At 39.9% G+C, this 143,418-nt stretch overlaps 5 protein-coding genes across 16 annotated transcripts in view; all 5 read left to right on the top strand.

The window, feature by feature from the left end:
* Positions 1-26,876, top strand: part of PLA2G4F (phospholipase A2 group IVF) — a 39,616-nt gene extending 12,740 nt beyond the window's left edge. For 2 of the 11 annotated variants that reach the window (XM_074824197.1, XM_074824188.1), the window contains 14 exons: positions 718-784; positions 1,069-1,238; positions 3,300-3,413; positions 4,922-4,959; positions 5,896-6,031; positions 6,717-6,853; positions 7,985-8,216; positions 8,804-8,918; positions 10,024-10,161; positions 10,646-10,753; positions 11,660-11,854; positions 12,192-12,358; positions 13,007-13,193; positions 14,492-15,957. In XM_074824197.1, coding sequence (XP_074680298.1) covers positions 718-784; positions 1,069-1,238; positions 3,300-3,413; positions 4,922-4,959; positions 5,896-6,031; positions 6,717-6,853; positions 7,985-8,216; positions 8,804-8,918; positions 10,024-10,161; positions 10,646-10,753; positions 11,660-11,854; positions 12,192-12,358; positions 13,007-13,193; positions 14,492-14,712 — 2,025 coding nt within the window. In that variant the 3' untranslated portion in view covers positions 14,713-15,957. Of the gene's footprint in view, positions 1-717; positions 785-1,068; positions 1,239-3,299; positions 3,414-4,921; positions 4,960-5,895; positions 6,032-6,716; positions 6,854-7,984; positions 8,217-8,803; positions 8,919-10,023; positions 10,162-10,645; positions 10,754-11,659; positions 11,855-12,181; positions 12,359-13,006; positions 13,194-13,685; positions 13,790-14,491; positions 15,958-16,940; positions 17,045-20,441; positions 20,575-21,089; positions 21,890-26,534 lie in introns of those variants that run through there. The other 9 variants (XM_074824191.1, XM_074824190.1, XM_074824196.1 and 6 more) reach the window with 9 other exon arrangements.
* Positions 26,877-27,172: 296 nt separating this feature from the next.
* On the top strand, positions 27,173-56,161 carry LOC141923298 (cytosolic phospholipase A2 epsilon-like). Of its 2 annotated transcripts, XM_074824181.1 has the most exons (22): positions 27,173-27,529; positions 27,689-27,779; positions 33,234-33,317; positions 35,973-36,045; positions 36,840-36,976; positions 38,229-38,360; positions 41,371-41,411; positions 41,861-41,903; positions 42,641-42,704; positions 43,280-43,446; positions 43,588-43,680; positions 44,047-44,084; positions 45,222-45,357; positions 46,792-46,928; positions 48,541-48,763; positions 49,433-49,547; positions 50,563-50,700; positions 51,189-51,296; positions 51,765-51,956; positions 52,490-52,656; positions 53,456-53,636; positions 54,795-56,161. In XM_074824181.1, the coding sequence occupies exons 4-22, from the start codon at positions 36,018-36,020 to the stop codon at positions 55,022-55,024; spliced, it is 2,370 nt and encodes a 789-aa protein (XP_074680282.1). In that variant the 5' UTR covers positions 27,173-27,529; positions 27,689-27,779; positions 33,234-33,317; positions 35,973-36,017; the 3' UTR covers positions 55,025-56,161. The 2 variants fall into 2 exon arrangements, with proteins under 2 accessions (XP_074680282.1, XP_074680284.1); XM_074824183.1 differs by lacking the exons at positions 27,173-27,529; positions 27,689-27,779 and having other exon boundaries at positions 32,262-33,317.
* A 6,098-nt stretch (positions 56,162-62,259) lies between these two features.
* Positions 62,260-97,350, top strand: LOC141923297 (cytosolic phospholipase A2 epsilon-like). Its single transcript, XM_074824180.1, has 21 exons — positions 62,260-62,286; positions 62,735-62,770; positions 69,287-69,359; positions 73,664-73,800; positions 74,510-74,641; positions 75,256-75,296; positions 81,845-81,887; positions 82,482-82,545; positions 83,896-84,038; positions 84,195-84,284; positions 84,999-85,036; positions 86,697-86,832; positions 88,959-89,095; positions 90,282-90,504; positions 91,419-91,533; positions 92,314-92,451; positions 92,728-92,835; positions 93,656-93,847; positions 94,320-94,489; positions 95,492-95,678; positions 96,551-97,350. The coding sequence occupies exons 1-21, from the start codon at positions 62,260-62,262 to the stop codon at positions 96,757-96,759; spliced, it is 2,439 nt and encodes an 812-aa protein (XP_074680281.1). The 3' UTR covers positions 96,760-97,350.
* Positions 97,351-99,965: 2,615 nt separating this feature from the next.
* Positions 99,966-125,027, top strand: LOC141922161 (cytosolic phospholipase A2 epsilon-like). Its single transcript, XM_074821296.1, has 20 exons — positions 99,966-99,992; positions 101,639-101,711; positions 109,314-109,450; positions 109,776-109,907; positions 111,113-111,153; positions 112,084-112,126; positions 112,726-112,789; positions 114,188-114,348; positions 114,549-114,641; positions 115,302-115,339; positions 116,013-116,169; positions 116,658-116,794; positions 117,298-117,520; positions 118,696-118,810; positions 119,447-119,584; positions 120,302-120,409; positions 121,432-121,623; positions 122,095-122,261; positions 123,735-123,918; positions 124,789-125,027. The coding sequence occupies exons 1-20, from the start codon at positions 99,966-99,968 to the stop codon at positions 125,025-125,027; spliced, it is 2,469 nt and encodes an 822-aa protein (XP_074677397.1).
* Positions 125,028-142,640: 17,613 nt separating this feature from the next.
* LOC141922160 (cytosolic phospholipase A2 epsilon-like) overlaps positions 142,641-143,418 on the top strand; it is a 20,802-nt gene continuing 20,024 nt past the window's right edge. Inside the window, exon 1 of the mRNA XM_074821294.1 lies at positions 142,641-142,692. Coding sequence (XP_074677395.1) covers positions 142,641-142,692 — 52 coding nt within the window. The remainder of the gene's footprint in view (positions 142,693-143,418) is intronic.

The raw sequence follows: 143,418 nt of genomic DNA, 5'->3' as shown, positions 1-143,418 counted from the left end.
ACCACCTCTTCTTTTCTTCCCATGAAGGAAGGGGACTGGAGTGATGTTTTTTAATAAGGAGAAGAAGATGGGAAAGAGTTCATTGTTGAAATGTACAGTTTTAACATTTTTTTCAAGAAAAATTGGTGACATTTAACAGCACAGTTCTGCAAACTATTTCACAGGAGAGGGTCTTTGGGTTCCTGTTTCCCTTCGTAAATCAGTCTTACGTTCAAGCAATGGAGGAGTTTCTTATCTTTTAGAGCAATTATGGACAATTAAATATCTGCTGTCCTAGAGGGAAGCTGAATTTCATGAGGACATTTCATGACTAAATTTCATGAGGACATGGACAGTTCAGGACAGAAAGTTGTGGCAGAATTTATGAATTACTTGCTTGGATCTGAACAGGTTCTGAATAGGTATTCACCCATGCATTAAAAAAGGTAAAGCAAAAAAAGCCCCCCAGGTGCTGAAGACTTGTAACTGTGAGGTACTGGTTGCAGAAACAACCCAGTAACTGGAATAGGAAGGGTGGTTTTGATTTTGAAACAAGAGCAAATAATCCTGTCCTGCTGAAACAAAACTTGTTTTTTATTTGAAAGATCACAATGATCCTTAATGGTTTTTTGACAGCTTGGAGCTGTAAACCTGCATCTAGTATAGTAGGTGGATTAAGCTTCAAGAAAGAAGTGAACTACAGTCTCATAACCAGACCTGTTTTTTTTCTTTTCATAGGTTCATCCTTGCTTGTCACTGCAAGGCACTCTCAACAAAGAGGAGAAAACAAGAGAGAAACAACAAGGTAAGGCTGCTTGCAGAGTTTGAAGTCAGATCTGCTATTCAGCATGTTTATTCCTTGGGAGAGAGGGGAGACTTGATTCTCTCTGTGTACAGTGCACTTTTATTTATTGACTACAAAATTAACCTTTACAGTTATTTTTAATACTAAATAATATTCAGTAGCTTCCTCTGGACACCGCACAAGAGTTTTTGCTTGTGTTTTTATAGTCTCAGCTACACTTAACAAGTATCTGATTTTCAACATTTATTTAAATGGCTTCTGTGGTTTAAACTTCTAATGCACAGGGAGCTGTGAGGTCAAGGTGTCTGTTCCAGGGGCATATCAGAAGCAGTTGTGTATTCCTTGGAGATCAGACAATGAGAAGGATTACGGAACCTCGTTTGTCTTTCATGTGGATAAAGAAATGTGTCCAGAACTGCAAGTGGAGCTGGAACAAACCCTATCTGTCCTACAGGTAAGTTTACAGCCCACTTCTAAATAAATCCACTCTGAAACCGGTCCCTTTTGGTCCATGAAAGATTCCTTAAACATAAAACGAATAGCCTTAATTTGATCATAAGAAGGCCAGGGACTTCTTCAGATGTTCAGGGATGTCAGTTTTGGGTATATTATTCAGGTACCTGTGGATGTCCAAAGCTTGATTGGAAGCAAGTTTCTTGTATAGTACTATATGTGGTGCTAGGGACCATCTATTATGAAGGTTACTAATCACTTCCAGATACACCTTTGTCATCAAACTTAACTCTGTAATGTTGTAACTGTATATCAAAATTTTCTAGGCTAGAAGCCTGTTTTTAATGGATGTATTATTTTTCTGGTTATGTATTAGGAATTTATGGACAGAGAGATAAGGTTTTCTCTACAATTGCTTTTTACACACTACTGTTTTTTTTATTTTAAAAATTGAATAAAAATGTCAGACTTTGCATTGGATCTTTGACACTGGGTAAGGAGGTGAGCTTGTCTTAAAAGTGTACCCTTCCCAACACTTTAAATTATGTTCAAACTTGGGGATTAAAAAAATACCTGAATCTGCATATGCTTGCTACATGAAGACGTCTTTACTTTCAGCTGTTGACAATACTCTATAGCAAGTCTTTTCTATGAGAAACTTTCAGAGCACTTGCAAAGGTTTATTTAGCTTAGTCACTTCGCAGTTTCTACAGGTACCTGTGCAGTGTGTGTGCATCCCACAGGAGTGACTGAATATTCATTGTGATGACTGCTCCTAGCATGGCCTGACACCAAAAATGAGAGCAAGGAAACTATTTATTCTGTGACATTATTCATCCGCACAAGCAGTTGGGCAGCATGAATTCAGATGGTGGTCTTGACTGCTCTAAAGGCAGCTGTGGAAGAGAACACAAAAAAGAATATGAAAGTATAGCTTTGCAATGGGGTTGGTTGGGCAGCAAACATGAGCTGAAGAGAGAGACCTGGACTTAACTAGTCAGAAACTCAGAGCCAGGCAAGCAAAGACATGGTAGAAGTCCACCATGGAGACTGGCCCCAGTGGTAACCCTCAACCAAACCACCCCCAGTAGCTAGCAGAACATAATCCTTCAAGAGCTGGCATAGAGCAGCACAAAGCTATCCAGTTTGACCTTTCCTCTCTTACCAGAGGTAGGAGAGTGCCAGGAACATAGTAATGTTGCTTGCCCTGCACTTAAATGCATGTTATTTGCCCCTGTTAGGAGGAGGAGGATGGTGGACTTAGAGGGACATTTGACTCAGGACAGCTGGTTTTGGTCAGAAGGTGTCTGTGAGATCTATGGGTAGTTCATTGTCTGCCTTCAGTTCTTGAGAAGGGTGACAACCTGTTGTTTCCTTAAGGTGCTGTCTCCTCCCCAGGGCTGAGACCTGTGGTGGGTGTAAAGGCTCCAGCTCACCTGGTAGGCTGGGTAGGTTTGAGTGTGGCCCTGTGATATGAGGGTTTTTTTAATATGCCTCTCTTATAAGAATCTGTACACAGTTCTGTATTGAGAGCTTGCTGATACAACATGGGTGAAAACCCGAAGATTTCCTGTCAAACTTTAATTTGCTCTGCTTGTAAAGATGATGTTTGAATTACATGCTCCCATTTGTCTGTAAGGTTATTATCTTATTTCCTATTTTGTGTTATCTTTTCCGTATGTCCAATGCTGTTGCCTTGTTGGTGTCTTTTCCAAATCCTTCCAAATCTTTGAAGACAGAATACAAGTTCACTTGTGAACCTCGACACGTGTCAGAACACAGCTGTTTTGGGGGGAAATTTTATATTTGGAGGTGAAGATTTTTTGCTTATGGCAGACAGCTATATTTAAAAAGACAAACAAAAGCAAGCAGCTATTTGAGTAACAGAAATAATCCCAGCAAAGATCGGTCAAGCAGAGAGCAGGATGATCTTGAAAAGCCTTAAACTTCTGGGAAAGATTTAGTTATAATGATCTTAAGGATTGTTTGCTGTCTTGGCATATGAAAGTCATATCTTTAACTTTTTTTTGGAGAGCTCAAATAACATTTTGTTTTTTATTAGGATGGTATGAACCCTGATATTGAAAAGCATACTACAGTTCTGGGATTGGGGACTGTACCAGTTAATTCTCTTCCTGTTGGACAAAAAGTTGATAGAATTGTTTCTCTGGGAGAGGTAATGTCAACATTTTGCAATTGTTTTAACATGCTTGGGATAACTTTTTCCCCCCATTGCCTATAGACATTTGGAAAATTAAGCTGCGCATGATTGGGTGCTGTTTTCTTGGATACCTAGAATGACATACTGAGATTATTCACAGAATCACAGAATTGTCTAGGTTGGAAAAGACCTTGAAGGTCATCCAGTCCAACCATCAACCCAACATTAACAGTTCCCAACTACACCATATCCCTCAGCGCTAAGTCAACCCTACTCTTAAACCCCTCCAGGGATGGGGACTCCACCACCTCCCTGGGCAGCCCATTCCAACGCCTAACAACCCGTTCTGTAAAGAAATGTTTCCTAACATCTAGTCTAAACCTTCCCTGGCACAACTTGAGGCTGTTATCTCTTGTCCTATCACTTGTTACTTGGTTAAAGAAACTCATCCTCAGTTCTCTGCAACCTCCTTTCAGGTAGCTGTAGAGGGTGATGAGGTCTCCCCTCAGCCTCCTCTTCTCCAAACTAAACAACCCCAGTTCCCTCAGCCGCTCCTCGTATGACATGTGCTCCAGACCCTTCAACAGCTTTGTTGCCCTTCTTTGGACACGCTCGAGTCATTCAATGTCCTTTTTGTAGTGAGGGGCCCAAAACTGAACACAGTAATCGAGGTGCGGCCTCACCAGTGCCGAGTACAGGGGTAAGATCCCTTCCCTGTCCCTGCTGGCCACGCGATTTCTGATACAAGCCAGGATACCATTGGCCTTCTTGGCCACCTGGGCACACTGCTGGCTCATGTTCAGCTGGCTGTCAATCAACCCCCCCAGGTCCCTCTCTGACTGGCAGCTCTCCAGCCACTCCTCCCCAAGCCTGTAGCGCTGCTGGGGGTTGTTGTGGCCCAAGTGCAGCACTCTGCATTTGGCCTTCTTGAAGCTCATACAGTTGGCCTTAGCCCATCGCTCCAGCCTGTGCAGATCCCTCTGCAGAGCCTCCCTATCCTCAAGCCGATCAACACTCCCACCCAACTTGGTGTCATCTGCAAACTTACTGAGGGTGCACTCTATCCCCTCGTCTAGATCATCAATAAAGATGTTAAATAGGAGTGGCCCCAAAACTGAGCCCTGGTTCAGTGCAGTTCTTCTAAAATATTTTCTTCTAAAAGTTCTTCTAAAAATGCTTTCATGATTGGGTCTTGCAAAATAAGTATAAAGTTCATCACTTTCCAAAGCACAAAGTCTGTTGGGGTGTGAAAAGAAAATATCAGGGGAGGAGAAAAGCAAGAAACTTGCAGAAGAAATAATTTCTTTCACCCTGCTCTCTGAGTACATGCCTTTACTTTCTGTGGAGACTATTGGAAATGTCTGAAATAGGTGCAAGGGAAAGGTGTTCCAGAGATGCGATTTTGTGGGTGAGAGTGCTGTTCTGGTTAGTATCCAGTGACCTTGTTGATGTCATAACTTCTAGTTAGTTGTTCCACCTATGTAGTTGTTATCAATTGCAAGATGTGTTCTCTCTCTTCACAGGGACAAAGTTTGGATATGAGTTTGAAAACTGAAGAGAGGTGAGTGGGAACCTCAGAGACCTCTAAAAATCAGAAAAGGACTTTATTCTCATAATGAAGGAGCTGAGTGTCTCTCCCCATGGTTCTGGGGAGGTTTGTCTTCATTGATCTCTTGGGATAGATTGAAGAAAAATATCTTCAGTTATTTTTCTTCTGAAGGCTGTGACTCTTCACTTTGCAGATACTTCAGATTGGCATCAATCCTGCTGAAACCTGAACAAATTTTGTGTTCCTAATACTTAAACATAAAATAGCCGATGGTGTAAATATTAAGTAGCTTTGTTAAGTACAGATAGTTCCCAGAAAATGTGCTGTGCTGACAAATAGGAAAGGACATCTTGGTGTGTGAAGAGCTTGAACTATAAAATACAGGAAGCATGGAAGAAAGGAGTGATAAGGGAAGAATAACACACAAAACCAAGCAGTTGGCTAGTAAGTTGATAGGGTCATTGGGTATATAGTCATTAACTGAAGATCCTGCCCCCCTTTTACAAACTCATAGCAAGTTTAGTGGTATTTAGTTGTCCCCTTCTGCCTCTTCAGAAGTTCAGAAACTTCTGTTTTGACATCACTCTTCCCCTCATTTCTCCATTCATGTCAACGCAGTGATCTCACTTGCTCCTCGTACAATCTTCTTCATCTACTGAGAATCTTTTCTTCCTTTGTGAAATTCCTGAAGCTTAATCTGAATACAGTTTGACACAAGCTTTGTATTTAGATATTAAGGGAGAAATACAATAGGGAGAAGTTTCAGTTTTAATTCCAAAAGCTGTTGTTACAAAATAGCTGGTGTATAGATGTGCATTAAAACTTCATTTAAGAGTTTGATCCAGTGATTCAGATCAGCACCTAGATTGTGTGTTCACAGAAATTGCTTTTCCCCGGTAATTACAAATCCTCCAAATTTTTTTTTTTTGGTCTTAATTTCAATTTCAGCACTTGGGATCTTGATATACGTCTGGGTTTTGACCTCTGTAAAGAGGAGAGAGAATTTTTGGACAAGAGGAAGAAAAGAGTTTCTGAGGCATTGAGGAAGACTCTTCACTTAAAAGAATCCCCTCCAAAAGATGAGGTATTGAGCACAGTGTTGTAGTGAGATTCGTAAAATCCTTTGTGCTTGATTGATAATGAGGTATTGTAGGATTCTTTGGCTGTAACCAACAGAAAACATGGTTTGTATTCACTTGGGTGTGAGATAGATCCCTGTGACATTTCAGTTCTGAAGTCTCAAATGTTGTTATATTTCTAAAATTTTGAGGGAGGGAACACAAAAAAATTGAAATTTCAGATTGTATCTGATTTCTTTAGGTGTTCTCCTGTATCTTGGGCTTTGAGCTCTGAATTGTGATGGGAAGGTGTTTCAGACCACAGGAACAGGTCCTAATTGCTGATTTGAGGATAGATATCTAGATGTCTAATACCTTGCTCTGTGATCTTTGGGTACTGTTATAAGAACGGTTGCCTTTTTTGTTCTTATGTGTCTTTTGTATGGCATGCAAGTTAAATGTGTGATAACATACGTAATTTCAGTAAGTGACTATCCCTAAGATGACACTGCTATGATTTTATAGTTATCAATATATTTCAATTACAAAGGAGTTCTGGTTGAAATTAAACCTGCAATTACTTGAAATGTAAATAGAAATAGAGATTTCATCTCTTATTTTTATAAGAATGAGACTTAGATGGGATTAGTTATCTAATTTATTGGCAGTTCAAAAGTCTGTGGTGGTGACTCCTGAGTTTACTGTCTGCAGGTTCCAGTTGTAGCAGTACTGGGGTCTGGAGGTGGGATGAGAGCACTGACATCGTTCTACGGCAGTCTTGCTGGGCTTCAGGAGCTGGGCCTTTTGGATACTGCGATATACCTCTGTGGCATTTCTGGCTCTACTTGGTAAGTTACCTGTGGCTTTGATTCTAGAAAATTATAGGTGAATATGGTAGTGTTGATGCAAAAGAAGGCTAAAACTGCATTTATGCCATCTGTAGACAGACAACAAAGTCAAATATTTTACCAGTTCTCACCTGTGAGTTCTGGTGGGAATCCTAAAGAGTCTAAGAGATTCATTATCACTTCTAATCTATAGAGCTACTGGCTAAATTTATGAATCTGCTGCTTTTGCAAGCCTGTCAGTCGAATATTAGAACTTACTACATGAATAAAATTGCTGTGCATTCCCTCAGAGCCCTTCAAAAACTTTCCTCATTTCCTTGCTCTTGCCAAGAACATAAGTGAGGTAGTGCGAGTCACTGGAAACATGTCCACATGGACCACTATGTCACCACCTTCCAAAGTGGTGTATGGGGCTGAATAGGGGAATAGCACTGGCTCACCCTTTGGTGGACTGGAGCAATGTGCTGAAATGTTAGACGTGGCTGGGATGTTTCAGTAGCTCGGTTCTTGGAGTCTGTGGTGAAATCATCCCTCATAAGTACACACTGTTTTTGTGAAATGATTTCACTGAGGAGTTGTGCAACATGACAGTGTAATCCTCCCTTCCAGAGCTTTGTGTGTTAAATTAACTCCTATGTACCTAGTATTCTTCCCCCTAACCTTGTGATCTGGCCTGCCCCTTTTGATTCAGAGACACTTTCAAACAAGTGTAGGCATCTGTTCATGTGGAAACTAGTCCATACTAGTTTCTCATTTAATCAGACCTGTGTTCTGATGAAGGCTATGGCCTCTGTTGCTGTATGCAGAAGCACCCTTGCTGTCAGCCAGTCTCTCAGGGTTGTTATGGCGTGGAGTTAACTCATATTTATGAACTGGCTCATGTGTGCTAGCATATGATGCTTGGAACATCCTTGAAAGGTAGGTGAGCAATCAGAATAAAGTCCTGTAGGTGTCAGGGTTTTCAGCATTTCAGAGTTCATAGATCCATTATTATGGTCTCTTTTCTCTTCATGATGTTTTATCTTTTAGCTGGACTTCCCAAGCTTTTAGTTCAGTGCTGCAACACTAATTATTACTAGCTAAAATTATTGTTTACACAAGGGTAACTATTACTGATGACATTAATATAAGCATTTTCAGGTGTTTATCGACATTGTATCAAGACCCTGACTGGTCGCAGAAAGACCTTCAAGAGGCGATCAGAAGAGCTCAGGTTACTGTGTCCAGCAGCAAAGCAGGGGCATTTTCCCCAGAACGACTGAAATACTATTTCCAGGAGCTGAGTGCAATGGAGATTAGTGGACGGAGAGTTTCCTTTACAGATTTGTGGGGCCTTATTGTGGAATATTTCCTACAACAGAAGGTAAATGAGTTCATGTTTGGATGTGTACTGCTGTTTGTCTTCCAGGTGGGAGCTCTGCCCACCCACATGTTGTGTGTCAAGGAACCAATTACTCTCTACTTTTGTGAGCTGTTCTGGAATAGATGGTGTTGTGGAACAAACATAGGGAGTTCTCATCTCTTCCTGCCCTGGGTTTCCCAGCACCCTTCTTTAATAAAGATTTTTGAAGTTATATAGATCAGTGCTATGGAAAAATGTAGTGTTTATTTGGAACGACTGTTATTAAGTAGCTTCTGTATTGGGCAGGTTAAACCTGAGGGAATGATGTTGGGTTTGTAAAATGGTGTTACTGTGCAGTATTTGCTATGCTAATTGAAACTGAGTTTCTAGGGGTAACTAGTTTATTAATACTACCAGACATTCTAAATATGCAACTGCAGAAATATTCTGGCAAAATCTAACCATATGCATGGATGGAGGGAGGAAAAGGAATTTTGAATTAGTAGTATGGTTAGTCAGAAATGCTAAGCAACAGCTTCAAATTATCCAAGTATGGGTACAGAACTTGCCTGACCAAAGTGTGCTTCCCCTTCCTTGCTTGTGATCAGGAAGATCCATCAAAGCTGTCTGATCAGCAAGAAGCAGTGAAATGGGCCCAGAACCCCTACCCTATCTATGCAGCTGTCAATGTGAGACCAAATATTAGCAGTGGGGACTTTGCAGGTATGAACATGGCAAATTTATTTTTGTTTGCTAAAATCCATAAATTCCTTCCAGCTATTCAGTTCCTTGGGCAGTGAGTAGCTGACAACAGGAAACATGGCTCAGGCAGCAGTTGATAGTGCAAGAGGCAATAGGATACTGATTGGCTGTTATCCTCATCACAAATGTCTTCATCATGGCTATAACAGAAAAATGAGATTCAACTCTGCTGGCCACTCCACATGTTTTGCTAGGAAGTGCTTGAAATTTTCAGGAGCTGAGAGGGAACATTGTTATAATAAACAAGGCTGTGTCTGAATTGGAGAATGGAAGTCCTTGATAATTAGGTGACCTATAGTCTATAGTCTCAGATAATCAATTTGTGTGGGATTCATGTAAAATGATGGATTGGTGACTTTGTATCATGCGTCATCAAAATTGTGGTATTTAGCAGCCTGAGTTCTTGCTGGCTATACAATTACAGTAAAAAATGAAGGCCGGTCCTATTCCAGGTCACTTTAAACTTTAAATATGATGCAGCTAGTGAGGATAGATGCAGTGACACAGGAACACAAATGCTTGTGTCCATCTGTGTACCACAATGGGACTTGTTTGTTTGTTTTGTTCTGGAGGGGTGTGTGTCTGGCAATTAATTTTTTACGTATTTGTGGAAGGCTTTCAGGCATGAGGGGACACATTGATAAGCAGACAATGAAGTCTGACACAGTGGGTCAGTTGAGTTTTCAAGTCAGTACTGTAATACTGAGAAGAGTGAAGTAGCTTCCATCTGTGATGGAAAAGGGAGCCATCAGAATGGTTTAAAGTGGAAGTAAAATAGGCAGGTTATTTCTGCAGTAACAAAGTCAAGATGGAGCAAGATGGGACTTTTTTTCCCGAAAGACAGGAAAAAGAGATTGTATTTAGTCAATGAAAGCCTGTACAGGAGTTTTTGTTAATCATGTGTAATACAGAGGCTCACTGAGAAGAACAGCAGGGAAATCCGTAGTGATGGTGAATAGTGGGGGGAAACTCCCTTCTGTCTCTCTTGTGTGAACAGAAATTAAAATGAGTATTTTCACCTATGTTTACTCTGAGATGAGTAAATATCCTGTTGGCTTGTTCTTAGAATGGTGCGAGTTCACTCCCTATGAAGTTGGATTTCGCAAATATGGAGCTTTTGTCCGAACAGAGGACTTTGACAGTGAGTTCTTCATGGGACGGCTTGTCCAGAAACATCCAGAGCCTAGGATTTGTTTTCTACAAGGTATGATCTTACAGTAATGAATAAAATGGGGAGATAGAAAGGAACTATGCTGGTTTTGGGACTCATCAACTTAAATCCATGCCTTTTATGTCCCTTCCTAAAGAATTTTAAGTAGGGAGAAATGTCAAATCTTTCTTCAAAGCTTTAGCTGTAGGTTCATAGTATTACAGTCTGACGGTTCTGAGTCTGCAAGGCAACTCTATTATGAGCTGCCTTGTCAAAAACTTCTGTTTTAGCTCTTCCTGTTCTCTTGCCATCTTTCTCTTGCTGATAAAATAGCTTTTCTCTTGAGAAGTTTTTGCATAATATTGTTGCATCAAAATTTGTCACATAATTAAAGGTTTAAACTCAAACATCACCATTAGAATAGTAGGGGTCAAGTGACAGCCCTCTCCCATAACAAATGACACCTGAATTATAGGCCTTTTGGCTACACTCCTGAAAAGCCTTTTGAGTGTTAAATTCTTCCACGTTTCTTCTGCAGGAATGTGGGGCAGTGCCTTTGCTGCAAGCTTGGATGATATCTGCCTAAAGGTGGTTGGTATAGGACTGAGCTTTCTAGATTCTTTCAAAGATGTTATCAAAGTTGTAGGTAAGAACAGACATTAAAATAATAGGATTTTTTGAGAGATTACTGGTTTTGGAATGATCATACAAATAATATGACTCAAATGTGCTGTGTGTAGTTTTCAAGATTAGCAAAGAGGATGGATTTGGGTAGATCTCTCTTGTACTGTGTATTACTTCACACGTATAGTGAAGAGAGTAATTGCAGTTTTTCAGTATACTTTCTCATCCTCCTTTTTTAAAAATTTTGTATCTGACTGACTATAAATTTGGGTGAGTTCTGGGAGCTGTCTTAAACACATATTGCAGTGCAGGGGTCTTAATCATGAGAAGAGGAAAAGTAGGAGCTGGACTGCTAAGCAGGATGTGGGAAATAGGTTTTCAGTTCCCTCCTTGGCCTGATTTTTGTAATCTTGGATAAGCTGGTTGTATGTTGATGTGTTGTCCTCCATTTGTACAATGCTGCCCTAGCAGTCGGAAGGCAGTGTATTGAAGGCTGAGAGTTGCTCAGGTGCATAGTTACAGCCTTATAGTAAGTAGTGGTGGGAGAGATTTTTTCTTCTGTGCTTTTGCAGCCCTAGTTTTTTCCCTGCACACTTCTGTTGTAACTATGAATGCTACTATGTGTGGATGACTGTTGTCTTATGAGACAGAATTGGTTGTCACTTGGTAACAAGGGTTTTTTTGTATGGGTTTTAAATGAATATGAACAACGATTTATGAGCAATGCTATTGCCTTTAAACAGGGCAGGTAAATTATCCAACTATAGAATATGTAGCTCATATAAATTTCATTACAACACTTTTTTTATTAGAGGACAAATTCAGCCTTAGGACAATTGATAAAATATTGTGGAAAAAAGTCTGATTGAAATTTTGGAGCTGGACAAGCATTTTCTATGTCTTCTGCATCCTTCTGTGGCTTCTGCAGACGACTGCCGAAGATTCCATTTCCGAGATCCAACACGACTGAAGACGCGCTTGGTTATACCTGGGGGCCCCTTGTTACAAATTTTTCAGGATTTCTTCAAGTCCCGGGTCACATGTGGAGAGACCTTCAACTTCATGCAGGGATTGTATCTTCATAAAGATTATGTTAACATCAAGAAATTTGTGGCTTGGAGAGGTAAATGAGTCTGTATGTGTCTGGCATATAAAATAGCGTGTTAATATTCTGTAACAGTCAGTGTTAGAGAACATAAGTGAGCTTGCCTTTGTTCCACTGAAGTCAGGGAATTTATCCCTTCTTGTGCTGTAGCAAAAAATTGGATCCACTATGTATGTTCTGTCATATAAGGCAACCTGATCATCAGACTTCATAGGCCAGTCTCAGATGAACATGCATATTGGAATGTCTGTCTGTTTTCTTCTTACAGCCCCAGCATAAGCTTTGTTTGTTACTTGTACTGAGAGGTGTGTAATGAATCATTGTAGTTACTTGTGTTACTTGGAGTGTCTTCCAGGCACTCATCTGGATGCATTTCCCAACCAGCTGACCCCCATGGAAGAAAGCTTGTATTTAGTGGATGGTGGCTTTTCTATCAACTCTCCCTTTCCTTTGGTACTTCAGCCAGAGAGGGATGTGGATGTTATCTTGTCATTCAATTTTTCCTGGGAAGCTCCATTTGAGGTGAGAGATGTAGCCGATCATTATTATATGAAGATAAAAGCATAGGATCGTATTCACAATGGCAGCAGATCAGCTGGTATGGAATACAAACACTAATGAAAGAATGCATTAAAATAAATCCTTACCTCTTTCATAGAATCATAGAATTTTCAAATATTATTGTACCATGCTTTTTACTGTGAATGTCACAAGGAGATGGAAGGTGACAACTGCAATAAGACTTAAAACTTTTCAGAAGTCTAATTAGATTGTTACCTAAAATAAGAGTATTTGCTTAGCTCGTATGATCCTTGTTACTTAGCTGTATGCTTCTAATGGAAAACTGGCTATTGGTGATTTTCTTCATGCAAATAAATTATTTTCTGTGCATACAAGTATTTATTTTTCAGTGCAGAAAAGTCAAGGTGAATGTATTTAGAGTAACAAAACATAAAAAGTTAAAGCTGCAAACTGTTGATGTTTGGTAGCAGTTCTCAGTTTTGCTCTGCATTCTTCTGTATCATCAGTCAGAGAAATTATTTCTGCTAATTTAAAGATAAATTTCTGGTTTTTTTTATGAAAGTGTCTCTCCCTTTGAGAATTATAGTTAGATTATCTTAGAGGTATTGCTGGTATTCTATCGAAATTATTTATGTTCTTTGACAACAGGTTTTAGAGCTGACTCAGAAATACTGTGAGGAGCGGGAAATTCCTTTTCCAAAAATCAAATTGAGCGAGGAAGATGAAAAGAAGCCAAAGGAATGTTACATGTTTGTTGATGATGATAATCCAAAGGCTCCAATTGTGCTCCATTTCCCATTGGTGAATGACACCTTCCAGAAATACAAAGCTCCAGGTAAGGGAGCTGTACCTTAAAGAGTTATTTTTACAATCCTTTGGGTGTGTTGACAGGGAAAATTCACTGGGCTCAGTGTACCTCCTTTCATTCTTCTTAGTTTTACCCTGTAATTTTTAATTGCTACTTTCATTTAAGGCAGAATCAGCTTCTACTAGTTTTTTGTAAGGGAGAGTGGGAGAAGAGGCTGGTGATTAAAAAAAAATAATGTAAAGGCTAGAAGAATCTAAATTAGGCAATATTTTTGCCTCTTTCTGCCCTGATACCTGTTTTTGTTACTTCTAATTCCTATGAATATATAGGAAAGCACTATAAATCAGATTAAATAATCAGTTCATTTGTTTACTGAATATGAATAAACCACTCAGCAGCAAAGCGTTGGGGACCAATCTGTGTGTTAGATCATGTAACTCAGTGCCAAATGGCCTGTGCCCTTGTAGTGTAAGGTCAAGTGATAAACAATCCTGGCTTCATTTAATGTGATTAATATAGGCTCTAAGACCCACCTCAGTCTATCAAGCAAGAGCACTGGGATGAAACAGACCTTTAAGAAGAGAGAGACAAAATTCAGTTTCCTATTTCTCCCATGCTGGGAGGTAAGAGCATCCTGAAGAAAAGGTTTGGAATACATAGAAAAGAATGTGCAGGACTGATGCAGGCAAGGGAGATGTAAGGAACTCTGTTAATGCTGTCTGTATTAATACTATAATGACTGCCAGGCCCTGGCTGTGTTTCCTCATCAACGATGAAGAGTTTCGAAGTGTTGGGCTTGAATATGGCTCAAGAGCGCTATTTCTGTAATAGCAGCAAGCAAAAGTGTTTTTAGCAAGTTATTTTAATGTTCACCTTTCAAGATTTGTCTTTAAATTTAAATGGCAGGGTGCTAAAAACATGAGTTGCTATATTTTGAAGAGTATATACTAACCTCCTAAGGTCAGTTGAACTCAGGGTGTTAGTGTCTTATTTTAGTGTAGAACAGCACTTCCAGGAAGAATTGAGCTTTGTATTTCTGACTTTGAACATGATAATCATGGATGTGCTAAACATTTTATTGCACTGAAAATGTGTTTTAGTCCTGTATTTTGGAGTCTGGTGGAAATAAAAAGGGTAATAATACTTTACCTTCAGCTTTCAAGTATTTTGGACCCTGAAGGAGCTGAAAAGTCCTCAGAGGAGCTTAGGGAAAAAAATTAAGGTTCAACAGAGTTATCTGTGATACTCTCCTAACAGAATCCAGCTAAAATGAGTCTACCATAGCTGTTTTTTTTGTGCGTGTTTTTTCTTTGTTCTTGCTGCAGGAGTTAAACGTGAGTCAGAAGAGGAGAAATCCTTTGGTGACTTTGTCATTGAGTCGAAAGATTCTCCTTACCGTACGCTAAATTTCACCTTGGAGCCATATGATTTCAGCAGGTTAGTGGAAGTGAATCGCTACAATGTTCTGAACAGCAAGGACACTCTCTTCAATACCCTAAACTTGGCTCTGCAAAGGAGAAAGTTGAAGAAAGTCATCAATACATGAGCAGCTTCTATAGCTGAGTATACAGACAAGCTGCAGTGTACGAAAGCTGTGTGGTTCAAGATAGAAATACTGAAAATTAATAGCTGGAAACTCCCTTCTCGAGAAGGGAATAGCACATGTGACACTGAAAATTCATTCCAGATAACAGATGCTCTTACGAAAACTCAAGGAATGTAAAGTACAACATGGATTGTTGCTTTGTCATGTGGGGAAGAGTAATTATCTAGCCCAGTTTTTAATCTTAGAGTAGCTGATACCAGATGACTAGTTCCAGCATCTGAAGAAAAAATCTTCCAAGCTTCACTGAGTGAAGCACCTCTTTTTGACAAACGTGCGGCGGTGATGTTCAAGGAAACACTGATTTCTTCTATACCTTTATCTCCCTTCCTTTTGAACTTCCCTCCATGAACTTTTACAGTTTACATCATCTGGCAAGGAACTCCACAGATCGTAACTATGCACTGAGAGGAAATGTGTCCTTTTGCTTTCAACTTGCTACTGACTGATGCCCATGCACTTTCAAGGTTGAACAGTCATTACCTACTTACCATTTTTGCCATTCATGGTTTCAAAGATCTCCGTGATGTTTCCTTCCTACTGTTCTCAAGGATTATAATGGCTTTTAGCCTCCCAGAAGTTCAATATAGAGTACCCTACTTTGGTAACCATTTTTTTTCTGATGAAGTAACAGTCCCTTTTTTCACATTTAACAATTTGACACATCATGGGATTGTATTGCTTCTTCCTACAGTTTGATGATCATGAGCTGATGAAATTTTAAAAATGCTATAAGTCTCATCTTTTTGTGTAAGAGGAAGGATGGCTCCTTTGAAGAGTCTGAATTAGATACTTTTTCCTTACACTTGGGCTTGCAGTTCATCCAGACCTTTGTTCAAGGAATTTCTGGGTGTGTCTATATATTTTAGAAACATCAAGGTAGGCACACCTTATGAATGTGAATGAGTAAAACGTCAGATGCTGCTATGCTGTGGGATGGAATTCACCTCACTTTGCAGAAAGCTCAGGAAACTGAATTATGCAGTTGGAAAATAATACAAAAGGGCAGTAAACAAACACTGTTTACTTTTGTGGCTTTTACATTGAGCTGAATGTACTGATTCTGTATTTGAAAACTGGAGACAGGAAATTTGTCTTTTCTGAAATGATGTAAAGGCTTATAAATGGGTGTGATTCTTGATATATTTTTTAATGTGTTTCTCTTTTAATAAATACTAGTTTTGATAATGTGCTTTTCACAGTTTTTCTTGTCTTGGTATGTTTTTCATTATTCCAAAAAAAAAGTAAGCAAAAAAGTCAATGTAATACTATATTGCATAGGTTATTACATCAGGATACCTGACAGTGGGAAAGTGACTTACCAAATCCATCTTGGACTGGTGCTGCACAGCAGTAGAAAGTAATCTCTTTACTGTGAGACTTCTCTTTGAGGAAGCATGGCTCAAAACTGAATTTTTTCAGATGTGTTTCAACCAATGACTTCATCTGGGTGATTAAACTTCCTTGATATCTGTAAGAACATATCCTTTGTGTCCTTAGCACGCACTTACTTTAAGCTGAAATAAGAGAGACAGCAACCCAATGTTTATGATTGGTGCCACACAGCTACCTGCTTTGAAGGATTTGGACATCTCTCATATTTGCTTGAGTGACTTTTGTATTTTTTTCCGTGTAAGATTTTTAAGTATTCTTGTCTCACCTGCCTTTCAGCCTGTCATCATGCCATGCCTTTGAATGTTTGTTTGTAGTAGGATGGGAGTTTCCTTTGTTCCTCCTGAGTTGGTGGTGGTTGGTTTTTTTTTTTTAATGTGAATCTTGAGTTGAACTGCATGGTTTTACTTCTACTTTCTTGTTTTTGAGATCCTTTCCTAATCAGAGATGCTTGGACACTATGAAGATACAGGTATTTAGATACCCTTATATAGATGGGAAGGTGGAATGTTTTCCTCCAAAAACTGTATTTACTCAAATTTGCTAGGCATATACAGTGGAGTCTTTTAAGGCACAGCTTTTCTGTAAGTTCTTCTGCAGCGGCAGGGTTTCTTTGTTGGAGCAAGATATGGGGCCCTAATAGCTGATTCCTAAACTGGTATGTAAGTAGCCACCTCATTTGAAACTCCATGTTATGGCAGGAGAAATGTCCACAAGTCTGTGTACTCACTGTACGGCATATGTTCTTCAGTCCTGTTAAAATGATTCTTCTCTTGTAGGAGGAATGTGTCTTTTGTCCTGGCATTTAAATTCTAGCCTAGATATTAAGGAGAAATCAGCCTGGCATCCCAAGTCAAAGGAAAATTCAGGAGAAATGGGAAGGGTAAGTTTAGTGTTGGTTTGTTACTTTTTGGTTTTTTTGCCAAGTCCCAGGGATAGAGTGCTCTCACAAAGGAGTGTCAATAGGGAAAGGAGCCCTGAAAATTGGAGGAATGCACCAGTTTTTTTTGTTCTAGGAAGAACTTGCATGGGTGCCTAAGTCTTGCTCTTGCCATAAGTTTACAAGAGTAGATATGCATGCAAGTGGCATGGTAGTCTGGAAACAATATGTGTACAAAAGTAGCCTGCAGGCTAATCTGTCTTTCTAATATCTTAATTTTATTCCAAGGAAGGCCTGGTTGGTAAAGATTGATTGTTCTGAGACAGTGCACTCAGCTAATCATATACTTCTCATGATTTATACCCTTTCATAATCCAAACTAGCCATGCAGTATCAAACACTTGCTTATTTGCCAAGAATGCTTAACAACTCATTATATTAGTATTCAAAAGGGAATTTGTCAACACATGAAACTTTTTGGTCACTGTTCTATGGTGTCCTGCAGTACACGAAGTACTTTGGAGTACCATGGAATTTCACTTGCCAAATTTCTTTCTCTTGACAGGATGTAGAACATGAAGTGGTGTCCTTGATGTAGTCTTTGCTGTGTTGTAATTGTGGCTTTTGATTTTTAGACAGACAAAATTTATCATGAAGTTCTGGGAAGTGTTTTGTGGCCCTACTTTGTGGTAGTTTAGGGAAAGGGAAGTTCATGTAACCTTTCTTGATTATTCTGTCACTGTCTGCACCTGGTGGATTTGATAACTCATGCATCGCTTTCAGTCTTTTTTTATATATAATGCAGGGTCCTTTGAAACACTTTTTATGAATCAAGTCTTTCCTAAAAAGCTCACCATAGAAGAATTTCTGTATTCCACAATTAAACGTGTTTATATATGTACACAGACACATACACTGGAAGATTGCTGGATAATGGAAGAAGAACCCCACAACAAATGTCTTATTGACTCAATGTTCTTGGTGAAGGGAACTTGGACCATTTAAGCAACCTTATCTTCAGATTAATCCTGAGAAATAATTAAAAATATTTCATATTCTACTCTAGAGAGAGTATGCAGAGACTTGGAACTGCTGTTACCAGCTGTTATCCCGAGAGTGATACCTGGGCTCTCATTTCAGTTTCCTTTATCCTGCCCCTCCTCTGTGTCTGATTGTCCAAAAGAACAAATTTTGTGTGTAGCACTTGAAGGCCATATATGGCTGATGTTGGTGCTGCTGCAATGCTGATACTGAATAGTATTAAAATTTTAATTGATTTATTTTAGTTCATATAGTAATACTGTTGTAGAAATGGGCACAGGATCCTCATCCTGACTGTTCCATCTTTCTGTGAGCAGCTATTCACTTAGCTCCCTTTTCTGTCTTTTCTTTCACATGTTGCTCAAAATCTTTGTCTAAACCACACTGAAGCAAAAATCCAAGTCCTACAACTGTCAGTGAGCCTGGGTGATTGCATCTAGCTCCCAGTACACCTTGAAGCCAGGTGCAACGCAGTTGTCCTTGCCCTGAGCCATTGTGGGTAGTCCTGGCTCTGACTGATTCTTCAGGTTGTTGGCTTCGAGCTCCCAGAAGCTACTGGGGCAGTTCCAGGGCATCAGAGGACTCCTAAAAGAAAACCAAACAAATTCAGTGCTCTAAAACTTGGCTGAATTACTACACTTGCTGTTACTCATGCTGTGGGCTTGAGGTCCAGGTGAGCAAGGCTCTAGTGCAGACAGGGTCTGAGACGTGCATGGCTCATGTTTGCAGACAAAAGGTATCTGTGAGTGGGACAGAGTCGGTTGTTGGAGCAGCAAGTAGAGACGAAATTTGCACCATCATACAGTTGTCAAAGGGGTACTGACTGCACTCTGGGAGTCAGCTCAAGACATCAAAGGAAGTGGAGAAACTGGGTCCTAAGTAACAGCAACTTGTTTTTACAGCACTTTTGTATTTGCCCTCTGGCAGGCTAACTTGGGTTAATTTTAGTTCTTCATAAATGTTCAGAGACAATGATCTGTATAAGTGATAAGCATTTAAATGAACGTGGATGTACACACCAAAGTAGCTTAATTTATGTGCAAGTAACAACAGCTCTTCGGGATTGTTTTTCCCTCTGTTCCAGGTAAAACACATTTTTGCACCCTTCCATAAAATAATTAATTTTTAACATATGGAGAAAAAGGAAGGAACAAGGAAATAAAGTTCTATATTTTTATATATATGCACACATATAAAGTCATGATAGCAACATATGGCAGGAAGTTAGTACTTTAAAAAGGGTGGAGTACTAAACTACTGCTTATTCTGTAGGAAACCACATGTGATGATTTGCAGGAAAAATAAGGCTTGGCAGCCATTCCTACAGTAATGAGCTTCCAAAGGGTAAGGGATGAACAAAGGGATGATCCACTTGGAAGCATCATGGGTTAGTATGTATAGTTCATGGAATTTCTTCATACAGTCTTTAAACCATATGAAAAATGGATTGATTGCACAAAGCTGTCCTTGAAAAATAGCGATGAACAGGTTGAGAGCTTGTTTGTGAAAAGGCTGAGCCAACAAAAGAAATCTTATAGTTGGTGTTTACTACAGGCCACTTGATCAAGGGGAAGATGAACAAGATAATACCAGACTAACTTCCTAAAGAGCCTTAAAAATGTGGAAAACCCACTTCCACTGAGAAGTTGAAAGTGACAGAATTGTCAAAGTGAAGACTGTGGTTTTGATTATGTTAGTAAGAATTGGAAGTTTTGTCAGTGAATTAAACTGACTCACACTTAAATTGCAATCACCTGGCTTTGCTGTCCCTACAGCAGAATCACTTTTTTAAAAAAAAGTTTTATAAAAATGTTTGGTTTTTTGTTTGAACTGAATGAATTAACCTGGTACTTCAGACTTTTAACAATCTGATCTTTCAGCTGTGATCATCCTTAAAAAAGAGCATACTGCCTGCACCTGCAAGACCACCTATTTATATAAACAGGCATTACAGATAAGGTAGCCTTCCTTTTGTGGGGTTGCTAGGTTGCCATGGACAGGGACCTGTTTGCATTCACAAAAACAGGGGGTTTCTTCTCCCCCACAGATGATGACCAAGTTATGTTCTGAGTGGCTGAGAAGCTTCTTGAGCTGAAGCTTCTTTTCAGCTATAGTGCTTAGCAACTAAGATTTTGTAATTCATTGTGCTCAGTGTTGGTGCTACTGTATAAGTAAACAATGAATTCTTATGTTGTTTAAATAAAATTCTGTGGAAGATTTTTTTATAAAAGTTCTGTTGTGGATTTTTGAAGCCTGAAGTAGTGAAGATATAATACAAAACGGCTAATGGCATATCGTATGCTATTAAGAAAACAGTGGCTTCATATGAAAATAACTGCTTGTTTGTCTTCCCTTTCAGTGTCAAAGGCAAACTACTATGTGGCAGATCTTCTGACTGCATCTCCAGTCACTTCCCAAACACAGGTCTTACCGTAATTGCAGTGATTTAAAGTGGAATGAAACTTAAAATGGAGCATCACAATACCACAAAGGTAAAATTTATGCTGCTTTGTTAGGTTGCTCAGGGCAACACCAGATAAACAGCAGACCCAGGGCAAAAGAGGGAGCAGAATCTTGTGATAAGGGATAACAGAGAGGGCAGACACTGGTGGCCTGCCATTGTGCATGTTTAAGCCAGCTCTGTGGAGCAGAAATGTTACTAGAGGGCTCAGTGTCCTAGGAAAAGCATTGCCTGGAAAGATGCTGGAGCAGGGAAGGGAAGGTATTGTTCTCTCAGGGGTGCTGTATTTTGGAGCAGGGTGGTTGAAGAAATTTTTGCATTTTTCTAAGGAATTTATTTACAAGCCAAACAATGTTATTTACATTGAACTTTATCTCTCTATAGTGCTGAGCAAAATCTTTACAGTATTATTACCTTTAGTAGATGAAAAATGTGTCTGCCCAAAAATCTTAAACTGGGGCAGAATTGGTACTATCTCTATTGCTTTTAATGTGGCAAATATTACACCAGGCCAGACTTAATCACACATTTCTACTTATCTGCCAGGTGAGACACTTTACTCAACACCTCAAAAGGAAAAAAGGCAAATGCAGGAAGCTGTGTCTAATCAGAACATGGTATTGATATGATGTGGCTTTGAAAAAGGTAACGAGATCCAGAGCTGTTGGAGGTTGAAACATTTCTAGTGGAAAGAGTGGAAATACTAATTCCATTGGTCAAAGTTCTGGTAAGGTCTCATGTAGAACAATGCATGTTGACTGGTCACCTGTGTTTGAGGAAAACCAACTCATAACAGATGCATGGATGAGGAAATATGGGAAAGGGAGAACCTCCTACTTGAGAGGACACCAGATGACTCTTAAGTTAATTTTACTGTCACAGAAACAATTGAGAATGGACCTGTCCATTATGAAAGCAATCTAGAGAAGAGAGAGAAAACTAGAAGGCCAATGTCGGTGTGAGAACAGATATGTTAAGGAATAAACATAGGCTGAACATGAAAAGAATGTTTGAGAGTTTTGCGTCACCTATGAAAGACTTGACAATGGTTAGGCTAACTTATTTATGGAAGAAGCTGATGAATTGATATAACAATTTATACAAAGGTATGCCAACGTTACTAAGCTGTGTTCTGCTGCTGTGTATCTTCTGGTTTGGTGACCAGAGCTCAACAACTTGTAGGAAAAGAAATGCTGATATCTCCCTAGACTCTATATAAGCAAAGGGAACCTGTATTGTTTTCTCCTTAAAATAAAAACTACTGCAGGAGCTGAAGCAAAATACAGTTAGTTGCCCAACATGAATTTTCACGGAAAAAATACTTTTATTGCTGTAAAAAACCCAAACATGCTCAGTGGCTATAGACGTCCAGGGAGTTGGAGGATGAGCTTTTACTCAAACCTTCAGCCTTCCTATATAATACTGTACTTTTAGGAAATGAGATGTTAAACCACACCAGTTTCTTTGTAGTATTCCCTGTCAGCAGTGTACATACTAGAGTTTTTAGCTTTCGCTGGGAGCGATGGGCTGTGAGATGAAGTGAATGGAAGCCCAAACATTGGCTCAGGCATCTGCATCTAGAATGGCCTTTAGGCATAAATCCCTCACACTGGTAGAGATAATAATGTTTTACTTTAGGGCTAGTCTGCTTGCTGCAGGGTTTGTTCAGGAATTCAGATAAATGTTTATTTCACTACTTCAACTGCGCTGTAACACAGAAGTTCAGTCATAAACCTTGTTGCTCCTGCTTCACTTGGCTGTGTGCTGATATGGCAATAAGACATTACAGGCTTTCTGGCAGCTTGAGGACAGTTCTTGCTCTCCTTCCAGTCTCCTCCAGCAAAGTCCTATTTAAGAATCATAGCTATGGTAATTTGGTGTATATACTTCTCCTGCGGCACAGTGAGCCCTGAGAGAATCCATTCTGCATGTCAAGCACACCTCAGGAGTGCTGTCTTTACAGATTGGCTGGGTGTGTTTTTTTTGTGAAAGTATTGTGTTCTGAATGAAGCTGAGGAAACAGACCTTTTCACCTAGTAATACTCTAGAGCAGTTTCATTTTCCTTCCTACTTCCTCTCTTGGAGGTAAGATACTCCTGATGGCAACAGGTTGAGACGTGGTGGGAACTAAGATGTGGATGTAAATCAAATGACATTTGTGTCAGAAGTGGGGCTTCACCAAGAGATGGCCAGACCCAGTATAAAGACATGTTTGAGCAGTTACTGTCTGGAAAACCCAGTGGTCTCTGAGGTTATGAACTATGTATTGAGGTGGCCCATGTATGTCTCTGAAGGGAAAGAAGAAATGTAGGAGTTGGATGTGGAATTTTTCTTGGGAAAAAAGTGAGGAGCCTGCCAAGTGCTGTTGAATGTAAATTTATTTATGACCTAATTTTTTTGCAATTCATGGTACTACTAAGCTTGCTTGCTATTCAAGGGAATATCATCATGCATATCCCTGTGCTGCTCCCTCCTAATCATAAAGATATAATTAAAACACTGCTATGAGGAATTGTGGTTCTTGTGGTCTAAGGAACAGATCAGTGTAGCTGAAAATGTCTCCTTACTTATTCCAATATCTATATAGAATATATCTGATAATTCTTGCTATGCTTCTGAGTCTCCTGGTGAAACAGTAGCAGCACTCAGTAAAGTTGCACAAGAACACGAGGTGGCTTCTCTAAGCCGGGAAAACATTCTTTATTGCATGAAGGAATACTGATAACTTTTCTCTGTGAGACTATAGCTTCTGACTGGGTTTCCCAAATATCAAACTGGGAGGAGGGGGAAGATCGCAGCAATGGTATCAAACCTCACTTCTATTGACTCTTCATTTTCACAGCAGAGATGTCCCCTACTAAGGCCATCACCACTGGTGTTTTGGTGGTGATGAGTGAAACTTTGTCCTGAAAGTGACTGGATTCTACAGTCTGTGCTTTAGCACTGACACATACCCATCACCCATCACATTTTCAAAGGCATTAAGGAGAGATAGTGCTCTCTTACATGGCTCTTCAGTGACTCTCCACCCACTCCTCAACACAAGGCATCACTTGCTGTATTTATTATCTCAAAATATCGTAAAGCAAGACCTTGAGCTACAGGAATAGTAACCTCATTAGCCCGTTGGAAGAGTAGGCTGCTGTATTTAGTGAGCATGCCATAAAATGATACTTATTACTATCCTATTTTCTGCAAATGTCTGAGAAAATCTCTCTGAACTGTATTTGACAGAAAAGGACCTTTCAATTTCAGGGCAAAACCGGTCAGCTAGAATTGGGATTAGTAATATAGGAGAGACCTGGGAAATATTCAGTTACTAACTATAAGCTTGTGTACTCCATCTTCCCTGCTGTGGTTTTGTGGGTGTGTAGTCATGTCTATGATTTTGACTATTGCACTTTTATCCACGATTGCAGTTAAGCTCACCAGTGCTGTTGGTGTGTGGAGGTGTTTTTGGTTGTTTTTTTGTGTGTTTGTTTTTTTTTTATTTTATTTTTATTGGTAAACTGGTTATTAGGTTGCCGACCATCACAGTTAGGTCAGCTCAGGTCTGCTAAGAGTTGTATTATCGATGTCCTACAGACCAGAAATTGTGATGAGAATTCCACAGAGACTGATTCATGCCTCATGTAGTTTCAACCAAGGGTGTTGATGTAAATATCAGGCTGAGTTTACCTTAAGGGTAATCACATAGACCTGCAAAGCTCAATTAACTAGGTGTGATATCTTGTAGAATAAAAGCTGCTCAGAAAATTATGGACAAAAATTGAAATCTTTTTCTCTTAAAAAAAAACCCCCAAAAGTCCTGCAAAGTCATAGGTAATTACATTTTACATACAGCTTTCAGCTTTAAAACAAACAAAAAATATCATTACATAACCCTAATGCGGGAAAAAAAAATCTTTATAAAAGGCTAATTATGGTTACTGGCCTTGCCACACCTGACCACCACAAACATTTCATTCTGCTTTGTAATAAGTGGAAGTTAAAGTAGGTTTGTGCAACATTGCTATGAGGTTAACCAATCTCTCCATCTTTGCAATGCGTTCTTTTCCATCTCCAGCGCTAAGGGTTCCTATTGCAAAGCAGCTATATGCATCTAAACCTAAACGGGAATGCAACCATTGTACAACTGTAGCACTGTTACGCCCTCATCAGCGTTAGCAGACTCACTGAAGGCATATCCGTTTTTTAAATGTAGGGCGTGGAGATGTTTTACTTTAGCATACCACCACACAGCCAGTCACTAACACTGTAGAGCAATGGAGCTCTCCTGCTGCTAAGATTATTTCCCAGTTCACCAGGGATTTTTTTTTTCCTGCTAGAAAATCAGGGAAACTGAAAATGAGAGCTGGAAATGAGAAGCTTGGCAGGGTAGTAGCATCAGAGTGGATGGGACTGTACTTTACATGTACTTCGTGAATGCTTTGTCTGCAGAAGTTAGCCTGTGTTTTGTAATGAGTGTTCTAGAAAATGACATCTGGACAGCTGTGTTCATTACTCCATTGTGAAACATAGCAAGTTTAAGCATGTTTTATCTGTGAATTTCACCTTGGCCTTTACTGTGGATCCATTACTGGAATCTGCATAACGATACATCTGATGCTTTAGGGAAAATATTACACCATAGGTTAATTTAAAATCTGTCAATAGCATTGAAGCAGTGTGTCAGGAAGAAACGAGGGGAAAAAAAATCAGAAAAAGATGTATTCTGGTTGAACCGATGCCAGATGGTACATACCTGGGGTTACATGCAGAGGTCCCTGTCCTGTAGGCTTCACAGTACACATCAGGGAGTGGAAGTCAGCTCCATTCAATTAGTAGATAATTCAGGTTTTCTCTCACAGTTTGCTGTCCATTTTCTATCTGACTGTTGTGGGATATTTATTCTTCAGTCAGATGTTGGGGGCAAAATCCCCTGCCTCTCTACTTAACTGTCAGAGAATCAGGTATCTGCTGCTGATGGAGATGTCATTATTCTAGAGACATTGTATTTTGCTTTCACAGGTGTGTGAATTCAAAGGGTGTGTGTTTTCAATGACAGGACGACTGCTTTGGTATTTTTATTTTTGTATATGCTTGAGTCAGTATTCATATTTAGCAGAAGCACTAGGAAGTTCAATTATCCTTTAAAAGGTGCATTCTTTAGCAAATCCTGCAATTTTTAAGGTATTTCTCCTGGTGCCAGAAGGACACAGAAATACTAGGGAAAATGAGTATTGGGCTGTCAATAGAAGTAACAATAACCACCTAAATTTTTCTTTCCTACATTACTGTGTTTCTGGAAATATGCACAAGCAGCATGGGAAGTCAAAAGTATTTATGGATCCTGCTCTGTTCTGAGTGGCACAAAAGTACATATGCTTAATGCACTTATCAGTCAGCTGTATGCTTACCCTCGGTTTTTAACCTTAGTATCTGATTTTTGCCCCTTGCTTTATACTATTGATCCTGACCCAGAGGTCAGTGTGAAATTCCCAAGCTGTGTTGTGCCAGTATCCCAAGAAGCCTTATTAAGTGGACCCTGTTTCCCTTAGGAATACAGATAGGATTAATTTGAAAGAAACTCCCAAGAAATTGAAATTTTCTGTCTCTCTTTTTTTCCCTGGCTTTTTTTAAGTCATGAAGACTTATGAGATCATGTTCCCTGTGCATGTGTATTCTACTCCAATATTTTTTTTAACCTGTTGTTGATCCGAACTTGACTTATTTATCAAAGACAAATCCTTAGAAGTCCTGTGGAAATAGATGGCTGGATAGAGGATTGAGATTTTTATTAATGCCCCTCTCGCTGAGGATGATCTACCCCCAAAGAGAATACTATGGTATGTTTTTGCAATGTTCTGAAATACTGGTGAATCCACTGATCTTTATTTTTTTTCAGCCCAATGATCATGGAATTACTCCATTCATGATATAAGTAATTCAGTGAGCTTTCTGAGACTCACATAAATGCTTGTTGTTTGTGTGCTCTTTCTCTTCCTACAGTCAGCCCTTAGGTAGCACTGTTTCAGAAGAGAGTACAGCAGCTGTGTAGCTACACCTGATCTTCACTCTCAACACCATCCCAGAGATGCTGCTTTCTGTTTGGAGGTCTGACAGTTCTGCTTGTCCAGAGCATCTAATCCAGATGCTCCTCCTATGACAAACACTGTATTCTCCTTCAGTTCTGAAAGCTGAAGTATTTGGGGATCAAAGAATGGAGGTTTGCATTTCCCGAGAATTCTTCAAAAAAGAAAATAAAATTAATGAGATGTCATACTGTGACTTCACTAAGTAAATTCTGCTTGAACTGGGGCTAAAGTGTGATAATCCTTTAACAAATGAAAAAACCGGGCACTTCTGAAATTGGATGAGCTCATTAGTCTAATGTACCACTCTATGAATTACATATAAAAGGCAAAATGTAATTATCTGTTATGATCCCATAGGAATATGCTAAACACCAATTCTTGCATAGTGGAATCATGAGAAAAACTCTGTGGCATTTTGGAAATGCTTCATGGCTTTTGGGTTTTTTTGCAAGAAAGAATTGCAGGACCACCTGAGTTTATCTGAATATCTGAATTTTTTCCTTAAGTCCTCCTTTTATGGCACCTACTCCACTGTGGTAAAATTGAAATTGCTTTAATAAATCAAAGCCTCTCTTTTTACTCTAAGGAATTATTCTAGGATGGAGTAAAGGGACAGTGATGGAGACAGCTATCCATGGCTCCTCATATCTGGAGAGCTGAAATCGCTTGATTCCCTTGAACAATGAAGGTAGATAGAGACCAACTCTCTGATTACTGTGCTAGTGACTGTCTGCTTTCCTGACTGGCAGCTGGACTTGCTCCCTGATCAATTGACACCACCAGAAGACAAACTGTGACTTATTGATGGTGTATATTGCACCAGCAACCATCATCCACTGCTCCTGAAGGAGGAGAGAGTCATGCACGTCATCTTGTCCTTCTGATGACTCCTTGAGTACAGATTTTGAGGTTATTAATTTTAAAATATCTTTCCACTAAGCAGCCATTTTATAAAGCACTGTCTATAACAGTCACAAACAGAGGTGCTGTCAAGACTGATGCCAGCTGTGCAACCACTTTGAAGTCTGAAACTTTGCTAATAGGACTGTTTTCTTCTCCCTTTTGTAGGAGTGGAGCACAGTTCTGCAGGTGTGGGCAGAGGGAGTGTTACCTCTCACTGGCAGCTGCTCTTCGTATAAGTGGATGAATATGATGCACTGTAAGGGTGATTTGGATAAATTGCTTCTTATAAGTAACTACAGTATTCAGAATAACAGAGTAGATTCTGTAGGCTTTTTGCATGGCCTTTGAATGGAAGAAGTGTAGCAGTAACTGAAATCAGTACTAGAAGACTTGAATCTTCCTGAGTGATGTATTTTCTTCATTCTGACCCTAAAGCAGAAGATTTTGGGGGATGTGATATATCATGTCACTCTGGATGTGAATAAAAAACTTCTCCAATTTAAAACTCATTTTTTCTCCATTTTACATTGGATATCTAAGGTTGGATATCAAGCCAAAACATTAATGATGCTTAGTATTTCAGAGAAGTTGTCTTTTCATTAGATATCTTATGTAGATCTTATCTGGATTACTCTGTTGTCACCTGGAGAAGTCTTCAGTGCTAGGGAGCATCTGTTCTCAAGTCAAATGGATAATATGACTCTTCAGGTGTGTCAAGTTAAGACACTCTTTGGTCTTGAGATCTGTCTTTGCTTGAGAGTGAAGTATTCCAAGGTCGCTGTTGCTCCAAGACTGGCTGGGCATCACTCTGCTTGTGAGAGATGGTGAGTGGCTGCCTTTGCATTAGTTGTTTCTTATCCTCTTTCCTTCACTTATTAAACTGTTTTTATTTCAACCCAAGAGTTTTCTTGATTTTGCTCTTTGTATTCTCTCACCTGTACTACTGCTGGGGGGAGAGTGAGTGAGCAGTTGTGTGGATGCTTAGCTGCTGTCTGGAGTTAACCCACCACACTTTATTATAGTTATGCTGAGGTATCCCTCTAATTTGTTTCTAAGTCAGATAAGAGCAACAAATCCATAGACTGCAGGCTAGACTTTGCCTTCTGCTTAATGTTCTTTTGGATTTATATAGCAGTCTAAATGTTCCAAGCCCTAATTTCCTCTGCTTGAGACACTATGACACTTCCTTTATATTCATGGTGGAGTTCAGGTATCAGGCCTGCCTGAGTATTGCTGCTAGATTCAAAGTCTTGCTTGCAAGGTCAGCTGACAGAAGACCCCAACCAGTCTTACATCCGTAGAATCATTTAGGTTGGAAAAGACCTTTAAGATCATAAAGTCCAACCGTAAACCTAACACTGCCAAGTCCCCCACTAAATCATGTCCCTAAGTCTTTTAAATATCTCCAGGTACAGTGACTGAACCACTTCCCTGGGGAGCCTGTTCCAATGTTTGACAACCCTTTCAGTGAAGAAATTTTTCCTAGTATCCAATTTAAACCTCTCCCGATGCAACTTGAGGCCATTTCCTCTTGTCCTATCACTTGTTACTTGGGAGAAGAAACCGACACCCATCTCACTACAACCTCCTTTCAGGTCTCCCCTGGGCCTCCTTTTCTCCAGGCTAAACATCCCCAGTTCCCTCAGCTGCTCCTCATAAGACTTGTGCTCCAGACCCTTCACCAGCTTCGTTGCCCTTCTCTGGACATGCTCCAGCACCTCAATGTCTTTCTTGTAGTGAGGGGCCCAAAACTGAACACAGCATTTGAGGTGCAGCCTCACCAGTGCTGAGTACAGGGGGACAATTTCTTCCCTAGTCCTGCTGGCCACACTATTTCTGATACAAGCCAGGGTGCTATTGGCCTTCTTGGCCACCTGGGCGCACTGCTGCCATGCATAAATAAGTGTCCAGAGAAAGTATATGAGCAGTTAGATCATTGTTCGTGGGCTTTTTAAAATACTTTATAGGTGCTGCTGCTGCACACCTACTATCTGCCCTCTTTTGCTGTATTGTCTACAAATGCTTTCCAAAATAAAAATAGAGGAGAGAAGCAAGCTCCTAGCTCTAGGTAAATAACTAAAGTGTCATAGTGGTTTAGGATGATAATTACAGTCACTGGAGAGAGTTGGGCACTTCCAAAGAGCAGCAGTTCAGCCCTCAGGTGCTGCCAGAGAGAATTTTAGCCTGTTTCTTTTCATTAACTAGTGACGGTGATTCAGCTGCAATTACAAACCCATACTCAATACTTATCTCTGTCCTCCCATGTCTTTGTAGGAAAGGCCCACAGCTGTAATAAAAGAAAAAAAGTAATAAAAGTGAGTGTCAGTAAAGAACAAGCACTGAAGATGTCTTGAGGTCTCTTCTTCTTTTGCTTTAGGGGCATGATAAATTCCATTGCCTAGAGACGGTTAGCCCACATGCACAATCACACACTTGACTGGTGGTGTAGATGCCACTTCAGAGTATCTGGTGTGGGACCACTCTGTCTCTGGTGAGTTAGTGATAAATAGGTGTTATCTTCTGGTCTGAGCTGAAGAAGCAGGTGGATCTTGGGTGCTGTGACTTAGCGTTCCCTCAGTGGTGAATGGGGTGACTCCAGTAGTGCTGTTTGAGAGGAAGGTGCTCTTGAGTAATTCAGTCCTTGGGAGCTGTCTCCTCAGCAATAACACAAAGCAGCTTGTGCATTTGTTGCTATTGTCACTTGTATCAACTCACCTCAGCTTGCGTTGAAGTACTTATGAAATAATCTGAGAAAATTGATGCAGCTAACTTGTAAATAAGGCCTAAATTGACAATGTGAGTGTGAATATCTTTTTCTGGATGTACTGAATCATGTATTGGAACAAAACTTTAATTCTAATAGGATATGAACACAATTATGCAACTTATGTGCAACACACAATATTAAGTCAAACAGGTTATCTGTGGTGGTCTTTGTATTATCAAAGCAGGAAATGCAGCTTAATATTTCTTGTTCTTCATCTTACCCAAATACTTTAAACAGATGCCCTGAAGATTGCATGAAGACTTGATTTCTTACGGATTTCAATCAGTGTCCCTTCAGGTTTTGTCAGATCTAGGCCAAAAAGGGATTATGAGTGGTTCAGTTTTGAGATGTTTTATTTGGGTCATGTAAATGAAATCTGACATTCAGAGTTGGTGCCTGACAGCTTTTACAGCTTTTATTTAGGGGATTACGAAGATTAGTATTTTTAGAAATGAAGTTGTACCCTGTGGCTGCATTGGTGTATCAAGAGGTTTGATAATTGGTGATATCTCCAGTCTCAAATTGCTGTGAGAGGAAGGTGTTTCTGAGTCTATGTCAAAACTGATCTGGGATCTTGGTGGCAAATGGGAGTCTCCAGCTCTTGCAGCTGCCTCTCAAGAGGCTGCTGAGCCTGTGCTGGTGCTGCTGTAAGCAGTCTGCTGCTCTGCCACCCTGGGCACCTATGCTGCAAGTTGTGTGGCCCAGTTTGTCTGTGTGACTCCAGACCTCATATAGCTGTGCAACTAGTACTGCTGAAAACTGCTGCTGTTATAACAGTATTGGTGAAATACTATCTTGCCTTCTGGCCTGCAGCTTCCTGACTTCTGACTTACCTGTACCACTGTTCACAATGCACAATATCATGTTATCAAATAACTTCCTAATTATTTCTGGACTACATCTGCTTTTGCTGGATTTCTTTTCTCATGTTGTGCAGATCAAGCATCTATAGTATTAGTGCCATAGCTGCTTGAGCAGTTAATATTGCTTAATTTAGTTTATGAAATCCACAAAAGGCCCAAGTGTGAGGTTTGTGGAAAGGGTGGGGGTTGAGTGGGGAGCATGGCATATTATCTAACTGGATGGGTAACTTTTTTTCTTGAAGAGCTGGAGAGAATCCACTGTCATCAAACTGAGCTATAAAATGACTTAAGAGCCTGAGCTAGGTGATAAGACGGCTGTCATGTTCAGCCTCTTGTAACAGCATGATCTGAATCTCTTGTTTCAAATCAGGGAACATTACTTCAAAAGCATTATCATATAATCAAAGTGAAATAAATCTCTATTGTAATAAAACTGCTCCACAAAATAAAAAACCAACCCAACAAAAAACCTGTAGCTGGGAACTCATCACACTTTTTTTGCATGAATGACAGTACAACCTAAAGCAGGAACTGTTACATATTCAATGTCTGAGTCTATGAAAGACCAGACTAATTACAATGATCATTTGAAACTTGATCTAAGGCAGCTCTCCTCTACAGGACAGTTTGAATAGTCAGATCCTTTTATTAGAAATGGTTGAAAGTCAGATTTCTTTTTTACATAAGAAGTCCTGCTGCTTCAAAAAGGGGTTTTCTGACTTAAAAACTTGGGAATTCTAAAAAATAAACTGTTTTAAAAAAAACTTATTTTAACTGCAGTTTCTCACTAATAACAGATGGTTTTAGTGATTTTTAAAATGTTTAATGCAATAGCTGGCTTCTGTCATTTTAGTAATAGTATTAGGTACTTCTGTTATTATGTATTGAGTGCTATTACAGAAAATAATGTGAAATTATTCTAAAATTAAAAAGAAATCAAACTTGATTTTGACATGAATGCTTAAAAATTTTGGAAAAAAAATCATATGTAGCTATTTGTGTTAAAGCTTATATGGGTTTCTAACATAGTTTAATTGAAAGCCGTACTTTCACTAAAAAACGTTTCATTAACAGAAACTCCTGCTGGCGATGCTTACCCTGTAACATCCTTTATGTGACAGAAATAAGAGAGAAGAAAAGCTACAAGATGTTTTTTTTAACTATTTACTGCTGCCCATGAGAGCCAGCCTCCACGTTGTGGCTGTAATTTGTGGCGAACTTGGTGAAAACCCTTGCAGTTGCGCATCTGGCTGGAGGAGCCGGGGGGAGCTGGAATGCTGCTGTTGGGATGTTCATATCACTCCACTTGGTGCTGCCAAAGTGCAGATAAGGATTTTAGGACTAGAGAAAATAACAGTAGATATCAGTAGTTGCAATACTTTGTTAGGTCTTCTCTAGTTTGTGAGGGTTGCAACTGCCCCAGGATATCCCTCTGTGTGTGGTTATTCAGACGTTACAGTGGTGAATAACTATTTTATTTTGGGATTAGCCTATGATAAAATGTTTGACCCATCTCCTCCTTTCCCCCGTAAATCACTGTGGTGTTAAAAAAAAAAAAAAAATCTTCCTGTGACACAGAACAAGTGCATAATTTGTGCTTTTGAAATCAGTGGGAGGTGGAGCTATGAGTCAATCTATACAACTCTTCTTCCCTGCCTCTGTTGGAAAATAGTGTGGTCCAGGAGCACCTGCCAGCTGCGAGACATACAGACTGGACCATTATAGTGTTGCGTTTTATGAAACAGAGATACTAATGGGATCATCAGCCTATTCACCTTTGGTAAGAGAAAATCAGCACTGGGGCAGGAGGATCTGTTTGACTGTCTTGGGTGAGATTCATCAAAAGCAAATACTTGGGTATTTTGATCCTTAGATGTCAAACAGATCTGCAGTGGGCAGATTTATTAGTAAAAGCAGCAGATAGATGATCTTGGTGAGATGGAGATGTATCCCATCATAAGGAGGAGAAATGGTAGGACCCCCTGCTAGTGTTATGGTGAATCTGATTAGAAACTGAAAACTAAGAATTGTTGGCTGCTAGGTTTTGTCACTGGCCCCTCTCTTGGCTCCTTGTCCCCAGGATCGGTTCATCCGAGCAAACCCGCACAGGAAGATTGGAATCAGGAGGAGGAATCATGAGAGACCGCACAGCGCTGAAGATGAGGTACTGTACAGAGGGCAGCTTCTGGGTTGCAGGGAGAGGGCTGTGGGGTATGAACAGTGGCAGTGGCCGTGCTACCTGCAGTCTTCCATCAGCCTTTCCCCTCTCTCCCTCAGCTTAACTGTTACTATGAGAGGTGGTATTTTTTTAACAGTTAGTTAGGGGAATATTTGTTTCTACTGTGAGTGTGGTCTCTAGAGTGGAAAACATTCACTATGACTTAGGGGTTGGGAAGGTGAGGAAGATGATGAACTTGTGGTTTTGGATGCTGGGCAAGGAACCGGGAGAGCTGGATTTTAGTCTTGATTTTACTGTGACATCACTATATGACAGTAGTCGTACCTCATAACACCCAAGGCTCAGTCTTCTAATTGTTTATGGAGGCAGATCAGCAGATAAAATGATTATTCAGTGTCTGCCACTTAAAATAATTCTGAATGCTAATTTTTATGAAACTGAAAGGTGTTGGAAGGTGCTGAATATGGTACATACTGGATATGTAACCAAGTATTCCTTTTTCTGAGTAATGTCTGGTTGAAATTATATTAATGATAACTTAAAAAAAATTAAAAATTATATGATGTTTGTGTTTTTCCCCTGAGTTTCCTGAATTTGCTCCCTAGCTGTATTCAGTGCAGAAGCATGAGGCTCTCTGCTAGATATGGGAGAGCAGTGAACTCACTATCTGCTAGCACTATGGAATAGTATTTGGTTTTGTGTTTGCATATTTTCTTTGTATTTCAGCCATCTCATGAATAAGTTTTCTCCAAAATCCTGAATACAGATGGTACTAAAGCTGAGGATGAAAAATTAATCCTCTGTATCTGGGCTAAAAAGTTGAGCTTTCAACAATTTGGATCATCTACTCCTGTCGTTCTATCTCCAGAAACATTGCTGTGAAAAATTCTGCTGAGGTTGATGGGTTTCTTCCTAACCTACTGCTTTTGTTCAAATGGCATTTTCTGAGAGAAAACTACTGGGTTGGGAATTTTTCTAGTGGGCTGTAAATATCATCTAGCCTGGTGACTTACTGCTTTTTAGATGGTTAATCTGCTCCTGTCAGGACACTGACATATCAAAATAAGAGGTACACAAGGAGGATCTAAGGAGACAGTTTCTCAGAAATCATGATGCTTTCAAGATTTAATTGCTTCTTTCTAATTTAATTAATGGAGCTACTGTTTCTGTATGTAGTATTTTACTTCTGATATTTTTCAAGACTCTCTTGTTTTTCCTGTAACAAGTATAGGGTTTCTGTAGTTGTGATGGGGAGGGGAGGGAGAAAACAAAAAATGGAGGAGGTTGCAGATCCTTCAAGCTATTCCCCTGTAGAGCCCTACACTGTGGGATGTCAATGCATTGCTATACCTTGGTGCGTCTCCTTGGTAAATCAATCGGGTCAACCTAGTGTTTTTCCATGTGAATGTATTTTTAAAATAATTTATTATGCAGAAGTCCTGAATAAGCCAGGACATTCTGAATCACCTGTCTGCTTTTTTTTGGGGTTTTTTTTTGGTGTATATGCATTCATATGCAATTATAACTTTTATTCTTGCTTCTTTGTATTTAATTGCATAATCTAACACACTGGCAATTTTACTGTCATCCTATCAAATCTGTAATTCGGTTTGTGTTTGCAACTTTCTATTTTCTTAAATTGTTTAAAGATTTTTGTGATTCATGCCTTAGTCAGTTCTGACTTTCCTCCAGCTCCTGGTTTATGTACATATATCAGTTCTGCATGTTGTGGTAATGTGTTTTCATTTTGATTAATGTAGACCCTATCTATGGATGGCAGGTTATCTTTACTCAGTGTCACATAGAGCAAAAAAAAAAAGAGAATAAATACAGCTTCTGCTTTATGTCATGTCAAATTTGCACTGAAATGCTAGAGCTATGTGTGAAATGGAAGAATGCTTACCCCAAGCCTTTGGTTTCAGCCTTCCTCCTGCTGGTGTAACTTAAGAGGTCTGGAGTCCCATACTGGGCTGTTCACTTCTAGAACCATCCTTCCCTCTTTCAGTTGTTTATTTCCTTTTAAGAGCCAGGTATTTTGGTATGGTGAAGGATGTTACGGTGTTATGTATCCCACATCCAGGTTGGCCAGTAGCAGTGATATCTGGACCAGGGCATTATAAATGGAGGATATTTCTCCTGTTCTGCAGTAACAATATGTGGCAGATGGGCTGCAGTCCCTGCCAGAGGAAGGAGGGCATCCTGCGGTCCCTGAGCTGGCACACCAGGAAGTGCTGTGCTGTGCTGTAATCTGCTGCACTCAGCCTGAAATGTGAGGAGGAAACCTTGTAGTTTGAAGGCAGCTGGATTTTACAGGGGCAATTATGTAGTGACTTCTTGTGTGAAAACTATCTTGTGATATTTCTTACTATTCCCTGCATTAAAACAACCTCCAAAACCTAAAACTTTAGAGAACTTAATCTTAAACATGACTAGTTAGAAAACATAAATGGAATCTGATGTTATATGGTGTCAAATCACAAGAAAGAATCTATTTTCAGAAATGGTTTCAAATAATTAAAATGAAAACATATTCACAGCATTACTGAGAGAATGGTCTTTGCTTATGCTATAGGATAGGCTGTGTTAGTTATATCTGAGTTATTTGCTAATAATTAAGGTATCTTTCTCATTGTTCTGCAGCCAGAAGTGCCTCAGTTTTGCTGGCTGATTGTAAAAATTATAAGCATGAGAAATCTCCGCAAAGCAGATCTGTGTAAGTATCACTGATGGCATGTTTATAGGTTAGCAAGAAAATCACTATCACCTGAATTTGATGTTCTTGCACACCTGTTGCTTGGATTACATTTATGTCTCAGGTTGCTTCTTGGCTGAAGAAATTGTGTCTGTTTTCATTTTTGTTTAGACTCAATTAAAATAATTTAGAAAACAATAATAGAAATGAAATAGAACAGAAATTCTATGTTGAGGAAAAAAGTTATCCTTCCCTTCACCAGCTGCTTTTTGATATTTCCCTTTCCCCTAACTTTTCAGTGCCCCTTTATCCACACGTTGCTGGTTTCCCTTCTGAAAGGGACACCTTTGTGAAAGATACAGGAAAAATCAGTAGTTGTGTTGGGTGCTGCTGTGTTTGTGTCTTCATTGCTATATCACTGTGGATAACTTGTGCGTTACAATTAGAACCAGGTCAGAAAAATCCCCAAAACTAAGTTCTTAATTTTTTTGGAAAAGTGAAGTTTCAGGAAGTGAAGTCATATATGAATTTGCTTGAGGCCTGGCAAATATTTGAAAACAGAAGTAAAAAATGAGAAGAGCCAGAATGCTTTATTTCAGTACTGTTGAAACCAAATATTTTGGCTTTTGTTATCAAATAGAATTAGTGGTTTAAAATTGACTTTTGTTTGGAATTGACATGAATGTACATAGAAAAGTTAAATAACTCTAAACCCAGAATGTTTTCCTTCTGTCTAATGAAATATTCCCTGACTGGGCAAAAGAAATAGTAAAAAAGTACTGCTGTACTAGTTATGCATCCTTTTGTTAACACAGTGAGCCGAACTGATTGCTACGTCAAGCTGTGGCTGCCAACAGCTTCATGTCGAGAAGCCCGGACAAGAACTGTACACAACTGCAGAAACCCTGTCTGGAATGAAACTTTTCAGTTCATGATACAAAATGAAGTAAAGGTAGGATCTGCACCTGTGATAGTGAGCAGATGCTTTCTAAAGGGGACGTCACCTGCTGCTGCAGACTCTTTGAGAGCCTTCAGGCTCACATGGAGGCTTGAGCTCAGTTATGCTGAGAAATAGGATGGTAACAGAAAGATACAGAAAGCATCAGAGACAGCATGAGAGATGCTGTTTCCTACGAGCAAGTAAATATGCAAGCCTTGCTATGGATTCTCTGGTGCCCTGACTGATCTCTGTCATCTTCTAAGCATTAGAACCCCATGAATTGGATGGGAGGTTTTATAAACTCTTTAGAGGTTTAGTTATATTTTCTTCTATGCAACTGTGAAGGCATTTTTGCTGTTTTACCAGGAGCTTGTAACACCTGCTTTATAAAGTAAGTGATGCTGTTTGTAAATTATAAGAGGTACCATAACTTAATGCCATTTTCTAAAAATTTTAAAATATCTTTTAATACTTAACTATTTCATCCCAAAACAGGCATATTTTCAAAAGCCTATTAGGCTATAAGAAAGCAAACTGTATGTCTGACTTAGTCATGGTTCTATTGTAAGTCTATCCCATGCTTTGAGTGTAAACTCATAGTGTTATGGATCATCTGGGATAAAGTTGAATGCTTCTTTCTGTCCCAGAGCAGTTGTAAAAAAACTGTTTAAAATGTCTGTAGAGTTAGCAGAAATAGATTATCAGAGTGTGAGTGATACAAGGTCTAGAGACGGGGTCAGCTTCCTGTGGCTTAATAGTGTTGCATCTTCTCATGCTGCCATGGGTAGTCCAAGCACTGAGGGATTGCAAGGGGTATCACTACACTTTACATCTTGTTAAAGAGTTTGTTAATGTGCTTTACTTTCCATTTGTAAAGGGCTGAGAGTTTGCTTTCTGTTATTACTTTCTGCTGATATGGCAAAATTTCTTGAGATAGTAGTTTTGAATCTGGAAAGAATCTGATGAACAGCAAGTGTAATCTCTATTCTGTCCAGTGCATATTACCATCATGCACATCACTTATGCTGCCTTTCTTTTGAGCTCTTTGTTCATGGCCAAAGCTGATGATTTACCTCTTCTAGGGTTCATCCCTGACTTTGCAGTCTGAGCCACAGGGGCTCTGAACTGAGCTCCACACTGTGCAGGAGTCTGTCAACATGGAACAATGCGAGGGCTGCATGCTGCTGACTCTGGACAGACCTTCCTTTTGGGCTCAGTAGTCCCAGAATACAGCATTTACATCCTTCTCTTCCTGTTTCCTCAGAACATCCTGGAGCTGACAGTCTGCGATGAGGATACTTTTACACCAGATGACCAGCTTCTGACTGTTCACTTTGATGTAGCTAAAATTCAGCCTGGGGAAAAAGTTCACCTGAATTTTGAGTTGAATCCAGAGGTGAGAAATGAAAAGATGAATGAAATTAAATGGATAGATAAAATAATACTCTTGATCAGAATTTTGTCCCAAGTTACTATCTATATTAAACAGAGTTGTTCTCACACACAAAGACTTTGTTAAAAGGACCTTATTAAAGCAAAAAGTTAAATGCTCAGGGTTTAGGAGTGGTCAGAAACAGTCACCCCTCTGTTGGGATTGCAATTAGATGCAAAACTGCTTTCCTATTCTGAATTTTTTTGAGATTTCAAAAATGTCAGAAAAAAATAGAGAAAGCAGGAGTCACAAATGAAGAAGCTGATGGTTAGAGATCTTGTCGCTGTTGTAGGAGACTGACAGAGAAGGGATGGGAACAAACCTGGCCCCCTTTCCAGGCAGCTGCCCAGACCCTTTGGCCAGTAGCTCACTAGGGGTACCTCCTCTCAGCTTCACCGGGGGTTTTGTTCTGTGCTTTCAGGCAATATGCGTGGTAAATGATTATATATTCTCATGAAAATATCTCCATTTTTTTCCTCCTTCTGATAAAGAACTCTTATTCTTTTTTAAAATTGTCAGCAAGTCTGTTTATGATCTTTTGTTACAGGGTTACAGATTTCTTTTAGAGGGGCTGAGCCAGCACAGAATATGGATAGGGCTTAATGCATGAGAAGTTCCTCAGTATTTTATTCTTTTCTTCTACGTCAGTGTGTGACCTAGGACTTTTATTTGCTGCATATGTCTCAAAGAATATTGTGTTTCATTGTATTAAAGAGAGGATTAAGAGTTTCTTGTGAAATGTGGGGTGGGTGAAGTTGCTGAGAGGACAGGTGGAGAAATCACACCCATCTTTCAAGAGAGCAAAATATGTACTCAGATTACTTTCCGCAAAATATAACACCTTCTCTTCTTGGAGGCTCTGTAGTAACGAGACTTCAGGGCTTTTTCACACTTCTGACAAGGGCTTGAGTTTACAGTTCCTAGGAATTGTGTGCGCTCTGTTTATTTCTAAATCACTGTTTCAGGCTGTCCAGAAAACACTCTTGCCTGTTTTTTATATTACTATTGCTTTGGAGAGTGTTTATTAACTGCTCTTCTAGAAAGCCAGTCCTTACTAGGGATTTCAATATACCTGCTCCAGATGACTACAGCCTTCTTTAGAAAAAGCCTCAAGTGACTGAGATAATTTCAGGTGTGATTCAAGCCATGAGTTTGCTCTGAAGTGTGTGCGGTGTTGGCTTAACCCATTGGCTTGGCAAGGTGGAAGTTGGGGAGATAAGACAAGGTGACCTGTGTCTCAGGAATGTTTCGGTCAAGCCATCCTTAGTCGGATCACAACTCATACTCAGGTGCCCATGAGGCATCACAGATTATGGTCTGTACATGGATTTTTACAACACTTACAGTTAATTTTTTTTAAAAAAAGTGACTTAGTAATGGAACATGCTGGGCAACCTTAATAATAGGCAGTACTGCCACCTCTACCCATAATGATTTCTTTCATATATCAAGGTATCAAAAAAGGAGGGCTGAGGAGGTGGATGGGTAATGTCAGAGCATCAGGATTGCTTCCTGCTGTGCCTCTTGCGCACTTTGTGGTCTAATACGTCTTTCCATTGCTTTGCTCCGTGTTTTTCACCCACAGAAATGTGAATGGAGCCTAATAGAAATGCAATTTGTGTGAATGTGTGTACAACAGCATAAGAAGGGTGGGAACATAAAGCAGACACAATTAGACAGATGTTACAAGCCAGGGTCTCCTGAACATTTTATGCTGTTCTTTGGACAAAGTTGGAACAGACTATCAGTGAGTTTGGATACTACAGACTGGTCACAATCTGATGCTTGATAAAGTCTGTCTTGCGCCTCTGTATGGTCACTACTTTGTAAAATCCATCCTCAGCCTTCTGTTACAAGCTGTTGCAACCACCCTAATTCTCATGAAAGAGAGACTTTGGGAGAAACAGGCAAGCAGAACCACCTGCTACTGAATTACGTGCCACAGATACAGCTCTCAGAGAAGCCACCTGAGATGTCTCGTTTACTGACATGAACTAGCAAATACAAAAATACTCACTTTTCACCTTCACTGTAGTGATGATTTTACCTTGGCAGCTATGTTATCAGACTAGGCACGGTTTTCACAGTCTCTTCACAAAGCTAAAGTATGCTGTGCAGTCAGACAGAAGGGATATTTAGCAGTAAAGGTTAGTTCTGCATATGAATGAAAAATTTTGCCATCACTTGTCAGGAAGAGATTTATATCTTCTACTAATTAGTATTTTCTTCTCTGTGGGTGATAGAGATGATCTGCGATATATGTTTTTATTGGTTATTTCCTGGATTGCCTGTGTCCCATACATACTGATCCAGCAAATGGCAAGACAAAACAAAGAGAGGCAGTGAATACAGTTATTCAGTCCCTCTTATGTTGTTGATGTGTTACTCTTCTGTTGCTGTTCCCTGCTCTTACACTGTTCCCCCTTTCTCATCTTGATTTGGCCCTTGTGAGCTCTTTCCCTCATTCCCCTTCACAGCTTCAGTCTTCTCTCTCTTCTTCCCTTCACACTGGCAATTTTCATTCTCCAAGTTGGTCTCTTCTCTCACCCTTTTTAAATGTTTAGTCACTATACTCTGCAAATTCCTTTGTTTTAACCCAGACATACTCACCACCTAGGTCCATTTATTCTCAAGTATGTTCTCCTACATAATTCACCTTTTATACCTCCTTTCCTCAGCATTGATTGACCTGTGTCTCACCCCACTAATAAATGAATAATGGGACCTTCACCCCCTATTCCATGATGCTTACTCTCCTTTTCCACTTGGGGGGACAGTGTAAATAGTAGGGTGTGGAGAGATACGAAATGAAAGGGTGGTCAAAGAAGTCTCCATTCATGTACATTATGATGCAGGGGGTGTGGGAATAGCAAAACCTTGCAAGGGAGGGGTATGCAATAATCATCAGAGCTCTATCAAAGGAGAAAGTTTATTTGTTCATTTTCCTTGAATGAAAAATGAATCTTAATTTCAGAATCAGGAAGAACTAGAAGTGGAATTTCTACTGGAAAACATGTGAGTAAAGCCTAAATGTTACGGAATTTGTCATCAGAAAACTTTGCATTTTAGAGAGAGTGGTAATACAGCATTCGAGAATTGGCTCCATGTGCCTGTGTTCAGGCATTCCATCTTGGCATGTCCTCCGTGGTTGCTTTCCTGTCCTGAATCTGGTGAAATCGCTTCTTGAGCGACAGTCTCACTTACTATTTATAGCTGAGGGTGGGTGTTTATTTTGTAATTCAGCCTAAGGAGAGATGATGCTGGTCAGGGGAGGTAAGAAAGAGGGAGTGTCCCTAGGAGCTATGGGACTGTGACCTGGCAGTGGGCACAAGAGAGAGGTGAAAGCTAGAAGTGCTGATGGCACTTGGCAGCTAGAAAAACTGAGCTCAGAGAACTATTTGCATTTAAAGGATTACTGCTCATATACCCACTTCTAAATAAACCTTTTCCTTTTTGCTTTTCAGTCCAGGTGTATCTGAGAACATCACTACTAATGGCGTACTAGTGGTAATTTTTTTTTTTATGCTTATGTTCTTATGGTAGGGTAGAACTGAAGGATGTAGTTGGAAGAACTATGCCTTTAGGTGTAGCCTTTACTATTTTTCAGATGAGACACAGGTGTGATTGTAAAGTTTTGAATTTGGTCATGCTTGTAGTGTGTTCTGTGTTGGGAGAGGCTTGGACCAGCACTCTGCCACAGTGCCAATGAGCTGCTTACAGATGAAATGGCAGTAAACTTGGGAAGGGAGTGAATCCAGTGCCACTGCAGAGTTTATTACTGAATCTCTACCTTGGAGCTGAAGGCCTTTTTCACACCATGTCCAAAGTACTGTGTGATGCTCCTGTGCTGCTACTTCCTCCTATGCAGCACTCTCTTGGGAAGTTTCAGCTTCATCCCAAAGGTATTACAGTCCCACCTGTCCAGTTGTTCTGCAGAATTGTAGGTATCCTTCAGCTCGCTCTTCTGTAGACAAAAGTTAAAGCATGGCCTAGATGAGGAGAAAAGATTCTTGTGTTAATTGTTTGGGATTGAATGGTATTTAATGGGACAGATCACCAGCTACCTTAGCTCCCTTGACCACAGTATTGCTTGTGTGATTTATACAAGAAAATCAGCCTCTCCAATTTCTTCGTGTTCACAGGACATCATGGCCAAGCCTGGTGTTTCTACAGGACCCCTAGATCCTCAGTGAGGATCCTGCACTGTTTCTGTGATGGGTGATTTTATTGCTTATCTCTTCTAGTCTCGTGAAGTTTCCTGTTTGGAAGTACATGTGAATGAAACAAAAATGAAGAGCCCTTACAAAAGTGAGGTTATTGATTTAAATAACTTGTTGCTGCTTTTTGTGATATGGGAGGTGCAGCTGAATCTAGACAAATATTTGATCTGTTTTAGTCTCTGTATCAGGGCTGCTTGGGGATTGAGGTGTTTCCGGAATGATCTACTTGCTGGGGATGGTGTGACTATGTAGCTTAAGAGAAACTGCGGAGGTGGCTGAGAAATGTTTCAGAAACATCACTGCAGTGTGATGGAATGGAAATACCAGTGATAAGAACAGAAAGTAAAAGAGGAGAAACACAACTATTGGGAGGGGAAAGACTATGGTGGAAACTCAAGGGGTGTGAATGCTGCTAGTGGCATCCACTGATCTAATACATGCTCTCTGTTGCTTGGCAGGGGAGAAGTTGCAATGCTGCACCGGCCTTCTGGTGGTTATTCAGTCTGGCCCTTGCTCACACTGGTTATGGGGGAGGAAAAACATTGTGGCCCAAATTAATGTTGACTGCACTAAGGCTTAAACTTTACTTGGGGCATTTTTATTTGTTATTTTTCAGGGCTAGATGAAGTTAATGTTTTTCTGCGGTTTGCTTCTTTTTCTTAGGGAGAGATTTCACGTTCACAGTGAAAGGATCCTATGAAGAAACCCAGGATGTTTCCATAGGTCCTCGCTGCAGACGGGGAAGTGGTGAAACCACCGTGTTCCACTATGTCAAGCACAGTCAACCCAGACTGCATATGACACGGCCAAAGGAGCACTTTTTCTGTGGTGTATGTTTTGCTTGTGGATGGTGATAACAGCTAAAGTAACTTTTGGGAGAAGCAGGATGAATTAGCCTTTCTCCCATAGATTTGTACCTATGGGTTGTAAATAATTTTCTCCTTAACAATTTTTTTCCCATTTTAATTCAGCATGGCTCAGCTAGGAGGGAAATGGATGTAAGTAGTCCCCTGGCTGTGCCTCTCCATTCTCTGGACTTGGGAAAGAAAGTGACTGTGGTGAGAGTGAGTAACCTTTGACAGCATTTGGAATTATTTCAACAAGTGTAAGCTATATCTATGTAATACTCAGTTCATTATTAGTTTTGTTATTAAAAGAGTACTAGCTGAGTTATATGTATGTTCAGCTCTGCATACACTGAAAGTATAACTATTATTCAGGGGAAAAAGTAGCCTATTCAGAATTTCTGATTGCTTTAAAAGTATTTTAAAAGCAGGATCATACTGATGATTGTGTGCAGAAGGCCTGAGAAGAGACCAAAGATTTATCATTAGACTATATATCTGAATAATTGCTAATACTGTAAAACTTGGTTTTGCAAACTTTCAATTCTAATTAAAATTTATGGTGCTTTCATTCTTGATTCTCAGGGTGAATCTTATGAGGTGTCTGTGAAGGAAAAAGACAGGTAAATCTTTTATTTCTTTTGGCTATCTCCTGTCCTTGTCCCTGAAAGGAGGCTACAGCTTAAATTAGCTCATTTCAAAAGCAGGAATAAAGATTGTAATTGATTAAAGAAAACGAAAATATGGGGAAGGGCTAATAAAGTTATACATGTTTTTAAATTGTCAGTAAGAGTTCAGCATGGAATAGGTGGTAGGTAGTCATGGGTTATAACCAGTCATAGTATTATTCCTAATGTTGATTCTTCCTAATTTTGATGCTTAAGAATCTCTCTGTCTCATAACCTTTATCGATAATACATACACGTTTATGTGTAACACCTTTCTAACATGTGTCTAACACCATTAAGCATTTACGAGTCCTCTGTAGGTCGTTTTTCAATGAAACAAGTGGACAGTAATTTATGGACTGGCTTGCAGTGATTTTCGAAGGGCAACATTACCCCCTACTGATTAGTTAGATACATTGCAAGCACTAATTGCAGACATGATAAATCAGAGGTTTTTACTGAATATTAATTATGGGTCACAGAAGGGACAAAATAACCTTTTGCTGAAAACCCCCTGAAACAGTAGCCCTGTGAAAATAGAAGTTATAGAATTAATGATGCACATGATGTTTGTAATCATGTAAGGGATACACTTAAGAGACTTCTTCTGACTCAAGTATTTACAGCACACGTTCTTACTAGAGATAAGCCTAACACGATATTAGGGACATTTTGCCTAAAGTGTGTTAAGTTTAAGTGACTGCTTGGACCCCCTCTGCTCTTCAGGAAACACATACATAGCAAGACAACATGAAGACGTGTCCAAATTTCAGAGCTCGAAGTGAAACAGCTTGAATTCATTTATGTTCCTTGTTTTTCATCAGCAGAGAATTTGATTCATTTAACTTCCTCATGATTGCTTGAAATAGTTCAGGACATGATTCTGGTCTAAAATCTCCACAGGAAGACAGAAATACAGGGCCTGTGATATCCATATACCTGCTTTCATTTGCATAGGGCAATATTCATGTGCATGGAAGTATCCTTTCTTTAAACTGGTTTATTTTTGTTGATGGTTTTGCTTGATGTCTCAAGCAGTGGCTCTAGAAATGGCTTTATACTTAATGTGTCTTGTTCATTCTTATGCTCTAGTTGCAAGAGTTTAGATATGCGGTTGGGGTTTGATCTGTGCACAGAGGAGCAGGATTTCATTTGTAAAAGGAAGAAGGTGGTTGCTGCTGCCCTGAAAAATGTTCTTCATCTAGATGAAGACCTGCAGGAGGATGAGGTATGTGGTACAGCATCTTGGGAACTTAAAGTATTCTGTCCCTCCCACTTTGAATGAAGTGGATGTGAGGTACTTGCATGACTACCCATATAGCTCTTCCACATCTTCTAGAATAAAATGTATAGGCCAGATTGTCACTTGCACCTAAGGCCATATCCAGGAATTTTTGGCACAGAGGATCAAAGAGGAACTGTCAGGAGGTCAGTTATAGCTCCTTTATTCTCTGCCAGCCTCCATCCTCACTCAGGGGCACCCAAAGAACGAATTTGTTGAGATTAATGTATGCATAGCCAAGTTTGGTGAAATTTGGTTGCTTGGACTGAGACCATTTCTCCTCAGTTTGGCACCTCTCCCCTTCTCTGCTGCTACACAAGGCTCACAGAGGAAGGCTGTGACTCTGACCACACAGGTACATCAACATCCGTCTTGTGTGGTTTTTGGTGTGTTACCTCTTGCCTTCTCCTCTCCTGGGGATCCCTGGACTCAGAGGTAGCTGCTTTGTTACTGGAGGACAGTAATGGGCCTGTTACGGGGCTGTGGTGCTTGCAGCAAGAGTCAGGGAGACATTTTCTTCTGCAACTGGAAGAATGTGCCTGTGTGGGATTTCCTCCACTGCTCTGTTTGGCTGCCAACACACCCATCCCTTGATGCTGTGTGCAGGACAGCATTTGTCAACCAAGTCAAAGTGCTCATGAACTTAAAAAACAAGTAGAATAGGACTTGTTATTGTTAAATGAGAATAAATGGTTATTGAGTCCTATTGATTAAAAAACAAAGAACAACCCCCCGAAGTAGATGGTAAATACAATGAAGACAAGATTAATGGTAATGGCAAGATATGTTCCTAAAACTGAATAAATATGTTGTCTCAGTTTTTGTTAAGTGCTACCTATGGGGCAAAGGAAGGATGGCTAACAGAACTGCTGCATGCCTGACGAAAGTAAGACCAAATTACATATAGCATTGATGTCAGGGAGGTGGGAGGTAATCTGGGTAATGAAGAGGATGTTAAAATAAATCTGTAGGTTTGGCACCATCTGCCTGGAGAATAGTAAATGTTGTATATAAACTTAGAGGAAACAAAAATGATGCTTTTCTCCTCTGACCTCCGTTATACTCAGGATTTTAAAATGTGTTTTGAGGGAAAGACGTGAGGAAAAATGAAAAACATCCAGAAAAGACTCTTTACAAATCTGAAAATAGATTATGCCATACAAGAGCCGTGTTTACAGCTTCTGACTTACCAGAGCATCACTTATCAGAAAGATGCTTTCAGCACACGCCAAGTCCCACCAAAGCATACACAACTCAAACACACTGCCATGAAGAGGGTGAATTGAATCCAAACGTACCCGAATCAGGGTGTATCTGCATACCCATCACTCTCTGTTTTGTCTCGTGATGAATGACTCTGTGCCTTTTTGTGTTGAGCAGGTGCCAGTGGTGGCAGTCGTGACCACCGCAGGGGGAATACGGTCCATGACAGCTATGTTTGGCAGCCTTCTGGCTCTCCAGGAATTAGGTGTTTTGGACTGTGTTTCATACATCAGTGGTTTATCTGCCACAACATGGTAAGAAGGGTTGAGCTTGTGCTTGCTGTTTGTGTTAGCAGAGTGATAACCTGGTGAAGCATATTGCCTTGCAGATGAATTTTATTCAGCATGATGCTGGGACCTGGCTTTCTGTTGGTGCTCACCCATTTCATGGTACCACTTAGTGCTGTAGCTCTTCTTTCTTCTAGCTACAAGAAACAAATTGAGTGAGAACTATTGTATTTCTGTAATTGCACTGAAGTGTTTATAGAAACTAAAAGAAAAGAGCACAAGCCAGGATGGTTTACTTACGTCTCCCTGCAGTTCGGTGTAGGTGACAAACCCACCCGTAGCTGTTCTGTGGTTCATATACGTGCCTTTCTGCCATGCCATACATTATGGGTTCTCCTGGGGGCTGGACTTGTCTCTGTCATAAACTCAGCATCTGGCACAGAGAATGGGTGGGAAATGTGGTTATTTTTTGGTGAAAATTCTGTATGACTCGGTTCCATTTCTCATTTCCCAGTTACCTGGCAGAAAAGATTTCTCTGTTAAGATAGGGGGTAGAGATGTCTTAGTGTTTCACTTGGAATGAAAAGTGGTTATTTATGGCTAGCTACAATGGACTGAATAGGGCCTGGTAGGCCAAAAAGCTGGCATTTCCTTGGGAATGTAAGAAATAGGGATTGCTTCCTGGGGAAGAAGTAAACCTTTTGATTGCCAGTGCAGGCGAATGAGATATTAATCACAAGTCAGAGAAGATGCTGCAGATGTGCAAGAGAAGAAATGCAGCTGGAGTCCTGGGGACTAGAATATCTGAAAAAGATGCAGACCAGATCCCCAAGTGTGCTTGAGAGCAATGAGGAAATGAAAGTAGGGAAATACTGTTTTCCCTTCCCTTGTATGTCTCGTGGGTTATCTAGTTGCATGTAACGCTTCAGAAATTCTCTTGTAATATTTGGCTCAAGTCTTACGCAGCTCTGAAAAGGAGAATTTAAAAGAAAAGCCTTGAGAAACACAGAGTGTCATCCACACAATGTTGACTGCCCTGCATGACTAGCAGGGGTCTCGGGCTTTAAAACGTTTTGGCTCTGGAGGGCTGCTCTAAAAAGACACACGAGAGAACTAGAACAAGTGGGGTGGGGATGCGAAGGGATGACTGGAATCTGCTCAAACTTTGGGAACTGAAATCTCAGGCAGACTGGCCCTGTGTGTGCCAAGAGGCTGCGTGCTCAAGGTGAGGAGCTCTTGCACTTGTCCAGGGCAATGTTTGCTGCTAAACTCCTGCTTAATGTTTCACACAGCATCTGAAACAGCTGAGGGAACTGGCCTCAGACAGAAGCTGTGGCTTGAACCTGGACAATCGAAGGGTAATTCCAGTAAAAGCTGTGTTAAGTTATGGGTGTTACTTTATTATTTTTCTGATTCTGAGAAGAAACAAGATAGGATGATTTTGAATGTATCCCTGCAGCAAAAATATAATTTTATAGTCTAAATTCTGCCTGAGCTTTGAACTGCTCTTCCAAGGTAAAAGTGGAAGGGTGAGAGCCTCTTGAATCCTGAAACAAAATACTTATGTGGGGTGTAAGCCCATGAATTGTCATGTACCCAGTGATGAACCACGGTATGTTGGTATGTTTCATTTTACCAGGACCATGGCAAAGTTATATGAAGATGCAAATTGGTCACAGAAGGATCTCAGGGAGCCAGCTGGTGATATCAGGAAACATGTGATCAAGAGCAAGCTGCAGTGTTTCTCATTGGATCATATGAAATACTATGAAAAGGAGCTTTGTGAAAGAAAGCAAGAGGGGCACAAGCTGTCCTTTACAGATTTATGGGGACTCTTCATTGATTGTATGTTACATCATCAGGTATTATATATCCATCACTTATTCCAGAGGATTTCTAACTTTTCATGTCTAAAGTTCTGGTTTCAGTTATAGGAAAGGCTCTCAAAACTTCTGAGGGGTCTTTCCTTGGCTTTTTAGAAGAAAAATAACACAGTAAGCCTAAAGTGTAAACATCTAGGGGAAATGTCTGAGCATGTAAAAAGTCAAGGTGTTAATGGAACTGATTTTCATCTTTAATTTCAGATCAAATGAGCATTTTAGTAACATATAGAGGAGAGGTGGCTCTGACAGAGCTAAGTTCAGGCATAGCAATATATAGCCATGCCAGCAAACAAAGCTGTATTGAATGAAATGGGCCCTGGTAGACTTTTATCTGCAGTACCTCCAAGGTAGCTAAATATCTTTATCTTTCCTAAAGCAAATCATATCCTAGTGACTGCACAGACAAGTTTCTCACATTTTTGCTCTATCACCCATTCCAAAATTCCCAGAAGCATCAGTGATAATGCTTTGGCGAAGGTTGTTGATGGATAACATGTGAACACGTTTGAGTGGTCAAACACCTGAAGTACACAGAACAAAATCTGCTGAGGTTTAGGAGATGTTTCATTGTTAGACCATGCTTAGATACCATATTAAGGCCATGCATTGTGTTCATCTTTTACAATGACTTCTGCTCTTTATAAACAGGGAAGTACTCACAAACTCTCTGATCAACAACTGGCAGTAAATCAGGGGCAGAATCCGCTGCCCATATACCTGTCCCTCAATGTCAAGGATGACTTTAGCACTTTGGATTTTAAAGGTAATGATGATTATGCATACTTCTAGAAATGTAAGGAGTTTCCTTTTAATGCCAGCTGAATGCCAAAAGCTTTTACTGTAAGTCCAAGATAATAAATAATTTAAATATTTTTTTTTTCCCTGTCTTCACATTTGGGTTTGGACTTGGGTGAAAAACATGCATCCTAATGGTAGGGAGATACCTGTGCAAAGACACTGCCCTGTGAGGAGTGGAGATGCCTTTTGCTGGCAGCCTTGAGAGCCACCACTGCTGTTTGTTCTCTCTCTCATACCTACCTATTCCTCCCAGCCTCTTTCAGCTGCTGGGGTTCCTGCCCAGGCAGCAGTAGTCCAGGAGAGCTCTGAAGAGCTGGGGGAGGAGGGCAAGAAAGGGGGAGAGGGGGAGATGTGGAGAGGGGTGGGAGCAGAAGGCAGCTCCCAGCAAGCAGAGAGGGATCTGAGGAGGGGCAGCGCTCTGTGCCCGGATCAGTGAAGCTGATTACTATTTCCACGGTGTTTTCTGGCCCAAACGAAGCAGGAGGTCCTACAACTGAATGTGATCATCTGCTTCTTGACACAGTCTGCAGTCCCAGTGTGTTCAGCCAAGATTTGGGTGGGTTTTGGTCAGTTTTTTTAGCTTCACAAGGCAGTGATTATTAGAGTCTAAGAATGAATGGTAGCTAGTGTCATTGCTGACTCAGAAGAACTAAAAGCACCACATCTTGTGCAGGGCCTTAGCAATCGGTGGTTTTCCAGCCCCAGTTTTTGCTTCCTGGTACAGAAATGGACCTGAACTCCCAGTTGAATGGATTTTCCCAGTGTTAGTGGAGGAGGTAAATTTAGCTGTTGCATTCACCAATCTAACATGCAATACATTGAAGGGCACCTGTTTGTTTCAAAACATGGTGGTTTGAACTGTCTGTCACCAACATGCTGAAGCTACAGGCCTTGTTCTTTCAGCTTTTGATTCTCTGAGCTGTTATTTTAACATGTGTTCAGATGCCTGCAGTAAGTTCTTCTTGATGCCTTATTTGCAGAGTGGGTGGAGTTCACACCTTACGAGGTGGGTTTCCTGAAATATGGGGCCTTTGTTCGTTCAGAGGATTTTGGTAGTGAGTTCTTCATGGGCCACCTGATGAAGAAGATCCCAGAGTCCCGCATCTGCTTCTTGGAAGGTGATTTACTATCCCAGAAAACTTCACTTGTATAACCACATAGTTGGCTATGCAGAATTGGCACCTAATAACTACTTGTCTGCAAGTAGCAATGCTAGTGTACCAGTATCTGGTGCAATTTAAATATCAAACGAACCAGCAAAAAGTGACAAAAGAAGAAGCAAATTCTTGAGACAAATACAATTAATTTGCTGAACTTCTTAGGTTAGACCAAAACAGAACACACACATTAGAAATGAATTTCTGAAGTATTTAAAAATCACAGTCTGAATTTTATAAATAGTCAGGTATCTAAAATGGCCTAGTCATAAGCCAGACATTATGTGGAATGGCATGGCCTTTGATATTCATATTAAAATTAATAATATTTTGTGACTAAAACAGTGATAACTTAACAACCACAGGGACTGAATCTAAGTAGGTTGCCATAGCTGTGCTCTAAAAATTTTAAGCAGTGTTAAGTATAGCTTTTTTTTTTAACTTTCAAGGCACATGGAGTAATATATTTTCCCAGAATTTTATGGATGCTCTCTACCTCTCGGGTCATTCAGACAGCTTCTGGCACAGATGGACCAGAGACACTGAGCATGACATTGGTTAGTTACTTGGATTACTCTTCATTTGCATCTACATTGTCTTCACACCTCTCTGAAATGTGAAACCTGACATTTGGTAAAGAATTTGGTTTTGTATCCTATTTCTGGCTTAGGGGACACCAAGCCTTTGGGAATGAAGGAAAAACAGGAGAGAAACAGTCATGCTGGAAAACAGGAAAAAACATTGTGCTGCTCGCTATGCCAACATCCCTGGGGGGTTTTGTTAGTCACGAGAGGGTTACCATGAGTCCTTTGGGGAGGGAGAGGGCAGGCAGGTAACAACAAGGCAATGCTCTGACACTGAAACCCACCCCTGCCCAGAACAGTCTGCATGTTGGTGTGTGTGCTCCATCACAGATGAGGCCATGGTGTCTTGACTGCCCAGCCCCTTTTTCTTTGTTATTATAACTATCAGAGAAACACTCTAAACAAATGCAGACATATACCCTCTTCTCATTTGTCCTACAGAGGAACACCCTTCTCTGCCCAGGAAGCCTCATGAACAGACAACTTCCTTATCCATTCCCAAAGGTTACCTTTCCACTACTCTTCGAGAAATGATGACCGGACGGCCAGTGGTTTCAACTTACCATAATTTCCTCAAGGGCTTGCAGCTACATAACAAGTATTTAGAGAATGAGAGCTTTTGCATGTGGAAAGGTAATAGTAAGTTATTTTAGATGCATCTTTGAAGGTGATTTGAGTGCTGATACTTGCTGAGGACAAAAATTTGATAAGCTTTAGCATAAAGGCAAATTTTGATTACTATTATTTGATTAATATGTCTGTGGAGTTAGTTTTGCTGAGCCCCAGGTGATTTACTGCTGGACTTGTTTTCTGCCTTGGAGAAGCCACAGCAGGCTTGCTTGAATTCTGTTCTTCCTAGGAAAAGCCGCAAAAGAATGACTTACAGCTTCCACTGAAGCTAAATAGCCACAAATTTACATGAGTTGAAAAAGCAGCTTAATATATGACTTTGAATGAAGCTGAGTCTCAGAACTGCTCCTTCTTACTGATCTCAGAGTTGAACCGTAGATGCTAAAATTGTGTCAAAGACAAATATTTAACCGTGGGCTTTGTGTCAAAGACTAATGTAAGTGTGGGCTGTCTTTTCTTTCTTGTTATGCTGATTTTGAAAAAAATGGACTTGTTCCCGAAGTAATTAATTGATAATGTAAGTTTTTGACTTTCAGACACAGTGCTGGATTCTTCTCCCAATCAGCTGAATGAAATGGGTGACTACCTCAAGCTGGTAGATACAGCTTTCTTCATCAACACCAGCTGCCCACCCATTCTGAGACCAGAGAGGAAAGTGGATGTCATTTTGCACTTAAATTACAGCGGGGGATCACAGACTCTGGTGATGTTTTGAAATAGTGATTCTTTATCTGTATGACTCCAGCAGCTGAATTACCACATTTCTCTTTTTTTCAGAAAATCGTCTGGCTTTTATTAAGTTAAATGATCGTATCAGTGTTACTATTCAACACCATGACCATAATGTCCCTGTCTTTATTGGGGCTATTTTTGGCAGCTTTCTGGGACACACACCTGGACACAGACATATAAAAGATTACCCATTCTGTGTATCTGTGCGGATTTGTCATTGTGGTACCAAGTTCCTCAGTAGTTAGTTAAGTAACATTTACGATGTTACGATTAGTTAATACATAATTCTACTATTTTTGAATGAAAATTTGGACTTTTATGTTTGACTCTTGGTGTTGGCTAAACAAAAACCTGACTGAAACTTATGCTATGTTTGAAGAAACATTAAGGGGTGTATATGATTGAAATTTATGTGATTTATTTGTAGGAGGACATGAAGACATTGTTAGATGTACTGAATGCAAACACTCAAGAACCTGTGATCTGAGATACCATGTGTAATCAAAATTTCCTGATCCAAATCCTCTATTGTGCCCACTAAATCACAAAAATATCTGAATTCTGTATAAATTTCAGAAATCAGTAATATTGCTGTAAAAATGTACAGTGTTAGCAAATTGACCAAATTTTTATTACCTAAGGTATATTAAAATCAAGAGGGTATGCTTGTTCCAGTGCCTGGTTAGCCTTATTTGTAAACATATAAATATGGCTTGGTAGCCTTATTTCAACCTCTGTTTGTGTTGCAACTCTTCTCTTTGTTGAACCAGCCACTGGACCTATTCTCAGAGTACTGTTTGGAGCATGGGATCCCATTTCCCAGCACGGAGCTGAGCCAGGAAGACCGGGAACACCTGAAGGAATGCTATGTGTTTGAGGACAACTTAGAGGCACCAATCTTGGCCTATTTCCCACTGGTGTGTGATACATTCCAAAAATACAAGGCACCAAGTAAGTTCACAGCATTAATCAATCATTTTTTGAGGTTGTCACATCGTTTACCCACTGAATTTGTTCCCCTTCTAAAACAAGAGACTGGCAAGCTTCTCAGTTGGCTAAATTATCATATTCCCAGTCCTGTTGTGATGGTTATAGTGTTGGCCAACTAATCAGGGACTGAACTGAAGAGTTTCAAAATTAAAAGCATGAATAGCTGTAGCTTGAGGCAAAACCCCTTATCTGGCATCTGGGACAGTTTGTGTTCCTTTGATAATGAAGGACAGGGGGCAGCTATTAAGTTATATCCACTGGTAGCTAACACTGTCACTTAACAGTCTTGTAATGAGATACTACGTTTCCTTTGTTAATAAAGATAGAATCCTCTCATTACTTTGTTTACATGAAAAAAGAAATTGAGAATAGAAAGTGCTGAAAACATATAATGAAGCAAAGGGTTTAGCAGGGTAACAGGCTGCTTTGATATCTGTCATTTTTGAAAAGTTGCCAGATTATTTTCTTTAGTTCAGCAATAGAATAAAGAGTGATTTGTTTGTTTCATCAGAAAAACTACTTGGCAAATTCAGTTTCCGTTTACAAATACTTTTACATGCATCAACTCTGATTTTCTTGTTGCTAATTTAGTATGATCCAGGACACTTTCCTCAAAAACTGAACAAAAATCCAGGTACTAACTTACTGGAAAAGATTTCTTGTAGTTCATCATCATATTTGTCCTGCTGCATGTGCTTAAAATCTCAGCCACCTGAGAGGGAGAATTACCAATCCAGGAGCTTCCTGGTGTCATTTTCTACCAGTTGGTAGATAAGGAGCTGTCATCTCAGTACCCAGTGGAAAAGTTCAAATAACAAAATTCCAAATCTACAAAAGTGAAATACTCTGATGGAAAACTTTAATTTAGAGAGGAAAGCATTTTGCATGGAAAAGTTGTTCTTCCAGTCAGTTCTGGGTCAGCTGTGACTGTACTCAGGGAGTGAAATAGTGGATTTTTAGTGCAGCAGATGTAGCATCTATACAGTAATTAAATTTTGAACTATTTTCCTGAGAGAACCGAGTTTCCTGTGGCTGTTACTGTGTGTTTTTCTTTGCCTGGTAGGAGTCTTCCACCTCAGTAACACTGATGTGTTGAACTTTGCTATGTTCTTACTTCAGATGTGGAGCGCAGTCCCGCAGAGATGGAGCAGGGAAGGGTAGATGTGTCCAACTGTATTGCTCCCTATGGCACTGGTCTACTTACATATACTGAAGAGAATTTCAACAAGTTGCTGAACCTCTGCAGCTACAACATCCTGAATAATAAATGTTTAATTCTTCAGGCTTTGCGAACTGCAGTGGAACGGAAGAAGCGATTTAAAAACTGTTTGTCACCTCAGTCATCTTAAACTCTCTTAAAGTTTATTTTGATGAATCTCATCAGGAGGAGATATACAAATGTTTTGGTAATAGAATAATAAATATTCAGGGAACATGAATCCATACAGAATGAACATGGAAGTTAGCTTGTTAAAAAAGAAAATTATGTGTTTTATTCAATACTGTGTGTGAGGATTAGTGCTGGTTCTGTCATTAAAGTCATTGGCAAATTATGATTACTTTAAAAATTTCTCTTCACTGTTTTAGGGAATGGAAAGGCAGTTGTAGAGCTGTCGGGTCCTATTTAGATATACAGCCATATAATCATGAGACTTCAACCTCACAAAAGTCTGTGCCAGACTTGGATGCAAATCTTGGTGGTATGTGGTCTTTGAACCAGGGATCAAAGCAAGGATCAAGAAAAGCCTCGCCTTGTTCACAGATCTCTGCTTGTGACTGCACGGAGTAAACCATATACCAAAAATGTTTGCACCAGGAGAAAGAAGACTGATAATTGAAGAATGTAACTGCACATGATGTCTTCTGTTTTCTTAGTATCCATCTGTTAGGCAGAAGTCTGAGCTTCAGTGAATTTATCTGCCTGGCTGTCATTGCACTGAGTCTGCACTTTTGATGGGCTACTCCAGACTGATCAACACATCCTGATTTTTCTGCCAATGGCCTGATAAAAATCATCTGACTGCATCCATTTTTGCTGAACTCTCTGAACTATTGCCTAACAAATAGATTTTGCAGCTGAGGATAGCAGTTAAGGTTTCAAATCCTACGCTGGAAAAACAGATTTAATAGCCTAGCCTATGGTCATAAGCATGTCTTCATTTATTAATCTGTTGTGAGCTCACAGGTGCTTGTGATGGCAACAATATTTGTGATAACCAACTCTGACTTCTGCAGTGTTACGATGGTCAGTGTATATAGTTGCTGCTACAGTTTTATTCCCACAGCTATCCAAAACACAGACAGAGGAGTATTCATGAGATTTTCATATTCATTTGAGATAAATGTTTGTTTAAGAAAATATATTTAACTGGTTATTCTTAGATCATATTTTCTCCTGTATATATCAATATACATACAGTGTAATAGTTACCTTTCAAATACTAAGTACCTGTGCATAATCATATTAAAGACTCTCATAGTTGCAATCATTGAAGTACTTTTTTTAAGTTCTATGGACTCAGCTCAGCTAGTGAGTTGATCTGGGAAAAATTGCTTCGTGCTTCTGATTCTGAGAAATCAAATATTGAGGGAACAAAAGCATCCAGGAGCTTTGCTAATGACCTTTGAGGAGGGGTGAAAAAAACTGTCACTTCAAAAGTGGAAGATGTAAGAAGGAAGGAAACTCTGCTTTTAAGACTGCAGGTGATTGGGATGATAATGAGAGGTGTACAAGTCCAAATAAGTGGTATTTGCAAACACCAAGGTATTTATTCAGTAACACAGAGTGCAGCACTTGGCTAGCACTCTATATGTGTCTGTATTTTCAATGCCATTGTTGGCAGTAACCTTTGCATCTCCTTTTCATGGATCTGAGGTGGTCAAGTCCAACAACTCTTTTCTTCTTATCAGTTACTGATAAATCTTTCTTTTAGAACTGTGGCCTCTTAACCAGAAAGTGTTTTTCACCTTCTCTTCTTGCCCTTGGTTAGGATAATTTGATATTATATCTCACCAGTAAGACAGCAACAGTTTTCTGTGAGCAAAGAAGAAAAGGAACTCAGTTGTGTCCATAATTTTATTTTTAAACAATGAAATAGGTTTTAAAAATTTGATTAATCTCTTTTGCTAAGTGTCTTTTAAGTATTTTAAAGATTTTCAAGATTCATTTTTATAGCTTCAGGAAGATGTAACAGAGGCAGTGCAGTTTGTGCCTCGTGTATTCCACCGACTGGTTTTTGGTGGTTGCAACACTTGGCACTGGGCCTTCAGCTTTACTCACCCAAGGTGTGGTGATGTGTGCTTTTGGCAGCAGATCCAGAAAATTAGGGTGACTTAGAACGAGCTGAGGAAAGGGAGTCCATTTTAAGAAATCTGGGCCTGTTGAGCAAGCTACTGAAATGAAAGATCATAGGCTGCCCGAAAATTGTCTAGCTTAGCAGCTTGATATTTTGACTTGAGGGAAAGCCAAATTCTGGTGTTTGAGTTGGGACCTGGATCCAAGGATCTAACACTGCATAAGGCTAATGCTTTCCCTGGGCTCCCCAAGCTTGATGGTCTTACCTGGGTGGCTTGTGAGTTTTCTCTACAATGGACTCATTTTGTTTCTTGTCTGGGGAAGGAAAGACTTTTTTTTATGTCCTATTGAAAACTGTTTGTGTTGTTCGCATTGCAGCAATACCTCAGAATCCTGCCTATGATGTGATGGTGAAAGGCAGTGGAAGAGGACAGGGGAAGAGATGTTTGTTTGAGTGGCTTTCCAGCTATTAAAATAACAAAGGAGAGATGTTCCATATTACTGGTGCTATTTTTTAAGGAAGGAGCTGAGGGTCAGTGGCATATCGGCTGTATTTTTCAAAGTGATTCAGAATTGGCATAATTGTTCTATTTAAGATCCAGGTAGGTCAACAAACAATTTCTTTTTTTGAAAACACATGTTTGTGGCCTGTCACACAAGCTCTGCTAAATGTAATGGCATGATCCTGTAAGCAATTAGCTGTGAATCTTTATAGTCTCTGTTAGGACTCAAACGTCTCTCAAGCTGAGTGTAGATGAAGTTACCCCCTTAATTAAGTGGTGACATGAGATGACTTCCTGATATTCTGAGAATTGGTTCAGTTTCAAATTGGCTTTAGATTTCCTTGTAAAGGTGCCGGGCTAATGTGTCTTGCCACATTTATGCCAAAGGAATTACTGGCTAATTAGCTGACACAGGCTGAGGCTGGTATTCCTCACGCCTGTGGTCTGATGGGGTTAGGAAAGAGAAAAAGCTGCTTCAACAGTGTCTGAAGTGTTGAATGAACCTGGAAAGATCGGGCGACCTCAGACTGTTCCTGCAAAGGTGAAGAGAGATGCTGCTGGATGCTCAGAACTACAGAGCACAGTGAGAGTTGGAGATAAAGGTTGTGGTTGTGAGCTACTGCTTCTTGAGACAAGGATTGGATTTGAAATTCTGTTGCAACAAAACAGAAGGCAGGATTGCGTATATTTGGAACTGCTGGGCCAGTATTTTATTGATGTGTTTGTCAAAACTGCCCAATCGCTTCGGGTGGCTGAGTAGGAGGAGTGAGATTTTTATCTCTCCGAAACATATCAAAGGCATGTGGAATTGTTTTACAAGTTTCTCAATAGTCTTGAAGGTAGAAATCCTCCTTCATATATGTCATAATCAGAATAGTGCCTTAAGTAGAAATATAATTCCCTCCACTTCAAACAGCTAATGTGATCTCTCTCTCCAGTGAGAGAGAGGAATCTTTCATTCTCAGGAATTTAATTTCAGATTCAGATTGAAGGTCTCCTGCTTACAGATGGATGATACAAAAATTTTCAGACTTTTTTCTCTAACCTGTGACCTCTGTTGCCTTCTCCAAGAATGCTTTCCCAGGAAGTAATTTTTTGCATCTGATGTGATTTTTTTTTTTTGACTTTATGTGATACAAAACATCAAGGATATTGTAGAGTATTGAAGGACAGGGATATTGAAGGTGTATGTATAAACATGAAAATGAAATGCCAACATATCAATGTGAAAGTTATATATATATATTTATTTATTTCCTTATATTTAATGCCAGACAGTTACTTTAAATTAGTAGCAGGCCAAAAAGTATCTAGCCAAAGCTGAATTTTCCAGAGACTGAAATCTGATACCATAGGGAAGGAAGTGACACTTTTCATCCAATTTTCTTCTGTGCAGGGATTATTGAGCTTAAATCCATTGTGTAACTGGAATTTGACTTGGATTGCTTGCTCTCTTGTTTGATCAGCAGGATGAGGTCTGTGTAGGTTTTTGTAGCTTATAGAATCATTTAAAAAAAGTGAAGAAAAAGGAAAACAAACTGATGAAAGGCTAGAGCCAGGGAAAATCCCCAAAACTGTATTTGTTTATTTGTTAATTTGCTAATTTGCTTTATTTGTTAATTATGAGTATTTATTTTCTAATGTGACATCTGGCTACAATTTTGTAACACCTCTAGCATGGTTTTGGGTATTTACCCTTCTTGTTACGTTCAAGGTGTTTAAATGCTGACCAACTGCCATTGTCGTCCCAAAGGTGGAACAAGGATACTTTTGTCTTGAATAACATGAAATCCCACATTAGTCACACATTTCTGTAGTCCTGGATTATCAGAAGGTGATAAAGTGATATATAAGGTAATTGTGGGATACTGGATGCAGCTATTATTGCTACCTCAACCTATTGCACTTAGATATACAATTATCTGAATATCATGTTGGGGAAACTAGTGCTTGCAACAGGGTAGTCTAGAGGAATTTTGACTGCCTCAGATCAGCAAGATATTTATATTTGCTCCACTTTGCCTTGATTAAGACACAGATACAAAAACGTGCATGTAAATGCGCACTACAAAGTAGATGGAGAGCAGAGGAAAATTATTTCTTCCTTTTTTACTTGTTATTGCTCAGAGTTTTTAAGAGACTCCTGTGTGTTCTCTTATCAGTAACACATTCTCACTAGTCTTTAGAAAGCAAAGTAAGAGTGTAAGTAACATGTTTATGAAGATCGCTACTGGTTTTAAATTATTTACTCAGGAATTGTGGTTGCTAAAAATAGCCATTTATGGCTCTTTAGACTTTGGGTAACTTCACTCATGAATTTGCTTTACTGCATGCTTGAAATTCTCTTTGAGTTGTGGAAGAACTAAGGAGAAATGAAAAATACCCAACATGATACTTAACATTTGAAGTACTAAACTTTTTGAAATCATAAACCTAGGGACTGATTCTGTACTCCTTATAGACACCAGTGAATAAGCCATCAACAGTTAAAATTTTCTCAGCGATGACAGGGACTTCCTCTTACAGGTGTTATGAGCATTCAGTGCTTAGTTCTATCATGAACTTCTTGAATTAAAAACTGTTGAGATTGTAATTCTTGACTTGCACAAAGCTTTTAAAGATCCTGTATTCCAACGCTGCCTTCTGTGGCTTGGACAAGCAGTAGTTAAGGGAAGGCAATGTCAGCTACAAAATGTGGGGGTGGTCATGAGCAAGAGAGGAAGAATTATTTAGGAACATGTTTTGGGTATGGCAATATATTATTTTGAGAAAGAGAAAACATAATCTCAACATCAGGAAACCATTCAGTGGGCAAGATGCACTGACTCTGGAATAATGTTCTAAATTCTGAAGTGGTGTCTCATTTATGGATCTTAAAAGCAACATGGGTAAGAGAATGTAGTGTCAGAGAGTCTTGTATTGGCTGTGAAACAGCTGGAATGGTATAAATGTATATAGGTATATATATCTGCTGGGACTACTCAGGGAAGTTGAGGTGGGTAACCTACCTTCTTTCCTTTGATAGAGGATGTTTTACAGATATTTTTAATGAAAGCAGATTCCCACTTTAAATACTGGAATTTTTCCAGGGAAGCATTCTTCTTTCAAGAGAAAAACTAGTTTTGCGAGAGCACAAGTGATTCTCAGCTGTGACTGCTCCACCTAAATTTGTTCATAAGTATTTAGCACAAATATAAAGTTATAAAGATAGAAGTGAAGGGAGATATTTTGTCTTTGGGGTAGAGATGTTCATGTCTGTTAGAAATATCTTTTTGTTGTTCTTTCAAGGAGCATTTCAGATGCTGCACGTTCATATTTATGAGCCATTTTTCTTTGATTCCGTATCTGTTGAGATGGCTGTGCAAAATGTGACTATGAAGTGAGCAGCAGGCTGTTAAAAGCTTTATGTGGAAACCACCAGATAGTACTGCTGCATGTTCTGGATAAGACCTTCTGAACAGTCATCACATGTGCATCACACAGACATCAACATAGAATGTAGAAACTTGTGTGTAAAAAGGGGGTTTTACTCTAGCAGTGTTCCTTGGACAACAGCACTCTGTATCTCTGTGCAGAATTGTTTTGATACTGGCTTTCATGGCACAGGGGAGTGCGTGTAGGTGGCATCCACTGCAGTTTGCAAGGTTACTTTCTTTACCTGCATGAATTGAATTATTCATCAATATGAATGAGATTGATTTAGAAGTAATCACTTGGATCTTGTGATACAAGAGTGAATACTAGCTGCCTCCTGTCATCAAGCAGAGAGACCGGAAAGATTGTGGGAGAGCCAGAGTCTGGTCTTGCAGAGTCCAAAATCTACCAGCCTGCACATATATGCTAATTTAAGGCTACTATAATACACTGCTCTTAGAGGCAATGAGTCACTGCACACCAGAGTGAAGAGGAATCAGGGAGGGTTTTGTGCCCCAGTGTGGCCCTCTGTGAGACCAAACACACACAAGATCCCTTTGAAGTAAGCTCTGAGTATGGCTGAACTGCTGCGCTCCCTGAGCCCACGCAGGAGAGCACAAACCTCTCCTGCCTCACCCTTCCACCCTCAAGTTTCACCTACTGCTTATAGCTCCTCCCTTCCCTCTCGTTGCACTTAAAATCAAACTACAAGAGTTCTTGATGTGGATTCACTTTTCTTTTGAATATATGCTAAATATCCAGGCAAAGAATACTGAGAACATGGTGAGATCGCCGAATAACACAGAGATGCCCAAAATAGCTTCAGGGGAGCATGAGTCCTGCAATCATTTAGTTATGGCACTGCAATAGGGTCACTTAACTTGCTGAACTGCAGGAAGACTGCTACAGGTATTTGAGTTCATGGTTTGGAAAGAAGCTGTTGAGACCTCTCTCCATTACCCTGCAGTATGATGGTGGCAGTGTAGAGATACTCTGAGAGCTGTGATTAATTAGTCACAAGTGCTTTACTTGGCGGTTAGAGTTCTTGCATAAATGCAAAACTTCCAGTAGCAGTAGTATTTTCAAGAAAGCAATCCTTGGGCAGAAAGGGGTTTCATTGTCCCACCCCCCAAAACATCACTGTAGGTAGGAAAGAAATTGCTCTTTGTTCTGCTGACTCAGTTGAGGTGCTCTAATAGGCTGCAGGAAGCAGGGAGGGGACTGCCTGATGACTGGAAATAATAAAGGGGTGGGGCAGGAGAGCCTTGTCATAAAATCCCTATTCCTCCACCCCTAATCTGCATGAGGAGTTCCTGCCAGTTGTACGACCTGGTATCTTTTAACATTGGACTTACATGCAACTGGGGCTGCGATGGGATCAAATTTAAGTTCAAATGAGGTAAGCAAAGGAAGCCAATAGCAAGCATGAAGTGGGTGAGATTGACAATATTCCAGTTAAGTTGATCACAGAGAGGAACAAGCTGTTTGAGGTGTATGGGCGATCCATGGGAAGCGAGTTTGCTGCTCCTCAGATCTTGTGGTTGCAAGGATGGTTTTCCTAGTCTAGTCTTTTACAGAACCTTGTGGCATGTCTGCATTTTCAAGCTATGTTTTAGGGCTAATGATGTTACTTATTGTGCTTCCTTAAGAAAAAGCTTCACGTCAAGGAAATAAGAAGCTGGCACAGAGTTGTGATGGGTTTGGTGGTCTGTAAAGCACCCAATGAGCATCGTTAATGAGCGTAACTCTATGGCTTTGAATGCAAGATGTTTTTAAATGTCAGCCTAAAATAAGAGCTTAACATGTAGATTAGTTTTCTTAACTTTGCCTTGTGTTGTTTTTCCTAGACTTTTACGGGCACTTCAGCACCAGCGGTGAGAACGGTAGGTGGTAATTAGCTGGCCCTTCATTAAATGCTGTCCAGTGCTGAATGTAGATCACCAGAAAAAATGTTAGGAATTCAATGGCTCGGGGGAAAACTGTACTGCAATATTTACTGAACAATGAAAAGCTGAGCTGCAACTTCAACTCTGTAGATGAAATATTGCCTTGGCTTTCAGTAAACTCTAAGTAGTCTGGCCTCTTTTGGTGTCTGATGCTTATGATGCTGTGAGTAGGTGTTGTGCTGTATCTGGGCTGGTTTGTACTTCACCTATATTAAGTTTTTAATTCCTCCCTTTTTTTGTGTTTTGATTTCTTTGGATGAAACACCCATTTGTCTTACATGTTAGTCCTTCATAAGAAGACTCCATTTAAATGGGTCTCTCAGTTGCTTAGTTCTCTAGTATTCCTTGTAGTCTTTCTGTGCACTGTAAAGACCTTTTGTAGAATTTGCAATTCTCTGTGTAATACGGTGTTTAAAAACACAGCATGAGAACAGGTAAAACTGTGGAACAAATGTCTTGTGTTCAGCCTCCTGACAAGCCCAATCTCATCAGCCTGGTAGGAGTGGGAGCAGTGCCCAAACTTCTCGGAAAGTGAAAAAAGAGCAACAAGGTGTTTTGTAAAGGCTGAACTGAGAATGAATTCTTTGCACAAGCAAATGAAAACTCATTGGGCAATTGACAGATTTTCGTGTTAACAGATATTAGCATAAAGGAAAATATATCACATAAGCTGCTATGAGCCAATGAATGGGAACAACAGCAGTGGCAGCAGGATGGAGCTGTCTTCAGAAACTTGCAGTGGATTTGGGGCTACCAATATGAGTTGCAACTCCTTGGGGATCTGTAGTTGGAAAGATGGGCTCTTGCGCCTGCTTCAGTGACGTGGGGGTTTCCCAGTCTGGTTTGTTCTGGGCTTTGGTTCCATGTGGGGGATTGCAGTGATACAGAGATTCTCTCAAATGATGGTAAATTTGGTCTGCCTTGTGAAGGTTTGCTGTATTGATAGTATCTGATGCCTGATTGTGCCTGAGAGCCACTTACCTTCTCTGCTCAAAGTGAAATGCGGTGACAAAGCAAAGACTGCAGAGTTTCTTCAAAAAGTAGCTTTTAAAATGATGTTTAGGCCTCTGTCTACAGTCTCATAGCCCTAAGGAAGTATGCTAGAATCATAAAAATTGTTACTTTTAGTCCTGTACACAGTCTGTGTTTAGAGGATCAAGCTGTTTTTTTTATCCTTAGTGCTTTTTAGCGGGTCTCTAAGTATGAGACCCGTCCAGTTCAGTGGCTTTAGATTGTGCCTCTTGTCTTTAGGGTATTTAGGGTGGCAGAACTGACCTGAATATAGTACATACAATTTAGAGTAGGACTCGGAGACCCTTTCTGCCCTGACTTTTTGAGGCTCACAGAGGCAAAAATCAGGAAGGACCTGAGCTGCTTTTTTTTTTTTCCATTGAAGTTGGTATTTATGATGATAAATATATAAGTTTAGTATATCTGAACTGTTTTTTGTTGCTCAGTGGCTCAGTTAAGGAAATCAACTTTCTTTGTCAGAGTCAGTTTAAGGACAGCCCATGGGATGTGTATGATTTAGACTTGAGTGGCCATTTAAATTAAAGGGAATATGTAAAATGTTTGGTGAGGAAATGATGGTAGTGCCCTTAGGCTGTCAGGCAAAAAAGTAATACTTTTTAGATTACTCAAATTACTGTATCATATAAAAATAATATAGGCTAGTGTGGTCTTGAGAAAAAGCCATGTTGAACTGTGGAAATGCTTGACTTGGTTTCTCTTCTAAAATTTGGATTTGTTCTAACATACGAATTCAGCTGTGGAGCTGCAAACACGAAGAGGAGAAAAATCACATGAAAATGGCAGTCTTGAAGCCAGGCACGTTTTACATGGCTCTTGGAAAGAAACAGGCCTTGAGTCACTGCTGCTCCATTTGTTTTTATTCTGGAACAACCCCAGTGACTTCTATGGACTTAATAAGACCCAGCTATGGGATATTTTAAAATGGGTGAAATAAATACAAAACCTTTAGTACAAGGAAAAGTGTTTCTTATGCATTTGACCTTGCCTGAGGTGGTAGACATAGTAAAGTAATGAAATCCTGCCTGCCCTTGAGGGTCCAGAACTCTTTGAAGTTAAAAGGTGCCACATACCTGACCCAGGTCAGAAGCAAGGCAGTGATCCGTGTTTTAAAGTCCTGCCACTCTTTCTGACAGGGCTGAATGTTTTCTTTGTCGGTCTTCATAGTTTGTAAAGTAGTGTGAGATTTCTATTCCTTTTTGAAGAGAAAGCTAAGGGAACAGTGCTTTTCTCCAAATAAATCTGACATAGTGTTTTACTTTGATAACTGCCTTTTCTCTTGATTTAACTTGTGAATATTGTATGTGTTTCACTCTAGTCTCCTCAAGAAAAAAAATTCTATAAAAGACTTTTAAGCTTGAAATTTTACTGAAATAGAGAAGTTTTAGAGCCCAGTTATGTAACTTTAATACATATGGATGAACACTCACATATATGAACACTCCTGTTGACTCCCCTGATACTAGATATGTAAGGATTGCACAAGTGTGCCACAGGACCTAATTGAACTTTTATCTGACGTAGGATAGTATGACCAAGTCGTGCATTTGCAATCTCATATATTTAAGTAGTTTCAACAGTGATTATTAAAATACCTGGCTTGTGTTTCCGGTTTATGAGGTAACAATCATGTCTCAGACAAAATAAATACAGAAGCTGAAAGTCGAGGTGTGTGTAATAACTGACCTGGGAGGCTTCTGGCCTCAGAACTTAACCAGTCTGCGATATAGTCATCATTACATTAAAGGGAAAGATGTGGAAGTCATTGCCTATTACTAGCAGATTATCCAGTTTAAGATACAACCCTCAATAGTTTTTCTGTGTGACTTTGAGTAAGTTGCTGACAGCTAGACTTGACAAAGCATTCAGTCACCTAAAAGTTAGGAGCTATAAGGTCTGCCTTCTAAGTCTCTAGTATGGGAATGAATTCTACAACCCAGAGTGAAGCACTGAGGATTGACTCAATATGTTTGGAGAGTTAGATACACCAGAATGGGAATTGTAACAGCTGAGCAGGGAACATAAATAGATATATCCAGCTGTCCCCTGTCCTATCTCTGTGTGCCACTTAGGGCTGGAGGAGATACCACTATCTTCTTGAGATGCACAAAGTAGAGGTCTAGATGCTTTTTTTTGGAGCTGACCAAAGATTATTCCTTTTAAAATGGTGTCAAATCTAGTTGTTATAGCAGTTCCCTGGAATGGGGAACTTCTGCTCAAGTCCATTCTGTATTCAAGGGATGCAAGCTCCATCCTTCCTGGGTGAAGATATGCTCCACCTCTTCTGCTGAAATAGCACTGCTGAGGATAGAAACATTTGGACGAGGGAAAACCTGTGGATATTGTCTACCTGGATTTTCAAAAAGCATTCAACACAGTTCCCCATAGAATTCTCACAGAAAACCTAGCTGCCCAGGGCCTGAATGAGCATATGGTCTGCTGGATCAAGCACTGGCTGGCTGGATGGCCCCAGAGAGTGGTGGTCAATGGAGTTAAATCCAGCTGGTGGATGGTCACAAGTGGTGTTTCTCAGGGCTCGGTGTTGGGACCATTCCCGTTCAACATCTTTATTGATGATCTTGATAAGGACATAGAGTGTTTCATCAGTAAATTCGCAGATGACACCAAGTTAAGCAGGAGTGTCGATCTGCATGAAGATAGGGAGGCTCTACAGAGAGACTTGGATAGATTGGATCGGTGGGCCAACGTTAACGGGATGAGCTTCAACAAGGCCAAGTGCCAGGTCCTGCGCTTGGGCAGCAACAACCCCATGCATTGCTACAGGCTTGGGGAGGTGTGGCTGGAGAGCTGTCTGGAAGAAAAGGATCTGGGGGTTCTAACTGACAAGCAGCTGAACATGAGCTGGCAGTGTGCCCAGGTGGCCAAGAAAGCCAACGGCATCCCGGCTTGGATTAGAAATAGTGTGACCAGCAGAAGTAGGGAGGTGATAGTCCCCCTGTACTCTGCACTGGTGAGGCCACACCTGGAGTATTGTGTCCAGTTTTGGGCACCTTGATACGAGAGAGATATTGAGGTGCTGGAGCGAGTGCAGAGGAGGGCAACGAAGCTGGTGAAGGGCCTGGAGAATAAATCCTGTGATGAGCGATTGAAGGAGCTGGGACTGTTCAGTTTGAGGAAGAGAAGGAGGGGGGACCTCATCGCTCTCTACAACTACCTGAAAGGACATTGTAGAGAGGTTGGTGCTGGTCTCTTCTCACAGGTAATTAGTGATAGAACAAGAGGGAATGGCTTTAAACTGCAACAGAGGAGGTTCAGACTGGACATTAGGAAAAGATTTTTCACAGAAAGAGTGGTCAGACAGTGGAATAGGCTGCCCAGGGAGGTGGTGGAGTCACCATCCCTGGATGTCTTTAAGGGTCATTTGGATGAGATGTTGGGGGATATGGTGTAGGGGAGAACTTGTAGAGTGGGGCTGATGGTTGGACTCGATGATCCCAAGGGTCTTTTCCAACTTGAATGATTCGGTGATTCTGTGAATTAGGATTTATTGGGTGGGAAAGCAGGAAAGTGTAGATGTAGCAAACTTGTCAGTAGATTTGGCATGGATACACAAGCCTTGGCTGTCAGTCCCTGTGCCTGGGAGTTCTGTGTTTTACCCAGTTCTATTTAATGCATATGGAAAAGTAATTCTGGCAGTTCAACTGTATAGTCTGGACATGATGTCTTTTGGTTGCTTTTGATTGGAGACTGTAATCTTTTTTTTTTTTTTTTTTCCCCGAAAGAACTATTTTTTTTCTTTCAAGGTGTCTGTTGAAGTTCTCCTTTGTGGCCATGTTTGGGATAATGGAACAGGCAGAGGTGTGATATACTCTTTGAGATAGCTGAAACGTCCCACAGCTGACAATTCAAGTGCTTGCAAACTGTGCACTATGAAATTGTGCCCTGTGCTAGAGTCTGGACAGGTTAAGATAACGTAGAACAAATGTGCCCATATCAGTGTCTCTGACCCTCCTGCTGCTGTCTCACTGACCATCAGTGCTGCATCTTCGGTCCCCTTGCCAACCCAAAGGGAAGTGCAAGAGGGTATGCCAGGGATTACCCAGGCTGTTTTTTGGAGGCTGTTCTTCATCTCTGTTGTGTTTTTGAGGTGCTCAGGTTCAGAGGACCTGCTTCATTACATTGTGTTAGTGTCCAATGTCATGTCATGGTCCCAGTTGATTAACACTTCGTCAAAGCATTGTGAAACACTTCAGGATAAGCCTTGTGCTACAGCTGGAAAGACAAATGGTCTGCCACAATGTATAGCATGTATGAAGGAAATAAAAACAAGGTACATTTTACTAGTTAACATCAGTACATCATTTTTACTTTTGCTGCTTATGATTAATACAGGCGCTGCAGATGCAAAGTAACAAAAACCATGTGTTTGTTTTAGGGCACTGTATTAACTTTAGTAGGGTATAGTATGTTTATGAATGCAGGAGAGAGAGGGTTTATGGCTAGACTTAATATCTGTTCTTACCAACTTGTATAGATAGAAAGATTAAACAAGTTTTTGGTCACAAAACACCTGTTTCTGTTCTAAAACAGAATCAGTAGTCTCAAAGCAAAATAACAATTTTAAGTAAGTGTTGAGAGAAATGATATCTGTACATACATTGGTTTTTAAAGGAAAGAAGCTACCTGTGAAACAGAGGAGAGTTAGTGTGGGAGAGGAGAGAAAGATGTTAAGTAGTTATCTCCAGGGTGAAATGGAGAGAGAGTTAAATTATAGCCTAAGGAATATGATTACTTTAGTACGAGCCATGGAAGTTATGAGGTATTATAGAATTAATAGTTCTGAGCCCAAGGTATCTGATATCTAGTGGAGTTGTGAGTTAATTCCCAAGGTCGTCTCTGGAAAGAGTTTTGTAGCTTTCTGCTAGTGATCAGGGCTGAAGATCAGAGATGGATCAGAGTCTTCATGAGAAATCTGTCATGTCATCTCTCAGCTGCATTTCTGGCCTTTTAGGCTGGGTGCGGGAGCTTGTGCTGGTGCAGGAGCTTTTGCTGGTGCATGGTGGTTGCTTAGCTCTACTTGCACAGCTACTGTGACAGTGTTTGGTGTCCCAGGAACAGTCTGTTCTGTTGCAGGCAGTGGTGTAGGGGTGTTTACTGTGATAATAATGGAGTGGTGTTAGAAAGAAGTGATCTTTATCAAATCAAACTCTCAGCACCTATTCTCAACTCATATGTGGTTTTGAAATCTGTTGCCTCTATTTCAGACCTGAAAAGTGTTCTGTGCCAAAAATTTTTACAGTTTTTCCAGCTGCTCCAGTTGGTTTGATAAATGATACCGACTCAACCTTAAAAATCTTGTTTTATCTGCGTCCTTAGAACTCCAGGGTTACAGTAGTCTGTGACTATAATATTAATCTCAATGTCACCTTTTTTCTTTTTTCATCTTTTGAATTGTTCGTGCAGACACCAGTATCTCCTTTCAACTTGCTCACCGTAAAAATACTAAGAGTGAGGAATGCCCGGAAGGCAGACTTGCGTGAGTACCTCTACTATTGTTGGATGTTTCTTATAATTCTTGAAAATATTTGGTCAATGTTATTGTTCTTAAATTGTGTAGAAATAGAAAGATATGTTGCTGCATTTTTTTTTATTGTGATATTGTGTAATTATTTTTATTGTGATACTGAAGCATTGCTTTCGGCTCCTAAGTGTAAAAAGGCTAACTCAAGCAAGGTGATGCATTTGATCTCTTGCTTTCATACCTCACTGTACGAGGCATATTTCCTACCCTTGTGACATCAGATTTAGCTGCTGATCAGAGGGTTGCTTTTTAAATGATTACAATTATTGTACTTTTGAGTAAGAAACCTGAATATTCCCTACAGAATTTCTGGACAGAAGAGAGAGAGCTGGTGATGCGAATGTAAAATCAGCAGTAGTAGGAAAGCCTATGAAAATAACAGAAGTATAAGCAAAAACATTCTATTACTTCTGCAAAAATTATAAATATGCAAGAAGAGATGATAAAATCCAGTGTGTTTGGGAATTTATTTAACCTAGAGAAGGGAAAAATTTAAAAGTCAGAAAAAAATACAGAGCGCCACTCTGAGAGTTTTAAAGGAGTTTAAGTGAGGGATAGTGAGGGAAAGTGAGAAAGGGGTGTTTATGATAGAGACTACAAGAGAAGAATGTCATAGCTAGATCACAGAACAAAATTAATAGTGAGAAGAGCCCAAGACAGAAGAAATCTTTGCAGTAGGGAAGTCTACAGAGTCTGGCAATAGCCACCTGTGGAAGCCCTGTAACAATTCACCTTCTCTGTCTCTGCAGACTAGTGGGCATCAGCTTGTTGAATCAGAGTGTGGCAGCAAATTTAAAATGAAAATCCTCAGTGTGAGAATGAGACTTGCAATACGTGGAAAGAACAGTTTGTTCACTGTCCAGATGTGACACTGACTCACCCAGGGAAAGGAATGGCTTAATGCTGAATTTTAACTTGTTGAGGAGCTTCCTCACAGCCTCTGTTCCACAGATGTAGGTCCTCCATAACTCACCCTCCTGGGTGCACTGAAGCTTGTTCAGGTGCCTTTCAAAATGCAATTACGCCACTGAGTCACTTTCATGGGGAAATTTGAATGGTGAAACATCTTGTTAAAGGGGTTGGAAAGGCATGAAAGAAAACAGTGAAATAAAGACAAGGAGAATAAGAAAATTCAGATCTAAAGACCCCAAGAATAAAATGAAAAGATGTAAAACAAAGAGGAAAAGTCCACAATATGTTCCCCAAAATCTTGCTGAATATGGCTCAAAATTAATTTTCTTTTGCTACACTCAGAATTTCATGCAGCACATCATAGTTTCTAAGGAAACCGGCTGTAAATTTTAGTTAGTCTACTATATATTTTGAGATTTTTAGCTAGCGTGATGTGTCAAGAGTAGAGGGAAAACTTATCTGAGGTTGGATTTGGTGGTTTCTGGCAGGAGGGATGTGGTTGGAATGTGTGGAAGTTGTGCTTAACAGCAACAGTATTTTTGAATGAATAATGATTATCAGGGAACAAATCTCTGCTGCACTTACTTGTGGTACTCTGGGTTACTCCTGTGTCTTTCGCAATGTAATATCACTGTTAACCTCTTTCCTTTTATTTTCCAGCTTTAAAAATTCTGCTATGATTTACTGAATGCCTTGTTTACTGCTTATGTCTTAATTTTACTCTAGGAATGACAGATGATCAAACTGCTTTGTTTTATAATATGTACTGTGTCATTTTGAAAAAGGGATTTGGTTCATTAGACAAAGTGAGAGCACCTTAAAAAAATGTAAAGTTCTGGGTTTCTTAGAGATTAAAGACTTATTTTTATGTACAGAAGCACACACTTTGTGGGCTTATAGTTGTATGCATGACTTTTTATTTAACAAAATCCAGGTGTTCAAATGCCTAAGTGGTGATTTGCAGCAACCAAATATGTGATCTGACCAGGCAGTCACTGTAGTTGTATCTGCAAACCTGCACACACAATTGCATGTGCATTTGTGTACTCCAGCAGGTTGCCTGTTTATGCTTCAATTCATTGTGGCTGTCCTCCTCAGGAACAACTTGCTCAGTCATTCCTTACCGCACTGAATCGTACGGTCTTTCTTCATGAAGGCTATTGGCTTGTCTCCCACATCATACTGCTATATTACCTTGTATTCTGGTCTCAAGAACAGATGAATATAATATTTTTACACACTTGAGATGCCCTGAATCCAGAACTTGGACATCCCAAGGATTTGTTTAAAGCGTATCTGGCAGAGAGATTTGAAAACTTTTCAGGAAGAGTATTTTCTCAGCAGAAAACTTGTTTTCTGAAGAAACTCAATTATTGTGAAAAACCTGTTCATTTTTTTTGTTTGCAGTGGGAAGAATATTTCAGGCAGTCTTTATCTTTTCTGAAGTATTAAAGAGGCAAATATTTCAGTTAGTTTTTCTCAAAACCTCAGTATTTTCAACTATGGGAAAATATCCCCTTTCTACCTATTTGTAATGGTAACAGTATGCTGCTTGTTAGAATTCTGGGTTAACATTTATTTCCTCCACTTTAGCTTTCCTGTTTTTCTCATTAAGCCTTGGTGTTTCCCATGTCAATGTTTGGGGTTTTTTTTTTCATATTTTCTAGTTAGTGAAGTGTTTGTGCTTAATTTATTGAAGTGAATCTTTCTTTTTGGTCTTTGATTCTCACGTTCTTATCTACTTCACCAGTGAAAAATAGTATGTTTTAAAAATATTTCTCCCTACCATTGTTTCAAAGCAAGATAATTTTAATAGATTTGGGTATAGGCCTGGAAATCTAGACTGTGTTTTGGACACTGACACTGACCATATTATGGGATCTTGGGCAAGTCATTCAAGTTTTCTCAATGTCCTTATTTGCTTAATCCTTACATTGCCACTGTGAAGTAATTCATCAGTGTGTCTCAAGCCCTTTGAAAATGGAAGATGTAGCATTAATCACCATTAGCCATTTACATTTTCATCTGCCTACACTTGTGCCTCTGCTGAACAACTTATTGGTCTTGCTCTTCTGATCAGGTTTGGCTAAGGCCACTTTCTGGGAATGCTTTCCTTCCCACAGTCATTATCAAGGTTTTGCTGATTGTGATAGCATGGTTAACTACATGATAAAGGCACAGCTTGGAAAAATAATGGCTGGTAGAAAAACCTAAATCTGTAGTTGTTACTGAAAGATAAAGAGGAAATACTTGAAGAAAATTGTACTTAATATGATATAATAACACTGTTACAGGTTTTGAGCATGATGCAGGGATTGACTGTGGGTTGAATTGTTTGACTTCTTCTGACTCACAGGGTCGCTGTAAGAACCAGGTGACTAGTTGAGCATTGCTAATGTGAAATAGGGAGCATATTTATTGCATTATAGGTATGAGAGAAAGGCTGTTGCCACCTGCATCAAGCTTCTGCAAGTCTCATTCCCTGGCAGTTCTTCCTCCAAACAGGGGGGGTCAGAATATAGAAGGAGCTGATGTCTTTGTTGGCACTCACGGCTTCCTTCCCCAGATATGAGTGACGACAGGATTCTTCCAGTCTGCAGACAGAGTAGTAGGAAGGAATAGAATGAATAGTAATTTAACTGTGGTGCTGAAACTGATCTTGTTTTCCAAAAGGATTGCTAAGAAAGACACAAGTTCTAAAAATTTTGTCAAATATATGAATGAATATGAAATTAGCACATTCTGATTTGTGGCAAGGAAATCAAACTTTTCAGCTTTAATGGGGGAACACTTTACTTTTTGGGAAAAAAAAAAAATCTGTTGTCCTTCATTTAAGCCAACATTTTGATAAAGGCTTTCAATTAGTTAACGTACCAAAGAGGAAATGCTAGAAAACAAGTCTCTGCAGCCCAGATTGAAGGTTGTGAGGTGTGTTGCCTGAGCAACAGAGGAGTCACCCTAGAGCTGCTGTGAGTGCACGTGGCAGAGGGCATATACTGGTAGATATCCTCATGGTTTGGCAACATTACACTGCCCCAGTTATTTGAATAGTCATGAGTATAAACCTAAATGCAGCATGGATAGGTGTGCATGTACTGCATGTGGAGTACAGTGCTATTTCAAATATAAAGTAATGTTTTAAAAGAAAAGTAAGCCTGACTAAAAGTGAAAAGGTGGGAATGAGCATGGTAAAAGTGTGAAGATGTTTCTGTTTTTCTGTGAGTGCTTCACTGTGTTATTTACTCCTCACCCTGTATATTTTATTGTCTTATGAGTGTTATATGTGCACAGTGCAGTAGTTCTTTCTCTGGATACATTATCACTCTGCTTATCTTCTTGTTATACAGTCACCCTTTCAGATTGTTATGTGACACTGTGGCTGCCTACTGCCTCAAACGAGAAGGTTCGGACCAGAACCATCAGGAACAGCAAAAACCCTGTCTGGAATGAAGCTTTTTGCTATAAGATTGACCGCCGAGTCAAGGTAGTGAAAATAAATAGATTTCACCATTTGCTGTCTGCAACTAGTCAGTAGATTATGCAAAACTACAACAAACCAAAAAGTATATAGTTAGTTTCCAAACACAGGAGGTAAAGATTCCTCAGAAAAAACTCTGTAACTTACATTCCCCTTGGTATTGTTGTGTTCCAGCTATTTGTTACTTAAATATCTACTATACTGAACCAGTGAGAAGCAATTAAATGCCCTGCAGAATATGGCCTTACTATCCTACTCCCAATCTTGACATGAACAAGTGAAACCGAAGATAAAGATCATATAAAAATAACAGTAAGATCAGTTAGTTCTAGGTATGGTGGAAAGGAAAGCCCTTAAACATCCTTTATGTACTTGTGTCTGTTTTATACACTTAGAGCCAAAGGCCATAAAATAAATGTAGAAACATTTAATACAGTTATTACCACAAATTCATGAATGTTCTGCATGACCTGCTTGTCTTGTTTCATTTCCCCAGGCAGACAAGCCTGCTTCTTTGTGTATGTACAGTTATCAGTAACATGAAGTCTAATACTCCCAAATCTCTTTCCTTTTTCTGTTTTCTCTTTCTCCTTTTTCCTTCTTTGCCTAAAACTGGAGGGGGGAATGGAGGGAAACTTAGTTTTGAGATTTTCCTGCCTTATGGAGCTCTTAGGTATAGAGATAACTCCATTATATTCATAACCTCTATTTGCAGAATGTGCTGGAGCTAAAGGTCTGTGATGAAGACACGGTCACCAGGGATGACGAACTCTGTACTGTTCTCTTTGACATAGATAAACTCACTGTAGGACGTACTGTTCGAGTGAAGTTTCAGCTGAATCCACAGGTGAGCAATGGAATTGGTGAGAACAAAAGCAAATTCTTTCCTTCTATCAAAATATATCCTTTTACAGTGTTTCATTATAGGAAAAAATCTACTTAAACTGTATTTTGCTGCTGTTATAAGACTCTAAATCCCTGTATGAGTGCTCCACGCTAGATTTTCTTAGGAACAAATCTCTCTGCTAAAAATCTAGGATGGAACCAGCTAGATCTAATTACCCAGTGGCTTAATTCTGAATATTTCTGGCATGTTTGTTGCATAAGTTCTGAATTTTCAGCCACTTTAAATTGTAATAATATTAAAGCAGATGATTCTTTTTGTGTTGGGAATTAAAATCTGAAAAAGGCTGTTTTAACAGAACAGCAGTTCTTACATCTGCAGGTTTGTTTATATGGCATTTAGATTTTAAAAAAACTGGTTTTAGCAACTGCTTTTTCAGTATGTTAAAATTCACTATCTTCAGTTGGCACCACAGGGTGGTTTTTTCCAAATTATTCTTATGGTCTGGGAATTTTTCTAAGTGTTATTCTAAATATATATTTTACAAATTATATGTAACTTGTATGATGAAAGCTATGAAGAAAAGTGATGTACCTTTCTTCTTCCCCTCTCTTCAGGCACGTGAGGAGCTGGAGGTGGAGTTCACATTGCAGAACACGTGAGTAGAGTCCTAAATTCTAAATAAACTGTTGTATTCAGTATAAAAGTAGTCTGGGAAGCTGGTTCATATGTGACAGTGCTTCTTAAACCTACAGTCTCTGAAAGCAATATCTAGATGTTTTCATTCAAGTCTAGTTCAATGGAATTTCAGAATACATATTCTTAGATTTTAAATATCTGAAAATGTCATTTTTGCCCTGTTTGACTGCTACTTCCTAGGCCCCAACTTCCTCCTGTTCTCTTTTTGTCATTGAGTCGATACACAAGTATGAGGCCAATTACAACATTCAGGAAGTTTTGACCCTTAGAAGAAGGACTGCCAAGCCTAAATGTCTTAGGACCCCCCCTTCTTGGGGAATGTAGCTTTTCAAATCCACAGCATTATAAAATGCTCTTCTGTTGATCTGTTCAGCTCATCTGGCTACAGATGGGTAGCTGCAATAGACTTGAGTATCAGCTCCAGCAGGGAGAGGAACTAATTATTCCATAAAGTAAGAAGCAAAGATCACTGTGGGAGGCTGAAGACTGAGCAACCAGGAAAACTGGAGGAGCAGCACTAGCTTCACTTGGTAGGCTTGAAAGCTGTTAGTGGAGCTTGACTGTTTAGGGGATGTGGTTGCTTCAGGTAATTCATGCTGTGGAGAAATCTGGGAATCTGTTGCTCTGACTGGAGAGGGAGTCTGGTGCGGGATCACAGATATTCTAGTCTGTCTCCATAATATGCTTTATCACTCTGTGGAAGTTACTTGAAAGGATTTCTGTTACTAATTTGATCCATGTTATTGGACTGGAAGCGGTGTTAAAACAGTCTTTGAGAAGGGATGGTATTGCTGGGAACTTCTCAAGGCATTTGGGGCACTTCAGGAGGCCTAGCAGGATAATATATTGGTGGAGATTTTGAATAATATGTTATTCCTAACAGACGGGGAAATTGGGACTTGCTGGAGAAAGGGCAGTAGCTCAGTGTTATGAATGGAGAAGGAAAGATCTCCCAGTGTTCAAAAGCAAAAAAGCCATCAGGATAAATGAGTCCCAGAACCTCCTATGACAACTCACGGAGACTCATCAGGGTGGATTGTTTGTTGTTTACACCAAAACTGGCAGAAGGCCCAGCAATGACAAGACAAATGATGCCTATCACAGCTTAGGAGTGTCACGACATCAGTAATGGTAATGGGGAAGGGAGTTCCAGTAGACATCCCAAATGACCTGTCTCGGGTCTTCCTTCCTTTGAAAATTAGAGGATGGCTTATGGAGCTGGCACATAGAATCATACTCTTGATAATCCTGTCTTTTGAAGAGGGAGGTCCAGGTAGGTTGTCTGGCTTGGATGTTGTGCACAAGTGGGTTTGCATAGGAGGACGGATGCTGGAATTAGTCTCAGAGCATCTGTGCACCAGCTCTGTATCCGACTCTTCTCTTTGACCTTGCAGCCAATTGCCTTTTCCTGGAGATGTGTTCAATAGATAAAGTCAGAAATTTAGGTGTTGTCTGAGTAGGAATTCTACTGGTTGGAAGATGATGGTTGGGATGTACAAATAAAAAGGACCCTTGGAAGTCCCAAGGAACACGTTTTAAAAAGAATCCCAGTCATGGCTCAGTTGCTACAGCGAGAACACATCTGATCCACTTTTTTCATTCATAATATGGTACCTGGGTGACCATTGTGATAGTTGTGGCCTGAAGAACTCCACACGTAAAGGGAAGAAATTGCTGCATCATAAGTCAGGGAATGTCCCTCTGAGGTTCCAGCAAGACAGAGAAAAAGGAAGATGCTTCTCTGGGAAAGTGGGCTTCTTGTCGGAAGGCAGATAAACATTTTCCCCACTATCCTTCATTTGCATTTCTTGCATATGCATGGCAATCAATGCTGTTCTGCCCATCAGTTGAGTCCGGAATAAAGGCGTAAGCACATCTGAACTGATTAAACATTGTGATTTTGGTAGGATATTGAGAGGGGTATTTTTCCCCTCAACATAAAAAAGTGTGATGTCAGGAGTAATTAATGAAATGGTTTGTGCGCTAAAACTGGAGACAATGGATCACATTACCTGTGATAAACCAAAGATCCCTGAAAAGGTCTGAAAGACTGAGCTGAAGTAGCTGAGATGGGTCACCAGAAAGCTATGGACCAAACCAACCTCTCCTGTGTTAAACAAGCCCAGCAGGTTTTGGCAAGGATTTTTGGCATTGCTGGATGGAAGAAGTGGTGACAGAGATCAGAGATAATTTTCAGAGGGGGAGAGCCAACCATAGTGCTAACAGGAAGTACAGATAACCATGCAAAACAATTTCTATGAATCTGGTATTGTGATGGGAACAATGAGAACATACTTTTTTGGGGTAAATACGGCAGTTTATCTCTGAAATTAATAGTTATTCCCACCAGCACATTCTGTCTGACACTATTTATCTGAAGTAGTTTTTCATTCCTTCCCCATCTTCATTCCAGATTTTACCAATTGCAAAATTTATTGTATTTAGCCTGTTCTTTCTTTCCAGCATTTCAGATGAATAATATCACACATGAAGTGTAACCCCAGGCCAAGAAAGTTTCCTAGGTTGCACCTACCATAGTGGCTTTGTCAGTCCTATTTTTGTTTGCCTGTTGACCTCACTGCAAAAATTGTGTTTTGTGTTACTTTTACCAAAGAACATTGTAAAATCCCCTCACAATACACTGGTGGGCTGTATGAGATTGGTTCCTGCATTCATTCCTGCTATCTTTTATTTAAAATGGAAGAAAACCTTCATTTTGGTAGCTTGGTTTCCGCAACTGCAAGATGAATACCCTCTCTAGTTTTGCCTGTCTTATGCCACTCCTGCAGTACCTGCAAATGGTCACCTCTCTGCTGCCACTACCCGTGGCAGGCACTGAGAGCCAGATGCGTTGAGCCTAACGACACAGAGAGGAAGGCGTGCTCCTTCCTCCAAGTGCCTTTTCACCAGCAACTGAGCCAAGGGATTGCAAATGCCTGCCCAGTGTTTTATGGGCCCATAACACAAGCCCAGCTGGCGTGAGAGCTGCTGCCCTTGAGCAGCAGTGACAGAAAAGGTAAGGTCGTTGTACACAGGTTGCTGATTTGTGTACTTCAGTGCTTTTGTGTTGTTTTCTGGTGATTATCAACGGTAACGTGGGCTTTCTCCCCTGTGTTTCCACTGGTAGGGTCCAGCATCAACATGAGCCTGTACGAGTTGCTACAGAGACAGGGTCCCGCTGGACTAGGTGGCTTCGCTCGCTCAACATCCCCCTCCCCTCTGACTTCTACTGAAGCCCACACCTGATACTGAGGGGCCACAAAGAGACTTCTGATGAACTAAAAGGTACTTGGAGTTTCTAAGGAGAGGTCTGAGGGCCCCAGAGTAGTATTTGCTGGGTCTGCTGATCTTCTTTTTGGCCTCTTTCTATCTTTCAGATGTCCCAAGTTGAGGAGGTGCATCTCAAACAACTCTTAGAAGAATGAAGGACCACTCTTACACAACCTTTCATCTCAGCTCCCCCTCCCTTTTCTTTTTTTTTTCAAATGTGAAAGACAATGTTTAAAACAAAGCCCGGTTAACACAAATAAATGTAAATAGGTGTACAAAAAGTTGTATAAAAGTTAAATATTAATTATTGAAATATGGCAAAAGCATGATTTTTAGAAAATAAAAGTCTTTTTTTCTTTCTGTAGTTCTGCTGTGTTATTTTGAGAAATTTCCCCCATGTGTGGGGGGACCAGCAGATCATGCTAGCCATTTGGTTTGGGCACTGTTGAGGAAAGTCTCAGAGTAGGCTGAGTCTCCATCTGTGGGGGACCAAATGTACTGTTCGTATTTGTGTTTGTGGCAGGAAGTCACAGGGCCTCAGGAGCACTGAAGGCAAAGGTTTTAAATTGAAAGATGACAAGGAAAGAATCTTTGAGGTGAATACAGGGGGGTTTTTTTAATCGAAATAGTACCATCCCCCTTCTTCTCTTGGCTCATCAGAAAGCTCAGAAATGAAGCCTGCGCTATGTGGAAGCTACTAAAAGAAGGGGAAGATGGATCTGACATGAAAGAATTAAAATTTTGTAGATAGGTATCAAAAAAATCCAGATTTTTTTTTGTGAAATGGAGCACAGTGGTCTACTTTGAATGAGAACCGTGATATGAAAATCTGTGTGCTTGTAACTTCCCATACAATATTGCCTGTTTCATGAAGTCAGGCATGACCTGAAAAGGAGAAGGTGTCAGTTTGATGCGTACCAGGTGTTGGGAAGTGATCCCTGCACTCATAAAGTCAACTTAGTCTTAGGCACCCCTTCAATAGACATTTAGTGGAGAAGGATGCCCAGGGTCTCTGTTCCTGGCTTCCCCTCCCACAGGCCATAATATGCTGCCAATTCTCCCAGTAAAACTGAGGTCTGCATTAAAAAAGGCCACAAATCACAAACGGTGATGGAGGAGAGGACAGCAGTGTTACTATGTGTAATGAGGGCTGTCTAATAGCAGGTTGGTTGTTAGGGAAATTACCAGCTAGTCTTGAGGAGTGGATGTTATTCAGTGCTCCAAAGATAGGCTAAATATTCAAAGGTCCCTGCCAACCTGAATAATAAGGGCTCTTCTGCACCCAGCTCAGCTGTGTTTCTAGCCACAGCTGATCTCTAAAGCCTCAGAGAAAGGTGAGTGCCTTTGCTCTTCTTAAAACCAGCATCTGGATCATCAGATTAAAAAAATAAAAATAAAAACCATCTGTCTTACACTGTGACCAGCAGAAGTCTTGAAATTTGGGCTATAAAAGTTGGAAGTGCAGTGTGGAGAGTAACCAACAAGTGACAGCAGCTGGGCTTCCTTACAGCAGTGGTGGCAGAGGTGACACCCCAAGAGGGACATCTCAGATCTCAGTGCTTAATGCCTGTGTTGTCCTGAGCCTTCCAAGCTGTTCTGTTCAACAGTGCAGGTTCTTCCACCCTGTTTGAAGGTCATGCCTTGGACCTCCTAACTATCAGCCTAACTTTATACTTTGCTGATACCAATACCTCAGATAATACTACACTCTACTGGATATTTACCTCTACAAAGAGAGGTCTTTCCCTGTCTTTCCCCTTTCATTTCACCAGGCTATGCAGGCTGGGATTTTTTAATATCCACCATGCTGTTTATCTGCTTTCCTTATTTTTTTAATGAAGTATTTGAGGATAGTGACACCATATGTCATGTAATGTTACAACTATTTGACTACGAAATAGCAATTAAGTGCAAAAGTTTGTATCTGAAACAAAACTTGAGTGCTACTTAAACCTGTTTCGCTGCACACAGGTAGAAATACTAAACATTTTTTTCCCATTCCTGACCAATGTTCTCTGAACTCTTTTAAAATACACTTCCAAAAAAAGATCTCACAAAATTCGTAAGAAAAATTATTTTTTCCGGTGTATAATTGTGGGTTTTTTTGAGGGGGTTGGTTTTGAGGTTTTGGTTTTGTTTTGTTTTTTAACTGGAAATTTATTCCTGAGTGTTCTGCATTGTATTTAGCCAGTTCATAATTTCCTCTTAAAGGAAAATACTGATTTGGAAATGAAACTTTAAACTGTTTGAGCTTTGAAATTTTGGAAGAATTCTTTGTCATGGGAAATTTTACAAAGCTATTTTCATGTGTGTTTATACTGAAATCTAATAGTTGTGATAAACTTTATAAAATGGATAACAATGTTATTCATCTGATTTTAAAGGAAGTGTATTTCCTGGTTTCAGCTGAGATGAAATATGTATCTGTGTAACTATGTGAGACTACAGAATGTACAATCCATATGTAAAGTCTGAATAAACAGCTCATATTGTCTGCAGGCTGAGGAGTTGGTCCTCAGTCCTTATAATTTTATGTATGTATGTATTCCCTTTGGACTAATCTGGGTTACTGAGATACTGTATGAATTTACATCTGCAATTTAATAATAATAAAAAAAGATATCCTTAATGAGACATTGCCTGATTTTTCTGAGGGAAAAGTATTTAAGAATATAAAAATTGGCGTCTGTGTTATATGAACGCACTTCTGCCCCTCGATGGATAAGTGGAAACACATCTACACATACAGTGCTATATTAAAATCTCATGTGCATTTTGCAAATCACTTTATAGAGGTGAGTACAATTTCTTCTACTGTTATGGCAGTTTTGGAAAATTGTGGAAATCTAGACAAGTGTATTAGTTTTCAGGTATAAAACCTTGGGTCAAACTGTAATGATCAAAACAATCAAGATGGATGTAACATCCTCCAGCTCTCCTCAAACTCAGTATGTCACGTATCAAAATTCATTACACGGTTTACTAAAGCAAGTATGAAAAAAACACAGGAGTAGAAGCTCAGCTTCATATTCTGTCATGGGTGGATGCAAAAACTTGCAACTTGGCTTGTCATCTAGAACTATGCTTGATAAAAGCTTTGAAGTATTTTTGAGTGAGAATGTTAAAGTCAGAAATTTCAAAGTTGATGGGGGGAAAATGAGTAATGTGTTAACTCACAGGCTTAAACGTTTGAGTTGTCCCACCCATGACATTATATTTTCCATTTTTTTTTTTCAGTCTGGACTATCCTGATGGCATTATTACTAATGGAGTACTAGTGGTAATGTATATTTCTTACTATCTTTCCTGTGCCTTCATAACAAGTGTTCATATTTTTAACTCTAGAAAATTTGAGCCGTGTCCCAAAGCTGGTACTATCAGCCACACTGTCCTACTGAGAAAAAGGATGTGCTGTTGGCACTAAAGATCACTGTTTTCCCATCACTCTGATGTGTTGGCACCTTCTGCAAAGGCATGCTGTGAGGCTGCTGTCAGCATGCATGTGCCACCTACTTTTCTCTATAAACTTGAGTTTGCAACACATTATTCCCACATTACACCCAGAACTATAGGGGTTAATGAAGAAAGTGAAAAAACACTCATAAGGAGAGTCCCATATCTCAATACACCTATTATTTTGAATGAGTTTAATCTTTACTTAACTGTCTCTCCAAGTTCATGAGTTGCTCCTTTTTACTTTCAAACTTAGAAAAAATACCATGTCATTATTGCCTTCATGTTATCTGAAGACATAGTGATAGATAACAATTGTGTTCCTCATTGATCAACTGGAGGGGTTGGTTGAGAACAGCATGAATCACTTGCAACGACATTTACACTTCTCTCAATTGTCATTTATTCTCTCTTCCTACAGGCACGTGAGGTTTCCTGTTTGGAGGTTAGAGTGGATACAGGGAAGCTGAAGCAGCAATCCACAAGTGAGATTATTGCTTCATTAACCTATTGGTTTTGTGCTGTGATTCACTTGTTATAACAGATGTTGAAAAATTAATAATCTGTTGTGCATGTTACTCTAGCTGTGTCACATAATACTTAGTTTCGCCATGCCCCGCCTTGCAGAAAGATTGTATCTGTCAAAATTCAAGTTAGTCAAGTATTTAGTTCTGAGGCAAATCTTAAACTGATGCAAAAATAGAGCCATATATACTAGAATTAAAAATTTGGAAAGAATTATGTTAGTTCTCTTTGTTTATTACTTGTTCAACATGAAAATGGTTAACTAAGTTGGAGCTTCATTTAAAATTATTTTATAATAAGTAGAAATCTTATCCTGTGTGCTTAATTTGGGTTTGAGTATGTACAAAGTTTCTACACATTCAGGGTTCTGAAAGAGATTTTTTTATTTTGGTTGCTTGGGCAAAAAATAATAAACTTAAGCTCTTAAGTTTAAATGTAGGACTGTATCAAAGGGATCTGCACAAAATGCAAACCACCACCAAATCAGGACTTTGCCTATAAAATGTAGCTCTAATAAATATAGCAGGACTCTTCACTAGTCCTTTAAGTTCATTCAAATAAACAGTAGCCTGTGTAAAGCTGCTCATGGAGCAAACCTCAAAAAATTGTGGCTATTTCGAGATAATTAATGAACAAAAAATTGACCTTTACGAAGAAATTGGTAGCAATAGCTGAGTTGCATTATAGGAAGTTTCGGACTGAAACGTAACATGGGGAGGAAAGGTTAGTGATCTAGAATTATATGCCTCTTGGCCCTGATCTTGCAAGAGAACAGCATACAGTCTTTCTGTAAACATAAAGGCTTTTCTGTACAAGGAACACGGCCTTTGGGTTGACAAGTTCTCTCAGTTTTGGTGACATGTCAAGTAGTTTGCTTGATTTTTTGGGTTTGAATCATTTGACTATTGTAGCAGACACAACATACAATAAAATGCACACGATGAACCAGAACAGACTGACATCAAATGAATAACTCTCTTATTCAATGTGAATAACCTAAAATGTCTTTAAACTGACACTCCATTAAATCTAAATCTTGGTTTTATTCATTCATGGAAAGCACCTACCAAATAGCATGCTGCAGTATTTCAAAAATATGTGATTTTTGTATGTTAATGATTTATACAGATCTACCAAGATGTTTTATATCAGTTTTCAATCTGTTTTGGTCACCCAAAGTCTGCTTAATCATCGTGGTGTAAGGAAAATCAGACAAAAAGTGTGCAGAATAGAAGCGGATTTTATTTATTAGTTATGTGTGATTGCTTGGAATAGTTAAAATTCTCTTTGTTCCCTGGCTCTATATTTAGACCAGGAGCTTACATTTACAGTGAAAGGATCCCATGAAGGAAGCCAGAAGATTTCACTGGACTCAGACCCTAGCCTTAGGATCATTGTATTTCACTGTGTCATAAATGACCAGACGAGACTAGATATCATATTACCAGAAGAGGTATGTTCCCCTTCTGTATGTTACCATTAACCTCAATGAAATTAGAAAAAGAAATTAATGTAACCAGTGAACTGAACTAACACTCTTAGTAGGAGAAATTCTAGAGGTGACAAACCTTTCACGTGTGCATCCGTACTACTTTTTACATTGTTTCAGCTGGCAGATAAAAATGAAACAGAGAAATCTGGGGTCCTTTCTTTCCCTCTGAATTCACTCCCTTTGCAGAAGGAAATAATGGTAGAAGAGGTGAGTGCTGTGAACCTTTTGAAATAAATATTTTAAAAGTGTGCTTAATATTGTCCTGCTAGAAATAAAGTTACCAAGTGAACAAAATCTCTGTGTAAAATTGTACAGCTCTTTATTGAAACTGTTAAAAAAAATTATGACTGTCATATTCACTTTTAAGGAAGCAGGTGTTAATAATTACAATAATACAAAATTAATTGTAAACCTGCATCCCAAAATTAGAATTAAGTGGTTTCAATGTACAAAAATGACTGTCATATGCACATGAATTCAAAAATTTCTTTTTCGGTATTAGGGTAATTCTAGAAAGGCTAGTAATTAAAAAAAAAAAAAGTCTAGAATATGAGCTTAAGTCAGCTCTTGCCTAAATAGGAACACTGAAAGTGCATTTGGATATAATTTTTTTCTTTTTTTTTGAATAAGGTAACTTGTCTCATTCTTCTTGCTCCTTCTAAGTGTGCACACTGTGAGCTCGTGTAACACACAAGCTCGTGGCACACTGACTGCCCCAAACGGACAAGCTTGTTAGATGAGGGAGAATTTGATTCCAGAGCAGGGAGTGAGACTTTGGTTAATTGTACCAAAATAATGTCCTTAGCTATATGAATTATTATTTGAGAACCTTGTCTCTTACTGAATAAGCATTGCCTGAGCTTGAAGTAAAGAAATGTTTTAAAATTTGCTGGTAATTAGCTTTATTTTTTGGATTTCTAGGATCATTCCTTTCACTTGTACTTGACAGCAAGAAAATGGTAAGATAGCCTCCTCTTGTCCTATCATCCAGGATTACTGTAAACTAGTTATCTAGGTTTTTTTCTATGAAAGGTGGAGAGATGAACACATGCCACGTGAGTGCTTTGTCCTATACTCACGTGGTGCCTGAGGTAAGTGTAAATCTGCTGCAGTTACAGGATCATGCACTTCAATGTGGGTTTATGAGCCTTGGTATGTTTCTTCAGAGTAAATTAGCCTATTTTATAACCACTGTTCTTAAAAATGAGTAAAACTGCACTACTCGTATATTAATTTTGTTGCCCATTTATGCCAATAGTCAGATCTGCATATGACTGAAATAAACTCTATCCCTCTTTAACTTTGCAAAGTCGCCCAAACAAGCACAGGGCAGCCTGGCTTCTGCTCCTTCTCCTGCTTCACTGAGCAGAATGGCAGCTGAGACCAGAGCATCTGCACCTCTGCCAACCTGTTCACAGGCACAGAATTGCACCAGTGATATGTAAAATGGAAGACAATGAGCTTTTATGGTACAGCTGAAAACTTCGTATGGTTCACAGTATCCTTACTATTGGGTGATATACAGAAGGGAAGCAAGGTGGATTTTCAGAGCATGGGAGCAGTTTCTGTAGATGAAATGCAGAGCATAGGAAAAAGAGCTATCTGCTCAGTCTCAGCCCTTAACAAAATATATTGAAATGTAAATCTAACAGATACAGATTTATAGAGAGAGCAAAGGAAATTTTAATCTACTGCTAAAAAGTTGTTTGTTTTTATAGGTTCAATCAACTGACGTTCTGTTTTCAAAATTATACTGTGATATACCAAATTTGCTGGAGAACAGAGGTTACTAATATTAACCCTTGAAACATTCATGTTTGTGCAATATTAGTTAATGTTCAGGATAGGGTTTGCAGCCACCAGAGGGTGATGTGACCCAGAAGATTGTCAATATTGAGTGCTCTTCTCAGTAACAAGTACATTTGTGTTGTTGGAGGCACAAAATGTTAGCCATTATTTGATTGGTTTTGTACCTTTCTTTCTGCAAATTTTTTGGCTTGCGTTTCACCTTTCTCAAGGAAAAAAAATCAGTGTGGCTGCCCATGTGGAAAAAATGATGGATATTCTTATATATTTGCAGGATGAAGCTTGCAAATGCTTATATAGAAATCTGTTCAGCACACACACAGATAAAAGGCTGGATTTCACAGGACAGAGGCTGAGCAGGGACTGATGCTCACTCTGCGGTTCAAGGTCCATCACACAGCTCATTAGGACCTTCACTTTAAATACTGTTAGTGAACTGTCAAAACCTGAGAACAGGTGATGGTGGCATCACTTGAGTTTTCCAGGATGTCACAGTGACAAAAAGGAATGGATACAGAAAAACTTATTCCTGAAATTACCGCTTTTGGTGATCTTTTCCTGACTTGTGTGTCTTGTCTTTGTGCCCGTGTTCACAAGAAATCTACAGCACTTTGGAAACTCCTCTTCATCCTCACTGCTAATCCTTGCTGGAAATAGAAATGCTTCTTTTTCTTCTGTTCCTTGATCAATGTGGAGACTTGGAAATAGCTTGTTTTACAGATGATTTGTGGAGTTTGCTGACTACCTGCCCTAGAGGTCTTGAAATCAGCTATAAATGATATGTGCATTGATCTGTCCCATTGTTTGTTCCAGCTCAGGAGACCTGGATGTGCGCTTGGGGTTTAGTCTGTGCATGGAAGAGCAGGACTTCCTGCAGAAAAGGAAGAAATACGTTGCTGCTGCTCTGAAAAAGATTCTTCATTTGGAGGAAGATCTGAAAGAGCACGAGGCAAGCCAATACAGTCCCTGGTAGCAATTCCTCTCTGAGAATTGAGGCCTGGCTCACAAGTTGAAACCACAGATAAAAAAACAGCTTAATCAATCCTGTTGTTCTGGGGCAGGCTTGGCCACCTAGGGTGAGAGATGAGCAAGAGAAGCAGTAGCTGGTTCATGCAGCAGAGTAGGGGAGTCAGATGGTGGTGAGGCATTGGAACAGGTTGCCCAGAGAGGCTGTGGCTGCCCCCTTCCTGGAAGGGTTCAAGGCCAGGTTGGATGGGGCTTTGGGCAACCTGGTCTAGTGGAAGGTGTCCCTGCCCATGGCAGGAGGTTGGAAGCAGGTGATCTTTAAGGTCCCTTCCAACCCAAACCATTATATGTTTCTATGATAATGCCTTTACAGGCCCCAAAACTTCTCAACAGCTCCTCATTTCAGCCAATTCCTGTTTATTCTTGATATTGCTCATGGGTCTCAAGAGGAAAATTTATAGTGGGCAGACATAGAACAGCTGGGGGATGCTGCCTGGGAAATAGTGTGTCTTAGCTCAGTAACAGAAACGAGGTGGTGGTCATGGCATTTGTAAAGAATTTTGAGAGGAGGAAGCAAAAGTTTTCACACAGACATCTGAATAAAAATATTTTGGGTGGTTTCTGTAGCAGAAAAGGTGTATTGTTAGGAAAACAGACCACTAGAATAAAACCATCAAGCTGGAAAAGAAGAGTGAATCTTACAGCATTGTTGAGTTGTATAGATGAAATAGCTGATTAAAAGTGTAGCTTTGTCACTGTAGCCCCTGCTCCTGCCTCCATAATACAGTCATAAGTTTTGTAACTGCTTATGCCTAGCTGGGTTGTTGAAAATCAGAAAAGTACAAACATACTAACAGCAAAAATCCTCTTTAGCTGACAATTAAAAGAAATCGTGCTGTGGATAGGGTACAGATTAAAAAAACCCCATAGTTTGGATTACAGAGCAGAGAATAATACAGGAAATAAAGTATTCAAGAAAGCTGGAAAGAACATTTTTACATAGCTGTCTAAGAGTTTCCTGACACACAGAAAAGCGGTCGAGGTGGTAAGACCAAAGCTGTTTTTTGAAAAGGTCTAATTACTATGGCTCCCCTATTAATGTATTTTGGCTCTCCTATTCATGTATTTAACTTTAAAATTGTGGAAAAAATTCCCTCTACCTTCTTAACTGATTTATATTTGAACTGAAAAGAAGAAAATAATTAGAATTTTAATTCATAATGAAAAAGGTTACAAAATGTAAAAAGCAAAATATAACTTTTTGAAATTATTCTAATTTAGTTAAGATGATCAGATTTTTCATTATTATTTTATAATATTTCCTAGATTTTAAGTTCTTATTGAGTTTAGGGTAGGTAGAACATCTATTTGGGTGATTTTTAATTTCATATAATGGGAGAAATATTTTCTTCAAGCTGTATTAATTAACTTTAGAACACCAGATCACCTGATAAAATTAGAAGCTAATACCTGAAAGGTATAAATAGACATTTTTCCATAGGGGATGTAAGCATCACACAACTCAAGATGCTAACGGAAGCAAAGGGTGGACTAGATCAGGAAAAGATTAAGAGAATAGTCTGTCTCTTCAATTACACTTGGACCTTGGAGGGGAGGGAAGCCCTATTGATGATTGTGCTTCAGGACATAAAGTAATTAGTGGTCTGAGGCCAGGAATGCTTTGGCTGTTGTGGGGTCTAGCTGATGACAGGGTGCTGTGCATTCTTCTGAGACACTGGTCATTGTTAGAGGCAGAATCACAGATCCCTAATCTGCTCCGGCATGGTAAATCCTGTATTTTTTTTGGTGGCTTCTAATAATACACTTTGAGATGAATTCCAGGGTGATGAGGTTGATTTCCAATTACATATTAAGTAAACAGCCTCCCACCCACCCGATCTGAGTGGGTAAGACATAAGCCTTCCCTCTCCCTTCAGGCAGGTGGTGGCAACAGAAGCCTTTTGCAACAATCACATCCTTTTTGCATGAAGTAACGTCACTTCTTGTATCAATGCCTGTAACCTGTTATCTGATTTCTGCAGTAAGAAGGATTGCCTGTCTCTCATACACACACGGTTATCACTCCTTCTGCCTTGCTGTGTTGAACAGGTACCGGTGGTGGCCATCACAACAACTGGGGGAGGGACGAGATCGCTGACAGCGATGTACGGCAGCCTGCTGGGTCTCCAGAAACTCAATCTGTTAGACTGCATTTCCTACATCGGTGGTTTATCGGGTACCACATGGTGAGAATGACCCAAACAAGGTTTATGTTTGTACATTCTGCTCAACACTGTTGACTGTTTGTACAGCCCCATCAGCTTATATGGCACGTAGTACAGCAAAAGCATTTCCATTTTCCCCACAATCTCCTCTGTGTTCACCTAGAGCAAAGAAACAAAACATATTGAATAAGAAATCAGTCATCACATTCAACAGCTGCTTTTGTGACCACACTGACATGGTCTATGCCTGGTATTTTAATGTAAATGCTCTATTACCTTTTCATATTTTATCAATTATACCTTAGACTGAATGCAACGAATTTGTCTTTAGACTGGAAATTGAAGAAAGATGGGAAGAAGAATTTATGCCTGCCATTTGCTGGTTATTCTCACTTCCATTTTGGATTTAGAGTGCATCTTCCTCTGGTAAAAGATGTATTTGGGGCTAGTGGAATTAATACTGTCACAGACAGTCCAACAAATGACGCCAAGTTACTGACCTCAGAGAGACTGCAGCTGTGGTTGCTCATTATAAAGTGCTCTCTTCTCCCAGTGGGCAAACAACAGATGAAGTCATACTTAAAATAACTTAAGTATTTAATTAAGTGCGTTCTAGGTAGCTCCACTCCTCTGCATCAGGTTGGAAGTGGAGAGATTTTTTGCACTGAACTGTGTTCAGTCCTTTATATAAGTCCAAACCTTAATGGCAGCTTTGTCCTAAGTATTTGCCAAAATTCTTTTAACTTCTGTGTATGTACGCAGAGATCTGAGTGTACCTGTGTTACGATTTTAGGAAGACAAGTAAGAATGGCTGTACCATGACATGCCCAAGACACAAGAACTGCCCAGTTCTCTCCCTAGCAGGAGCTGTTAGCAGATAAAGAGTAGTGACTGCTCCCTAGAATACTCTCCACCTTCTCAGAAATGGATTTTCTGAGGACTTGTGGGGTCTTTGTATTTAATAGCCTTGGATAGTTGTTTCTTTTTTTTCCTCCCTTGAATTTCTCACATCATTTCTGAGCCCACATAAACTTTTATCACCAAAACCAGGAAAGCTTGGAGGTTTTGTCTGCTCTTGAAATGAGACTATTTTTAGTTGTAAACCCTGTAAGAATTAAGAAACAGGCAAACAGATTGCACAAAAGTTCTCTGAAGCCAAACCACAGCATTACTCCTCTTTCATTATTTTCTTCTAATGCTTCTTCAGGACAATGGCAAACTTATATGAAGATGCTAATTGGTCACAAAAATACCTGGAGGATGCAATCAAGGAAGCTCGCAAGCAAGTAACCAAATCTAAGATCTGCTGTTTTTCTTTGGATTGTCTGAAGTACTATTACAATGACCTGATGGAGAGGACTAAAGAAGGACATAACACTTCTTTCATAGACCTTTGGGGGCTTGTCATTGAATCCATGTTACATGATAAGGTATTACTCCTTTTCTTCCAGAAACTTGATGAACTTCTATAGCTATGAAGGAGAAGAAAATAAATCCTGGGATGCCATTCAGGACTACTAATGCAAATAATTAGTTTAGTGGTTGATTAAATTCTGTATATTCAGATCCATTATTAAAACACTACTCTTGCTTTAAAGTGATGCCGACCTTGAGCTGCAGGAGCCACGGCATTGCAGTCAAAGGTGTTCATTCTTAAAGAATAAAAAAAAATCCTGACAAAAATTATTTTGAAATGTAAACTAAGCACTTTGCACATATTCTGACTAGAAGACTTAAAAATTTGAAATGTTTAACTTCACTAGCATAAATGAAGATATGCATTTATAAAGTGACTTAGTTATAGACTGCATATGAACATGATTCAAATTGTGGGAAAGACCATTCTCTAAATATGTTACCGAGTTTCAAGAAAGAGTGATAGATATTTTGGTACTTTAAAAATAGTATAACTTAAGTAATTTCCTTCTGGCTCATGTTTATACAAGGAAGTTTTAAATTGTCATGTGCAATAGAATATATTCTTGCATATGAATATACTTGTAAAATACATTAAAATATGATCAACTCTGTTCACTGACATCCAGCCAAGGAAAGTACCTTACCTTTCGCTTAGCCACATATTTCTTCCTGGGAATGTTTTTTTTCCCTTGCTGAATCTACAATCTCTCTCTGTATCTCAAAATCCGAGAACCTGTATAGGTTGTAGCTGCTTCTTATGGGATACTTGCCAAGTCTGGAATGTCCCATGGTAGATATTTCTGAACAATTCAGTGAGCTGAGAACAGGAAGGAGAACCTGGATAAAACTGATATTTCACATTACATTATTTCAAGTGCAAGTTGTTTTTCATCTCATTCCATTAACCATTTTAAATTAAAACCAGAAAGACGAGCATAGACTCTCGGACCAACGGCAGGCAGTGGATAATGGTCAGAACCCGTTGCCCATCTATGTGGCCATCAACCTCAAGTCCAGCTATAGTGCTCAGGCATTCAGAGGTAATGGGTTACGATTTAGACTTCTTAACAACTTTATAATTTAAATAATCTGAAGTAAGACTAAATGCATGTAATCAGCTTTAATAATACAATAGTCCCTTCGTTCTAATCGCAGAAAAAACCCCTTTTAAAATTTCAGATATAATGACTAACACTTAAAAATAAAAAATCCAAACATGTTTAGTCTTTAGAATTTGGGTTCTCTACATTGTCAGAAGCAAAAAATACAGTTATACCACAGAAGATGCCAAATTCACAATTTATCCTGGTCACAAAAACCTTTTAACGAAACTAATTCATGTGATGGTTCCACGTGGTCTTATTTTGGACAATTAAAGGGAAAACTATTAATTTTTTGGTCCAGTGGCAGGAAAATCACTATTTCCTCTAGTATTTATTTCCACAGTATTTGTTTAATATGAGCAGCTGAGTGCATGACACAAAGCTAAGCTCTCTGTCACTGGTGCCCTAAAGGGAACAAGTTATACATGAGCAATACATACTTTTGGGTAAGATTAACTGCAGGGAATGCTTATGGTTTCATTCAGATCAGTGTTTTTCTGCTGGAGATTGCTGGATCACAGCCTGGGACTGCCCTCCCTTGATGTGAAAGGACCTTAGGGCATTAGTACTGTAGGCAATATAAATACAGCTATAGCTGGTGAATGGCATATTATGAACTAGCCAGTGTCTTTCTCATGATTTGTTCTCTAGTACTCTTCTGTTTAGCAATAGATAACATATTATTGTCTTTTCATGATCTGGCTGCTGTTGCTGTAGAGTGGCTGGAGTTCACTCCTTATGAAGTCGGTCTCCTGAAATATGGAGCATCTGTTCGTGCAGAACATTTTGGAAGTGAATTCTTTATGGGAAGGATGGTGAAGAGGCTCTCGGAGACTCGGATCTGCTATATGCAAGGTGACTACTGCCTAGAGGGAAAAGTGACCTACACGAGAGGCAGCTGGCGCGAGTGAGCACGTGGTCTGTGGTGGACAGCATTGGGAAGACACCAGCAAACAGGTTCAGCAGGTGTGAATTTGCATTAGCAAGGATATACTTAGGAAGTATGCCCACAAAGATATCCACCCAGACAGAAAGGAAGCATCCAAGGGGAAGGACTGAAGGTATGTATCAATTAAAATTCTTCCGAGACTACTCCATCAATCAGTTTCTATTCTCTCTTTCACATTACAGGCATGTGGAGTAGTATATTTTCCATAGATGTGATGTATGTCTGGAATTTGGCTACTGATTCAGAGGACTTCTGGTGCAGGTGGACCAGAGACAGAGTAAAAGATATTGGTGAGATGTTTTTGTGTTGTGGTTTTGTTTTGTTTTGTTTTCACCACCAACATATAGTGCTTATATTCTGTGCAGAGGTCAAATGCCTAAAGAGATGCTATCAAAGTCAGAGAGGGAGAGATGAGGAAAGCAAAGCAGAGGTGCCAGCTAAGAAATTTTTCTGCCTGATTTAGAAGAACTAATTGTGTTGCTTTGGCAAAGCTGTACCTTTTTCTAAAGGACATACAGACACAAAACCAGTCTCCAGCAGACATGTAAAAATCATGTTGTATTAAGAACACATCAAGATTGTTAGGACATGGTCCTCCTTGGCCACTAATACCGTCAGTAGAGAAAACAGCTCTTGCAGGAGGGCTGTTTTCTCCTCTAAACTGCCCATGGAGAAAGCTCGCTTTTGCTGTTAATTGCACAGGGAACCTGGAGTGACTGGCCTCTTAACTTAGCTAATGTTTGCAGCTGGGTGATATTCACAAGCATTCTGAAGGTGTCCTGTTCAAAGGCCAGTGTTTTCCTCCTGTATGTTTTGGGACTCGGCTCTCCCCTCCACCACATGCTGCAATAGAGGTGGTCATCATTCGAGGAAGCCTGGAGTGGGAGGTGGTGCTTACTGCCTGGCAGCTTGCTGCTTGCAGGTAGCTGCCATTTATTTCACTATCTAATGCTGAGTTTTATTTGGTAGACTTTAAGGGCTTACAATGATGTTTGATTTATATATGGGGTGGAGGATGTTGACAACTGTGGCTATCAGTTACTCCATTTTTAAAAATATTGATCATTTCAGAAAACTGTCCTAAACTCAGAACTTCTTTGCTTCTTGCAGAGGAAGACCCTTTTCTGTCCATGAATCCCTATGAGGTAGACACATGTCTATGCACTCCCTCAAGCGTCTTCTCCTCTGCTCTGCGAGACGTCTTAACAGGACGCCCGACCATTGCACAGTATCCTAATTTTATCAGAGGCTTCCAGATGCATAGCAAGTACCTGGAGAGTGAAGGATTTTCTACCTGGAAAGGCACAGTAACACAGCATTTTTTTCAGTAACATTTTGAGGAGGTTTAGGTTTGGGAATTCCTTTGGGATTTCCAACGAGGAGGAAGAAACAAAACTGACTTCTGAAATTCCACTCCTCCCTACCGCAAATGGAAGACATAGAAGCCAGATTTGAATAGCATTTCATTTTTCTGAGGGGGTTGAGGGGTGAAATTGAATTTGGTTGTCTGGGGATTGTGTTCCAGTGGACAAGGTGAGCTCAGCCTGAGGAAGCAGAAGGGATCTCCCCTGTGGGGCCAGAGCTGCTTGAGGTATCCAGGAAGGAAGGAAGGAAAAAGCTGTCACTTATTCCTGTAAATCAGTGCTGCTAGTGAGTCAAAGGCAGGCAGGGAAAATTGGGGGTAAAATTCTCCATTCTTCCCTCTTTAACTTTCTGCAGAGGAGCAGTCAGTCTTGTTTTTTATTTGTTGTAATAAGAAATGTTTGTGTTTCAGACACAGTAATAGACTCCTTCCCAAATAAACTGATGGAAACAGCAGATAATGAGCTCTCCCTGGTTGATACTGGTTTTTTCATCAATACCAGCTACCCACCACTTTTGAGATCAAAGAGGGAGGTGGATGTCATCCTGCATTTAAATTACAGTGGAGGGTCCCAGACACTGGTAAGAAAAGCCATGGTGTCTTTTCCTTCACGGTCTCTTCCTCTCTAGCACTCATCAGTTAAACCAACTAATTTTCCAGTACTGGAATGGGAATTAGATGATTATTATCTGATTTATTATTTAGATTATTAGGTGATCTATTTCTCAGTAACTAAGAAGGATAGTAGAAGGCAGTGATGGATATAGGCATTTTAAAATCAACAACTTCTTCACATCAGTGGATACAAGAGTTTTTGAAGATCTGACTGATGAGCGTTCTGGAGCTCTAATACTGATTTTTATTATCCTTGAACTGAGCAAGTTACAGAGGCAATAGAAATTCCTCACAATGTTTTAACAGATTAAATGGGAAAACATATGTGTCTCTGGGCCTGTTTATCTCATATCAGGCTTAGGGAAATGTACTGGCTGATGCCTGACTTGATTAATAATGAAAAATAGTATAATTAGTGTTGCATATATAATGAGAATAATATAAAAATAAACATAGGCTTATAGTAAATATAGCTGTTAAAGTTTTTTTTCATGAGGTCATAAGGTACGTTGATAAATGTATTTCTTAATAGGGAGTCATTATCAAACAATCACAAACTATTCAGAGGACAAAGACTGGAAAAGTGGTGATAATGACAAGTCAAGACATTGACGCAGAATAATCTGGACTGATGTGTTCCTTCTCCATTCTTGTAGTTTCTTTGCCTTCCCCTTCTGAACCTGTTTCACTGGACTTATAAAATCAGTCCTGTGGTTTTTGGCTTCATTTGCAAGCTCAAAGAAAGTGACTCTTCTTGTTTTGCCTAAAGCAGTGCAGAAAATAAGATAAGTTGCAATGACTGGTGTGGTTATGGCTGTTTCCATCTGAAACTTAACACCTTCCCAGAGGAAAATTCAAGCCTTGGAATATCCATGTTAGCTGCTGGAGTTTAGAAAATCTAGGTCTCTGGATCTTTTTTGAGTTTTGATTCTTTGTATTAATTTTATTTATTTTATTCATACATCCAGCCTCTGGATCAGATTGCAAAGTACATCTCAGGGCAAGGAATTCCATTTCCCAATATTGAGATAAGTGAGGAAGACAGGGAAAACTTGAAGGAGTGCTACGTGTTTGAAGATGCTGACAGTCCACAAGCTCCAACAGTGCTTTTTTTCCCCCTAGTAAATGACACCTTCAAGAAATATAAAGCTCCTGGTGAGTCATCTGTGGCTAGCAGTTTTATTAAAAGGCACTTGCCTAGTGTGCCCTCTCCATTTCATATCTAACATCTCACTGTCCTCTCTGACCTTCTTTCCAATGCTGGCATTATCAGTCTTATCACTGACAAAAATAACTGGTCTGTGTCAGTATGTCTGAACCGTGAGAACTCCTGAAACTTTCCTAATACATTTGAGATGAAAATAGGCATTTACTCCACAGGACTTAATAGAGATAGTACGAAGGTAAAGCTCCCAAAATATGTACAGCATTGGTGGTACATCCTCAACACAAGCTGTTTTGCTCTACAGACATGGACTTGTTACGCACTGCTGCTTGCAAACAAAGATGGAGACAAAACCTTCTGGAGGTTTTGGTGCTAGCACATTCATCTGGGTTTTGTTCACGTATTTAAAAGTAATCTCCCGGATTGAGGACTCATTCAACAGAGATCTTTTTTTTTAATATGAACTATGTCCTCTGTCTGCATGCCATCATTTCTTCTGAACTTTCAGTGAGAGGGTAGTTATTTCATCCAATACAAGAGTATCTTGTTTTCCTTGTGCTTGCACTTTTCTAGTTTGGGTAACAAAGACTTTAAGTTGTCCAAGGAGTGGTCTACAAGAGGTGCTGCTGATAATCAATATTATTCTCATTCTGACCTCTTTGGGTTTACATCATTTTTGGACAGAGGTTTGAACCAGAGACTGAAGGATACACTGCTACTGGAGTAGTTCTGTGTCCCTCTGGAAAATCATATCTTTCCCTCCAAATCTCCTTTTTCTACCTATAATTACTTAAATGACTGATATGAGACACATATTACAATAAAACCTTATTGGTGCATGTCCTTGTGGTTTGTCTCTCAGGTGTGGAAAGGAGTCCTGAAGAGATGGCTGAAGGCAAAGTTGATGTCTCCAGCATCCTCTCCCCATTTACGACAAGGGAGGTGTGTTTCAGTGAAGACAATTTTGACAAACTGGTGAAATTGACTGATTACAACGTCCTAAATAATGAGAAGTTGATTATTGAGGCCTTGCGCCTGGCAGTGGCACGGAGGAAGCAGCGGAATTATTAGCCACTGTCCACTAGCTTTAACATTCCATTTCTTGGGTTGTCTATTATCTGGTGAGATCAAGATGTTTGATGCTTGCCAGTGATACCTGCAGTAGAAATTGCATCATCCTGAGAACATGCTGGACTCCAATTCATCCTGTTTACATGGCTGTTCAGATGAACAGATTGGAATTTACCAGTGGTTTAATTCAAAACAAACTTCAAAGCAGCAAATTTGTGTTTAGTTTTGTTACCTTGTTACTTTACCAATTTATATATATATTCTGTATAAATTAATATAGTGTTGTGTAAGATAATGGAATATGTAGTACATTAAAATGTGAATCAAAGCAGTATTTATATGGATTTTTTTTCTGTCTGGAAGAACAGCAGTCCCTTGAACTGGCATTTATCTGGTAAATAGCTAATCCATTGTGTTGGTCTTGCTTATCTTAATTATTGAAGGTTGTCATCTCTGATTTGATTGTCTGTTCACTATGAAGAGTTTTATTTAACTGGTTTTCTTCACTAATCTTTGAAAATAACTTAAGTTACTATTGGTGTTGTAAAAATCTGTACAGTTTTCACCATCAATAAAAATACCCTTGAATTAGGTCGTCTTTTGTTCCAGGTAGTCAAATGAGTCCTCTGAGCTGCTATTCACAGAGCCGCCTATATTCAGCCTAAGTAGTAGTCGTGTTACCCAACTTTCCTTTCATTTTCTCTTGGAGTTGCTGCTGGCTGTCCCATCTCACTCATCTTCACTGCCTTGGCTGTTCCTGAAAGATGGCATTGCAATTTCTTCCAGTGTTTCATAAGATGGGAAGTGGCTGCTAGCTGTTTGCATAGAATAGGGCATTCCAGATGTACTTTTTACAACTGTTCAACACTTTCTTGCAAATGATCTTTTGCAGCGATTGTCCTGAGAGAGTGGTTCCTCTTAATCAAAAATCCTAGAGGTCTTCTGGGGGAAGGGAACTGCCAAAGGCTCTCTTCTCTCAGCTCTGCCACAGACAGGTCACAAGCTTGGTCTTTCACAACAGCAGTCCTGCACTGTGGAACTGAAATACACGAAGAGACTGGTCACAGCAGCTCAGAAAATGCTTGGGATTATCTTCCTTTTGATAATAAAAGGCTCCTACTGTTGCAGTGAACTTCAGACTGAGTCACCAGGGCAGAACTGATTGTTGAGATCAGGAGAGTCTTGATTATGCTCAGAAGTGACAAATCTGTTTGTGTGGAACAAAGTTCTGGAAAATGGATGGGAGAGAAAGATCCTCTCCTATGGAAAAAAAAGCTGGTGGTGCATCTTAGAGCAATTTGGGTGGTGGAAGAGGAGGAGTTGGGCCATGGTTTCCACCGATGAGCATGTTCGTTGTGTTCATGCACCTGAAACACTCGAAAGGGCATGGTGTAACCCTGGTTTCAGGTACAGCATTGCATGTTTAAATCTAGATTATTAGCCCTTCACAGGTGAGACAGCTGTAATTGTGGTTCAGCTCCAAAATAGTAGAATATCAGGTCATGGGATCCCTCTGGGTCTTTTCCAGAGATATCTTTGGGTTTACTCCCATGGTTTCTAAGACATTTTTGCTGGAAATGAAACAGAGCAGGATGGAAGATGTTTCAGTCTGTTTTACAGGGGAAACTTACTCAACAACAGGATGGGAAAAAAAGCCAGATGTGTGACACAGCCTGAGCCTGATTAACCCTGCTTTTCACAGAGGCTAATTAGTCCATCTTCTAACCATGACTAATTGCTGTACTGACATAGGTGTGCTGTATCCCAAGTCAGCCTTGGGGTATACCTGCATTGTGTCCTGCTGGCTTATACGAAACCTGCCTTTCCCTCTCTGAGGGAGTTCCTCCTACGCTCAAGATTATTCTGCAGCTCTTCCTTCAGCTTCCCCAGTATTTCAAAAACATTGTAATAGGCTTATAACTGAGCTGTTTGCAATCTCTCTAGGACTATTTTCCTTTGGGGTTACCTTCCATTGACTACTGCTTTTTGTGATCTGTTAGTTATCCATCCTTAACGTGTTTAAAGTTTTTCTGGGTGACATTTGTTGCATCTAGTTCTTAAGTTAGAGTGCCTTAAAATGCCAAATGTTTTATGAAATTCAAATGATATCATGTCTGTGAAGTTACCTGTATCAATCAGTTCTCAGTTCTTTGCAAAGTGAAATGAGTTTATTTTGAATTTGATATTTCTGTTAAAATTCATAATAGCTAGGATGATTTTAAAAAAAAAAACCTCCCATTTTTTTACTTCTTGTGTACTCACTTTGTGTATTCCTTTACTGAGACAGGGACCACCTGACATGACGTGCAGTGCCCTGCACAGTGAAGCCTTATAAATATGAGGACGTGAAGAATACAAGAGAACACAGAGAATAATTAACATTAATTTCAACATTAATTTTGCCCTCCCAAATGTATTCTCTTGGAGATCATTCACTGAAGCACCTTAATTCAGATGCACAAAGTAACAAAATTTTTGAAAAAGTAAGTGAATTTTTAAAGCTTTGCCTTTACAAGGGAAACTCTCCTAGAGTTTCAACAGGTGATTTGGGAATAGTTTTGTGCAATATTTGTTACTGTAAATGACACTGAAAGACAGCTTACTGCATGAGCTGAGCATGGAACATGACATGGAAGGTGAGACGCGGATTAAAAAAAATTATTTCGGATGTGTCTTTAAGCAAAGACCCACCTCCTCCCTATAGGCAATAAAAAGCTACAAAGTCTTTTGTATGTGCATTGGTTTGTTGGGATGTCCTTGGCCAAAGAAGTCCTTGTTGCCCACTCCTGCCAGCAGTTTGACAGCCCTCCAGTGTGCTAAAACACTGTGGCCTCCTCAAAAAGTGATGGGGATGCTTAAGAGTATACAGCAGTTGCTCAGCACCCATAACTGTAAACGGAAGATCCCTTTCAGATCTTAATGTGTGTCTAACTAGAGCTGCAAAGACCATCCTTCTGCAGTGCTGGAGCCTGGGTGCCTGTGCCTGGGTGCGGGTGTGCAGCATGCACTCACCTCCCAAGCAGAGAGGAGGAGGAGGAGTTGGGGATTGCTCAAGTGGTGGTGGCGGGGTGAGGTGGCGCTGAGTCAGGCACTAACACACCTGCCTGCTCCTGGCAGCTTAAAGCACGAGAAGCTGCCTGGCTGAGGCTCTCCTGTACCCATTGCTGCCACATTTTGCACCTGGCTTGGACGCGGAAAAGACCGCGATGGGGCTGTTCTACAGTAAGATCCAGGTAAGAAAAAGAAAGAGAAGTCTGTTCAATGTGCTGTGCAGGCAGGTCCTTGGCAAGAGGGGACCCTGTAGGAGATGGTTTTCTAGCTCCTTTATCTTCTGCTGTGAGATTTCTTCTTCAGCACCAAAGCAGAGAGGAAAGTGGGTCTTCTGCCTGGGTTTTGTGACTACTTTGTGTTTTGGCCTTCAGGAATGCAAGGACTTTAATACTGCAGTAGTTTAACTATTTTGAAAATCCCCAATTAAAAAAAAAAATCTTTTTGTTTGTTGCTGTTGTCCTTTATTTCCATCCAATTGGGCTAGGCCAAACAACCCATGAGGATAAATAAGGAGGTATCGCTAATGTCAATGTGTGCATGGGGAAATCCAGGAAACTAATATTATGAGGGATGTTAAATATAGCTCTTAAAAATTGTGGCAGTTTTTGGGCATAAGGGAATGAATGGTGACACATTGTTATATATTGATCTATGTATTTGTTGCAGTGATAGTCCCTGCTCTACTGGCTGAGCACTACCTGACAGGTAGTGTGCATGAACTGCCTCTTATGTGTGTTTTCCACCACTACATAGTTTTGCTCTTTCTTTTTTACTCCTCTTGGTTGTTGGGTTTTGGTGGGGGTTTTTTGTGGTTTTAAGGCTTTTTTGAGGTTTTTGGGTTGGTTTTAGTAGCTGTGTTTTTGTTGTGGGATTTTTTTTGTTTGTTTGTTTTTTGTTTTGTGTTTTTTTTTTTTATTTTATTGTCATTTAGAGCATTAAATGTGCAGATTTTCCTCCTTTTATTCCTTTAAAAAATATAATTATCTAGGGAACAAAGTGGGACCTTCAGTCCCCATACTTTTGATTAAGTACCATGTTTGTCTGATCCTTGCTTAGGACGAGAGAGGGTGACAAAATCAAACCAGTTTCCTGGTAGGTTTGTTAAATGTCTTTTGATAATCACTTAGGTTTAAGTGGTTTCCCAGAATTTTCATTGATACTTTCCTGTGGCTTTTGCTTAAAGGAAGATTGAATGAACTGAATTATTCAGAGAGAAATAATTAGAGTTGTTGCTTTCACTGCCCCCTTCTGAGAAGTTTGGAATAGGTCTCTGGAAGACACTTTTCAGGTCCTCATTGTCTAAGAGCCAGCACTGCTCTGCATCAAACATAACCATGGAGTTATACAACTATAAACCAGCTGACGAGCAGCATCGTTACACCATGATATCGTTACTAATTCCTGCCCTGCTAGATTGTCTGCTGTTTGTTGTGAAATATAGTGGATATATATGACATCCTTTGAATTTGCACAGACCAAGATGTGCGTCAGCTGTATTAGTAACACAGCAAGGCTCGCTATCATACATGTCTCTGTGATTGGGTTGTAAGAGTCAGACACCTCCAGTTAAGGCTTACCACAAGTTTCCTCAGAATGGAAAATGGAGTACACCAGAGGTCTGGTCTGTGATTGAACGTACATTTTGGGTCTTGGGCCACACCTGGCTGCAAACCTTCTGGGAAAAAGGACAAGGCAATGCACAAGGAAGAACTTCAGTTCAGAAATGTTTTGGATGGTTGGAATTGAAATACTTAATGCTATCTCTGACTGTGCTTCTGTTCTTTTTCTCTGCATGCTCATTCCATGCATTTTGTATGCTGTTCAACAGACAGAACCCTCTCCATGCAACTTGCTCACCGTAAAAATCATACGAATGAAAAATGCCAGGAAAGCAGACTTGTGTGAGTATCTTTGTTTTGCCCCTGGAGAATCCACATGTTTGTAAAACTACTCAGAAAATAACCAAGTGTCACAAGCACTACAGAGTATTTATAAAAGGAGAGAGAGAGAGATGTATGACTGTAGATGAAGGTGAGGTAGCATAGTTACAAGATACTCTTTGCCAGTGTAACGCTGAAGTCTAGCCACCAGTTGTAGTTCAGATGTTTGCACAGAGTGCATAAAATGTTTCACATTTGGATCTGCAAAGAAAGATTTTGTATTCACAGGGAAGTTTAGATGGGGCACTTATTTCTATGGTTCCTTCTTCCAGTAATGTCCACCCTGTGCATCCCTGGACCTATCACAGAATATTTTATGTGAGCTCAGGACTGCATGCCTGACACCTCTCAGGGACTGCCAAATTTGATTCAGCCATAGGAACAGCCATGTTTCAAAACTTAGTTGAGGACTCGCACTGTTGGTTTCTTCTGTTCTTAACTCTTTTTACAGAATGCCCTGTTATGAAAGCTACGTAAAAGTTTATTAATGCTCCATAAATATCTGAACTACAAAGCACGAGGAAAAAAGGTGTGAATGACAATCACCTCCAATCTGAGGAGATGGCCGATTGTCTTGCATTTATTCATTTATAAAAATAAGAATCCAGAAAGTTTCTATAGAAACCAGACCAAGCTAAATTTGTTCAGTTAAAATGTTTCAAGACAAGACATTTGTTTGGGCCTTTCCAAAGTAATTTGCTTTGAGTTCTGCTATAGTTTCTCTAGAGACCAAAGGTATATGAAGACGTTTCTCACATGGATTTTTATTGAAGAGAAGATACTTTGTTGTTGCTGAATGTATGGGGAAGAAGAGTCTGTACGAACCTTCCCACTGGACTATTTCTGAAGTGCGAAAATGAGATTTGAAGCTCAGATATAGGCTGGAGAGAAATTCCTTGCTACAGCTAAAACCTATTTGAAGGTACAAGCATGTGCTCTGAACTGAAAGAAGGAGTTGTGGAAAATTACAGCCCTTAGTTATCTCCCCACACAATCATGTTCTATTAAACCATCTGCATGATAATGAGCTTACCAGATTTCCTCTACACCTTTTTCTCATCTAGATCAATGCTTTTTTTTTTTTTGTCTTGAAACTATTCTTATTCTGAAGGGAGTTTCCTATGTTTTGAAGCTGTCCTTCCCAATACTAGAAAGTTTCTAGGACAAGGGACAGGTATTGAAATGCTCAGGCATTTCTGCTTCCCAGTCTGAGACATGTCCCACAAAATGGAATGATGGAGATTCACCACCAACATTGCCAGGCTATCATCTGTTTGAAATGGTAGTATCAGTCAAAATATTGAGGGGAAAAAAATTTGCACAAGCAAAACAAAACCAAAACTTACAAAAGGTGAATGTTTTGCGTGTTGGGTACTTCCATCATACCTGTTATGGCACTCCTTGCTTACGCTTAATTGTTGAATCTGGTTTTGATTGACAACTGATTAATTCGAGTAACATTTGATTTTACTGAGTGTAAAATTTGTCAGTTGCATTTATCAGAAAGGTCTGCTTTCAAACCATTTCAGGATGTAGTTTTCTATGCACCCAGACTTGTAGAAATCACATATTTCAATGACACGTTCTTTATCATACAAAATAAACCTATATTTAAAATGTTTTAATAAATTAATTTAACCTCTGGTTAAACTCACTGGCAATGTAAAAACTAGTGCAAATTGCATGTTGGTAACTGTATGTGACTTTCGCTGAGAAGCAGCAAAATGGGAGGCTTAAGATAAAAGATGTACCACTTGTACAAAATTTTGCTGGCTTGTGTGTAAAACGGGGGGAATATTGTTGAGTTGTTTCAGTCATCTTTACAGTTCCCTGGAGATTAGCCTGACGCAGCCTTAGGAAACCCAGAAGCATGTGGACCTCCATCACCAGTGATGTACACTTTTTTACAGTGCTATTTTCCTAACACTGATTTTTTGTTCTCATTCTTCCTTTTCTCAACTCTGTTTTTATCACTTTCCTTTTCCTGCAAACTTTTCTAGATAGAACAAGTTGGCAAGTGTCACCTATTTCTCAGTCATTTTAATAAACTTTTAATGTTTTAAATCATCTTCTTCTACTTCTCATCAGTTGTGCCCATCCTTTTGTTTCCAAAGTGAATCCCATTTTGTTATTTTCTCCTCTCAAGATTCCTTGTTGCACTAGGTTTATGTAGAGTTTTTGGATCACTTTAGCACTCATCTGGTGTTTAGAAGGTCTCCCAACCTGTTGCCGCAGGTTAACTTCATTATATCTGCTCCATTTTCCAGGTAACAGAGATGGAAAAATTAATCCATAACAACAGACTCTCAGACTCTCACTAACATCTCCTACGGAATAGATAACACAAGACCTTTAATGGAAGTTCAGTGCATAAGATAGTATTTATATCTAAGACAATTTAAATAGTTTCATTCTGCTTTTTAAGTCCTGCATCTTTTTAATGCACTTTTGCACTATTTTCTGTCTCTTTTTCTCATTGATCCATAAGTGTGTAAATTATAATACTAATTTCCACTTGTGTATTGATGCATAGCTGATATCATTGATAACGCCTGTGAATTTAGTGCCTTGTTTGTGTTCTCCACATTCCCCCTTCCCACTGAGCACACCCACGTCCCCATCAGGCTCACTGGGGCTCTTGATGTTCCTGGTCCTCTAAACACTTGCCAGTTCCCAGCTTTGGGTGTGTGTCCCATCTTCATCCTGACTCCCTAATGGGGTGACACTTGGATGTGCCACCAATCCAACCCACCCTTAAAAACATGACTTTCTTTGCAGAGAATTTCAAATTTCAAGTTCATCCTCTCACAGTCCTTGGGCAACCACCATAGCTCCAGAACAAACAGAAGGATGTCTTTTCATAGCATGTGGTTCAGTTTTGGAACTCCCCATGGCAGAAGATCACAGGTGCCAAAAGTTTATGTGGGTTCCAGGCAGAGACTGGGCAAGTTTCTAGAAGAGAAATACAGTGATGGTTGGCTTAGGAAGTCTCTGAATTGTGATGGCTGGGAGAACATTACCCTTTTATGCTCTTCCTTAGACACCCACCTCTAAATGTGGGGCATATTCCCCTCTGGCACTGATGTCCATCCCTAACAAGAACAAAGATCCTTCCCCAAAAAAGACAAAGGGGCTAAAGAACAAGATACTGGAGAGAAACAAAATCATTAAGTGGAATTAACACATGAAAAAGATAACAAAAGAGAGTGTTAAGGGTTAAACAAAAATGTAAAAATAGGCAACTAGATGGGAACATTGAGCTCAGCAAATTTAAGCCATTATTCCCTGTTTCCTGAAAACATCCAAGACCCCTCAGTGGACACTGCCTGTGGGCTCTGGGCTAAATAGACCTTGACTGGTGTAGAGTTAAAAATATTCTTCAGCATTTTCTTAGTAAGAAAATGTTATTTTTTAAGCTTTTATGGATTTTTTTTTTCTAAATTAGGCTTGTTAATTTTGGAAACTTCCAAGTTTTGGACTTTTTAATATAAGGCTTATATTATTTTGGGTATTTTATAAAATTATTAAGTATGTTTTACATTTTAATCAGAAAACATATTTTATGCCATTGCAGTAGCAGTTCTGCCATACATGAGATCAACTCCTGAAAAGAAATATAGCTAGTGAGATACATTATTGTTTGAGGAACTATGGTCCAATGTGATACTTATTGCAGGAACCCACAGACTTCCTCTAGTGTTTTGTTTTTGCAGTGGCGTTATTGTTTCATTGTTTATTACTTACTTCACCATTTAAGCAGTTGCAATTATATACCAACAACCTATTGTACTAGGTGCTGCTTGAAATCTCATTATAAAATAGGAGGAAGTAGATTGATAAAGCCAAAGCAAGGAGAAAATGGGGAAAAAAATAAGGTTATTTAGCAACATCTCAACAAAGGGATATTTTAACAAGGGATGTAAATGAGACTAGTGATACTGTTTTAGGGATACTTGTAGGGTGTTTCACCAAACGTGAAGGGCAGGTGGGAGAAAATGTGAAAGCTTTTTATTGAAGTTTAGCTATTAGGAAATTAATGTTGAATGCTCCTTGGAGGCTGGAACTGATCTTCCAGGACTGAATGAATTCTGATAGCCTGACTGTGAAGGGCCTTGAGAAGAAAGATGTTTACTTTTACAGAAGTAACCCACATTCTTATTTAAAAAAGAATATAAGAAGTTCCAATTATCTAAATTATCTAATATTCTGCACTCTATAAAACAACAATGCCTGCCTGTCTACCCACCCTCAGCCAGATTGCTGCTCAGCTCCACAGTATGGGAGGAAAAAGAAAAATGCTTTTCTCAGCTGGTGGTGACATGGATGGGTCCAAGTGAGGTGAGACATGATCAAGGAGATGATCTGGGCAAACCAGTGTTTGAGACCACGTCCTTGGTTCGAATCCCTTCAGCACAATAAGAAAAACTATACCCTAACAGTCATGAAAAAAATCTACTCCCTAGAAATAGCTTAAATGTGAGCACCTAAAGGCAGTCCAAGAGGAGAAGGATGTCCAGGTTTTTGTCTGGGTTACACATGGGCTGGTGGTTGCATCTGATAGCATCAAAAAGGAGGTAGAAATAAAATATTAGCCCAAATTATTTAAATTTGGGCTGTCTATGAGACAGGTGAGATTTTAACTCAAGCCAGAACAACTGTTGCCGTGCTCTTGTCAGCGGTGCAGTGTGGTGCTGGGGCTATGGTGTTTCTGAGCATGGGTCATGTCACTGTAATGCTTTTTAATGGTAAAGCACGATTGAGATCCAGTCCTGCTGCTATCCTGGAAGATAATTACAAACTTAGTGTAATAACTGGACAAAGAGACCGTGCTGTAATAAACACCTGCTGCCACACCTGCTTTTGGCAGGATATTGCCCCACAGCGATACCACGGCTGCCACCCCAAGCATGTTTGACGGCTGCTCACGTGTTGTGGTCCAGGGGAGGGACACAACAAGTCGCTGCTGTGACTCTGCTGTGTGTACCATGTGTGAGCGTAATCGTCGTAGTTAGGTGGTGGTACGTAGTTATGTACCAGAGTAATGATGATTTGCTTGCACGTGTCTGGCAATGGGAGCCTTGTATGTATACGTGAAGATGCACTTGATACAAGGCAATGGGATATTGCTGTGTGAGCGACTGGCGTGGGCACAGAGTATGCTGTGGAGTTCTAGTTCTTGCATCTGCTTGCGCCTGGAGCTGGTTGGCTGTGTCAGAAGTCCCCCAGAGAAAGTCAGAGATCTGAAAGGAGATGTCAGAGCTCTGTTGTCTTACAAACAGTTATTTATTAAAGGTGCATGATACAGTACAGTAGCAGACAGTGATCACTTGCAGAAAAGAAAAGATTAGTGGACTTCAGAAGAAATATTTTGTTCTTTGCAATAGATCTAGTCAGAGCATGTACTGCTCTTTGGGAAATGTCAGTGAAATAAACTTTGGATTGATCACACATTTATGGACTCGGGTCCTTCTGATCCTCCTCCTAGTGTGGACAAGAGCCGACAGCAGTCTGTGCTAATATCAATGTGAACTTCCCAAGAGCCAAAAAGGATTTTCATATGGACATTTCCTGTATACACACAAAAGTTTGGGAGTGATTAGGACTGTTGCAAACTCAGGTGTTTTCTGTGTTTGGATTTTTATTTATTTTTTGTTAGAATTCATATATCTTTGTACATACCACAACTGGCCTCATGAAAGTTACTTTTTTTGTGTGTCATTCAGTTACGCAAAGATGACTTTTTAGTTTCGGGGGAGTCTGGAAAAAACAAAAAAGGCTGACTTTGTTAATTCTTCAATTAAACATGGAGTGCAATAAAGGTCCAAGTCAGTTCTATGTTTCCCAGAGTCAGGTCTACCAGTAACAAGACTAAGTCTAGTCAGACAAAGGTGTGTCTGCTATGCAATGACAGGAATGCTTGAATAGGTGGTGTTACACATAGAGGAAATAGAATACTAATGATGGGATTGGTATTTATGGGCAATACTCCCCCATGCTATCTTTGGCACTTTGTGTGGGTTGTTGTCCCTAACTAACAGATCATATGCTGTAGGGTGGTCAACCATGACTTTTGAGTGTGGGTCCACAGGATTGTTAATCTCATGATTCATGTTTGCCTTTTATTTCTTAACAACTATGACAAAACGTATTTGCAGGGAGATTATTTTGACCTCAGAAGGAAAGTGCTGCTTGATGATGTAAGCACTGCAGACTGCTGTGAACTGATGTTTCGTACTGAACGTTTGGGTCTGAACATCCCTCACCTATGAGGGAGCTCAGGTGGAAATCCAAAGTTTACAATTGGCCTCTTCATCTGGGAGAGGAAAATGAAAATACTAAAGATGCCCTCCCTACATCTAGAAATATTAAAACTCATAGGTGAACTTTATGACCTGAACACACCTCTAATTGAAACAGCAAAGCCAAAGCAATGCAATCTTGTTCAAAGAAGCAACGTCACCTAGCTCTGTGCTGGGAAGCACAGACAAGTTTTCACCTGTCCATCAAGTGTTGCAAATACCCTTATTCCTCTCTGGCTGAGACACAGAGATGCAGGTGAAAATAGTGGCATTAAGCAATAAATTTTTATATGGTTTTACTGGTGAAAACTCTCCCTCAGGACAGCTGCTTCTCAAACCAAATGTTACACCTTTGGACTCTTCAACATTTCAATGTTTTTCTTATATGTGCTCATTTTAATCCAAAGAAGATTAAATGCAATTCACCTTTTCCTTAGATGACGAATTTATTTTTCTTGAAAAATTTTCTCTTTTTTTTTTTTTTTTCTTGAAAAGCTCTGTTGTTGATCTCTGTGGTGTGGGTGTGTGTGTTCCCTTTAACTTTTCAAAAGGGAAGAAGGCACACTGAGATTAAGTGCCTTGGTGGAAGACCTGCCTTCTGTGACAGCAATGGGGCTTCATGGGAACCTTTGGTGAAATGAGCTTCTGTTGCCACTGCGTTGGCAGCCAGATGTGCTACAGAAAAGAAAGGGTGCTCCAAAAAGTACACAAGATGGAACTTGCAGCCAGAGCTACCCCAGAAACATGAAGGCATGTCCATGCCTACCTGTGGAAGCCCACTATGTGTGAGCTGGGCTGTCTGTCCAGCAGTCCCCGTCACAGCTGTTAATGTTATCTGCTCCGTGTTCCTGACAGGCAGCTGAACTACCCACGGTGCCCAGTCCTGTGAGGCTCTCGTGTGTGTGTGTGCATGCCTCTGTGTGTGAGGATGGCTTGCCAGTGTTAAAACCTTTGAAGTCTGATGTGTATTTATAGATAGTCTGGCTATGTATCTCTTTGAAAAGGAATGCAATGTAACTGCATATTTTGAATGTTTCCAGCAATTAAAAGAAGTAGTTCTCAAGAAGAGCAAACTGCCAGGCTTTCATAAAGAGTAAAGCAAGCTGGTTAGCACTGGTTTGATGGCACCTTAGATAGCATTCTGGCCTGCCTTCTGCACATTGTCCTGTGTACAGAGTTTAAAAATTCATACAGTGCAACACCTTACGGGGTACAAGATGTGCTTCGCTGGTCCATTGCTTCACGCTTTCTGTCTTTTCAACAGTAACCCAGTCAGACTGCTACGTGAGCCTAAGCCTGCCAACAGCTTCAGTGCAGCATTTCCGCACCAGAACAGTCCAGAACAGCAAGAACCCAACATGGAACGAAACTTTCCACTTCACAATTCAGAGCCAGGTTAAGGTAGGAACGGTGGCTATCCCCAACATGTATTCTTACCAGATATCAAACCTACCGTATAGCCCTTCCATACTGCAGATCTCTCTGAGTTCCCTTACAAAGTATTCACACTCTCTTACTGTAGTTACTAGCTTTCAATGGTTGGATAAGACTGTATCTTCCCGAATAGTCTATTGTCTGTAAGAGTACAACTGCAAAATTTCTATTTTACTGTTGCCTTTGCTTTCATTCTTGAACTTCTTTCCCAAACTCCTTTAGCTAAAATGAAATATCTGTGGTATCTTATGTTTGTTTCACCTTATACAATCTATTTTTTTTTTGATTCCAGAACATTCTGGAGCTGAAAGTTTGTGATGAGGATAAAGTAACTCAAGATGACCATCTCCTCACTGTATTCTTTGATGTCTCCAAAATTCAGCTTGGAGAAAACATTCAACTGTCTTTCCAGCTGAATCCACAGGTATGGATAAAATTCAAGGACAAAGATAAGGGGACACGGTCAGGTGAAAATGTGGTTATCTCATCTTTCCTGTTACATGTCCCATACACAAGCCTTTCTTACTGCCCATTTAGCCACCTGAGTATGTCTGTCTGTTTCAGGGGTTGATACCCAGTATTGCTTCTGTAATTACTGCAAGTTTTGGGTGCTGCTTCTACAGACAGAATTGGCCAACATCGTTTGACTTGATTGCCTGGTTGCTGTCCTTGATGTCAAAATATTGAGAGTTTACCCCAAGAGTTTTGGGCATCCCTTTGCAGTTGGAGCTGGTGGTTCTGAGCTCTGCATTATGTTCTGCTAATATAGAAGTAGATCTGCAGTCATAAGCTGCAAACTCAATAAGTGAGTTTTTCAGCAGGTCTTGGTTTCATAAGGTTGAAACAACTTTATACTGAAATTTTAAGGACAGTGTTTAGGCCTAGAAACACTTCAGTGAGTCCTGAATTGATTTGATACCTGTTTTGGAAAGGCTGGCTCTCCATGCTGTATTTTTGTTAGTGCTTACATTAGGGGCCAACAAGATAACTGGAGTTGCACCAAAACCTGTAAGGAGGAAGGAAATCTCAGGGGGAGGAAACTACAAAAGACAAAGATGAAGACTGAGCATGCAATCAGTCTATGTGTGCAGACTCCAGCAAACTGAAGTACACACTCCAGAACACCCTGGATTTCATATGCCCAAGTGCCCCACCATATTAATGTGCCACGAGGCCCATCTGCATAGTCTATGGGTGAGGGCTGGGAGAGGGGTAGGGTGATTTGGATGCACCAGAGAAATCCAGCCTCGCACATGCTGAGGATCAGTGGGGAGCACTGAGAGCTTGTGGGGGAGGACAGGAAAGTGGAATTGCAGGTGGCCTGTGAAACAGTGGGGATTGAACTTATGACTGCAGAAAGGGGAGCAACCACCAAGAGGCCTTGTAGTAGGTATTACATTTGGCCTGCAAGGTCTAAACTAGGAGTCTGTTAAAATAATGGATATGATGTTAGAAGTATGTGACACTAGAAGTATAGTGGATAGACCATGAAGAAAATCAAATCTGTTGCATGTGCAGTAACAAAAGGTGGACACTAGCTTATAGAGTCCCCTGAAGAGCAGATTCCTTAGGGTATCTCTCTTTGCAGGAGAATCAACCTGCAGTGACTGCATTCATTTTCTTTTGCAGGGAAAAGAGGAGCTGGAGGTTGAATTCACAATGGAGAGCAGGTGTGTAATGTCAAATAGGTGATCAATAGAAACGTAAGCCAGAGGCAAAATGTTACTGACACAAAACATCAGTTTACACTTGCAGCCCCTAACCCTGTCACCATCTGAATAAAGCAGAGGGGAAGTTTGGGTGTTCAGGAAATGTTTGTGTAGGACATTTAACGGAGAAGGGGTGCATGACCATGCATGGTGTGTGTGCATCTACACGGGGATCCAGACACGCAGAGAAGCTAGCACAGATGCTGATGGGAGCATAGGGATGTCCATCATGGCTGCTGCTCATAGGCTGCAAGGGGCATATTCTGCACAGGACGAACTTTTAAGTTTCAAACCCCTCTTGTTCCTTACTGTGGGATCCCAGATGTTTGCTTTATCATAAGAATGTGGGAAAATAATACTTGGAATTTGTTTTAGTTGTGGAAATAGATAAAATTTTTTTTTAGTGTGTCTCTATGCTGACTGTACAGTTGATGGAGAGAATGGGTGTGTAAATCAGTCCTAGTGCTGCTAGTTCATTTTTAAGGTAAATGGTAATATTTTTTCTTTTTTTGTTATGGTATGTTGGATGAATTCCCCAGTTTTTCAGCTCTGATCTCCCAGGTTTGACTGAGGAATAGAGGACAATAGTGTAATTATGCTATCCCTGTGTAAATTTGCTTCAGTGTGCCAGAAAACAATCCTGTGATACAGTGAGGAGCTTCTCCATTCAGCTGATCTCCATACATAAAGTTCAGACTCAACCCTAGAGGCAAATTGGATTGCATGTTCAGCTACAATTTCTGATGCTGTTTTTGCTTATGTTGCCTGTCCAAAGATGGACTTTTAAAGATAAAGATGATGAAATAATGTTTAAAGAAGAGGTTTTTTTAAACAAACAAAACAGAAAAAGGAGAAAGGTGGTTTTTAATTGTTTTTCATTTTGTCTTTTAGTCCGGATCCTCCTGAAAACATTGTTACTAATGGAGTTTTAGTGGTAATTTTTGTTTCATAATCCTTTCTCTGTCATATAGTAATGCTTATTGCAAAGCTGATATTAAAGGTACTGGGCAGTTGCTCCATACAGTGGCATGAAGGCATTGGCCAAGAGGCAGGCTAAAGCTGGTGTCGATGCTGGCTTTCCCATGCGGTCCCTGCTAGTGACTCATGCTGGGAGAGGCTGCCACTGCAAAAGCTGTGAGCTGTCACCAGCACTTGTCTCTGCCCAAACTGAGCTGGGCTCAGGCAGACGACACCCTTCCATCCGCCCAGGGAGAGCTGGGCTGAGCATCCCACCCTGTGCCCCTTCCCCTGTGGCTCATCCTCCTCATGCCCTTGTGGGACTGCTTCACCAGGCAGGACTGAGCAGATCCCTTCTCTTTTCTCGTCTCTACATGATCTGTTATTTCCCATGTGGAAACCCAATGCCACCTCCCTAAACCTGGTAGGGAGGGTTATAGGCTGGTATAATGTCTCCCCTGAGGTGCATGCCCTGAGCCCCTGCACCCTGCATGAGCCCAAGGGACTGGATGAGGCAGAGCTCTGCTGACAGCAAATGTCTCTTTCTCTTTCCCTTTCCCTGGTTGTCTCTTACAGTCCCGTGAGGTTTCGTGTTTGGAGGTGCAGGTGAACGGCGGGAGGCTGAGGAAGGACAGTACGGGTGAGCCTTTCACTGACTTATGGAACAAATCTGGATGCCACTTTATGGCAAAAGCGTTCAGTGCTTTATGCTTGAATGCCCTGGTTTAAAGTTATTTAAGATGCAAGACAAAATCTCATGGATGGCAGTGGCCTCTGGAGGGGGCTGTAGTTGGTCAAAAATATACAAATTATTAAAAAATGCAGAGTGATGACCATGTGGTCTGGTTTCCCCACAAAATACTTTCTTCTCTAATAACAACTTGTCAGATGCTTATAACTTTCCAAAATATTTGTGCAAGGAATTGAATTTTTCTGAGTCTTAAACAGAAGCAAATTCCTGTTGTTTCTGGATTCAGAGATAAAGAATATGAGCAGAACGAAGACTGGGCCTCCTTTATCAATTATCTTCTCAAAATTCCTTTAGGAATAACAATATAAAACATGCCACTAGGTTAAACACAAGACACACGGTATATTGCCAAAGACATGTGTTGCACATTTTAAGCAGAGCATCACTCCAGTGTCGAGTCCATGCTTGTGGACCTGTGTATCTCCTACACAATTTTTAAAACATCACACTTGGACATCTGATGGCCCCAATCCTGCAAACTGCTTTAGCATGTGGATGATCAGTTGAACTCAGCTGTCACAGTGAAAAATTTTGCTAGATGGGACCGAAAATGCTTGAGTGGGATAATTCTTTTGAAGGGTGACTATATACCTTTGAGTGTTTGAATTTACATAGTGTATTTCACCTTGAACCTGGGTTGATATCATTCTATATAAAAGACCATTTTTCAGTTATTTTAAGAGACATATCTGGGGCTTATTAGATGAAGGCCAAAAACCACCAGGCATTATTTTTTTAAGTGTTAGACAATATTTCAGAAGAAATATTACAGGCTGAAGTAAAGGGAAACATGATAGAGGGGCTGAGATTTTACTGGTTCCAAAGAGAACAGTGCTCTGATACAAAAAAAAAAAAAAAAAAAAAAGTCTTTCTCCCAAAAGTCTGAAATTTTCAAAATACCTTACTATTATAACAGAAAAATATTTTAGTACCACACATTGTCTTATTGCTGAAGTACTTTGAACATTTCAGACTTTCAGGAGAGAGTACTTTTTTTCCCCCCAAACTGTTACCAGCTGTGAATCATCATCTAATGAGTAGACCAGTAGTCTCAGCAATAACAGTATATATGGAAGTGCAGTGGTACTATAGCAACATTTACTATATAACATGTTCTGCACACGAGCTCTAAATCAAAACCCAAAGGCTCAGAAAGTCAGTCTATTCATCTTATAACTTGGGTATCAAAATGAATTAATTACTTAGGAAAAACATATATTATATTACTGTGCAAAGAAACAAACCACATTTTTGGAAGAACTTAAGTTTGAAACTCCTTTACTTCAGAAAGAAAGTTTGCATTAACTGTGGACGGGTCATACGAAGGAACCCAGACCCACACGCTGAGCTCCTGCCTCTGCCCGACCTCCCCGGCCAGGTTCCATTACATCAAGTATAATCAGTCAGCGCTCACTGTGGCTTTACCGCGGCGGAGGCGGCTCAGCAGGGTACGTGATCGCTACTAATGGCTTTTTGCTGTGTATTTCTCTGGGGACCTCTAAGACCTGAGTGTGCGTTGCAGGTCTGTGTATGCAGGGAATTGGTAAGTGCCTGTATGTAAGTGAGGCAGGGGAGACTACTTTTGCCTCGTTTCCCGCTTTTCTATACTAGTTAACTGTCATTATTTTTTTTTAATCTTTTTTTCCAGTCTCTATCAAGTCAAAATGAAAGGGATATGAACCAGTCTGTCACTCTAGCTCTGAATTCGCTTCCTATACAAGAGAAAATAACAATTGCAGAGGTGAGAACAAGTCTTTCTTAATAAAAAGCAGCCCAAAACACATTCAGTTTGGTGGGTGATGAGAATCTTATAGTTCAGTGATTCAGTTCCTGTCAGACTCAACGCATGCTACAGTGTAAGGTGTGAATTACAGTCACTCTACAACTATGCTTTTTTTTTTTTTTTTTCCTTTTGTTCTGCATGTGGTTTCAGGCATGCTGTTCAACCCTGTTCTGAGTTTAAATTAATTCCCTCAGGACATATATAATATGTTCATCAACATAGTGTGGAAGCTAACAGTAATGGATATGACAATTAAGATCTATATTTGCAAAGGGAAAGTCTGAAGCAGAAGATAAAACAGAGAATATCCATATTCCTGTGGTTCAGATGCCCAGCTTTCAATGACCTTCCCAGAAAATGAAGGTTAATCTAGGTGTTCAGCTATGAAAAGCTGAGGGGCCCTAAGCCCACCTGGCTTGAATGAATGGCTCACTTCTGTTCCACCCAGACTGTACTGGAGTTCATTATATCTCTCACAACCCAGACCATTGCTGGCCAGATTCTGCAGCTGCATTGCTGATGGCAAAAATAGTAAAACAGCCCATAGATGGAGCGGGGGAGGAAGACGCAGGATTAATGACCTGAGCATGCTTACACTGTTTGTATTGCGATTTTCAGGACAGGACAATTGACTTGTACACAAAGGCAAATGAATGGTAAGTGAGTCTCCAGCAAGACCTGATCCTGTAACTGGGAGACCTTTGCACCTACACAAAACTCATTTGAAATCAGCCGGGGTCCACGCAGGCTCAGTTGTAAGCGGAGGTGTGTTCATCTTTGGGTTGCAGGCTTTTGTTTGCCAGGTTCTCCTTTTTCAGTGATGGAGAATTAAATCATGGGTCCCTTTTCCTCCAAGTTTCCAAGCTGTTAGTGCGGCTTAGTAAGTAGATCTCGATTTGTGTGCGCTATTGAGCCACAGATGGAGCGACCAGCTCCACAAAGAAATAATATTTCTGTATTGTACAAACAAAATAACACCAAGGCATGGTAGCTCTTTCCCTAATCAACTGTAGTTGGGGCTGCTGACAGCAGTTACCTAGTTAGAGGCGTGTATAGCAGGCACTACTGAAACTTGAAAAATGAGCAAATAAAACCAGAAGTGTGTTGTAGGAACCTTGTTACCATACCAGGAGAGTATGTCATGTTCTGCTCTGCCTTCCCATTTGCATTCCTGTTAGCTACAGCAATTATCAGAGGACTGTCTGTAGTGTTGCTCTTTCTCATTTATTACATTATACTGTCCACAAACTGGTTTGTAAACATATACAAGCATAGCTGGAGTTGACCACGGCAGACAATAATAATATAATATTTCTGCCCTGGTCTCAGGACTCAGGGAATGTGTTTCAGGCCAAGAGACCTGGATGCCCGCTTGGGGTTTGACCTGTGCACCGACGAGCAGGTTTTCCTGCAAAACCGGAAGAAGGTGGTTGCTGCTGCACTGAAGGATGTTCTTCATCTGGAGGAAGATCTGCAAGAGCATGAGGTAACCAGGAAAGGCACTGCTGGGGGATTTTTCTCTTTCTTCTCCTTCAAGCCTGGAGATGAGGAGTGATTTCTCACCTCCATCCGGGTCAGGAGTGAGGATTTCTGTCAGCATCTCCTCCTCCAGGGGCACTGTTTGCAGCCAGGGTGATCTTAGCTGGAGAGCTCAACAGTTTATCTGAATGAGCAAAGTCTCTATTTCCACTTGGCTTTCAACTGAATCATTTGAAGGAGGTTCAAACCAGTGAGTTTGGTCTGTGTTTCTTAAAAATCCTTCCTGAAGTGCCAAGATCTTCTAGCACACCCCACAGGGATGTCCAGCAACTTGTATTATTTATAACTCATAGAGCAATGTTGCTTTATCTCTAATCTACATGCTTTATCTTACTCGTTTGGATGTTGCTTTTTGACGTCTGTAATCTTTTGACATAGATGTGCTTTAATGCCACTTTTCCACCTATGCTTTCTGCCTGTCTTTGTGTTGAACAGGTGCCTATAGTGGCTGTGACCACAGCAGGATGTGGGATAAGAGCACTCACTGCCATGTATGGCAGCATTTTGGGTCTTCAAAAGTTGCGTGTTCTGGATTGCATTTCATACATCAGTGGTTCATCTGGCACAACGTGGTGAGGAGACATTTTTATACTGTTGTTTGGATCTTGTTGTGTTAAGCAAAACCCATGTTTTGCCTAGGGCTTTAGATCTTGGGGAGGGTAAAAGGGGTCTATTGAGTTATTGCTTCCACCTTTGGTCTGTGAATGCCAGGGTCACCCATGAAAGGCTTATTGTACTTCATAAATTTGGTGTCACTGAAGTAACTTATCCCTAACCACAAGAGGAGACTTTATTGCAAGTGCAAACATCCTCAATTGTATGCAAATGATCCTTCATGGTTATTTACTGTTGAACAGAAACAGCATAGACAGCTGGTGTAGCTGTTTGTGTGGGATTCCAGATGAAGTGGTTTTTGACTGATTGCCTTTAGAATTGCATTTCTGCTCAAAGTAAGCTCAAAGAGGAGGGTAACGTAAAGATAAAAGAATAAGTGCCCAAAGCTCTGCAAAGTATATCCTGAGTTTCAAAAACATCTTAATTTCTTTCTGCTTTCCATCATGTTTCCTGTCTGCAGGACAATGACAAAACTGTATGAAGATGCTGATTGGTCACGTAAGGATCTTGGAGAAATAATTATTGAAGCTCGGAAGCAAGCAGCCAAATGCAAGATGGGGGCTTTTTGCTTGAGAAGTATGAGGAATTATTACAGAGAGCTGAGCCAAAGGACCCAAGCAGGACACAAAACATCTTTTATTGATCTGTGGGGGCTCATGATTGAATCCATGTTAAACGATGGGGTAATGTCTATACATCTTCTCATAAAGCTGTTGATTTGATCTTTATGACAATTATGAGAAATTAAAACCCTAGGAAGAGACACCTGGGCAGTAACACTGTACTTGGTATGTAGGCAGAACACCACTTATTTACATTAATAACTTGGAGACATAGTGTATGTCTACACTGCAGCCTCAAGTGTAGCATAGAAATGCTCAGACTAGCTCTAAAGTAACCGGCATGTAATAAACACTGTAGCTGTCCAAGAAATTTTTGAGGTTCTTAGAGGTTTTTTATGCCCCCATGCTTTTGTCTCCACTGTTGCAATATTTAAACAAGCTGCAGTCATACTTTGAACATACTGCAGATGTACCCCAGATATACTTACTGCACTTTGTGATTTAGTGAGGACAAAGTATATAGATCCAGAGCTCCTGAGACATCTTAGTTACAGAAACTGTGATATTGCAGGTGCCTTTCAGCTACTTTGGATTTGATCTCTTGGGACCTCCCATTCCTAATTTTGCTGTAATGACATATGCAAAACTTTCCATTTGAACTAGCAGACTGATGATAGCTGGAGAAAAAGCTATTTTATTTTAAAATCCTGTAATCATAGTTTGTATTTCGTCTAGGTGAAACAGATAAAATGAAATACTCTCATTTCACATATTTCACATTTTATTTCTGGCCCCAGTTGTACATACCAAAAATTGCTAGAATTTAATTTGGCTGAAGTACACTCCATTTCATGTATAAGATAAACTGTTAGTATTGGAGAGCTCAAGGATTTTTACTCTGTGGATGTTAACTTTCAATATGATTTTCAAAAGAAATTTTGACTAGAAGGGTCATTAACATGCTGCCCTGAAGAACTCATATGTGTAACAGATAAAGTATGTAATAGCTGAATTACCCACATCTGCTCTATTGTTTCACTTACATTTAGCAATGCAAAGTTAGCATAGCATGTGAAGCAACTCATTGCTGTTACTGCATACTGAATGTAGAACATGGCTAGTTATCTTAACAACAATTATTCCTGTTTCCATGTTTTTCTTGCCCTCTGTTATTCAAGTACATGGAAGTAAATTTAGGAGGGAATTCAGGAAAATGATATCTCATATTCAGACAGCTGATGTCTTTAAGGAACTGATTGTCAGCTAACTGGTTGGTTTTATTTTTCCAAATCCAGAAATGCCATCATAGACTTTCTGATCAACGTCGGGCAGTGAATTGGGGTCAGAACCCACTGCCTATCTACCTTGCCCTCAATGTCAAGGACAAAGTTGCCACCAAAGATTTCAGAGGTAATTTTTCAATTCTGGAAAAGAGCTATGTTTTTACCTTGGGAGATACAGCATGGGGATACTGTAAATAATGATGATTTGTTTTAAATTCTCACACTGAGCCAGGAGAAATACTGTTCAGAGATGTAAAGAGTAACTGGGCAGCCACAGGATAGACAGCAACATTTAAGTATTTTGTAAGATCTCCTGGCATGTAAGTGTGCATATTCAGACATTAACTTCAGACTAATAGCACAACATAGATCTGTGATGTCTCAGAAACCCTATGAATTCTTAAAGAAAGTGATTCACTGGAGATTTAAGTTTGCTTAATGTATATTTTTCATGGTTGGCTAAAGGCAATAAAAGCAGCAGAAGTCAATCCGTGTTCGAGTCCACCTTCCATGAGAAAACTTCCCACTTGCTAGACAAAAAGAAAGAAGAATTAACATTTTTCCTTAGCCCTGACATTGTTCTTTCACAAACCTGTAGACAGTGTGATAGCTGATTCAGAGGTGGCTGTCAGTGGGGTTTGCTCAGGGCACATGCTAACCCAGTTCTCCCGTGAGGGCTTGATGCCTGAAAGGTTTATCCCATGTCTGGTGATTTGACTGTTTTTAGCAGCAGAGCTAACATTGTTGGTGCATGTTTTGGCAGAGTGGGTAGAATTCACACCATACGAGGTGGGCTTTCTGAAGTATGGTGCCTTCATTCGCGCGGAGGATTTTGGCAGTGAGTTCTTCATGGGTCGCCTGATGAAGAAGCTCCCTGAGTCCCGGATCTGCTTCATGCAAGGTGACTCACCTGCCTTGGGAAGTGACAAGAACTTAATACAAACACTAATGCGTCTGGAAATTAGTCCCCAGCAACCCACTGTTTCGCATGTGGTTCCAGAGGTACTGGGTCACGTCAGAAATGGTTCAGTATCTCAGCCAGCTGAAATTCAGCATGTCTCCTAAGACTTGCTCAACTGCTCAGCTAGCAGAGGTGGTTTTACCATTTGGATTAAGATAAAATGAAACTAAAATGACAAATAAGTTGTTATGTACCTTTGTGAGTGCTTTTGAGGCATCACCATCTCCTGTAGCTTGCAAAACATTTTGAAAGTTGGAAATCTTTGAGACTTTGTGGAAGCTGAAGGAAATGTTGAGAAGAAATAAATAGGGTGAGAAAGAGGGGAATCAGGGAAGGAGCTGGCTGAAAAGATTTCTCTATCAAAGGAAAAAGGAAATGAAACCAGGAGAATGACAATGTGAAATTTCTCAAAAAAAAAAAAAAAAAGGTTGTTCCAGGTAAAATACAGTGGAAGGAAAAATAATTTGAAATTTCTTCTGAAGTAAGTTTGCCTTTTAACTCAACTCTACCACTGAAATAGGTGTCTGGGCCTATGCAAAAATTGGACAGAAATGCAAAAAAAGTTAGAGAAGATCTGTGGAAGGAAGAGAGGCAGTTTTAAAAAGAACTTCCTGTGCTTACCTTAGTACTACTTATTATACCATCCCCACTTCCTAGGAATGTGGAGTAGTATCTTCTCCAAAAACCTCTTGGATGCCTGGCATGCAGCTGACAATTCAGAGGACTTCTGGCACAGGTGGACCCAAGACAAAGTGACTGAAATAGGTAAATCACAAGTACCCTTTGACTTACGGCATCCTTTGTCCAGGCCCCTCTGATATGGCAGTTGTGCTCACATTTCTCACATTTTGAGTTCTTCTGTAAGCCTGGTGCTCTCATACTCTGGGTATGGGAGGCACTGGGAAAATAAAGTGGTCACTAAAGTGTTGTGTTAAAACACTTGGAAGGAAAGCCTCATGTCAAATATTTGTTAGCCCGACAGAAGCTTGAGCACTTCCTTTTCCAATATCTGTTTGTCCTGCATAGCACATTCCTCCCTCAAAATCTGACTGATTTAGAGGAGGTCAAAGGAGGTCAGTGGAGTGGAGGTCTATTACACCATCTGAGAGAGGCAGCTCTGTACTGAAAGACCATTCTTTGAAAATACTCATGAGCATCTTCATGTAAAAATTCAAGCAAAGCCAGTGATTTCATAGTGAACAGACTTGAGTCAGGATTCTGTAGACTATATTTTTGGAAAAAAACCCCAAACCCTTATGTTTGGGTTTATATAAATAATTTGCAAGTTTGTGTTGGATTCAGCTGACCAAACCCAAACCAAATAGAACAAATAGTTTTTTTAAAAGTAAAAATATTTAATTGGAAAATACAACATTAATTTTTTTTTTCATTTTATAAATAAGCTTTGAATTTCAGATTTAACCTACATAGAATCTAAAAGCACTAATCGTCTCAAATATACAAATAAAATTATTTTCCCTGTTTTTATTTGCTTGGAAAAGTGAATTTAATGTGTACCAAGATCATGGTCTTTTATGAGAAAAATGCTCCTTTAGACAGACATGACCAACCAGGCTTTAGAAAACAAAAGTAATTTTATATTTTGCCAAAAGATTGACTGGAACTCACTGCAGACCACAGGGAAAAACAATGCAGTGCTGAGAGCTATGAACACATGATTACTGTTGGTACAGAAGAGTCGCTGACCCTTTCTCCTCTTTGGGACTAGCCTCCTCTCAATCGTGGTTATAATTCAATTGCATGTCATTGATGCCATGTATCTCCAGAGGAACAACCGGACTTGCCCGAGAAGCCATATGAGATGGCTACATGCATGTTCACTCCTACTAGCGGCCTCTCCACGGCTCTCCGGGATATCCTGACGGACCGCCCTGCTGTCTCCAAGTACCACAACTTCCTGAGGGGCTTCCAGATGCACAATGAGTATATCCAGCAGGAGCATTTTGCAAAATGGAAAGGTGTGGACAGCACTCCTGCCTACGTGCCTCAGCAGGCATTGGGGAAGGCACAGGGGCTGGGATTTAGCAAGGGGCATTTGTACATCCCCAAAAGAACTGAGTGGCTTTTGTGGTTAGCTGTTGGTGCTTCCTAAGAGGAGAGGAAGGAGAACGAAGTAACTCCTCACATCTTTCATTTCTAGTAACACAACTGTTCAATTTTTGGGCTGTTTGGTACTGGAAGTCCTCACTGGGATGAAAATCACTGGGGTGGGGCTCTACACATATGTAAAACCTGTCATGGGTTTGGTGCAGTTCATGGGTAGGAAAGACCAGCAAAACATGGGTAGGAAGGCTGAATAGAGCTTTAAGATTGCTGTGAAAGCAAAGGGAAAATCTTGGATGGGAGGGAAGCTTGCCTTCCTTTTGCTTTCTAAATTGGCAGATGTCTTTCCGCAGTTTGCTAATAGCTCTGAATCTTTTTATCTTTAGACACTTTGTTAGACACCTCTCCTAATGACCTGAGAGGCAACTCGGAGCACCTGGAGTTAGTGGATGCAGCTTTCTTCTTTGAAACCAGCTGTCCACCCCTTATGAGACCAGAGAGGAAAGTGGACGTCATCATACACTTAAATTACACTGGTGGATCACAGACCTTGGTAAGAACTCTCAAAACTGTCTTTGCTCAGTAATGGCTTTTCCTTTACTTTCCACAGCTTTCAGACAGGTCTGTAAAATGTGAAATTTAGTGGAATTTAATAACATGGAATTTCCAAACCTTAGAAGAAGAATAGAAATTCCCAGAGGGGAGAATATCTCTATTTTCAAACCACTTTTGAAATAGTCCTAAGTGCTTCACCAGTGAAGTACAGAGAGACTGGCACAGTGAAGTTATGATGGTTGAGCTGCAACTTCCGTTACAACTATGTGGAAGATTTTATAGCACAAATATAGCTGGAAAAACTGTGTCTGTGACTCAGATGATGAATTTAATCTGCATTTTCCTTAAACATATAATTTTTTATTTGGCTTTATTTTAATATGTGATTTTCTAACTGTCCAAGAACAACCTAGCAAGTGAAGAATTTCTTCATCTTTATTTTTATTTCTTTTAATAAATACAATTTTTACCCTTATATAGTGGGCTTGAAGCAAGATATCAAATGCATCTATTATGTTTGCAGAAATCTCATTTGATTAAAATGGTTATATAGATTTTGAAAGTGATATTCACCACGTAAAAGACAGATTTAGATTTCCAAATAAATATTTGTAGTTGTAAGCCTGTCCCTGAAGGGCACCACAGAAAACACAAAGTTCACTGGCTAAGGTTCTCTCATTTTCGCAAGAGGAAGATAACCTCAATGCTGTTCTTACATTGTGATGCCATATGAAAAAACATTGTTCCTGTACTGTAGCTGAAAAAAAGCATATGTAATAACTTGCACTACATTTCTTTCTTGTAATCTGAAGTCTTTTGGAAATAATTAATTCAAACAAACTGAGGTGGTACTTCAGTGTTTTTTTAGATAGTTTAACAAAGCTGGTCATCAGAAATGAGCTTTCTGATGAATGCTTTTAGAACTATATTTTGAGACCTAAAATATGTTAGCTTGAAATCTCATATTATTTCTGAAATTCTAAGTTATAGAAATGGTTAAGTTGGTCTCAAAACCTTGCTAAAGCCTACTGAGGTCAACTCACAAGTTATACTGCTATATAAACTGCTATGACTTGATTGTGAATCTTACTGTCTTGGGCCGCAAATTTAGTTTTGTTTAGATCTAAATTTTTCTGACTTATTTCTCCTTTAATTAATAATGCTCTATAACAGTCTTTGAATTCATCTCTTCTGTTCCTAAATCATACTCCCATTTTAGAGACATGTCTTGGTACATATTTAAACTCTCTTTACCATCTTGATATTGGGTGTTTTCCTGCAAGACTATTTTCAAACAGCTTCTCAGGCAATAGAAGAACAGTCCCTGGGGCTGCAGGTGCTCACATTATTGCCAGATGTCCAGCCCTATCAGTCTATTTTGTGCAGCCTGGCAAGAATTACTGGGCTTTCGCAGCAGCCTGATCTTGTGTATCTTCCATTCCTTACATTGCTGCTGTTGGGCCATGACCAGCCCCTGGAGCAGGCTTGCAGATACTTCTCGGAACAGGGAATTCCGTTTCCCAGCATTGGGCTGAAAGATGACGAGAAGGACCTGAAAGAGTGCTACATGTTTGATGGTGCAGACACCCCAGGAGCTCCTCTGCTGCTTTATTTTCCTCTAGTGAACGACACCTTCCAAAGATATGTAGCACCTGGTAAGTTAGTACCCAGCTAATTTTATTGATCCAATGAACTTTCTTACTCCTTAGTTGGTTTCCCCTCATCCCAAACAAAAATCCTTTGATTGCTTCTTTCTACTAGCAAATACATTGCAAAATGGGATGATACAAACTGTTTGCTATGAAATCTTGTGCATAATTTTAGTTTGAGTCTCGGTGCAATTCAGTGAAAAAGAAAACGTGCTCCTGAAGCAGATGAATGGGAACCAATTTCTTCTTGTGCTCTCCAAAAGTTTACTTCAGGGTGTAGAACAAAGCATATTTTTTAGATATTATATATTTTTATGAGTCAGATCTAGGGGACAATTACCTGTAAAGTATAGAATAGTTCTATGGAGGGACACTCTGCTTTCTGTTTGGGCTGTTTAATGTGTTGGTTGTATATGCTGGAAAATCAAAGCAATAGTACATAAACTAATACAGTCACAGTGTCCTTTTGGACCAGTGAGATGCAGGCTTTGTTTTTTATGATGATTTCCAAGGCTATTACTCTTCTGATTCCTCCTCTCCTATACATCTCATTATTTCTTCTACCATTAGTATACATTATACTCAAGAACCTGCAGGGGAAGACGAGTGCTTGTGACCACATAAAAAGACGTGCCATGAGCTGGCCAGTAGAAGGTGCTGGTTGCAATGGAATGATGTATAATGACACTTTTTTTTTTTTTTTTTTTTTTTAATTCAGTAGGCTTTGTTCAGAAGTAGATTTTTCAGAGATCATAGCACTGGACTTGTCTTCATATCAATTGTATCTGTGACCTCTCTAAATTATTCTTGACATAGTCTATCAGAGTAGTGTAATTCCCTGGGACTATACAAAACCTTCCTCTTTTCCCTTGACAGGCATGTCACGTAGTGCTGCCGAAATGGAACTGGGCAAGGTTGATATCTCCAGTTTCTGCTCTCCGTATTCAACGAGGGAGGTCTCACTGAAAGCAGAAGATTTCAACAAGCTCCTGAAGCTGACCAATTACAACATCATGAACAATGAGAACATGATTCTTCAGGCCTTGCGCACGGCTGTGGCACGGAAGAAACAAGCTCCGAGCCAGCCAGTATCACAAGCACAGCCTTCTGATTGAACAGCATTTTCCTCTCTCTTACTAAGTATTTATCAATTATATATTGAATGCAATATCTACTTCACTGTTCTTGGCAGGTACCATCTCTTTCTAAATAAGTAGCCTTCTCAAAAAAGAAAACTTGAAGCATTTGTTTCACATGGTTTGGTTTACTAAGCAGTAGTTGCTTTTTAATCAGGAGTTGTGATATCAAAAATAGCTGTCTATGTTGCTAACACCATCTCACTGTGATGCTCAAGAGGTGAAGATTCAGCTATGTGTGATAGGGAAATAGTTTTAGGTCTCTCTTTTAAGTAATCTCTTATTGTGTTAGTGGCTAGTCGCTAGTATTTTTTCATCTGCAAAATATTCTGGCATTTCATTGGGACCATTGGCAGCAAATCCATAAAGCCCTCTTCACACACAGAAGGTGGTAACCATGCAGTATCAATTTAAATAAATTTTACTTGGTTTTAATAACTTTAATTAAATGGTGTTCTATCTTTTAAGAATTTTGTTTCCCAGATGCTTTTTTGTTGTGAACTGTCATGAAATATATTTATTTTATGAAGGATATTTAATTTTTCAAATGTGTTGGATGACAGATGCATGGATGGTGGCCTTTTAGGTCTTTGATGACATCTATTCTTATGAATTAAATCAAACTTACGAATTTGTTTTGAAGGACCATTGCCATTTCCTCAAAATCAACTGTGTTCTGTCTCCCGATCACACGTGTGTGCGGCAGTTTTGCTTCAGCACTGAAACTGAAACACAGTTTTGCTTCAGCATCATCTGGAGCTCGTTCAATGTAGTGAATTGAAATATTACTGAAACAGCCTGTGAAGGGGATTGCAGGATGTATGGTAATTGCACACACAGAATCACACTGGAGAAATGGAGTAAAATACCAATATTCTGTTCACTGCATCACAGTTGTTAACCATAAAACGTAAAATACGGCTGCTAGGCATGCTAGTACAAATTAAGATTATATGATTGTCACAGTGTAGCTAGTTATTTGATAAGTACATTGAAGTGCAGTTGCTGAGGGGTAAAAGCTGATTTATACACACATAGCACAGAACCATAAAGGCTCTCAAACACCAGTGTGGTTGCCAAAGAACAGAAGAAATGTCCATCTTAGGAATGCACTAGATGATGTCTGCACACATCTGATAAAGGACCTGATAAGCCACCCATTAACAAAAAGCAGCACTCCTCTTCAAGTTGTACAGGAGACCAGTTTGTAGCGCAGGAAACAATCATGTGTCATTCACAAGAAGCAAGAGTCTTTTCCACCAAAGCATGGACATTGATCAACCATAATTACATACCTGAATGTGCATATATAGCAGAACAAATACCTTACATTTCTTCCTCTTCAGCTAATGAGACATTTCGTAAGTAAATCTTTTGCCCCTTTAGACAGTTTTTCAGATGTTATGAAAAAATATTAACTGTTTGGATTAAAAAGAAACAAAACCAAAACCCCAGGTGTTTTGAGAAGGGAATCTACTCAGACACACTAAAGGCCAAAAAGGGTCCAGCAAAGAGACATGTAGCTTCTGTTTCTAGTTTGAATTATTCCTCAGAGGCAAGTTACTGGAGAAAGAGAGATAGTTTTTTCTAGAACTGGAGCTGGTTAAGAAGTTGGTTTTTGCTGTCTTTTTGGTCGCAGTCCCATAGAAGCATTGTGAAACACAGGCAGGTGTTGGCAGCTGGGGGTTTGTCAAAGGCCAGCCAGGATGAGACTCAGAGGAGTCACTCACCTCCTGTGTAGACTGGCCTAAAAGGAGGCAAGAGCTATAGAAGAGTCTTTTCTCTCCAGAAATTTACCAACAAGGTACATAGACAATTTCAATCTTATCTTCTAAAATTCTGTCCACTCTTTTATCTGAGAAGCCACTGATAAGCTTAAAATAAGGTACCCAAATTGTCAAAATGGGCATTGTGACTGAATCCCTAACGTCTGCCAGGGAGAGTGTTGTCATGTTTGTCAGAGTCTCCTGTTATTGCAAAGATCTGGGTATTGCATCAGCTTTGCAAAGTCTGTGGGGTCATTGAGGTACTCCTGTTCAGTTTCACTTTTCAGCTGTTGGCCTTCTTTGAGGATTTTTTTGGTCAGGATTAGATACTCTGCTTGACTTCACCTGTGGACTTTTTGATAGTAAATGGTGAGCACTTGCTCCTTCCTGGTTTTACCAGACTCAGACTGATCAGAAAACACCTATTTCTGAGACAAGCGAAACAGTTCTCTGATGATCCCTCCTACAGCCTGCTTCACCTTCTGCATGTCCCTTGTCAGAATTTGTGATGCGCCCTAAAATCTCACACAATGTGAACCAAACCAGAGATAGAAGTTTTTCAGACACTCACACAATGTTTTGGGTTACTGGGTTCTCTATTTGCTGTACATTCACACTAGATGTCTTGTCCCTAACGCCTGTGCTGGGACTACTACTAGGTCCAATTCCAGCAGAGACACTTGCCTGCCTGTGTCTGGGACAGGGTCCCTCCAGCACCATGATCTGCAGCAGTTGCTGTGGAGGAAACTCCTGTAAGAGTTCCCCTTGGGTAGGTGAGGTGATAGAGGCCTGGAGATTGGGCCTCCTTTTTTCTTTCCTGGAGTTATTCAGGAAGCAGTTGTTTCTCAGCTGTTTTGGGGGGAGCCAGCCATTTCCTACCTCTTTCTCTATCTCAACTAGACACTCCTCAGTGTTGTTTAGTTGGTGTTGTGTTTTGTTGAGTTTGGTGGGTTTTTTTCCCCCCTGTGGGCAGACATCATCTTCCATAGTCTTGGTGCTACCATAGCCCTTCATCCCCAGGTCAGACATTTCCCAGCTCAGGAAACATCGGTTCAGCCTCTGCAGAACCCAGCAAAGAAGTCCAGGTTTAGCCACTTTCAGACCAGGTTTCTCAGTTTTGGGACCGATAGCCAAGGCTGCTTGTCTGATTTGGGGTCTTTTTTTGCCATGTTAACAATGGCAATGTTAATGGAAATGTTACCTTGTGTCACTTCACATCTTCAATCAGGAGAGTACTGAGGGTAGATTTCTAATCATAAAATCATTGATGACAAAAGTAATTTTAATTCAGTGAAAAGTTGTAAGGCCTTTATTGTGCATTTTCTCAATATGTGTGTGTAGAAGGGGAAGAGAGGTCATGGGTACTGTGAGTGTATAGTGTCACCTCCTGCAGTTCTCAAGTTGTCATTTCAAATCAGACATCTGGGCATTTTAGCAGTGGGACCTGTGCAAGAGCTATTCGCCTGTGTATCTGCTGCTGCACAGTTTTCTGCCAGAAAGTGGAAAAGTTGTGTGTCATTTTTATATCATAATTTGATGACATTGTGTTTAAAACATCTAGACATTAGCATTTAGAATAAATCAATGTATACTCTAATTTGGAGAAGAATTTGTTCCTTTTGTCTTGGTTTACTCAGGAGTTTTGTGTTTGTGGAAGGGTTCTGAAAGCAAGAAAACGTATCTCCACCTGACAAGTATATGAATGAAAGTGGGGAAACATCTACCAGCACGCAGCTCAACTCCCCCTACCTCCAAGAAAAGGAAAATAAATAAAATTTTGTTGAAACAGAAGGCCTTTCAAAGTTATTTTGTCCACAATACTTTTGGTTGTCGATTGGGGTGCTGTAGAGCTGTTTTCCTCCAGCCTACAGGTAGCTGCTATTATTTTCTCTGATCTGTGCATTGGTTAGGCTACCAGTTCATAGGTATCCATATGTAAGTGCTGTGTGTTACCACTCCCTTGTCTTAAACAGCTAATAACTTGGCACCTAGGTGAGTACAGCCTTCCCCCAACACACACCTCTGGTGCTTAGCTATCAAATATCCCTCCCCTTCTCTCTTCATACTTTCCCTTTCAGGCAATGAGGAAGGTGGGGCATGGCTAAGACACTTACTCCTCAACAGGTGCCTCCTTAAAGTTTGCAGAGGTACTTCGTGAGTCACTGCCAGCTGTTGCCTCTAATGCTGAAGTGACATCCGTATCTGACTTGTATGCAGCTGGGAGCACGATGGGATCATACTGGAGTGCTGGTGAGGTAAGTGTGAGAAAATTCAAATTGTAATTCATTAGAAGCTGAAGATGACCTGAGGTGGGTTTGTGATTGGGATTCTGGTGCCTAGAAGAGGACTTGGGAACTGTTAGTCAAAATTCATGTATGTATTTACTTACTTGTGTCAGGCTGAGTGATAGCTTTGCTGATACTGGCTGCCCTGTGAAGGCACTTTTGGTGGTGGAGGGAAATTCAGCTGCAGTGACTGATCCACATGGAGGCTGGGAAGCAGTCTGAGGTGCCTCAAGGATCTTGCTGTGCATTTGGGCTGAATCTGTGTTTTGATGCAAGCTTTATGTAAGTTGGGCTCTTCCATGGCACAGCGTCTGCCAGCTATGAGTATTGTCATATGCTGTGCCCACGTAGCTGTGTTACCAGCTGCTTGGTAGCGGTGTACACAGGGAAGTCACTGACTAAAACCAGTGCTTAATCATGGACACAAAGATGACCCTAGTTCAACATTTGTGCATGGCTAAGACCCAAGAAATTCTTGATCTGCCTTTGTCCATAATCTCTGAGACTTTTTTTTAATTACTTTTTTTGTGGAACATAATTTGGGGGCCAGGGGAAGCCCTAAAACTGCCTGTAGGGCTTGAGGGAGTCACATGCTCTGTCCTCTCCTCAGCTCTGATATTAATCTGCTGTTTGGCTATGAGAAAGTTATTAAATCATTCTGTGCTCTGCTTCCCCTGCTGTAAAATAGAGATTATAGTGCTTCTCTCCATAACGTGGATGTGTGTTAGCATAAGTGTGCACCTCAAATGTAGGACCCCCATGGCTTAACAAATAAAAAGCACGAGTGTCTAACCAGACTGGTTAAAGAAACACTAAGTATCTACAGGTTCATCCTTTTGAAAGGAAGGGAGAGTAATGAACAGTCTGGCGATGGTCTGTGCAGAAACTATGTGCACAAAGCAAGGAATGGGACTGCCCTTTCTCCTCATCCCCCTGCCCTTAACCTCTGAAGGAGGCTTGTGAGAAAGAGTAAAAGCAGAGGCTTCTTGGTGAGGGGAGGCAGGATAATTGTTCCAGTCAGAACCTGAATCCAGACAGAAGACATTAAAACATGACGTTCTGTTTTGGAGAGAGACATAAAATACAGACCAAGGTTGGCTTATTGTAATTCAAGAATGATAGGAGAGTTTGCATCCAACTTCTCAGCTGGGTCAATTCCTAACTGGAAAAAGAAAAGGAGTGACATAACCCCCCTAAAGTATTTAATGGAGTCGTTTTGCTAGCAGAGACTGAGGGATTAGGTAATGACTTTCAGTGAAGCAATAGCTAAAGTTTCAGGTACTAAAATCTGTAGGAATTAATAATTTACTTGGGTTGTGTCTAGTTAATTTTCTTTCCTTCTGTGCTTAGTGTTTCAGCTAATGCTCCTTTTTGCAAATATCCAGCATCTGGTTTGGGTGGGGAAGTTTAGTTAACATCTCTTCCTAGGTTGTTTTCTTTTGTGCAGATTCTGCTGCATTTGTACTGGTGGTGCCTCACCAAACAGTTTAATTTTCCTCTGGGGTCATGATTCTTTTGAACATAACTAAGACATTGAAATCTACAGTATCATGATTGTATGTTTTACCGCGCATTGTTTCAGTTTCCTAACAGTTCTTTGTATCCCTTCATTCTCCTCTTCCTGACCACAATAGCTGAACACCTCATTACCTTTCATGTATTTGCTCTCCACCATTTCTGGGAGCAGTTCCTGCTAAAGATTTTAAATGGAAAGTTGGAATTTTTACTAAATAAAATAATCTGCTTTCCATGTGAAATTTCAGCTGTTCAAGAGAATTGAAAACTTGTTTTTGTCTGCAGATGTTTGATGAAGGGGTTTCTCATGCACACCCATTCTTTGATAGCTTATTTTCTCAGCTTAATTACTGATAAAGATTTATTTTAAATTAAAATATCCTGTCATGTAATGCAAGCATGAATTTAAAACCATTTCACTGTGTTACCCACTCTACTGTTATTTTTCTCATCAATAGCCTCCATAGACAGAGGACTATTTCCTCTTTTTCTGCCTCTTTTTTTTAACTCTACATAGACAGGTTTTTAACTTCCAAAGCAGTGCAAGTAGTTCATCTTCCAGTTTTTCTGCATGGCTTTGAAAATTGCAACATGTGCTTATGGGAAGGCAGTTTTATGAAGCATAACCAGTTAAACATTTATGCAGGTAATAACTTTGCCATTTTCCTGCAGAGTGAAGAATGCCCGTGCTGCTCACTCTCTGTAAAAATCGTAGGAATGAGAAATCTGAGAAAGGCAGATCTGTGTGAGTATGAGTCTTTCCTTGCGGTTCCCAGTAGTTCAGTTCTGAAAGGAGAAAGTATAAGTAAGCACTGTAACTTGTATCTGCATATGAAGTGTCACCATGGTTTCAAATATTGATGCATATTTGAATTCAGACTATTCTTAGAATACGCTTTTGTATAAACAATATCTTCCAGTTTAGAGAATGTTACTATTAGTGGAAATATCAAAGGTCTACTGTGGTATACTGTAAAGTATCTTAACCGCTAACAAGCTTCAAATTGAATTAGAAAAACAGTATGAGAGTGTCGTAGGAGCCTTTACATGTCGGCCCTTCCACTATTGACAAAATGTAGTGCAGAGAGGTTTTAATACCTAAACAAAGAGAGAAGTCCTCAGAGAAAGAGATCTAAAGGAACCTGTTAAAATCATCTGCCACAGAAGAGAGAGGTATTGGCATGTATAGCAAAGTTCACTTTGTAGTCTATACCAAGTTCAGAGTTGTTTAGGCTGAAGTGCATTTACGGACAGTGAAACAAGTGGAGACTTTGAAAGCAAGTTGGGGAATCCTAATCTATGCATTTCATTGTATATGAATAGTCGCTTAAATGTAGCAACAATAAGAACAAAGTAAAGATAACTAGTTAGACATAAATATCTGTATTTCTGTAGATATTTACTTTCCTAAAACTAGTCTTTGCTCAAAAATGATTAATTTTTTAAAAAATATTTTTGTGGGTATGTATTTTGTCATGTAATTCACATATTTATTCAAATATATGTAAATATTTGAAATATATTTAATTCAAAATCTACTTTAGGAGAAGGAGAATCAGTTGCATTTATCACTCACAGTTATTTGTTTCAGTCACTATTTCTGTACAACTTAAAGTTGTTAAGAGACAGAGATGAGATCAGAGAGCTGAAAGATGGCACAGAAATAATTCAAACTGCAAAGATCCATCAGTGCTTTGCTAGAGTCAGAGTCTTATTAGACCAAGCTGTGGTTTTTGGAAGACCACCTGTCAAAGATGAGTACACTTTGCTTTTCTTCAGCTGTGGCACTGTGCAGTTAAAGTGTCCTCCTTGTGCAGGGGAACTGGTACCCACAACCCCCAGCATCCATGCCTCCTTAGATCTTGCACATGTCATATAATATACGACTTGTTTTTTTATTATAGGATAGCTGTGGCAATCATCTATAATCATGATCTCCTGACCTTTTCCCTTTATGTGAGACAAAAGATTGTATTTGTACATGGTGTGAGCATAATAACAAGAATTAGGCTACTAATGTGTGTTGAAATCTGATACACATAAGGCTTACTCATGAATCAGAAGGATTTGCTCCTACATTATACAGGTTATCAGGCAGCTACAATCTGAGTAGTAGTAGTATGTATCATTCTCAAGGCACTGCTGTTGAAATTTCTGGGAAAATTTGAGTTTGGCTCAATTTTCCCTGTCAAGAGTCATAAGAACAGTGATACAAGACTGGTCCAGATCTGGTTTCTCCAGATCAACAGTATGTCCCCAGAACTGACCTGTAATAAATGCTTTCAGACAGGGCAAACACAGAGGCATGCTTTTCCTTGCCTCACTCTCTCAAGAGATCTGCGGTTCATGAGGTTTGTGGCTCAGAGGTCTGGCTCCTAAGTCAAAAGTAGTGTTTGCGTTTTATTGCCATACCCAAAGTTTCTGACACTTGGAGATCACTAAGGGATTTTACCTTGGTATCTTTCAGCTCACTTTGCACTGGAGAGGAACTCACATGCTCTTTCTCAGTGTCATAGGAAAACAGCAAGCCCACTTTCAGGGTATTATTCTTCGGGGAGATCTGTATACTTATATTGCTAATTAAATAGTTACAGATATTTCCTTTTTCTCTTGTTTGCCTTGCATGGGCAGCAGAAATGCCTACTTGAGAAAAGCTGACCCTTTTCAGGTTGGCCTAAGAAGGTCTTTTCTGCACATTAGTTAGGGTTAGCCCTTACACAAAGTCAACAGACCCCTTGTATTTATTCCGAAAAAGGCAGAAAACTTATCATTAACAGCTGCATGACTGCACCTGTCTCTTGCTTTAAAATTGCGGAAGTTTTGCGGCTGTCACAAACCATAAATGCATCCACCATTCCTGTAAAATCTGGATTCACTGCCTGGATGGTTCTGTTTCTCTGCAACTGTACAGGATGATATAAGGAGATTTTGGAGAGAAGTGTTTAATTGCCCATAGTCTGAACATTGGTCATCCAATGAGGCTGGCTTGAGGCACAGGCAAAATAGGGAGCCACTGGCAGCATCAGGATCTGGGGTCACAAGCTGAGGTGGCTGGACTCTCCATGTTCCTGAACCCCCATTGCAGTGCACAGGGACACAAGAATGGCTGGGCTGGATCAAACCAAAGGTCTCTCATGTCCCGTGTTTGAGAGTGGCCAGAGGCAGGTGCCTGAGGAGGAATATGAGAGCAAAACTTGTGTTCTCTGCATGATGTGCTCTCCCAGCATTCGATCACTTCAGAGATGGCAACTTTGCAGGCCAAATACAGTTTTACTATGAGTGCAGCAACACCTTCAATCAACTCTTGAACCTTCATGAACTCCATACATCAGCAACAGTCTTTGTCCAGCCTCTGGTTTCCATGTCACAAAAACTTTTGCTGCAATCTCAATACCTCATCCTTGTAGCGGCAAAAATCGGTTTGACCTTCAGTGCTGAAAGGCTCTGAATTTGTTCTGCCATCCAGTGACTTCCCTTAATTTGTTTGTCAGTTGACATAGTGGAGATTGACTTTCAGAAGGCTTCCCATGTGTGGGAAGGGATTGGTTGCAAAACTCTTTCTTGCTAAGGACTGGTCCATCAGCCAGGTTCACTAGAACAGGGCATATCTTTCATCTTCAAGTCCCTCCACCCATTTCTTCAGAGATCCCCATGAAGCCACCTTTATGCAAGGCTCTGCATTTTTGCCATTTAACCATGGGTGACTTTCTTTCTGGGGGACTGCTGTGCTGGCTAAGTACCGCTGCATTTCACTCCCTGTATGTCGATTGTAACAAGAACCAGTCCCACACTGTGTAAATTCCCCAGAGTAGATGTTGTTCTCAGTGTGTCTGCCCAGACCTGCCTCACTGTACAGGGTCTCGGGGCACACCCAACAACTCGCTGTTCCCCGAGGCTGCCACTGCAGTCACAGCAGGGCATGGGCTGCCTCTCATGGCTGGCAAATCTGGTTCAGTGTGGCGCTTTTCTCAGTGGCAGAGTTCACTGGTCTTCCAGGAGGGAAAATAAATACTTTCTACACTTAAAATTGACACCTATGGGAGAGAAACCTGTTTGTTTCATGGGCTACAAGTGAAATATAAACTAACATTTCCTACGTACATGTGTGTCACAGAAATACTCCCTTCAGAAGGCAAAAAATATTTTTAAAAATATTGGCTTGCCCTACTTTGTATTTAGCAAAGTCCAAGGCTCCAGAAAGCTTTTCCTGGAATGGCCTACAGCTACTTTAATGTGACAAGATAACCTCAATCAGCATTCTCATTAGATAAAACCATAGGCTTGTCTTTAACTATAGTATTAAATCTGGTTCTTGTTAAATCTGGGCCTTGTTGCTATGTAACTTCATAGCAAACTCCCAATACTACACTGCCTAGTGATTTTAAAAGTTGAAAGGCAGTATTACTAATGTTTTCTCTTATATCACCTAAGTCCTCTGTGACACCATCATAGTAAGGATTTCCCTTTCATTGCCATGTTCTCCAAAGGAAACTAGTGTGTGCAGAAAGCACTAATTGAAGACATGCACACAATGAGCTGCGTATACTTCTTACCTTTTTCAATGACTGTAGCACTGATGTGAGGGGCAGCAGCAAAGAGGGCAGGCAGGCAGCATGGGCAGTACCAGCAGGCAGCTATCTGGGCTGGCCAGTGCTAACAGCCTGTGTGCTTTCAGGGAGAAATCACTTCCCTGTCACAAACGGATGTGATCACTGACTTTTGCCATGGTTGAGAGAAATCGTGGGATGTGGTCCTCTGAAAAAGAGCACTGATGTCTTTGCAAGGCACCTCATCTAAGTTCCTGATGCCGCTGGCTGCTCAGGCTGCATTTGCATTAACGGAGAGAAATCCTAAAAGCAGCCCAGGACAAACTCTTGGCAGTAGGAATCTGCACATGGACAGACAAGTAGTTACATGGATAGCTGCCAAGTTGCAACAAGGCCTGTAAACAAGGATTTCCTCACTGGTTAAGAAACTGAAACAGGTATAAAAGCAACTGTTAATCACCAGAAGCTCCTCCCTGTGATGTCATATCCTGAAGCGAGGCTTTTCTTGTTGTAATTGTAAGCTGGTTAGATCAGGATCAAGAGTTAATTGCATAACTACTAAGGTACCTGTCAAAATGGAGCCCTGGTCCTGACTGATGTTTATAATAACAAAGTTATAACCACAGTTAATAACATGATTAAAAAAATCAATGGATAATCTCAATGAATATGATGTGAATCAACTTCACAGTTGCAGTTGTTAACAAGCTCTGCTCCTCTCCATTCAATATTTTGTTTGGTTTTATCCACTCACATTACCCAACTCTGCTCCCACTCTTCCTCAGTTCATTGCTACCATCTAAACACATGCAAAAACCTCGTTTCCCTCAGATCACCCATTTTGGTTCTCTAGTCTAAGAGATTATTTCAAGGTTTTTCCCTTTCTCAAGTCTTTAATGTGTTGTTGACAGAAATGCCATGATGAAGGGTATTGTATAGAGCGTAGTGTATATTGTATTGTATGCAATTGTATTGTATACATAGTAAGAAGTGTGGTGATGAAAAGCTTGCGCTGTGCCTTCATAGTGTCATAAACTGCCACTGAAAAGGACGATGGTATGTATAATCAAGGAGCTCATTAATATGTTATTTGTTTAGGGATCTCGGTCAGGGCACCTCCTTACAGCTGTGGAAATAATTGCATCTCTACTGCTAGGTATCAATGGTTTGTATGTAGGTACACATGCATCTTCTTGCAGCCATGCTGGCTTCTGTGTACTTCTGTGTGCAAGAACAGAAAGCTGTTCAGGCAGTTAAAAGTATTATGCGTGATGTTCCCCCATGATATCCTCCAGACTCTTGGTGTAACCTTGGAGATGGATTTCCTCAAAACCTTAGTTCCTCATCTCTAAAGTAAGGAATGCAGCGAGGGCATTAGGAGCCCCACAGGGGCATTAGGAGGATGAACTGATTACTGACTGAAGGACTGGTAAAATGAGTAAACAACCTTAGATAAATGTTAGGCTCATCTCTGTCTCAAAGGCAAAGATGAGAGCAGCTACTGTGCTCTAATACCGTATCAGCACAGGTGATATTGCAGCTGTTGTCCTTCGTGGGAGATGGATGATCTTTAAAGCCTTTTGTGGTGGGACTACATGTTCCTAGTAAACTTCATTATCCTCTTGTTTAGAGGAAGCTTCTGGTTAACAAGTGGTTGAAACAGGTTTTAAAATGTTTAATAATTTTTTTAAATGTCAAAAACTGTTTTAAAACAGGTTTGAAAGGGTGGAGGCAATGGAAATGAACAAGGGAGAAGCTTGGGTGGAGGAGAGAGGCTGGAATAGGAGGTGACAATGACAGCAACGTAGAATCACATAGTGCTTTGAGAGGACACGGGTCCATGCAGTGATTCATGACCCTTCACTCCTCCTCTGCTATTTGGCTTGCAGAGGTAAAAGGCAGTGGCAGACTCTGCTCAGGATGTGACTTTCTATTTTGCACTCAGAAATTTCCAGCAGACCTGGATGGATGTTGCTGCAAAAGCTGAGACACATTTCATGAAGTGCTGTGCTAATAAATGACACAGATAGCACAAGACTAGCATGCAGTTTCTTTCAAAAATATGTAAGCAACTTCAACGGTTGTCAACAGATAAGGATGATGAAGTACGTGCTCTGATTTCTGAATAGGCTTTCTATATTTACAAATTTCTTTGGGCTGAGCTGTCTAACACCTTCTCACCACTTAAGAAACTAAGCTCAGCATTGCCTTTTCCCATACTTAGTCTCCCACATCTTCCTAAAAGTTGTTGTACCTTGAGGTTTTTGATTATCCTTGATAAGGACCATGTTTTACTCTATATTCTGCTTACCATTGCACAACAATGTATTAAGACCAAAGCATACTTTGCTTGACATTGAACAGTAACCACAAATTGAGTATCAGCAGATTTGTGTTTACAGGACTATTAGTGATTATGCGGGACATTCAAAGAAATTCATAAAGAATATGAAGATTGATATAGAGATTTACTTATTGCAGAACTTGCTTCAGGATTTTTGAGGTATTTCTTTGATGAGGAAAAGAAAGTACAACTTCTCAGCTTCAGTGTTTTATTGTGAAAAATACATTTAAATGCATCATTGATTCCCAATAGATTTTTGTACACACTGTTAAAGAACCTGCGGCATCTGTTCTAGTTCTGTCCTGGTTGTTCTGGTTTTATCAAGACAGCAGCATCTGTATTTCATCTAGTTGTGCATTAAGCAGTGTGACTGATACCTGTAATCAGTGTTACATTCTTTCCTGTACCATCTGAGCAGAGATCTGTTTTGTTTTATGCATCTGTGTTCCCTTAGTGCTCTTTCACACACATCTAGATGAGTGCTGCTGAGGTGAGGTGTCCTCTAAAAATGCAATGTGATAAGGCCTGTGGTATGTCTTAGATCCTATGGAGGTTTATTCTGAAGGCTCAGAGCAGTGCCAGGGAAAGCCTTACCCACAGGTGAGATTCACAGAGCTTGAGGACCTTTATCTGCGATGGTCTCTAGAGAGGAGCTTCAGGCAACCTTTTTGCTGAACCAAAGACATTGTTTACCTTGTAGATAAGGACAAAGAACCCAGCATGTGATTTGCTATTATGTGGGAGGCCAATGTAAAGTAGAGAGGCTGGATTTAACATGGCTGTGATAGTCTGCATTGCTGAAAAGACACGTGAGAGTGTCCACATGAGACTATGGCTTCTCTCCCAGGCACTTTGACTGTATCCTCATCAGGAGCCAATGAAGTAGTGCTGCAGTAGTAGCTAGTGAAGGTTAAAAGGTTCCCTCACAAATATTGGAGCTGGTGCTTGCATTGTATTCTGCTATTAAGTTGGCAATCTTTTTGAATGTCTGCCTGGCAATGGTATTCATTTTTTCCTATTTGTTAAGAACCAGTCTTTACCCTTTTTAAAAGAGCTCCCTTTCAGTTCAAGAATGAAAACTAGACAAAAGAGGTCTTGGGTATATATGCTCCTTGTAAGTTGGATATATCTATTCTTAATGCTTTCATTCATTATTACTCACAGGAAAGCTTCTGTAGACTGCTAGATCAGTTGGGAGTCCTGGAGGACTCCAGCCAGAATATGAGCTCATTTAATTTCTCTGTGAAAATAGGATTAGTTATAGTCTTGTGATAAAAGACAGTCCGGAGGCTGTGTGTTTATCTGTGGCTTACTTTGATGTGAAAGAAACTGGTGGTGACATCTTTGTAGAAAAGATGTATAAAATGTGAAGACTTGGCTGCCAAAAGCAAAGCGCATGCTGGCAACACATTCAGATTGTAGTATTTATGTCAGGATGAACCACTGCTGCAATGTAAGCTTTTAATCCAGGCTGTATTAGCTCTCTCCTTAACAAATAAACCAAACCAAACAAACTGTAATCTTCACATGTGTGATATGCCCTGTAGGTCCAAAATTTAGTTCACAAAATGGTGACTGACATTTACAGACTTCAGGCTGAATTCTCAGGCACATGAAGACCCATTTACATTGTGGTGTAAACCTTCTTGCTTCCAGTGATTTGTTCCGGTATGTTATGGAATTTTTCTTACCAAACTCACTCATCAGCATTGATGTCTTTACCTTCATATTGGCTGCTGCAAACCATCGTGTGAGGGAATGAAGTGACTGCACCCTACTTTTGTTACTTAGTTATAACAATGTGCCTTATTATTTCCATGCTGTTTCCTTAGCATAACTCTTCTGTCCCCACCATAAAAAACAAAGAACATATACAGGTATCTATTTTTATTTATGAATACAGATCTATAGTAAAATCCTACTTATTATCAGTTCCAGCTGATTCCTGTGAGACTTTGGGATATTTTTAACCTCACTCATCATATTTTCAAACACTTGCTGGTTTTCAAAAACTCCAAACCCAGCGGAAAAGGAATACCTTGTGCCAGTCAGCTGACCTTGTCCTCACCATCATAACTGAGCTACAGGTTTTTAGTAACTTCCCATTCAGTACCAAGTTTTACTTGAAAGAAAAGATATCTATGAGAAGTGTCCCTGCCATAAAGTTATTTAGTAGCAAAGTTTTGATTTCAATGCTCTGAATCTCAATTAAAAAGTTCAAATTGGAATTACTGCTCCAGTGCACAGTCGGTGCTGCAGCTTAGCCTCAGTTCCTGCACAAGATTACATCTTTCATGATGTATTACTCCTGCTTTTTCAGAAAAATCCTCCTGGAGGAGAATGCAAGAAAAGGTACCATAACGAAATGTTTTTATAAAGCATGTCAGAGGCATTTCTGAGTCAAAATAATGATGTTTAAGGCAAAAAGTATATTAGTTTTAGCTACATCTTAGAAACATTTTTTATTTCATTCCCTTACTGGGTGAATAACATTCTTGGGAATATTTTCTGAAGAAAGAAAATTTGTGAGTGTTAGTGTGTTGGTTCAGCTGCTTCTGATACTGATTTTGTTCCCACTCCTGTTTTCTTTGAAATTCAAGGCACTTCAGTGTACTGCTTTCAGCCTGTTTCCAAGTCTGTTTCCATGATGTTTTCCTCTGATAATGGTTTCTTCAGATGCCCAGCAGTTCTAACTACCCACAATGTCTGCATCAACAGTGTTGATGTCTGGCCAAGACGTAATTTTCAGCTAGTATATTTTTAAATGGAAGTGAAAGAACTTTCTAAAAAATACTTTCCAGTGATAGATGTGAGACTGCACCACATATCTTTGCAAGAGGGTCTGAGGTAGAACAGAGGAAGTCTGACCTCTTAATAATACCTCTTAGCCAAAAATATACAGCTTTTTGGTTCCTTCTGGCTGACACTCTGAGAGTGGGAACAGTGAAATAGTGGCAATGCTTATGAAAAGTCTAAGAATGGGTGTACCTATGGAAATACATGATTTCTAGTTCCACATTGCCAAAAGAGAGCATACGTAAGGGTGATCTAATGATCTCTGTGTCTCTGTTAGCATGTACAAATCTTGCAAGAACAGCTACACGTACCCGAAATGCCACTTAGGCAATATAATTTGTCCCCTGTTGCTTCATGGAGGAGTTGGGGTGAATGGGAGAAATTGTAGCACAGCTGTCTGTGCAGTTCTCTGCATTGCATTGTGTTGCTTTTTGTATTGTTTCCTTTTGACAGTTATACTGGGATGATACGCAGAGGCTCTAGGTATGGATTTAGGCCTTGTTACTTGAGCACTATATGTGTTTGGAAAGGAAAGGTGGCAACTTTTCCAATGAGCTTACAGTCTTACTTTGTACATGTCAAAGAACGAGGTTTGGAATTGTTTTGGAAACAGCACCCAGATATCTGGGAATTGATCTCTTGGGCTGGTATACAATATAAGGGTGTCCTATCACTTCCTTCCTTGACAGTCAAGACTGACAGGGAGACCGGTTAATTGGTTTCCATGCAATGTAATTGACATGAAATGATTATCCTGTTTATTGCCTTCCAGCATAAACAAGGGCATCATGTGGCAGCAATTCCATATGACACCTTGCAGGTTCACCTGTGCTGGTCCTCTTCTCATGAAGCAGGATCAAGTTTACCTTGTCTGCCACTCTTTGATACATATCTGGGTACCCTCTGAAATGAGTTATCTAAAAAATTTATGAAATCTCTCTTGCTAGAGCTATCTCTCTGAGAGTGAGAGCAGTTTTCCTAATATTTGTCTTTGCTTATTTCCCTCTAGCCACGCAGTGCCACAGATCATTGTCTTCTTTGTATCAATCATCTGGACATTACAGAACTGATTACCATGTTATTTGACAGTCTGTGGTGGTGTTGTTGTTGAATTAACAAACCCAATTATTTCAGCTCTTTCTCATGTGGCAGGCTAGGTCAACCCTCTTCAATACAGACATGTTTAATTTTAGTAGCTGGTAACAGTTAAAGCCTTTTACGGTGTGAGGAGGAGGAGAGTGGAAAAGGACTACAACATAGAAGACACTGAGCATCCGCTTGTTCCTGTCCAGAGCTGGGAGTGTATGCAAAGACATCTCAGTGCTAAATCTCATCACCTGCACTTACATTTAACATTGTGTATTTGGGATCTGGTCCAAAATTGATCTAAATCTGTGTAATATATATAACTTATCAGATAACTCTTGCAACATTATAATTCTGGGACATAATTTGTTAGTGGCCTGGCTGTAATTTCTTGTTTTCAGATTCAGCTATCTTTGTCTCTATCTGCATTCTTGTCTTGGGCTATGTTGAGACTGAGGCCTCGCTGGTTGCTAACTGAGCTGGTGTTACATGTGAATCATCAGGTTGTGGGACTTTGGTTTTGCTCTTATTAAGGGTGAACAGCCTTGCTAAAGACTGGACTAACTTCTCAAGTTGGCTATAAGTCTATTGTGTTCAGAGAGGATGAAGGACTGAACAGAGATCCCATCACAGCTCTATGTAGACACAAGATTATAAGTCACAAGTTTAGGGCTTCTTTGATACTCTGAAAATATCCAGTGCCTGTCTTCTAAATCAGGATTCATAGTTAGTACGTACAACAAAGAGATATCCCAGACCATAAATGAACAAATTCTCTAAAATGCACATATTTCAGTAGTCCCTAACTGACAGATACAGTTGCTGTAGAAACAGATATTCTCTGGCACCATCTAGAGAAGTAACTATGCAAAGGTAATATTATCTTTTCCAAATGTTAAAAATCAATGGAAGAATTGTAGAAAATATTGTGGGGGAGAGCTCTAAATAAATTATTTTATCACTGCTTTTACCAATAAATTGTTATCTGCAGGTACATTGCACATATTCTGCATTTTAAAATTGCAGTAATAACTCTAAAAAATCTTAATATTACTTACAAGAATTATAGACATCTGCATTTGTAGTGTTAAAGTAATTTCTTCCCTTCTATGGACAGTAAGGGGGAAACTATCAAATGCATGCTGAAAAACTGGAAGATGTTTTGTGTTCAGACAGTATCAGAAAACTTGAAAGATAAATCATACATAACCTGATTGCATAGATTGCTTTAAGGAACACCTGTTCATTGCCACATGGGTTACACCACAAGTTTAAAGAAAGTGTGGAATGAGAACCAAGAGACCGGTAGAGAAAGAATAACATAATTACTGATAAGGCACTCTCTTCTTGTGGGTCATGTGGAAATATTAATAACAGTAGTTATTTTTTGTATAATGCTTTTAATCATGGGATGTCAAAGCAGATTACAAAAGAGGAAAGGATCATTATCATTGATTTATTGATGGGAAAATAAAGACAGAGAAACAAAATGAATTTAAATGGAGGCAATTGCCCAGAGTGACTTATCAGCCTGGAGCAGAGCTGGGACTGGAGTCAACATGTCATGACACCTTTTCCAGCAGGTTACCCACTTGGTCATGCTGCCTCTTAGCATGTATCCCACAGTACCAAACTGCCTGTTATTACACCCAAATCCAACCTGTTACTGTGATTACAAAACAAGTTCCTAGAGCTGGAGACATTAGAAACAGCTGTAGTGGCTCAGCAGACAAAAGAAATGTCCACTGTCTAAAAATAAGTGCAAAGAGTGTACAGGACTGAAGGACAGCAGATTTGTTCCAAATGGGAGGGCTGGAAAGGGTGAATGACAGTGTGGAGAGAACGAGTCCCACCAATCTTCACTGTATTTTCAGGTTTATTACCACAGATTAATGGGACATCAAGTCTTACGCACTTAGGAGCAGATGCCCAGCACTGCTCCCTGCTAAGAGAAGCATCATCTTCTTAGCAGTATCAGAGAGAATCCTAACCACCAAATACTCTACATACATCAGGTTAGCACACAAAAGG

Source organism: Strix aluco, chromosome 4 (assembly GCF_031877795.1).
Source record: "Strix aluco isolate bStrAlu1 chromosome 4, bStrAlu1.hap1, whole genome shotgun sequence".
NCBI lineage: Eukaryota > Metazoa > Chordata > Aves > Strigiformes > Strigidae > Strix > Strix aluco.
The sequence above is the reverse complement of the archived record's forward strand: the minus strand, read 5'-3'. Positions and strand labels throughout refer to the sequence as shown.

Excerpts from the sequence above, each read along its gene's own strand:
- LOC141923298 (XM_074824181.1), top strand. The coding sequence starts at position 36,018 with ATGAGAAATCTCCGCAAAGCAGATCTGT. Across the intron at positions 43,681-44,046 it reads AGAAAGTGACTGTGGTGAGA|GGTGAATCTTATGAGGTGTC; the intron begins GTGAGTAACCTT and ends CTTGATTCTCAG. Across the intron at positions 50,701-51,188 it reads CCGCATCTGCTTCTTGGAAG|GCACATGGAGTAATATATTT; the intron begins GTGATTTACTAT and ends TTAACTTTCAAG.
- LOC141923297 (XM_074824180.1), top strand. The coding sequence starts at position 62,260 with ATGGGATCAAATTTAAGTTCAAATGAG. Across the intron at positions 62,771-69,286 it reads CAGCACCAGCGGTGAGAACG|ACACCAGTATCTCCTTTCAA; the intron begins GTAGGTGGTAAT and ends TTGTTCGTGCAG. Across the intron at positions 69,360-73,663 it reads TGCCCGGAAGGCAGACTTGC|TCACCCTTTCAGATTGTTAT; the intron begins GTGAGTACCTCT and ends CTTGTTATACAG.
- LOC141922161 (XM_074821296.1), top strand. The coding sequence starts at position 99,966 with ATGGGGCTGTTCTACAGTAAGATCCAG. Across the intron at positions 109,908-111,112 it reads CTTTCCAGCTGAATCCACAG|GGAAAAGAGGAGCTGGAGGT; the intron begins GTATGGATAAAA and ends TTTCTTTTGCAG. Across the intron at positions 120,410-121,431 it reads AGACAAAGTGACTGAAATAG|AGGAACAACCGGACTTGCCC; the intron begins GTAAATCACAAG and ends ATGTATCTCCAG.